The sequence below is a fragment of the Micromys minutus genome (genome assembly GCF_963924665.1).
Source record: "Micromys minutus genome assembly, chromosome: 3".
Lineage (NCBI taxonomy): Eukaryota > Metazoa > Chordata > Mammalia > Rodentia > Muridae > Micromys > Micromys minutus.
Window position 1 is genome coordinate 99,471,280 of NC_137972.1, and position 144,179 is coordinate 99,615,458.

Below are 144,179 nucleotides of genomic sequence, written 5' to 3' on the forward strand. Positions count from 1 at the left end.
GGTTTGCATCATGATGGAAATATCAATCAACCTTGAGCTTCCAGGGCCCTTAAAGTAGATTTGCAAAACTGAATTTCATAAGATATACAGAATTTATGTGTACTTATTGGGTCTCCTCTTGACTTACACAGAAAGTTTTCTCTCTACCTACAAGTAGTTGTATAATTCCAATGACATATAAGCATACATGGGAGCCATGTCTTCTTGGATTTCATTGGTACTTTGTGTCTTCTGGAATGGGTCTGTTCTCTGGATTTGACCTTTTCCTATGTGATGATTCATGAGTGATCTGAACTGTAGTCTGGGACTGTCTGGGGATAAGAACCCATGAAGTGTGCATGGTACTTGGAGGAGAATGAGGAAGATAAATTCTAGTTTTGAGTCACCATTTTTCTTTGTGGTTCAGCATCTGGAACTGCTATCTCCAGAGAGAGTCAATTCATATGCAGAAGAAAGCAAAGCTATTGTGGGAGGAAAACGAAATGCTTGAAGCAAAGCAGAAGGTAACTGAAATGCCATATAGCAGGAGAAAGAAGCTCTGTGGTAAGGCCAGCATGAACATTTATGGACTATTGCCAAACAGCAGTAGGTAAAACTAATGAAGCATCAGGGTAGATTGTCCTCATCTGTAACCATAACACCCATAGACATCCTATACCACAAAGCAGATTTTCTTTGATGTGTGTGTCTGTGTGTATGTGTTTGTGCATGTATGTGTTTTAGCTTAGGTCTGGGTTATCATGATCATGGGATATATGTGGTTGGTAATAGTTCTTTGATGTAGATATTTGCAGAGTGGGTACTTGCATATAAAACTCTATGTGTGTGTTCTTTTGTGTGTAAAGGTATGAAGATGTGTGCTTCTCTGCATATATGTGTATATTATATCCATATATACAGATTCACTTGGAAAAAAATTATCTTAAAAAATAACAATGGCCAAGTTTATTGGATAAAGTACTCTGTCAGTTCTCTTTGCATCGGAGCCTCACTAAATACAGCAGCCACCTTTAGGCCCAGCCACCTAGCTCAATAGGACAAGAGTAGATAATGAATTCTCTAAAGTCTGATATTCAACTGATTTTGTAAGAAAAATATGTCAGTATTGAAATCATTTTTTAAAAATCAAACAACTGTGGTACATGCAGGTGCGAAAGATGCTGCTGTGTCAAATGAATGAGCCTGAGAGTCAAAAGTGCTGGCTTAAGATTTGTGAATATCATATGGTCCTAATGTGCAGTGCCTGGTTACTGGAATACAGCAGGCAGGTTGCATACTCTCAGCATCCTAGTTTTCTCTGCATTGCCTGTTAACATTTTTTTTCGAACTTCCCCTAAACGTGACTCAGTTATCCTTGGCATTGGAGTTTGTCCTGTGCATTATTATTTGAAAGACTGATTTGCTTGTTGTGCATATGCATCCAGTATAAAGCCCAGAATTCTAATGTGAGTAAAGAACAGAAAACCTCAGACAGCCCCTAACCCTCATGATAGTCTAAAACACTCACCCCGTGTTCTGTCTGTAGAACTCTGTAACTGCTATTAATCAAAATCATTCTCTCCGAGTTAAAATCAGCCTGAAGGAGGATTGGGAACAATGAGCACCTTCAGATATTTTTGATAGAATAAAATGTGCTAGCTCTGTGAGAAGCCATGTACAACTCTTCAGAAATTGAAACAGCAGTCCCCACTGACCCAGCAATTCCAGAACAAGAAGTCAGTATCCTGAAAAAAATTATGGTAATCACGTTTGTACTGGTACTTCTCATAGCAGCTTTGCAGTAGGTACTATCCAGATCTCATGAACACATTCAGGGACCATTTCCAAATGTGATCATTCATGCAACCACTTGGCCTTGAACCAGCCAGCCTTATTTTACTCAAAATATCTTTCAAATTGTATCCTTACAGGGAGAATAGTTTTATTTTACATCCTGGTTATACAGATTTGGTAATTGCCTTGTCTCATATTTTTGGTTCCAAAGTTATGCAGCCTCTAGTAAATGGAGTACTTATTGGAACATGCTGCCCACTGTAGAGCCATTGAGAGACAGTGTACAAGAGGCAGGAACAGTCTTGTCCAATACCATGCAGTGTGTCTTTGCTGGGAACCAAGTTTGCTGTGCCAAACCTTGGAATCTTGCTAAGCAGGCTTGGCTAACAGGCAAAGTTTGTTTAGTAGGGGAAAACACATTATTGACCTAGCTGTCTATCTGCTATGCCCACTATGTTCTTACTACATTCAAGGGTTGTATCCTGTGCCTTCATACCTTCCTGGGTGAACTTTTATCTTTTCTGGGAATCTAAAAATGTTTCTGCAATGAAGTCTGCTTGCATGTGTGAGCACATGTAATTGCATGTATTGTGGAATGTGTGTCTGGGTGTCAACCTCTCTCCCCCCTTATTTTCTCTCTGCATTTTTCTCTGTGTCTGTTGTGTGTGTGTTGAGAGAGAGAGATTGTGTGTGTATCTATGTGTGTCTGTGTGCACTTGTGTTTGCCTGGATTAGTGGAAATGATGCAGTATCTTTTTGATGTCTATAGGGAGTAGTAGTAGCACAGGATGGCAGGAGCCATGTAGATTTCCTGGACGTGTACAATAGTCTATGATGGGTGACTGGTATTCAATATTACTCTCTACCTCAATCAACTAGAAGCACCTCAGAGTATTGATCTCGTCCAGTTTAAAATCCTTATGTCCATGATATAATGCATGTTGGCCACAGAGTTTCTGGTGATGGTGATGGTGTACTCCTTCCACCCTTCTGAGTTCTGTGTTATGACCTCAGCCTAATGTCACTTATGTCTCCTTAGAAAAAGTCCTAGAATACTCACACACATAGCTGGGGGGTCATCTCTTTCTTCATGAGTATAACTTGAGAGTTTAATGCTAACCATTGGGAAGATTTGCATGCAGTACAGAATTGTAGATCATATCATCTCTTCAGTGTGCATAGATTTTCTATGAGATGGTTTCTCTGGGTTTCACAGATATCGTGGTTCACAAGTAGAACAGAGGCAGGTTTCTGCATTCTAGAAACAAGAGAGTTTGCTTAAGTTTTAGCCAGACTCCCTAGAAGGCCTCCAAATGGTTTTCTAGGCTGCTCACACCTATTGTGAAAAGAGATTCCGACATTGCTAAACTGTTATTTTTCAATATAATATATATTGACTACTGAAGTAATGTTGCATTTTATTTTAATTCTTGCACAATGTTTAGTTCACAATTCAGTTTCAAAATTTTTTTTTTAAATCTGAAACTAAAATTCAGGCCCAGGTACTCTTTGTCCCTTCTCCTTTCAGGATGCTTAGAATGACCTTAGCTGAAAGGTTGTACTAGGGTGTCCTCTGAATAAAGCTGGTGTTTGCTGGATAGCTGACCTGGCAGGTCCACCTAACAAGGGTCAACATCCAGCTCCTCCCCTTTCTGGATATTGATCTTGTGCTCAGCAGCTCCTGACACAGAAAAATAACTTGCCTCAGTGAAGGGCTTTGCTAACCACTTATTCTGTGTCGTTCTGTATGTTCTGGTCTTTTTTAATCTTAAAAGTACCACAACCATGAGCTCCCCTCAGGACAAATCAGAATACAGTATAATGAGAAATTTCTCTCTAGCTAGCCAAAGCAGCTGGGATCAAAAGCAACAACCTGAGAACATTTTATAAAACTTCACAAGAGTAATTAGTGTTTTGGGGTTTTTTGTTTGTTTGTTTGCTTGCTTTTCAATTATGATTTGGACTTGAGAAAATTTCAGAATCTTACCTCTGCACACAAACATGTCAGGATCATGACTTTTCATCTCTTATTTTCAGGGTTGAAGGAGATCTCTCATGTGTCATCCTGCATGACAATGTAGATGAGTCTGTCAAATGAAATGGAGACTTGAGAACTCTCCTGGGAGTGAAGGTATTAAATAAATTATGTAATAAACAGATCAGGATCAAGAAATCTCTGTACTGGAGAAACGTCAGAAGTCGTAGGTACTGTATAAAAAACCATTAATCAGTCATGGGACTCATGTCTTTTCTCAGCTCATGGACAAATCCCATTCTCAAGAGTCTTCCAGATTCTCATGTCCAGGGCAAAGAACTCCAAGAGGGACACATGGTAATTTACTAAAAATAGATATCATTTGTTAAAAAAAAGCGAAAGGCACTTCTCCAAATGAAACACTTCCAGCAATTTCTTTAAATCAGTGTTCATTGAAGGTACTTCTAGATTTGTTTTACAAGTATACTTGGCATATGTCTCCTGCCTCCATGAATTTCTTCCTATACATTTAGTTTACAATGGGGAGAGAGTAATGGTGGTAGCTTTAGAAATCTTGGAATCTGGCCCAGATTTACCACCAACTGTCTCCATAGTCCTATTCACTAAGGTAAATGTACATAGGAGTATGTTCTAAGGCCTGTTTATCTATCTAAGGAATGGTGAAACCCTATGCAGTTCTAAAAGAATCCTTAGCAAAAGACATTTGAGCAAGAGGATCATTTCCTAGTGAAACCACCCAACTTGCCAAACCCCTTATTTTAGGGCCCGTAAACATTATCTGAACAAAAATGTTACTGAGATAAAAACAACATCAGTGGACTCTAATCTCAAAGTTTGCTACAAGCCCATAAATAAACATAGTAAAAGCAATATAGAGCAAACCAGTAGCCAATATCATACTAAATGGAGAGAAACTTAAAGCAATCCCATTAAAATCAGGGACTAGAAAAGGCTGGCCACTATCCCCTACCTATTCAATATAGACTGGAAGTCTTGGCCAGAGCAATTAGACAACAAAAAGAAATCATAGGGATTCACATTGGAAAGGAAGAAGTCAAAATATCACTATTTGCAAATGATATGAGAGTATACTTAAGTGACCCCAAAAAATTTTATCAGAAAACTTTTACAACTAATAAACATCTTCAGCAAAGTGGCTGGATATAAATTTAACTCAAAAACTTTCCTGCTTTCCTCTACTCAAATGATAAACAGGCTGAGCAAAAAATTAGGGAATCAACACCCTTCACAATACTCACAAAAATGATAAACTATCTGGGGTGCCTCTAAACAAGCAAATGGAGGTTCTGTATGAGAAAAACTTCAAGAATCTGAGGAAGAAAATCTCAGAAGTTGGAAAGATTTCCCATGCTCATGAATTGTAAAAAGCAATCTAGAGATTCAATGCAATTCCCAGCAAAATTCCAACTCAATTCTTCAGAGAGTTGAAAAAAACCAATTCATCTGGAATAACAAAATATACGAGAATAGTGAAAGCTATTCTCAAAAGTAAAACACCTCTGTGGGAATCACCATCCCTTTTTCCAAACTATATTACAAAGAATTTGTGTTAAAAACTGCATGGTACTGCTACAGAGATAGACAGGTATATCAATGGAACAAAACTGAGGACCCTGTAATGGATCCACACACCTAAGGTCACTTGATCATTGAAAATGGAGCTGAAAACATTCCTTGGAAAAAGGACAGACTCTTTAACAAATGGTGTTGTTTCAACTGGCAGTCAGCATGCAGAAGAATGAAAATCAATCTTTCCTATCTCCTTTTACAAAGGTCAATTCCAAGTGGATCGAAGACATGCACATAATACCAGGTATACTTCAACTCTTAGAAGAGAAATTGGGGAAAAATTTAGAATAAACAGGCACAGGAGAAAAGTTTCTGAACAGAACAATGGCTTGTGCTCTAAGATCTAGAATGGATAAATGGGACTTAGTGAGATTCCAACGTTTCTGTAAGGCTAAGGACACTGTCAAGAAAACAAATGACTACCAACAGATTGGGAAAAGATCTTTACAACTCCCATATCTGATAGGGGACTAATATCTAATATATACAAAACACTGAAAAATTTAGACTCCAGAGAATCTAACAATCCTTTTAAAAAGAAGGTGCAGATCTAAAAAAGAATTCTGGAGTACAGATCTAAAATATATTCACAGTTGTGGAATATTGAATGGCTGAGAAGTACCTAAGGAAATGGTCAACATCCCTAGTCATCAGGAAAATGGAAATCAAAACAACCCAGAGATTCCAACTCAAACAATCAAAATGGCTAAGATCAAAAATTCAGATGACAGCAGATGGTGGCAAGGATGGAGAGCAAGAGGCACATTCCTCCATCGTTGGTGAGGCTGTAAGCTGGTACAACCACTCTGGAATTCAATCTGGCAGTTCCTTAAAAAGTTGGACATAGTACTACTTGAAGACCCAGCTATTCCACTTCTGGGCATATTCCCCAAAGATGCTGAAATACACAATAAGGACACATGCTCCACCATGTTGATAGCAGCCTTATTTATAATAGTCAAAAGCTGTAAAGAACCCACATGTCCTTCAGTAAATGAATGGATACAGAAATTGTGGTATATTCACACAATGGAGTACTACTCAGCTATTAGAAACAATGACTTTATGAAATTCCTAGGAAAATGGATGCATCTAGAAAATATCATTATGAGTGCGGTATCCCATTCATAAAAGAATAGACATAATATGCAGTCACTGATAATTGGATACTAGCCCCAGAAATCTATGAATACCCAAGAAACAAATCACAGACTATATTAAGTTCAAAAAAAAAAAAACAAGTTTATAGCACCTTCTCAGAGTGGGTACACCTAGATTTTAAATCATTAATAACTCAAAAGTTAAGAAGATAGCCTCGTGGCAATTTTTGGTATTTAAAATCATATGTTAAATCTTTAAACACCAAGAAAACTTTTACCATTTCCATGTTATGTTATTTTAAATGTACTTTATGCTCATTATAACTAGTAAGAATTCAATGCATACGATCAAACTTTCAGAAAAAGTACTGAGAAAAATATATAGTTTTATGCCAAAATGCTTTAAAATGTATCTCTGTTTTTAAAAAAATAAAGTTGAAAAAAAACTCTTATTAACACACACACACACAGAAATAAATTATATTGTGGAAACTAGATGTCTGTGGGTAAAAAGAAAAAAAAAATAAAAAACTACACAACTATCATACTCCATAAACAAGTCAAATCAAAATAGATGAATTGATGACATACCTCACACTTTTAACTGGAGCTCTCAAGAGACACAGGCAGACAGCTCTCTGTAAGTACAAGACTAACCTTCCCTAAATAACATGTTGCAGTTCACCAGAGCTATCGAGTAATAGCCTAAATAAATAAATAACTAAATAAATAAACAAAAACCGCAAAAGTACCCCTCCCGATACAAAAAAGAAAGGAACATTTCATAATATTTGCCTTAGCAAAATCTTTATGCATTTATCTTACGGTGGAGAAAGAACAATGGAATTCATGTTGGAAATCACAGGTTCCAGCTCAGCTTTACCACCAATGTCTCCAAAGTCCCAAGAGGAATCTTGGGCAGTAAGACTGAGAATAGGCAAATGGGGCTTTGTCACAGCAACATGCTTCCCAGTAGCATTAAGAAAAGGTCATAAGATCTGAAACAGTATGGTTGCCAGTAGAAAATTTAAAAAGAAGAAGAAGAGGAAGGAGGAGGAAGAGGAGCAGGAAGAAGAAAAAGAAAGAGCAGGAGGAGGATGATGACAATGACAAGGATGACAGCAACGTGCAAGGACAGGAGATATGTCAGTTTGCACATGACTTCCATGAGCTGTGCAGCCCTTCCCCACACCCCAACTAAATGATGGAGCTCTACTGCAACTTCCACACTATTGGCTTCTACCCCTATGACCTGTGCTCCCATTTTATTCGAAACACAGACAAGTACTGGCCTGTGTCATCAGGGGCACCTCTTGAGACCTGTGAGCCTTTGGTTTGCTTGGTTTAGGTGATGTGCTGCTCTACCTGGGCTTTGCCTGAAAACCATTGCACAAACTGCACCACAGCCAAAGTTTCTCTGGCTTTTCCCCCCATTTCTGGCCACCAGAGGTGTTAGGGTGTGGTGGGGCTGAAGTTGCTACAACTGCTGAACTGACCCACTTCCACAAACTGCAGCCCTACTGCTCCTCTGCCTACAGAGTCCACACACACTCCAGTGACCCTACATGCTGCTCCTTGGTGGTGGCTCAGGTGGCAGCCACACTGTTCTACACTGCCTGCCAACCAGACCCACAGCCTAGTCACTGTAGCCACTGCTTACAACTGTCCCCAGCAGCAGGGCCTGTGTGCCCACACTGCCTCTTGCACAACCCAGTGCAGCTAATGAATGTGATGAAAATGATATCATAAGGACACTGGCATTTTTGTGACACCTAATGAATGAATTCTACATGTAAGCACAACAATGATTAAACTACTGCTGCTATTACAAAACTAGACAAGCAAAGATTATGCAGATTCTTATGAAATATCTAAATATTCGTTGAAATGACACCAAAAATTCAGTTCTAACACAACACCAGTCTTGCAGATTGATTTAGTGAATTGTGGAGATCAAACAACTGTAGGCCAACAGTTGTTCAGGAACATCTCTGTGTTCTCCTGAGCAGGATTTAACTTGTACAAGCTGCACAGGAACACTGAAGGCCTTGTTTGCCATATCAATGGCAATGAGAGGTAGCAATACACGATTTTACTATGTAACATGTAACTTACTATCTAATCAGTTGAAAGAACACATAAAGCACAAAGTGCAAACTATGTTTGTCTTACGAATTTAAGAGTTTAAAGAGCATTAGAAAATTTAGCGATCTAATTATGAAAGTCAGAGAAGAAAAGTCCACCATCTCCTTGCCAGTATTTGATGACATTGTGTAAGGGGGTGAAACTGATACTAAAATTTGATTCCCTAATTGACTCTTGATTATGTCAATAAAGAAGGCAGAAGTTAATTGCTGGCCCTAAAGAAAACGATGGGGCCTTTGGGTTACAGAAGGAAGAAGAGGGACATGGGGAGAAAAAAGACATCGGACAGGCTTTGGAAATAGTAAGATACAACAGTCATGTAATATCTTAGCGCAACTGAAACTGGTGGCCTCTGATACCAGACATTGGATGAAGTAGGTCAGCTGATAAGAGCTCAGTAATTGTGCTGTGTTTGATGGCACCAGGTTGTCTTTGTTTCCATTGCTTATGTTCTTGTGATTGCCTCTTGCCATCTTGATATCTGTGATATTAGGTGATTTGTTTTCTCAGTAATAAGCGTGGCTCCACAGCCTGAAGATGGGACATCCAGTTATGGCTCAGTGCATAACCCAACGACAGTTTCTGAATTCATCCTGATCCTTAGGGCTTAGGCTACCTCTAGATATAAATTAAAATCTTTTTTTTCAAGTACACTCCCAACACAAAGAGAAGACAGTCTTGACTCATTAAAGTATATGCAGTTTACAAAGATTGGCCAAGACCTATTTAGGTCTCAGATTCTCTGAAAAATTTATATCTCAAATTAAAAACAAAATGCATATATACACATGTACACATACTTCTGAGTTTATAATTGAAATTACAAATTCCCAACATTGATTTTCCATGTCACTTATCCATGTCCTCTAAAATGGGAGTAATAGGTAATCTAAAAGGTCGGAATGTCATTGTATAGTTATGATATCTTGGATATGTGAGTACAAACTGGTTAAGTACCTTCTCAATAACTGTTTTCCTTATTTGAAAATGAATAATAGCATTGTCTGTAGTGTGGCTGATCACAATAAAAGTATTGATTAATATGACTCATCTGGCCTTACAGAGCATGGTATGAACATTCTAGGTATGAAACTAGTACCTGGCTGGAGATTACAAAATTAAAAATAAAAAAACACAACAGAAGAACAAGAACAAGGCATCAATTCTTAAAACACCTTCTGAGTGCTGGGACTACTACATGTGCCAACTCTGAACAGCTTTCTAGATATTTCTAATTAAGAAATCCTAAAACAAAAAAAAAAAAAAAATAAAAACCCTCTTATAGTTTCAGCAGAGAGACTTGTAAACTAGGATATGCTGTTCTGTTTTCTCTGATACTCTTAGTCCTCAGACATTTACCAGGTGAGCTAAGATTAAGAGCAGACCAGGTGACTCTCCTGTTGCCATAGCATGAATCTGTGGCAATTATTTATTGCCAACATAAATTCTGGATGGAGATAGCATCTTTGCAGGCTATCTAGGATGCCTAGTTCCCTTGTTTCCTGTATTGTGCTAAAGACAAGCACAAATATGAATCCAAGGAAGTCACTTGTTGGGTGGGTACAGGCCTTGACTGCCTTAAAGAATGGTAATCTTTCGGTGTTAAAGAATTTTCTATTACCCTCATTAAGTGTGTGCCAATTGCTGAGCTGCTGTGTAAACAGTGAACATCAATCCTTACTTGTAACATCCAGGAAGAATCATCATCCCTGAATTCAAGCTGTATTACTGAGCAAAAATGATAATAATAATCAAAAAAATCCTGTATGGTATTGGTACAAGGACAGGAAGGTACATCAATGGAATAAAATCGAAGACTGAGAAATAAACCTACACATCTGTAGTCACTTGACCTTTGAAAAAATATGCTAAAATAATCCAGTGTCATAAGAGATAGGATTTTTAAACAATGGTGATGGATCAATTGGTGGTCAGCATGAAGAAGAATGCAAATCTATTCATCCTTATCTCATTGTATAAATCTCAAGTCCAAGTGGTCCATGCATCTCAACAGAAAACAAGATACACTCAACCTAATAGAAGAAAACATAGGGTAGAGCCTCAAGCACACGATCACTGGAGAAATTTCCTTAAGAGCACATAAATGGATTATACTATAAGATAAAGACTCAACAAATGCCACCTCATAAAATTGTGAAGCTTCTGTAAGGCGAGGACACTGTCAGTAGGACAAAACAACCACCAATAGATTGTGAAAAGACCTTTGTGAAATTTAAATCGGATAGAGAACTAATAGCCAATGTATACAAAGACCTGAAGAAATTTGATTTTGAGAATCAAATAAACCTATTAATATATTGGGCAACAGAGGTAAACTAATAATTCTCAACTGAGGAATAACGAAGCGTTGAAAAGCAACAAAAGACATGTCCAACATCCTTAGTCACCAGGAAAATACTAATCAAAACAAACATGAAATTCCACCTCAAATCAGCCAGAATGGCTAAAATTAAAAACTCATGTGGCATCCAATGCCAACTAACGTATGCAGAAAGAGGAACACTCAAATTTATTTCTGGGATTGAAGTCTGGTATAACCATTTTGGAAGTCAGTCTTGAGGCACATTAGAAAATTTGACAAAGTACTATCCATGTACCCAGCTATACCACTCCTAGGCATATATCCAAACATGTTACAACACATAACAATGACACATGTTCTACTATGCTTATAGCAGCCTTATAATAGCCAGAAGCCAGAAAAAAAAAAAAAAAAAAAAAACAGTTGTTGTCCTTTAACAGAAATTATGGATACAGAAAATGTACATTTACATATTGGAGTACTACTCAGCTATTACAAACAATTACTTCATGAAATTGGTAGGTAAATGGATGGAACTAGAAAATATTAACACAGACATAAAAAGAACACTCTTGGCATGCACTCATTGACAGAAGAATAATAGACCAGAAGCTCTGAATAAACAAGATACAATTCACAAACCACATGAAGCTCAAGATGCAGGAAAACGAAAGTGCAGATGATTCAGTGCTATTTATAGTTGGAAACAAATATTCATAGGAGGAATTATGTAGACAAATTTTGTAGCAGAGACTGAAACAAAGGCTATCATTAGTCTGCCCCAATTGGGAATAAACCACATATACAGCCACCAAATCCAGACAGTATTGCAGAGGCCAAGAAGAATATGGTGACAGGACCCTGATATAGCTGTGTCCTGAGAGTCTCTGCCAGAGCATGACCAATACAGATGCAGATGATCTCAGCCAACCATTGAAGTGAGAACAGGGTCCTCAATGGAAGAGCTAGAAAAAGGACTGAAGGAGCTAAAGAGGTTTTCACCCAAAAGAACAACAATACCTACAAACCAGAGCTTCTAGGGACTAAACCCCAATCCAAAGAATACACATGGAAAGATTTATGGCTCCAGTAGCATATGTAGCAGAGGAGGGCTTGTTGAGCATCTATGTGAGGATAATTTCTTGGTCCTTCTTAGGTTCAGTGCCCTGGTGTAGAGAAATGTCAGGGAGGGAAGCAGGAGTTGTAGGTGGGAGGGTGAAAGGGTTAACTGGAGAGCACTCTTATAAAAACAAAAGAGAGTGGATGAAATGGAGGGGTATATTAGCTAGGGTTTTATTGCTGTGAACAGACACCATGACCGAGGCAAGCCTTACAAATAACATTTAATTAAGGCTGGCTTACAGGTTCAGAGGTTCAGTCCAGTAACAAGGCAGAAGCATGGCAGCATCCAGGCAGGCATGGTGCTGGAGGAGCTGAGAGTTCTACATCTTTATCCAAAGGAAGCCAGGAACGGATTGAAAATCCTCAGACAACTAGAAGGAGTAACTCCAAGCCCACTCCCAGAGTTACACACATCCTCCAACAATGCCACACATACCAATAGTGGCATTCCCTGGGCCAAGCATATGCAAACTATCACAAGGGGAAACTGAGAAAGGGGATGACTTTTGAAATGTAAATAAAATGTATTGAATAAAAATATTAATCTTATGCTGAAACTTCAAAATGAAATAAAAAGAATGAAAGATCTGGTTCATTTAGATGTTTAGGGGTGCTCAATGAATGTTAAATACAAAAGTAGGGAAATATCACTTTCACAATAGATTTTGCTTAAAGGCATGAAAATAGAATTTGGGTACCCTCCATGGACTAATGTCTGTATTGCTCAGGGGTTTAAAGAAAGCGTTGGGAGGCACAAAGACAGGCCATGTAGATGATTTCATATGGGGCCTTTCAGAAGCTATTTCTGTATATTTACAATTTGTTTTGCTGTGTGTTATACACACTTGAATCCACAAAACTAGTAAAATGAGGTCTAGACCAGAGCATTGCAGTTTTGAAGGTAGTTTATAACCGCAGCCTTGTCATGTATGCTGCAGTGTACACATGCTGGGAAAACTGAGGTACTTATTGGAAATATGCAGTGTCTATACTTTAAAGCTCCAACACTTTGGCGTGGTAATGAGTGTTGTTAAATCTGTGCTCAGGGATTGATACCCAGGTGTTGCAGGCCAGCCAGGGCTATGTGTCCTGTGCCACAGAAACCAAATGAAATGTGGGTAAGTGCACCGATGGGTGGAACAGCAGGTGAACATCTTGAAACCAAGCTGGTGATTAGAGTTTGATGTCCAGGAATCACGAGATGGATGAATTTTTCTTCACAACATGTCCTTTAGGCTACACACAAGTGAAGTGGTACAAAAGTTTATAAATGTGATACAAATTCATAATTTAAAAACAATGTATAACATGTAAAATGTAGAGGGCAGACACAACATTCTATGGATTGTTACTTCATAGAAATATTTACACTGGCCAGAATGTGTCAGTCTGAAGAAGAGACCCTAGTCTTAACAGTGTCGCCTACCCATGCGTATAGGTTCTCCTTCTCCTTCCACTCTATCCTACCCATATGGGATTCCCCTAAATTTATCACTGTTTGGTAGGAAATGGGGTTGATATAAAAGTCACAGTTAACAGAGCTAATCCGATGCAGTGCCTTTGTAATCAGTGCATCCTGAAAGGCCTAGGTTTATCCAGCATAGACAAGGTCCTCAAAATTAGCTTTTCCTGTGGTTATACTGTGCCAAGTACATGATTATTTTCCCTCATGCTTAATGCAATCCTCTGAGGTTAAAAAAAAAAAAAAAAAAAACAAAACACACACACATTCTACATGAAAGACACTGAAACTCCTCACACAACTTAAGTTGAATTACTAAGCCAGAATCCTAAGTGTTCTTCTGTGTAATTCTGAAGGTTAAACTCTTCCTGATACATGACATGAAAAGCTGGAAAAATATTCAACTGGAGGCAGCTTCTCTCCCACCCTTCATGATGAGAAGTAGGGTCTTGCCCTCTCCCATATTCTGTCTATCAGAATAGGCAGAGTCAACCACAAATAAAGCTAAAACTAATCTACCTGCTTAGATAATTTGGCCCAAACCTTCCTACAACAATTCAAAGCTGAAAGTCTTTTGCTGTCCCAGAATGTTGAATTATAAAGAAAAAAACTCCAGTTAATTCTGTCTCACATTTTTATGGGCTTGTCCCCTCCAGAAGGAAAGTCAGATTCCCCAGTGGTCATAGAGCTAATAATTAGGAATGACCCACAATAAGGCCTTGCCTACATATTTGAAATACACAAAGCAACCATGACAGAAGCTACTGCTTAGAAAGCTGAGCAATAAAAAAGTAACAATAGATCCAGGACTTATTCCAAGCATGATGTCACCCCTAGTTCACTTAACTATATGCCTCACAGGCTGGCTAAGAGTCACTGTCATTTCTGACTTGCAAATGAGTATCACCTCTCGAATTTTACTGTGTAGAGAAACATGGCCCTGAAATTTGGTCTCCCTCTTGAGAAAAGCTGCTATGGAAGTGTAAAGGTGTAACTAAAACACCAGTTTCATGTCTGACTCTGCCACTTCCAAAATCTGCTGCCTAAAGCTGGTCCCCTAACTAGCCAAGAACCCTGTTTGCAGAACTCACTGTTAATCTTCACCTTGTAGAGACCTAAAAAAGAGTAGTGGTTTCAAGACTGGTGGAAACTTTGGCCCTTTTGCAGCTTTCCTGCTTGGCTAATCTGACCAGACAGTGTTAATGTAATAAAACCACGTAAGCATACTCTAGTTTCATGAATTCACATTGAAATTTGCCATGAACTCTGGGCAGAGTTCATGACCACCAGGAATACCTGGCCTCCCTTCTCCCTGTTGGTGCTTACTGAGTTCCTCTCCATTTTTTCTGTTTCCCTGTCTAACCTGATGAATCAGTCTTGGATATTCAGATACTGATAACTTGTTCTTTCCTTCAGACAGTGAATATCGGCTCTATCTCTACTTAGAATCCCATGTGTCAGGCTGGGTTTCCTGCTCTTCAGAACTAGATATCCACAGGGGCTTCATCCCAATAATGTTTGTTTGTACTACTTACCCCACTGCCTAAGGTCACATTTCAGTTTGAATTCATGTGATTCTTGAATCTTTAGTTCAAAGGGTTATTTGGTCTTTTGCCATGCCCTCCCCAGGATCAACTCTGAGTCCCATAAGCTGAAAACACAGCATCATGAGGTGATGAATGACCTTCAGGAAATGCCCCAGAAGAAAAGTGAGGCCTTGTACAAGTTCCAGGAATTGAATCAAGAAAATCAATACTATTGGTGAGTGACTAAGAGGGTCTTAACCCCAGCACTTGGCACAGAATATGTCTGTCCATCCTTGTCTTCGAAGCAATGTGAGGGTTCAGGTTCTATACTGTTGGCCCCTTAAAGAAGGTGTGCTATAATCAAATCTCTAAAAGTTTTACCTCTTGGACTCATTTTGACCATGTGTGAAGAGTCTCTGAGTCTCTGCAATCATGTCTTTCCCAGCATAGATCCTGAATATCGCGATATTGACTTTCTCCTGTTAGCATTTCATAAGTAACTGGATAGTTTGATGTAGCTTTTAATTCTGCTGTTTGCTGACATCTTTCAAAAAATTCTGTTTTCCACAGCAAAAAATTTAGTCACCCTAGACATGCATGAGCTATTCTTTTCCAATCTGCAGGTGAATGATCTTCAGTGGACAGGCCATCCAACATAGCCATGGAACATAGAACATTTTATCAAAACCATGGATTTTATAGTGCCCTTTTATTCCTTCTCCTACTTTATCTCATGTCTGTAAACTTACAAAACCTTCCTCAGGCAACCAAGGACAGATTTCTTCTTTAAAAATCAGAAACTGGATAACTTGTTTCTGACTTATTTTTGCTCCTCTATCCTTTAGCATATTTTAAGCATATATATAAATGGCATTGTGCCATTGCCAAGCCCCATTCTTTTAGGGTTTACTCACTGCTGGCTGAGACTTTTCAAAACTTTCCTCTGCATGCCCTTCCTTTCCCATGGTGTCCTTCACTATATCCACTGGAGCCTCACATTGAGTTCCACCTCACCAAACCAGCTCAGTCAAAGAGATTCTCCAGCAGCAGAGCTAGGATTAAAGAAAAAGAGATGATTAGACAAAACTGCAGCATGACCCCAGCCAGTTCTGAGGCTGAAAGGCAGGTTCAATTCTTTAACTCTCTTTTATTCCATTTTAATTACATGCAGATAATAATAAGGCCAGGTCTAGGTTAAGAGAACAAGAAAGGCCATAGAAAATTCCATAATCACTATTTCTAAGGAGGGTTGTAAAGATGATGGGATTATCTGAACCTACTTTCCTGTCCTAGCCCAAAGTGAAGTTATTGCCTGAAGCCTATTTCTCTATTTGATCCTGAAATCAGATTCCTCACTGAGCTTAATTCCCTGTCCTAGCCCAATGTTTAATTCCTTTCTGGAGTAGCTCTACTTTCTTTTCCTGGCCCCATGTCAGATTCCTGCCAAGAGACCCCAAAAGCTCTCTACAAAATTTCTCGGAAAGCTGAAAATATATGTAGAAAAAAATTTTGATAAAAATTCATATATACATTGAAAATATTTGAGAGAAAACTTGAGAACTGCCAAGACAGAATTCTGATAAAATCAAAGGTTTCTATAAAAAAAAAAACAAGATAAAAAGAATGCATAGAAAATATTACTCACATAATTAAAGAATGTAGAATTTTTTTAGAAAAACTAGAAAATTTATCTCGAAAATACTGCTGAAAAAAATTGAAGAAATATATAGAAACAATTGTGATAATATCGAAAATTCACCTTTAAGATAATCATGGTAAAAAAGAAGCAGAAAATGTCAATCTCAAAATTGAAGATATATTAAGAAACTCTTTTCTGAAAAAATACATATTTATATTGAAAATACTTCTGAGAAAATTGAACAAATATATAGAAAGAATAGTCATAAAATTGGATATTCACATGGAATATAATCCTACTAAAACAGCATGCAAAAGTATTATTAAGAAAAGTAAACAGGCATTTAGAAACATTTTTTGACAAATTAAAATTTACATAAAATATTCTTTGAATAAATTTGAAAAATACACAGAAATATTTTAATAAATTTGAAGATTCTCATGAAAAATAGTCCTAAAAAATAGAAGAAAAAAAATCAAAAATGAAGATGCTTCTGCAGAAACCGTTTAAAAATGAAAATTTGTATTGCTAATATTTCTGAGAAAATTGAAGAAGTATATAGAAAACACTCTGATAAAATTAAAATTTACATACAATAACAATGATAAAATATATCATGTAGAAAGTATTTCCCAAAACGTGAAGACACATGTGGAAAAATTTGTGGAATAAACTATGTAATTACATCCAAAATATTTCTAAGAAAATTAAATAATTGTATCAAGTTATTTTTGATAAAGTTGAACATTCACATGGGAAATAATCCTGCTAACATAAAAGACAGAAAATATTATTCTAAAACACGAAGACGAATATAGAAAAATTTTATGAAAATTTTAATATATACTTGGACATTTTTCTGAGAAAACTGAAAAAAATAGAATAAACTTCTGATGAAAATGAAAGTTTCAAGTATAAAATACGATAAAAGAGAGGAGTAAAATATTTTTTTCAAAAAAATGCAGACACATAAAGAAAAACTATTTAAATAATTCTACATTCTCTTCAAAAATATTTCTGAAAATTTCAAGAAATATATAAAAATTTTGATAAAATTGAAGGTTACCATGAAAAAAGTCATGTTAAAATGCAAGAAAAAGTAAATATTATTTAAATCCTTGAAAACCCATGTAAAAGATTTTTTAAAAAATAATATATAAAGCAAACATATTTCTAAGAAATAGAAAGAATGTGAAGAAAGAAATCTGATAAAATTGAAGACTCACAACTAGAAAAATCACGTTATGATAGAAGATATAAAAACATTTAACAAATATTGAACATGTATGTACAAAACATTTTAAAAAACACAAAAATTACATCAAATAATTTCTAAAAAATTGAAAATACATATAAAAAATTTCTGATAAATTTCAAGATTTACATAGAATATAATACTGATTACAGATAAAAGAGAAAACACAAAACATTTCTCGATAATCTTAAGACACATAGAGAAAAATGTTTTGATAAAATTCCACATTCACATCTGAAATTCTTTGAAGGAAACTGAACAAATATACAAACAGAAATCACAAAAAACTAGAGATTGACATGGAAAAATAATAATAATGGGACTTAATGAGATTGCAAAGTTTCTCTAAGGCTAAAGACACTATCATGAAAACAAAAACGGCAGCTAACAGAGTGGGAAAAGATATTTACAAACCACACATCAGATAGAGGCCTAATATTTAAGGTATACCAAGAACTCAAAAAGGGAGATAACAGAGAATCAAAAAACCCTATTAAAAAATGAGGTACAGACTTAAACAAAAAGTTCTCAATCGAGGAATTTGAATTGCTGAGAAACATCTAAGGAGTGCTCAACATCCTTGGCCATCAGGGAAATGCAAACCAAAACAACCCTCACACCATTCAGATTGGCCAAGGTCCAAAACTCAGATGACAATAGATGCTGGCGAGGATGTGGAGAAAGAGGAACACTTCTTCGCTGCTGGTGGGGTTGTAAACTGATACAACCACTCTGGAAATGAGTCTGGAGTTTCCTCAGAAAAATGGACATAGTACTACCTGAAGACCCAGTTATTCTACTTCTGGGCATTTGCCCAAGAGATGCTCCAACATACAACAAAGATACATGCACCACAATGTTCATTGCAGCTCTATTTATAATAGCCAGAAGCTAGAAAGAACCCAGATGTCCTTCAGAAGAAGAATGGATACAAAAATTGTGGTACATTTACACAATGGAATACTACTCAGCCACCAGAAACAATGACTTAACCAAATTCTTAAGAAAATGGATGCATCTAGAGAATATCATCCTGAGTTAGATAACCCAGTCACAAAAGAACAGACATAATATGCAGTCACTGTTAATGGGACACTAACCCCATAAAGCTCTGAACACCCCAGAAACAACTCACAAAATGTGTGAAGTTCAAGAAAAAAAAAAGAACATATTTTAATTAAAATAGAACTGTATCACATCCCCCTTTCCTTCCTACAGCCCCTCCCAGTTTCTCTCCTATCCCCTCAATTAATAACCTCTTTTCCTATATTATTGTTACATATATATATATATGTGTTTGTATATGTAACCACAAATACTAAATTACAACTTTATAAAAAATATATTCCTGTACTTTTATGCAAAAATGCTTAAAAATTTGTACATTTATCTTGGTTTTTAAAATTAAAGTTTAAAAAATGAAATAAATAAAATTCAACCAAAAGAAAAAAAAAACAAAAAAGGAAAAAAAGAGAGAAGTCGGGAAACATTTCTCGAAAACCTGAAGACACATAGAGAAAAACGTTTTGTTAAAATTTCAAATTCACATCTGAAACATTTGGAAGGAAACTGAACAAATGTATGAACAGAAATCACATAAAACTGGAGATTGACATGGAAAAATAATAATAAAATTGAAGACCCTGCAAATATACTTCAAAATATGAAAAACACATGTATGAAAATTTTGTAAAAACATTATCTATACATAAAAATATTTCTGAGAACATTGAAGGAATGTATAGAGAGAAATATGATAAAATTAAAATTCACATGCAATAATAATGATAAAATAAACCAGATAGAAAATATTTCTCCCAAAATTGATGACACATGAAAGAAAATATTAAAAATATTTTATATATACATCAATAATTTTTCTGAGAAAAATAAAAAATCATATCAACAAAATTCTGGCAAAACTGATGATTCACATGGGAAATAATCCTAATAAGATAAAAGACTGAAAATGTTTATTCAAAAATTGAAGAGGCATTTAGAAACATATTTTGAAATAATTTAATATTTGCCCTATAAATATTTTCAGGAAAATTTGTAGAAATATATTGACAGAATTTAGATAAAATTGAAAAAATCAAATAAAAAAAGAATAATTTTTAAAATGGAGACTTAAATTTTTTCACAATTAAACTAGAAATAAATGTAGAAAAACTTTTGAAATTGAAAATTTACATCAAAATTTCTGAGAAAATAAATTCTGATCAAATTTAACATTCACATGGAAAAAAATCTAAAAATTAAAGATAGATAAACGATTTCTCAATTAAAGATACATGCTGAAAATCAGCACCTGTGTGTTTCACACACACACACACACACACACACACACACACACAGAGAGAGAGTTGAGGGGGAATGAGAAGAAAATGTACCTAAGACATCATTACATACAATGTGGTACGTCAGCACATGCATGTGCAGCACACACAGACACACTCACAGGGGATGTAGGGGAAGAGAGAGACAGGGGACAGAGGCACATAAACGCAGTGAGCTCATCTCCAACTGTCAACAGCGCTCATTACCTCACAAGGACACAAATGTGCTGCCATGTATCTGCTTGTAAATTTTCCTTCCTTGGTCGCTGTGCATCATGGGTATTTTCTCAGAAGTATCTCTTAATAGTTTTTCCAGGTCTTGGCACGTTTCTGTTAAGAGCTAAATCAGTCAATCAATCAATCACACAAACAAACAAGCAAACTCATATAATTAAAAGTATTAATAACTAGGGCCTAGAGAGACAGCTCTGAGCTTAACAGCACCAGCTGCTGCTCTTCCTGAGAGCCTGGGTTTGATTCCCAGCACCCGCAGGGAAGCTCGCAACTCCCTGTAATTCAACTTCCAAAGGATCTGAGGCAAAAACAAGACTGAACACAAATGCAAATAAGATAAAAATAAACAAGTCATTTTAAAATGTTTATAATCGATCCCCTGTGATGTGTCCGCACACCTCATAATGTCCCCTTGTTTTTAACTCTGTTCACAGTATTTTCTCTGCCCTGTTTCCATTCTCCAATTCCATGTTTCAGTACCCAATACCCTGTTTCTGGTTCATGATGCCCTGTTCGGTCCCTGATGCCCTATTACTGGTCCCCCATCCCGTTTCCGTTCCTGATGCCCTGTTTCTGGATGACAATGCTTACGTTTCTGGACCCTGATATCTTGTTTCTGATCCCCATGTCCTGTTTCCAGTGCTTGGTTCCCTGCTTCCAGTTCCCAGTACCCTGTTTCCAATTCCCAGTGCTGTTTTTCTGTTTACCAATACCCTGTTTCTGGCCCATGAAATCTTGTTCCCTGTCCATGAAGCCTTGTTTCCGGGCCCCGTCCTATTTCCTGTCGTCCATGCAGAGCTTCCGGTCTGATGCCCTGTTCTGGTTCCCGTGCCCTGTTTCCATTCCCAATGTCCTCTTTCCATCCTTGAAGACCTGCTTCCTTTCCTAGATACCCTGTTTTGGGGCCTGGTTTGCCTGTTTCCAGTCCCGGTGAGCAGGTGCATTATCTCAGGGCAGACCAGGATGACTGGGAAACCTCACATCTGGTCCAGCAGTTATAGGTGCTATAGGTGTGCTATAGGTATGGACTTGCTCCATGAGTCCTGAAGAGGGGTCAGAGGTTCTGGGCTAGGGTGAAAGGTCAGCAGTGAGCACTGACTTAAATAAATAAAATCTAGTATTAATTTAATTATTGTTAACTTATGTAAAATTAATTTTATATAAGCTTTCTTTTAAAATAATCTGGATAAAATTAATTTAATATGTATTTATTTTAAATAAAATTAATCAATATGAATTTAAATATTTATTTCCATTGTGAATGTGTCACTGTGTAAGTACAATCTCTCCCCTGAAACCGGAAGCTAGGTGAGTGTGAGCCTCTGTGTGGGTGCTGGGTATTAGAGCAAGGAACTCAGAAAGAGCAGTTTGTTTTCTAACCACTGAACGATCTCTCAAGCACCAAAGTTTTATTCCTCATCAAATACACAGTATATATCATAAAGCTCTCTGCATTTTATTTTATCAATGGAGTCTTCCTGATGGTTCTCAGCCCCTATCTGACAAGCAGTGGCCCCGGGGTTCATTCCCATGCTGACTCCCTCTGTCCTCTGTGAGGAAGCTGTGATTAAAGCCAGGCACTTCCACTTAGAGCTGGGGAGGCTCATTTGAAAATACTTAATTTAATCCCAACAGTGTATATGTGGTTGTGTAAATAGCCCATGTGATGCATCCCTTCTCCCTGAGGTACCAGGATATTATAGTATAGAATTTATTCAGGGCATGGGGAGGGGACTTGGGAGTGTAATAGAGGCAGAGAGAGAGAGAGAGAGAGAGAGAGAGAGAGAGAGAGAGAGAGACATAGAGTGAGAAACATATATAGAGACATGAGAGAGATTGGAGACATAGAGAAATACATAAAAATAACATAGAACCAGAGACATAGATAAATAGATAATCAGAGACAGAGAGATAGAAAGAGAGAGACAAAGACATTGAGAGAGAGAGAGTGAGAAGAAAAGAGAAGAGAAGAGAAGAGAAGAGAAGAGAAGAGAAGAGACAGAAAGCAGAGGCTGGCCATGAGCAACTGGAGAGAGAAGAGTAAGGGAAAGGAAGAGAGAGTGAAAGAATAGAGGAGCAAGGCCAAGAGAGAGAGGGGCAAACAAAATGTGCATGCTTCCATCCTACATAGATAATCACATGAGGTGGAGGGAAGAAGGCACATAGGAGGGAGTCAAGAGTGGGAGATAAAAAAAGGGTGGACAGGGTCAGGTATAGGAAGGGACAGAGAACAGGGGGTCAGGAAATAGAAATATGTTGCAGTAGATAATGGATAACTGGGAGTAGCCTCTAGAAATTCCCAGGTGCCAGGGAAATAAGAGGTTTCCAGAACCCAACAGAAATGACATTAGCCAAACTACACAAAAAAGGGAAGCTAGAACTTCTAGAGATTGCTCCCAATTGATAGGCATGTGCCTCCCGCTCATATCAAAATATTTATTCCAGAATTCTTCCTGTGAACAAAAGAACAGCCCCATCAGAATAGTCAGGGGGTAGGATTGAAGAAACTGAGGATTGCAACCCCAAGGGAAAAAAAATATCCACTAACCTGACCACACAGTACATTGAGGGACTAAACCAGCAACCAAAGAGCACAAATGGAGAGACCCTTGCTTCAGCTCTTGATGTAGCAGAGGATGTCATTATCTGACACTGATGGAAGAGGAGGAATTTGGGGCAAAAATGCACAATTCCCCCTTATTTTGGGGCAAAAATGTAAAAATTCCCCTCATTTTGTGCAAAAATTCAGAAATTTCCCTTATTTTAGTTCAAAAATGCAGAAATTCCCATATTTTCGGTCAAAAAGGCAGAAATTTTGCTTTTTTGAAGGCTTAAATACAGAAATTTCATTTATTTCACGGTAAAAAGACAAAAATTTTTCTTATTTTGAAACAAAATTGCCGAAATTTACTTATTTCAGTGCAAAAAGGCAGAAATTTTCCTTATATTGGGGCAAAAAGACAGAAATTCCCTTTATTTTGGGGCAAAATTGGAGAAATTTCGATTATTTTGGGGCTAAATTGCAGAAATAATCCTTTTTTTCTGGTAAAAAAATGCAGAAATTTTCTTTATTTTGGGGCAAAATTGCAGAAATTTTCTTTATTTTAGGGCAAAAAGGTATAAATTCTTTATATTTTGGGGCAAAAATGCAGAAATTCCCCTTATTTGGGGGCAAAAGAGCAGAAATTCCCATTATTTGGGGGAAAAATGCAGAAACTCTCCTTATTTTGGGCAAAATTGCAGAAATTTTACTTATTTCATGGAAAAATGCAGAAATTTCTTTTATTTTAGATAAAATGAAGACATTATCACTAGAAAGGCAGAAAGTCTACTTATTTTGGGGCAAAAAAGTAGAAATTCCCCTTATTTTGGGGTAAGAAGACAGAAATTCCCTTTCTTTTGGGAGAAAAATGCAGAGATTCCACTTATTATTTGGCAAAAAAGCAGAAATTCACCTTATTTTGGGGCAAAAAGGCAGAAATTTTCCTATTTTTGGGGCATAATAGCAGAAATTTTTCTTATTTCATGGTAAAATGGCAGAATTTTCCTTATTTTGGGGTTAAAATTGCAGAAATTTCACTTATTTCAGTGCAAAAAGGCAGAAATTTTCCTTCTTTTGGGGTAAAAATGCAGAAATTCCCTTTTTTGGGGCAAAAAGGCAGAAATTCACGTTATTTTGCGGAAAAATACAGAAATATTCCTTATTTTGGTGGATAATTGCAGAAATTTCACTTATTTCACGGCAAAAATGAGGATATTGTCCTTATTTTGGGGCAAAATTGCAGATTTAACTTATTTCTGGGCAAAAATGCAGAAATATTCCATATTTTGGGGCAAAAATGCAGAAATTCCCTTTATTTTGGGGTAAAATTTCAGAAATTTCCCTTATTTTGCAGCAAAATAGCAGAAATTTCACTTATTTCATGTAAAAAAGGCAGAAATTTCCATTATTTTGGGGCAAAAAGGAAGAAGTTCCCCTTATCTTGGGGCAAAAATATAGAAATTCTTTTTATTTTGGGGCAAAAATGCAGAAATTTCCATTATTTTATGGCCAATAGTCAAAAATTCCCCTTATTTGTGGAAAAAGGCAGAAATTACCATGATTTTTGAGCGAAAAGGCAGAAATTCCCCTTATCTTGGTGCAAAAAGGTAGAAATTCCCTTTATTTTGGGGTCAAAAAGGAAGAAATTCTTATTTTGAGGCAAAAAGGCTGAAATTCTTTTATTTTGGGGCAAAAATGCAGAAATTCCTCTTATTTTGGGGCAAAAATGCGGAAAATTTGCTTATTTTGGGGCATAATTGCAGAAATTTCACTTATTTCATGGTAAAAAGGCAGAAATTTTCATTATTTTGGGGCAAAATTGGTGAAATTTCACATATTTCAGTGCAAAAAGGCAGAAATTTTCCTTATTTTGTGGCAAAAAGGAGGAAATTCCTTTTATTTTGGGGCAAAATTTCAGAAATTTTGATTATTTTGGGGCTAAATTGCAGGAATTTCAATTATTTCTGGTAAATAATGCAGAAATTTCCTTTATTTTAGAAAAAAAGGCAGAAATTTCTTTTATTTTGAGGCAAAATTTCAGAAATTTTCCTTACTTTAGAGCAAAAAGTTAGAAATTCCTTGTATTTTCAGGCAAAAATTCAGAGATTCCCATTATTTTGGGGCAAAAGAGCAGAAATTCCCATTATTTTGGGGCCAAAATGCAGAAACTCTCCTTATTTGGGGGCAAAATTGCAGAAAATTTACTTATTTCACTAAAAAATGCAGAAATTTATTTTACTTTGGATAAAATAAAGAAATTTTCATTAGATTATGGCAGAAAGGCAGAAATTTCTTTTATTTTGGAACAAAATTGCAAAAATTTCACTTATTTTGGGGCAGAAAAGCAGAAATTCCCCTTATTTTGGGGCAAAAAATGCAGAAATTCCCCTTATTTTGGGGCAAAAATGCAGAAATTTCCTTTATTTTGGGGCAAAAAGGCAGAAATTCCCCTTATTTTGGGGTAAAGAGGCAGAAATTTCCCTTTTCTATTGGGGCAAATTGGCAGAAATTTCCCTTATTTTAAGGCAAAAACACAGAAATTCCCTTAATTTTAAGGAAAATGCAGAACTTCTCCTTATGTTGGGCCAAAAACAGAAATGCCATTTTTTGGGGTCAAAAAGGCAAAAATTTCAATTATTTTGTGGTATAAATGCAGAAATTCCTTTTATTTTGCGAAAAAAAGGCAGAAATTTCCCATATTTTCTGGTAGAAATGCAGAAAGTCTACTTATTTTGAGGCAAAAAGTTAGAAATTCCCCTTATTTTGTGGTAAAAAGACAGAAATTCCCTTTATTTTGATAGAAAAAGGCAGAAATTCCACTTATGTTTTGGCAAAAGGAAGCAATTCTCTTTATTTTGTGGCAAAAAAACATAATTTCCCATTATTTTAGGGCAAAAATGCAGAAATTCTTCCTATTTTTGGCAAAAATGCAGAAATACCCCGTATTTTGTGGCAAAAAGCAGAAATTTTCCTAATTATGGGGCAAAATTTTGGAAATTTCACTCATTTCACGGCAAAAAGGCAGAAATTCCCTTTATTTAGGGGAAAAAACGCAGAAATTCCCCTTATTTTGGAACAAAAAGGAAAAAATTTCCAATTTTTCCAATAGAAAGGCAGAAATTCCCCTTATTTTGGGGCAAAAATGGAGAAATTCCTCTTATTTTGGGGCAAAAAGAAAGAAATTCTCTTTCTTTTGGGGGGAAAAGGCAGAAATTCCACTTATTATTTGGCAAAAAGGCATAAATTCTAATTTTGGGGCAAAAATGCAGAAATTTTTTTATTTTAATGAAAAAGAAAAAAATTTCTGTTATTTTCTGGCAGAAAGGCAGAAATTTCTTTTATTTTGGAACAAAATTGCAGGAATTTCAATGATTTTTTTGGCCAAAAGGCAGAATTTCCCATTATTTTGGGGCAAAAATGCAGAAATTCCCCTTATTTGGGGGCAAAAGAGCAGAAATTCCCACTATTTTGGGGCAAAAATGCAGAAACTCTCCTTATTTTGGGCAAAATTGCAGAAATTTTACTTATTTCACAAAAAAATGCAGAAATTTCTTTTATTTTAGATAAAATTAAGACATTATCACTAGAAAGGCAGAAAGTCTACATATTTTGGGGCAAAGAGGTAGAAATTCCCCTTATTTTGGGGTAAGAAGACAGAAATTCCCTTTCTTTTGGGAGAAAAATGCAGAGATTCCACTTATTTTTTGGCAAAAAAGCAGAAATTCACCTTATTTTGGGGCAAAAAGGCAGAAATTTTCTTATTTTTGGGGCATAATAGCAGAAATTTCCCTTATTTCATGGTAAAAAGGCAGAATTTTCCTTATTTTGGGGTTAAAATTGCAGATATTTCACTTATTTCAGTGCAAAAATGCAGAAATTTTCCTTCTTCTGGGGCAAAAAGGCAGAAATTCCCTTTATTTTGGTGCAAAATTGGAGAAATTTCGATTATTTTGGGGCTAAGTTGGCGAAATATAACTTACTTCTGGTAAAAAATGCAGAAATTTCCTTTATTTTGGGGCAAATAGGCTGAAATTTCTTTTATTTTGAGGCAAAATTGCAGAATTTTTTAAATTTTAGGGCAACAAGGTAGATAGACTTTTTATTTTGGGCCAAAAATGCAGAAATTCCCCATATTTTGGGGCAAAAATGAAGAAATTCCTTTTATTTTGGGGCAAACGAAAGAAATTCCCCTTATTTTGGGGTAAATAGGCAGAAATTTTCCTTCTCTATTTTGGAAAATTTGCAGAAATTACCCTTATTTTTGGTCAAAAAGGCAGAAATTCCTTTTATTTTGGGGCAAAAATGCAGAAATTCCCTTTATTTTGGGCCAAAAAGCAGAAATGCCATTTTTTGGGGGCAGAAAGGCAAAAATTTCACTTGTTTTGTGGCAAAACTGCAGAAATTCCGCTTATTTTGGGACAAAAAGTCAGAAATTTTCCGTATTTTCGGGTAGAAAGGCAAAAATTCTCAATATTTTGGGGCAAAAAAAGAGAAATTCTTTTTATTTTGTGGCAAAAAGGCATAAATTCCCCTTATTTTGGGACAGAAACGCAGAAATTATCGGTATTTTCGAGTAGAAAAGCAGAAATTCTCCTCATTTTGTGTCAAAAATTCAGAAATTTCTCTAATTTTGGGGCTAAAACAAAGAAATTCCCTTTATTTTTAGAGAAAAAGGCAGAAATTCCACTTATTTTTTGCAAAAAGGAAGCAATTACCTTCTTTTGGGGCAAAAAGGCAGAAATGCCCCTATTTTGGGGCCAAAAGGCGGTAATTCCCCTTATTTTAGGGCAAAAAGCAGAAATTCCCCTAATTTTGAAACAAAAATGCAGAAATTTTCTTTATTTTGGTGAAAAAGCAGGAAATTTCTGTTATTTTCTGGCAGAAAGGCAGGAATTTCTTTTATTTTGGAACAAAATTGCAGAAATTTCACTTATTTTGGGCCCAAAAGGCAGAATTTCCCCTTATTTTGTGGCAAAATTCGGAAATTCCCCTTACTTTTTGGGTAAAACTGCAGAATTTTCACTTCTTTCAGGGCAAAACGACAGAAATTCCCCTTATTTTGGGGCAAAAAGGCAGAAATTCCTCTTATCTTGGTGCAAAAAGGTAGAAATTCCCTTTACTTTGGGGTCAAAAAGGCAAAAATACTTCTTATTTTTGGGCAAAAAGGCAGAAATTTTCCTTATTTTGGGGCAAAAATGCATAAATTCCCCTTATTTCTAGGCAAAAATTCAGAAATTCCCCATTTTTGGGGGCAAAAATGCAGAAATTCACCTTATTTTGTGGAAAAATGCAGAAATATTCCTTATTTTGGCGGAAAATTGCAGAAATTTCACTTATTTCACGGCTAAAAAGCAGAAATTTTCCTTATTTTGTGGCAAAATTGCAGAAATTTAACTTATTTTAGGGCAAAAATGCAGAAATATTCCTTATTTTGGGGCAAAAATGCAGAAATTCCCTTTATTTTGTGGTAAATTTCAGAAATTTCCTTTATTTTACAGCAAAATAGCAGAAATTTAACTTATTTCAGGTATAAAAGCAGAAATTTCCCTTATTTTGGGGCAAAAAGGAAGAAATCCCCCTTATCTTTAGGCCAAATATAGAAATTCTCTTTATATTGGGGTAAAAATGCAGAAATTTACATTATTTTATGGCCAAAAGTCAGAAATTCCCCGTATTTGTGGCAAAAAGGCAGAAATTTCCATGATTTTTGGGCAAAAATGGAGAAATTCCCCTTATTTTAGGGCAAAAATGAAGAATTTCCCCCTATTTTTGGCAAAAATGCAGAAATACCCCGTATTATGTGGCAAAAACAGAAATTTTCCTTATTATGGGCCAAATTGAAGAAATTTACTCATTTCATGGCAAAAAGGGAGAAATTCCCTTTATTTAAAGGCAAAAAAGGCAGAAATTCTCCTTATTTTGGGGCAAAAAGAAAGAAATTTCCTTTAACTTGTGGTAAAATGTCAGAAATTCTTCTGATTTTGGGGCAAAATTGCAGAAATTTCACTTATTTCAGAGAAAAAAAGCAAAAATTTTTCTTATTTTGGGGCAAAAAGGCAGAAATTCCCATTATTTTGGGGCACAAAGGCAGAAATTCACCTTATTTTGGAGTAAAATTGCAGAAATTTCACATATTTCAGGGCCAAAAGGCAGAAATTTCCCTTATTTTGGGGCAAAATTGCAAAAATTTCACTTATTTCAGGGTAATAATTCAGAAATTCCCCTTATGTTGGGGCAAAAAAGACAGAAATTCTCTTTATTTTGAGGGAAAAAGACAGAAATTCCACTTATCTAGAGGAAAAAAAGCAGAAATTCTTCTTATTTTGGAGCAAAAATGAAGAAATTTTTCTCTTTTATGGCAAAAAGTTATGTATTCCCCTTATTTTCGGGCAAAAAGGCAGAAATTCCCCGTATTTTGAAGCAAAATTGCAGAAATTCCCCTAATTATGGGGCAAAAAGGCAGAAATTCCCTAAATGTTGGGGCAAAAAGATAGAAATTCTCCTTATTTTGGGGAAAACTCAGAAATTCCCCTTATTTTGGGACAAAATTGCAGAAATTTCACTTATTTTGGGGCAAAATTGAAGAAATTTCACTTATTTCAGGGAAAAAAGGCAGAAATTTTCCTTATTTTGGGGCAAAAATGCAGAAATTCTTAATATTTTCTGGCAAAAATGCAGAAATTCCCTTTATTTTGAGGAAAAAATGCTGAAATTCCTTTTAATTGGGGGCAAAAAGGCAGAAATTTCCCTTATTTTGGGGCAAAAAGACAGAAATTCCCCTTATTTTGTGGCAAAAAGGCCGAAATTTCCTTTATTTTGGGGCAAAATTGCAGAAATTTCACTTATTTCAGGGCATAATTAAAAATTCCTTTTATTTTGGGGCAAAAAGACAGAAATTCTGTTCATTTTTGGGTAAAAAGTCAGAAATTTCACTTATTTTGAGGTAAAAAGGCAGAAATTCCTCTTATTTTGGGGCAAAAATGAAGAAATTTCCCTTTTTTGTGGCAAAAGGTATACATTCCCCTTACTTTCGGGATAAAAAGCAGAAATTCCCTGTATTTTGAAGCCAAATTGCAGAAATTCTCATAATTTTCGGGCAAAAAGGCAGAAATTCTCCTTATTTTGGGGCAAAAAGACAGAAAATCTCCTTTTTTTGGGAGCAAACAGTCAGAAATTCCCCTTATTTTGGGGCAAAATTGCAGAAATTTCCTTTACATTGGGGCAAAATTGCAGAAATTTCCCTTATTTTGGGGAAAAATTGCAAAAATTTCACTTATTTCAGGGTAATAAGTCAGAAATTCCCTTTATTTTGGGGCAAAAAAGACAGAAATTCCCTTTGTTTGGGGGGAAAAAGACAGAAATTCCACTTATTTGGAGGCAAAAAGGCAGAAATTCCCCTTATTTTGGAGCAAAAATGAAGAATTTTCTCTTTTTATGGCAAAAAGGTATGCATTCCCATTATTTTCAGGCAAAAAGGCAGAAATTCCCTGTATTTTGGAGCAAAATTGCAGAAATTCCCCTAATTTTGGGGCAAAAGGCAGAAATTCCCTTTATTTTGGGGAAAAATCAAAAATTCCTTTTATTTTGGGGCAAAATTCAAGAAACTTCCTTTATTTTGGGGCAAAATTGCAGGAATTTACCTTATTTTGGGGCAAAATTGCAGAATTTTTTTTTATTTGGGGCAAAAATGCAGAAATTTCACTTATTTTCAGGTAAAAAGGCTGAAATTTCCTTTATTTTGGGGCAAAAAGTGAGAAATTCCCCTTGTTTTGGGGCAAAATTGCAGACATTTGCCTTATTATGGGGAAAAATTGCAGAAATTTCCCTTATTTTAGGGCAAAATTGCAGAAATTTCTCTTATTTCAGAGAAAAAAAGCAAAAATTTTTCTTATTTTGGGGCAAAAAGGCAGAAATTCCCATTATTTTGGGGTAAAAAGGCAGAAATTCACCTTATTTTGGGGTAAAATTGCAGAAATTTCACATATTTCAGGGCAAAAAGGCAGAAATTTCCCTTATTTTGGGGCAAAATTGCAGAAATTTCACTTATTTCAGGGTAATAAGTCAGAAATTCCCCTTATTTTGGGGCAAGAAAGACAGAAATTCCCTTTGTTTTGGGGTAAAAGACAGAAATTTCACTTATTTAGAGGCAAAAAGGCAGAAATTCCCCTTATTTTGGAGCAAAAATGAAGAAATTTCCCTTTTTTTATGGCAAAAAGGTATGCATTCCCCTTATTTTTGGGCAAAAGAGCAGAAATTCCCAATATTATGTAGCAAAATTGCAGAAATTCCCCTAATTGTGGGGCAAAAAGGCAGAAATTCCCTATATGTTGGGGCAAAAGACAGAAATTCTCCTTATTTTGGGACAAAACTCAGAAATTCCACTTATTTTGGGGCAAAATTTCAGAAATTTCCCTTATTTTGGGGCAAAATTGCAGAAATTTCACTTATTTTGGGGCAGAATTGCAGAAATTTCACTTATTTCAGGGAAAAAAGGCAGAAATTTTCTTTATTTTAAGGCAAAAATGCAGAAATTTTTAATATTTTGTGGCAAAAATGCAAAAATACCCCTTATTTTGAGGTAAAAAGGCTGAAATTCCTTTTATTTGGAAGCAAAAAGGCAGAAATTTCCCTTATTTTGGGGCAAAAAGACAGAAATTCCTCTTATTTTGTGGCAAAAATGCAGAAATTTCTTTTATTTTGGGGCAAAATTGCAGAAATTTCACTTATTTCAGGGCATAATTCAAAAATTCCTTATATTTTGGGGCAAAAAGACAGAAATTTTGTTTATTTTTGGGTAAAAAGGCAGAAATTTCACTTATTTTGAGGTTAAAAGGCAGAAATTCCTCTTATTTTGGGGCAAAAATGAAGAAATTTCCCTTTTCTGTGGCAAAAGGTATACATTCCCCTTACTTTTGGGATAAAAAGCAGAAATTGCCCTATTTTGAAGCAAAATTGCAGAAATTCTCATAATTTTCGGGCAAAAAGGCATAAATTCTCTTTATTTTGGGGCAAAAAGACAGAAAATCTCCTTTTTTCAGGAGAAAACAGTCATAAATTCCAGTTGGCAAAGGGCAGAGACCTTGGAGTAGATGGGAGAGGGCAAGCTTTCCAGCTTTGTTGAAAAGAAAGTGCATCTAAGGAAGAAGAAAACACTAGAAAGGATCAAAGTTCCTCAGACTTCTCCCTAAGAAACCAGCTCCAGGAGGAAAATAATGGCAGGCACACCCATAGCTCTTGAACACCATCTCATTGGTGAATGAGTGCTGTATTAAGGAAGCAGCAATTACCTTTCATCATGCCTAAGCAATTAAAGCACCAGTGGTTTAAAAACTGTAAAGAAATACTGAGAGTAATTAATATATTAGGGGACTTTTTTTTCTTGAAGAGTAGTTAATTTGGGTCTGAAATGTTTCTGTATAAAAGTGTACAAGTTCAATACTTGTTTTTAATACCACAGTTTGTTTGTTTGTTTCTTTCTTTCTTTCTTTCTTAATTTCTTTCTTTCTTTCTTTCTGAGAGAGAGAGAGAGAGAGAAAGAGAGAGAGAGAGAGAGACAGATAGACTGACTGACTAGATGTGGTTTGTGTATGTGAGTACAGGTGCCTACAGAGGCCAGAAGAGGAAGTAAGATGGCTGGAGTTACAGGTGATTGTGACTCACCCGATGTGGTTGCTTGGAACCAAAATCAGGTCCTCTGGGAGAGCAGCAAGAGCTCTGAACTGAACTATCTCTTCTTCAGCCCCATAACTTGCATATTTATTGAAATAGGGTTTCTATGTTTAGCCCTGGCTGTCCTGGAACACACTCTTTAGCCCAGGCTGGCCTGGAATTCAGATATCTGCCTCCCAAATGCTGGAATTAAAGGTGTGGGATTAAAGATGGCTCAGCAGTTGAGAGCACTGACTGCTCTTCCAGAGGTCATGAGTTCAATTCCCAGAAACCACATGGTAGCTCACAACAATCTGTAATGGAATCTGATGTCCTCTTCTAGTGTGTCTGAAGACAGTGATATTGTGTGTGTGTGTGTGTCTGTGTCTGTGTGTGTGTGTGTGTGTAAACTTTTAAAGGTGTGCACCAGTTGCTGTTCTTTAGATAAACTGTTTTCCTTTACCTTTAATTTTGATGTACTTTCTTACCTTTATTTTTTTATAATTATAAAGAAAAGCATGCCCACATCAAATAAAAATAAATAAAAGATGAAATAAAAAGAAAGTGAATATTGGTAAAATACTCTTAAGTATATAATATCACACAGAATTCTGAAATATATCATTTACAACAAAAAAGGCAGAAGAGTCACTGGATTGAATTATCCAGTAATGTGAGGCTAGACAATATGACCACATGCTGTTGTATAGTCACATGATCCAACTTATTGGAATTATGAAATTCTCAGCCCTTATGGCTTATTAGACATAGGCACATTTATTTCTTTTTTTTCCCAGATTTATCTATTTAATTTTTATTATTCATTTGACTTTTTGTCAATCATTGTTGAATAGTAGGGCCAAGAGAAGAACCATCAGTTAGAGAGAAGGTTCGATGAAAACAAGACTTCAGTCTTTCTTAGAAGGGAGAACAAAACAACCACAGGAGGAAATACAAGGTCAAATAGAGGAACAGGGATTGAAAAAAGATCATTCAGAAGCGCTCTCACCTGGGGATCCACCCCATATGCAGCCACTATATCCAAGTACTATTGCTGATGCCAAGAAGTATTTACTGACAGAAACCAGATAAAGATATCTCCTCAGGGGCTGTGCCATATTCATACAGATATAGCTGAACATGCTTGCAGCTAACTATCAGACTGAACACAGGAACCCCAAATGAAGGTGCTAAAGAAAGGACTGAAGGAGCTGAAATTGGTTGCAACCTCATGGGAAGAACAACCAAACAAACCCTCCATGACTCCCATGAACTAAAACACCAACCACTGAGCACACATTGAGAGACCTATGGCTCCAGTTGCATATGTAGCTGAAGACAGCAGTGTCTGGCATCAATGGGAGGAGAGGCCTTTGGTTCAGGGAGGACACATTTTTCCAATATAGAGGAAAGCCAAGGCAATGGAGTGGAGAGGTTGATTAGGAGCAAGTGCACCTTTGTGAAGACAAATGAAGGGGAAGGGGGAGGGGAATGGGAGCAGGGTGGGGGAAGGGATAACATTTCAAATGTAAATACAGAGAGTATCTAATAAAAAATTAGGGCAGTGGGAAAAACATGGCTTGTTTTTTTGTCTTTTATTAACTTGGTTCTTTGTCAAAGTAGAGAATGCTATTGACAGAAGATCACTTCTTTACATAGCCAAACTGTCTCTAACATTTGGAAAATCAAACTAGATGCTGAAAATCCCATATAAGGTTGATTTTGCTAGGTCTCACACCTAGCCTCATGGGTGGCCAGACTAAAGGGTTGACTTATATGTATGAAGAAAAAGCCAGTGTGTGTGGGGGGGGATTAGTATCACAAAGGTCTTCACTAACTGAGAACTGTAGCAAGCAAACAAGAGAATGTTTAATGGAGCCTAGAGGCCAAGGAATAAGGTTAGAAGCAACAGTGATATGTGGTAGAGAAGAGGACAGACAAAGGGCAGGACTCGACTTGTTTGCAATCACTCAAAGTACCTCTCTAGAGGAGCAATGACCCTTGTACTGACATCATCTTAGACTGAGCATAATTAAGGTTCTAAGTTAACCCTATAGTGTTCTAGGTACTAAAAAGGTATCCCTGGCTGTTCTGTAAGCATTTAATTCCTGGCTCCAGGTCACCAAGATGCCAATGTAAGGGACAGCTGCAAGAGACAGAGCAGTCCTAGGACTGAGAGTGCATTCAGGGGCACTGAGGAGCAGCTTTGAAGCTATCAAACAAAGACACTTTATTTAAACCCAAAGATATGAGGTAGAATGTGGATGATTTTAGCCAGTCTGGTGTATGTGATGTGGAATCTTAGGATTGTGTTGATTTGCATTTACCTGATAACTAGGGATGTTTAGCATTTCTTTAGTTGCTTCTCACCAATTCAATATTTTCAGTTGATAAGTCCTTATTTAGCTCTGTACTCCTAATTTAAATAGAATTATTTGATTCTCTTGAGTGTAACTTCGTGAGTACTTTGTATATATTTGGTACTAGCCTTCCTAGCCAAATTTTGGTGATTTCAAGGCCCTCCAGATCAGTATTTTTTGTATGTTATGAAGAACTTTATGGCCAACCCACCAAAATGTTGTCTTAGGGAAGTGCTTGTGATCCTCAAAACAGAAATGAGCAAATATAATACAACTCACTGCAGCATCTTTTTACCATTCTAGCAAGCCTTGGTCCCTCCACTGCCACAGTGCACCACCACCCTGTGGGAAGATTTTGATGGTGTTTGGTCCTGAATGTCTATCAGGGCAAAGCTGTATAGTAAGCAAAAAACAGGGAGTATGTGTGCAAGCACCTAATTGGAAAGTAACTGTGGCCTTTAATATAATTCATTGGTATTGGGATGATACCAATCAAAACGGGTCATAACATTAACTTGATTCCTGCTCTCCTACTCCTTAAGCAGGGGGCAGGCTTATAACCTGGGGCTACAGTTTTGATTTGTGAATAACCTGGAAGCAGTGGTCTTATTGAGAGTGTAATACTTTAAATGCTGGGGGTGATGAGAATTAGCCTAGAGACTATAGCTATGTAACACCCTCTTAGTTTATCTGAAATTAAATTACATCAGGTTCACTAAAATGGACTCTGAAATTGAAAATTTTGGCATCTCAATTCAAAGTCTCAAATAAGCACACCTGAATCAGAGGACGGAAGTGAGGTAAGGAATCGGTCAGATCTGGTAAGGATGGATTGTCATTCTTCTGGCAATCATGGCCAACCAATGGATGGTAACACTTCTAAAAAATCTTTTATCGTGGAGGATTGATTTAGCTTTTATGGTGTTTTTAGTTTTCCATAGGGAGAATTGTTCCTTAAGGATCTTTAAGAGTTCGGTTGGGATTTAATGGGTTTTGCATTGAATCAGTAGAATGTTGTTGGTAAGATAGCATTTTGTACTGCATTAATCCTCTGAATGCAGGAGCATATGTGACCTGTGCATCTTCTAGTGGCTTCTTCAATTTATTTCTTCAGATATTTGACTTTTTCATACAGGTAGTTTGCTTGCTCAGATAGTTACACCTATAAATATATAGCTTTACTCTTTGGTAAGGTATTGTTTTCATAATTTCCTTCTTAGCCTATTTATTTTTTATGATAAAAAGGGCCTTTGAATTATTTGAATTAAGTTTTTTTCTAGACACATTGTTGAAGATCTTTATCATCTGCAGCAGTTCTGTCGTTAGAAATACTAGGATCAGTTCCCAGAGATAAAGGACTGGTGATAAGCAGATCTGAGTGGCCAGGGGGCAGAGAGATCTATGCCGAGTGTGCCCGGAAAGCACGCCCCTGCTCTACCTGATCCAGGAACCCAGCATTCCCGCCCGGTGGCTTTGGGGCCAAGAACAGGTCTCTGACCATCTTATTTCTGGACCAGCAGAGATCCAGGGACACAGACCTGTTACAAGAGAAAGGCGAGAACATATCACTGACAATGAGATGGCAAGAGGAAAGCAAAAGAGCATATCCCAAGTAAACCAAGACAACCTGGCAACACCAGTACCAAGCTCTCCCATCACAGCAAACAGCAGAATTCCAAACACAAAAGAAGACGCAGAACTAAAATCATACCTCAAGATGATGATAGAGATCCTTAAACAAGAACAGGGAGAAAAGCAAAAAGTATCAGAAGCTTTTAAAGAGGAAACAAGAAAAACACTCAAAGAACTCAACGAACTAGAAGAAAACAGAACCAAAGAAATGAAGGAATGGAAGAAGGAATTTAAAAAGGAAATTGACAATATAAACAAAACACTAAAAGAGATAATCCTAGAGGTAGAACACCTAAAAAAGAAATCAGGAGTCACAGATGCAAGCATTTCCAATAGACTACAAGAGATGGAAGAAAGAATCTCCGGGGCTGAAGACAACTTTGAAAACATAGACAAATTAGAAAAGATGCAAAAACAAAAATGCTTCTAACCCAAAATGTCCAGAAGGTCCAAGACACAATGAGAAGACCAAACGTAAGTATAATAAAAATAGAAGAAAGAGAAGAATATCAACTAAGAGGCACAGTAAATATCTTCAACAAAATTGTAGAAGAAAACTTCCCTACTCTTAAGAATGAGATGACCACGAGCATAAAAGAAGCCTTCAGAAATCCAAATACGTTGGACCAGAAAAGAAATTCCTCCTGACACATAATAGTCAAAACACCAAGTGCCCAAAGCAAAGAAAGAATACTAAAAGAAGTAAGGAAAAAAGATCAGGTAACATATAAAGGCAGACCAATCAGAATCACATCCGATTTCTCAACAGAGACTATGAAAGCTAGAAGAGCCTGGAATGACATCTTGCAGACCCTAAGAGAGCACAAGTGCCAACCCAAGCTGATATACCCAGCAAAACTATCAATCACCATAGATGGAGAGATAAAGATATTTCAAGAAAAATCTAAATTTACACAATATCTGACTACAAACCCAGCACTACAACAAATTATAGGTGAAAAACCCAATACAATGAGGGGAACTACATCCTAGTAAAAACCAGAAAACCCCTAAGCAAGAAAACCAAAGAAGAAAGAGACACAGACACAACTCTTTCTACAAAAGCAATAATAGCAGGAAACAGAAACCACTATTCCTTGGTATCTATTAACATAAATGTTCTCAACTTCCCAATAAAGAGACATAGGCTATCAGACTGGATACATAAAAAAAAAAATCCAGCATTTTGCTGCATACAGGAAACTCATCTCAGAGACAAAGACAGACAGTCTCTCAGAATAAAAGTTGGGAAAAAAACTTCCAAGCATGCAGCCCCAAGAAGCAATCTGGAGTGGCTATTCTAATATCAAATAAAGTAAATTTCCAACCAAAAGATATCAAAAAGATAAAGAAGGACACTTTTTACTCATTAAAGGGAAAATAGGTCAAGAGGAACTCTCAATCCTTAGCATATATATTCCAAATACAAAAGCACCCACATTCATACAAGAAACCGTAATAAAGCTCAAAAAATACATTTCACCCCACACAATAATAGTGGGAAACGTTAATACCCCACTCTCTCCAGTGGACAGATCATGGAAACAGTAACTGAACAAAGACACTCTAAAACTAGCAGAGACTATGAACCAACTGGAATTAATAGATATCTACAGAACATATCATCCTAAAGTAAAAAAATACACCTTCTCAGTACCCCATGGCACCTTCTCTAAAATTGACCACATAATTGGACACAGAATGAGCCTCAATCCATATAAGAAGATAGAAATACTCCCATGCATCCTCTCAGATCACCGTGGTCTAAGGCTGGTCTTTAACAACAACAAAGACAACAAAAAGTCCACATACACATAGAAACTAAACAATGCTCTGTTAAAATATAGCAGGGTCAAAGAAGAAATAAAGATAGAAATTAAGGATTTTTTAGAATCAATGAAAACAAAAACACAACATACCCAAATCTATGGAATGCAATGAAAGCAGTACTGAGAGGAAAACTCATAGCCCTGAGTGCTTCCAAAAAGAAACTGGAGAGAGCACACATCAGCAACTTGACAGCACAGCTGAAAATTCTAGAAGAAAAGGAAGAAGGTACACGCAAGAGGAGTAGATGGCAAGAAATAATCAAACTTGGGCAGAAATAGACCAAATAGAAATAAAAAGAACCATTGAATGAATCAACAAAACTAAGAGCTGGTTCTTTGAGTAAATCAAGAAAATTGATAAACCCCTAGCCAGACTAATTAGAGGGCAAAGAGAGAGTATCCAAATTAACAAAATCAGAAAGGAAAGTGGAGACATAACAACTGAAACTGGGGAAATTCAAAAAATCATCAGATCCTACTACCAAAGCCTATACTCCACAAAATTGGAGCATCTGGAGGAAATGGATAAATTCCTAGACAGATACAAGATCCTAAATTTAAACCAGGACCAGGTAAACCATCTAAATAATCCCATAACACATAAAGAGATAGAAGAAGTTATCAAAAGCCTCCCAACCAAAAAAAAAAAAAAAAAACCCAAGTCCAGATCTGTTACATGCAGAATTTTATTAGACATTTATTGTAGACATAACACCAATACTCTCCAAACTATTCCACAAGATAGAATCATATGGAAAAATACCTAACTCATTTTTAGAGGCTACAATAACCATCTTACCTAAACCACACAAAGACCCTAAAATGAAAGAGAACTTCAGACCTATCTCACTTATGAACATTGACGCAAAAATACTCAACAAAATCCTTGAAAACTGAATCTAAGAATATATCAAAACGATCATTCACCATGACCAAGTAGGTTTTATCCCTGGGATGAAGGGATGGTTTAATATAAGGAAATCCATCATTGTAATCCAACATATAAAAAAACTCAGAGAACAAAATCACATGGTCATCTCACTAGATGCTGACAAAGCATTTGACAAAATTCAACACCACTTCATGTTAAAAGTCTTGGAAAGAACAGGAATCCAAGGTCCATATTTAAACATAATATAAGCAATATACAGCAAACCAGCAGCCAGCATCAAACTTAACGGTGGGAAACTTGAAGCAATCTCACTAAAATCAGGGAATTGACAAGGCTGCTCAATCTCCCCCTACCTATTTAACACAGTCTGGAATCCTGATTGGAGCAATTAGACAGCCAAAGGAGATCAAGGGGATATAAATCGGAAATGGAGAAGGAAAAACCTCACTCTTTGCAGAGGACATGATAGTGTACTTAAGTGACCCCACGAATTCCACCAGAGAACTCCTAGAGCTGATAAACAAGTTCAGCAAAGTGGCTCGATATAAAATTAACACAAACCAATCAGTAGCCTTCTTCTACTCAAAGGACAAACATGTGAAGAAAAAAATTAGGGAAATGATACCCTTCACAATAGTCATAAACAATATAAAATACATTGGTGTGACTCTAACTAAGCAAGTGAAGGACCTGTAGGACAACAACTTTAAACCTCTAAAAAAGGAAATTGTGGAAGATCTCAGAAAATGGAAAGATCTCCCATGCTAATGGATTGGAAAAATCAACATTTTAAAAATGGACATCCTTCGAAAAGCAATCTAGAGATTCAATGCAATCCCCATCAAAATTCCAACCCAGTTCTTCATAGAGTTGAAAAGATCATGGTGCAATTTCATCTGGAATAACAAAAGATATAGTAGAATAGTAAAATCCATCTTCAACAACAAGAAAACATCTGCGGGAATCACTATCCCTGACCTCAAGCTATATTACAATGCAATTGTGCTCAAAACTGCATGGTACTGGTACAGAAATAGGCACGAGGATCAATGGAATAGAATAGAAGAACCAGAAATGTGCCCTCACGTATATGGTAACCTGATTTTTGACAAAAGAGATGTAAACATTCAATGGAAAAAGGACAGCCTATTCAACAAATGGTGTTGGTCCAACTGGCACTCCGCATGCAGAAGAATGAAAATAGACCCTTTCTTATCTCCTTTTTCAAAGACCAAGTGAAAATGGAACAAATATCTCCACGTTAAACAAGATACACTGAAACTATTAAATGAGAAAGTAGGGAACACCTTAGAACACATAGGCTCAGGAGAAAATTATCTGAACAAAATGAGAATGGCTCAAGCTCTAAGGTCAAAGATTAACAAATAGGACTTAATGAGATTGCAAAGTTTCTGTAAGGCTAAGGACATTGTCAAGAAAACAAAACGGCAGTCAACAGAATGGGAAAAGATCTTTACCAGCTCCACATCAGATAGAGGCCTAATATCCAAGGTATACAAAGAACTCAAAAAGCTAGACACCAGAGAATCAAACAACCCTATTAAAAATGGGGTACAGAGCTAAACAAAACGTTCTCATTTGAGGAATATGGAATGGCTGGGAAATATCTAGAGAAGTGCTCAACATCCTTAGCCATCAGGGAAATGCAAAACAAAACAACCCTGAGAGTCCACCTCACACCAGTCAGAATGGCCAAGATCCAAAACTCAGATGACAGCAGATGCTGGCGAGGTTGTAGAGAAAGAGGAACACTTCTCCACTGTTGGTGGGGTTTTAAACTGATACAACCACTCTGGAAATCAGTCTGGCGATTCCTCAGAAAATTGGACATAGTACTACCTGAAGATCCAGCTATTCCACTTTTGGGCATATAACCCAGAGACACTCCAATATACAACAAAGATACAAGCACCACAATGTTCATAGCAGCTCTATTTAGAGTAGCCAGAAGCTGGAAAAGTCCCAGATGTCCATTTGCATCTAGAGAATATCTTGCTGAGTGAGATAACCCAGTCACAATAGAACAGACATAATATGCAGTCACTGATAGTGGGATGCTAACCCCAGAGGCTGGGACTGCCCCAAAAACAACTCACAGACTGTTTAAATTTCAAGAAAAAAAGAAAAGAAAACAAACAAACAAACAAACAAACAAACAAAAAAAACCATTATGCTCAATCCTTATACACCAAGAAAACGTTGACTAATTCCGGGTTACATCCTGTTTTACATGTACTTTTTGCTTATAGTAACTAGTAAGACCTTAATGCATAGTATCAAACCTTAAAAAAAAAAAAGAAAATAAAGCCAAGCACTGATAAAAATGTATTTGTATACATTTATGCAAAAATATTTAAAATTTTTTCTTTAATCTTTGTTTTTTAAAATAAAGTTTAAAATAATAAGGAAAACAATAAAAAGAAATTCTAGGGTTTTTATTTATACTAAACTATCATCTGTGAATAGATATACTGTGTCTTCTTCCTTTCCAACTTGTTACACCTTAATCACTTTATTTCTTTTATAGCTCTAGCTAGAATACAAAATTCTATATTGGATTGATAGAGAGATAGTACACTGTCTTTTCTCATCCCTGGTTTTTGTGGAATTGTTTTACCTTTCTCTCCATTTAATTTTATGTTGGTTATCAGATTTCTGTATATTTGATTTCTTGTGGTTGTGTATATGGCTTTTACCCTACAGTACTTTTATCACAAAGCGGTGCTGGATTTTGTCAAAGGCTTTTTTAGCATCTTATGAGATGGAATGTGACCTTTTTGTCTGTTTGTTTCTATGGTGGATTACACTGCTGTATTTATTTTACTATGTTGACCCATCCCTGCATCCTTGGGATGAAGCATACTGAATAGGATAGTTCATGTTTTTGTAGAGTTCTTGAATGTGGATTACCAGTATTTTATTTAGTATTGTATCAATATTTATATGAAAAATTGGTCTGAAATTTCTTTTTGGTCATGGTTTTGTGATCTAGGTATCTATATGAGTGTGGTCTCACCTAATAGATAGATAAAGAGCCAGGCAGACAGATGGATAAACATATAGACAGAGACACAGATGGATAGATACAGACTTGGATAAACAGACAGACACCCGGTTTTCTTATATAAACTCTTTGTACTCTTTTGTTCCTCCACGGTGCAGACCTCAAACTGGAATCCAGTATAGTCTAGACAATTGTTCACCAATTGAGCTCAATGCACACACATGAAATACCACAAACTCTCTTCTTTGTGGTGTGTATTGGAGTAATATTTGAGCCACACCAAGTCTGGCAAATACCTTGCTACTGAACATCACCATTTTAATTAATTAGTTGGTTTTTTGAAGTGTTTGTGAAACAGAGGTTTTTTTTTCCCAAGATATTACCAGTTAGGTGAATACATAGGTGTTGTGCATATTGTGCCTGTAAAACCTGATAACCACAACAATCTACATACATGGGCCTACACCCTGAAGCCAGAGATCCAGCTGAGAGCCACTTGATATTACTTCTGCAACCAAACTCCGGTTTTCCTTTAAAGAAACATGTGCGCTTAAAACATGAGTAATCTCACTTCAACTATCAGTTCCTGGGCATTTATTTGTGTGTTTGTTTGTTTTATTGATTCTCTGCTGAGCACGAAAGAAGTTTATTGTGAGCAAACCTCCATGAAATCAACAGGTTCCAAATAACAAGGCCTGCAAAGCTGACAGGCTGACAGGGAGAGAGTGTAGGGGCAGGAGAGAAAGAAACAAGGAGTGAGAGATACATAGAGGTGGTTTCTATTATTCTTTTTTACCATAGGCCAACCTAGATGTCCACATGTGAACCATCTTAGCTGATAACTTTACCCACCTACCCATGATTTTCAATCATAACATGCCTGGCACCAATGTATACATTTTGACTCCTCAAGAGGTCAGGTGGTACAGATTTGTTATTTAGTTTATTCCACTCAGGAAACAGTAATGACATCTAAACAAAGTATCAATGATTTATTTATTCACTATATACTACAAGGAAGGACAAAAAGTTTACACATTGTTGAAAGATCATCTAGTTAAACAATCTTGTCAGAATCCAATCAAAATTGCCAAGGTGTGCTTCTGTTTCCACAAGTTCCCTCTTCCCAGAGTCCATATGAATATTCCCTGTGTAAAACTCAGCATCCAAGATCTTAGTCACTGGACATTCTTTTGTTTCCAACCTTCTGAGCAGTCTGTGAAGTCACAATCTCTGAGAGACCCAGTTCAAAACGAGTCTGAAGCCATCCATTTTTTCACATTCAAAAGTCATAGTTTCCCATTTGATGAGGCCTTCTTTTATACCAAAATTGTAGTTATTTTGTTCCATGTATGTCAGATATTTCATATTATTGAGAGGGGAAAAAAAGAACACAACCATTGTTTGACACATCTGGACATCTGGGTAAATGTGGGGTGCATAGAAAGGCATTAAAACAACCATTCTGTCTCTCATATTCCTTTTTTCCTTCTGCACATGCCTTCTAAGGGCAGGATAAAGCTCAGTACATGCCTAGTTATATTGAGCATGTTCTGAGGTTTGCTAATATTATGGAGTTACACATCTATAATTTCCAAATAAAACCAATCAGAATGAAGGTCAGTTAGAATTATTTAGTATATCTTGTGAAAATATCTTCAGTCAGAGCCCAATATAGAGCAGCTAATCTGTTTTCTCCTGGATTAGATTATCCTGTGAAATGTTCAATGTCCAGGTTAGGTCCACCTTCGGATCTGCAACCGTAATAGATCAGTCTTCAGGTATATGTTCAAAATATCTGGTATCTGACTGGTATTACTGTCTGTGTGATTTCTGGCTCTTTCTGAAACCCAAGATCATTTACAGCTATCAAAGACAATGACTACCACATGAATGACACATTTCTGTTGCAAAGGAGATGCTCTTGGGTTGTCTTATGGCCTGAGGGTAACAATGACCACAGCACAAATCTGAAAAATTGCTCTTTGGTGGGAACACCCAAGTCATCATAGCACCGTAAAGGAGCAGCATTCTCTCACATATTCAGTCAGCTCAAGTCAGCTGTGTGCTTCAAGAGGTCCCTCAGCACAGGAACAGAGATATTATTGTCATAGAAGCTGACCTTGGTGAGCTCAGAACAGTGGCAGATGGCCGGTATCAGGAGAGTAAGTTGAGAGTAATTCATCCTACAAGCCTTTAAGCCCAGGGACTGCAAAGAGTCTTCCACATTTTCTTGGAGAACTCAGAGAGGCACAATATCTAAACACAATAAGACTATTCCTCTCATGTTCAGATACTTTAGCTGACAGATATTTGGAGAAAAAGAAAAGGAATCCAAGTCTGACTGTGAAATTTGGTACTGTGTGATGGAGAAGGTCTCCAAGGGCATCATCAGGGACTAGAGAAAAGCAGCGGGTTAGTTCTAGCAAATGGTGATGGAGAGTGGAAATAATAAAATTAGGTAGTTGTCACAATAGAAATTTGACCAGATATTCAAGGATATTATCTTAGGTATGATGTATGTATTGTACCATGCTGAGACAAGTCAGTCCTATAGTTCATCTCCTGGCATCCATCTCAAGCAGAAAATACATTAAATCAAGATCTCTGCACAATTACTTTTATCATATACAGACTCAAAGTTTCCCCCCTTGTTTCATGTTCTCAAACCTGCTGGGTCTCAAACATTTTTTTCCATAACAAATCAGGTGCAGACTGTAGAATGCTATCACTGACCTCAGCACAACTGCTGGCCTAACTGCTGTGTGGGTGAGTCCTGAGGCTCCTAACTACATTCTCCCTCCTTTCCTTTTGTATTGATTGGGTTGCCATGATACCAAAAATTACATCCTATTTTGCCCTACTGCTTAACTCACTTAAGTCAGCTGCTTCATAAATGGCCATTTGAGACCTTAATTCACGCTACTTATACCTTCTGAATTCTAATGTCTCCCTCATGGTTCATGAGTCCTTAAAATAAAAGGGAAATGTTTACTCTGGGAGCTCACCTAGTTCACCATCCTTACCTGAACATCTGCTTTATGGCTTAGAAAGCACATGCCATTCATGGAGAGATGCTGAAGTCCCTAGAGATGGGAAAACTGGGAAATGAACTCATTGACATACATCTGTTCTCTAGCATATGTGTTCCAGCATTCATAAAAGTTTCCATGGAGGTGCATGCCATGAAAAATATATGAAGTTTCCTCATCTGCCAGAAGAAAGGAGTAAAATGTGACACTGTGTTCTCAGTCAATGTCATGTTGAGTTCCAAATCCTCTATGTGCTTTGGATAGAAAACCTCCAAAATTTTTTGGATACCATAAACAGGCAGAGCCTAGATCTTCATCTCCACACAGCAGAAATGTATGAAGTCTTTTCTCTGCTGAGCCCACTGCAATAAGCATGCTTCTTCCTCATTCAGATGGTAATAATTGATTTTCTTTTTATGCTCTTGAGATTCTTGATTTGGATTATATTCCTAGACAATTGCCTTGTTCTATAGCTAGAGATAATTTAGAATTCTATCACACAGGGATCCTCTTGTCTATGGCTTAATTCCGAAGAATCACCAGGTGGAAAAAGTCACATGATTGTTTTTTTTTTTTTTTTTTTCATTTGTGAGCAGCATGTTTTAGAGGGAAAATCACCTGGGGGCCATAACCTGTTCTTGTAAATACATCCACAAACCATCAATTGGCATGGTAAATGGACATGACAAATCCCTTTGTAGAGAGCTTTTGGGGACCTCCTTGTAGGAATACAGCAGGAATTCAAAATTGGGCTAGGACAGTGAAGTAGGTTCAGATAAGAACTTTTTGGGGGAGGGGAGGCTATTACAAAGCTCAAGGAAAACTAGGCAGAGAGATTTGTGGCACTCCTTTTATGTTGGTCATCCTGATATATCCGTAAAACATTAATCAGGAGACTTAGCTTATTTTCCTTGTTTATTTCTTGTCCTAAAACTGACTTCATTCTTTGCAAGTATGTAAAATGGTATGTAAGCAGTCTGGAGAAAATTAAATTCCCTTCAGCCTTGCACTGTCTGGAGTCATGTTATAGTGTTGTCTAATTGTCTTTATCTTTTCAATCTTCATTGTCTCCCTTGAGACCCTGTTGACTGACTGAGCAGGATTCTTTCCAGTTTACACAATCACTTGACTCTTCTGGAATAAAGAGATGAACTTGATGCTTTGACAATCATCTAATATGACAACACTCAGAAGGCTGATGCAGGAGGATGGCTTGAATACACTCAAAGCTCCCCTCAAGGTCATACCCTCTCACATCCCATTCCCTATATCTCTTTTCTTTCTCATATAAGTGAGTGGATTCCCTGGCTATCCCTCACCCTAGTACTTTAAGTATTTTTCAATCTGGGCATATCCTCTCTCACTGAGTTCAGACAAAGCAGCCCAGCTAGAACAACACATCCCACAAAGAGGCAATAACTTTTGAAGTTAGGGGATCCACATCATGACCATGATTCCCATCTCCTACATCTGAGTGGGGAGACCTAGGTCCAGCCAATGTATGATCTTTAGGTGGTGGTTCCATCTCTGAGAACCTCAAGTGTCCATGGAAATTGACTCTGTTGGACTTACTATAGGGACCTTACCCCTTTCTTTGCTCATCTGTTATTGCTACCAATTTTGAGTTTTTATTACACTCTTGTGAGTGTGATCCTGTCCTGCATCTCTATGTATTTTTTTTTGTATTTTCTTTGTCTCTTTTCCATCTATTTTTTTTATTTTGTCATATTCCAATATGTTTCTTTTTGTTCTATTTCATATGATCCTTTGTTAGCTTTCATTTCTCTGTTTGTTTAATTGATTGTTTGTTTCTTAAGACATGACTTCTCTGTTTAATTGTTTGACCATGAACTCACTTTGTAAATAATACTGGACCAGCTCACAGAGATCTACCTGCCTCTTCCTCTTAAGTCCTAGGACTAAAGAAATGTCCCACTACATTTTTAGCTGCCTATTTGTTGTTTAGGAGAGAACAAAAGGGTGTTGATATAGTTGGAAGAGGAGGTGGTGAGAATGTCAGAGGAACTGGGTGTGGAAAATATGTAATCACTGCATACTCTTATGGAAAAAAATCTATTTTCGATAAACAAAGAACACAAAGAAGGGCAAGGTTGGGAAATTAGTAGGCAGTTAAGAGCACAAAGTCATTTGCCAGCATCCACAAAGAAGCTCCCAAAGGTCTATAACCCCGTTTTATAGCATAACTTCTGATGCACATTAGACATACACAGTACTCCATGGTTCAAAGATTAAAAAATAAAATAAATAAGTTAAATTTTATATAAATATGCATTTGAGTTTTTATATGATTTATTATCATTTATTTTACATGCACTAGAATGTTACCTGAATGTATATTTCTGTGAAGGTGTTGGGTCCCATGGCACTGGAAGCGCAGACAGTTGTGATCATCCTATGTTTTATGGGAATGAACCCAATTTCACTGGAAGTATAGCCTTTGCTAATGACTGATTAAACTTCTTTCCTGCGCTTATTCTGTGAATCTTAAGAAGAAAAGCAGAAAGAATCATCTTGGCATATTGTCTACAGATGGTACACCACCAAGAATGAGAGCAAGTCAGGGTTAAGGCTCATACTACACATGGAGGCACAAACAGGACCATATCTAGTTTGAGTCTAGCCTGGGTTGTAGACTGGAAGGGTTTCACTTAGCCATCTGTAAATAATAAGTACTGGGGTTAAGCACAAGAGAGGATCTCAATATGTAGATGTGAAAAGTGCCAGAGTACAAGAGGAGAAGCTCTGAATGTCAGAGCTCTGGCATCTCAGATTGTGGGAGAACAAGCAAAGTAGGCAAGGCCTGTGGCTCATTAAAGTCAGTTAGAGTATCTGCAGGTGACTGGTTGAGATTGAGAATGCCCAGCTTAATTTGAGAGTTAATATTATTCTGCACAGACAGCATTGAAGCAACTCCCCAGAAAATTTGTCCTCAGTTCCAGTACTGGCTGCAGATTTAGAGACGTCTGTGGTGGTGGTGGCGGAGATGGCAATGGTGGTGATAATAGCAGCAGTGATGCCAAAGTCTCTTTTGTGTCGGTAGAGCACAATAATAAGCAGCCATTATCCTCCAGGGCTACAGGGATCACACCAGGAACTCAAACAACCTGAGCAAAATCCTCCCTCTCCCAACAGTAGGTCAACAGGCAATTCCTAGAACAATTGAGAATCTCCTCCCCAGGTGATGCCTCTGTCTCATGGCATACCAAGAAGAGAAAGTGGTGCCAATAGGAATGGTGAAGACAGCATGTTAAAATTCCTACTCCTTAACTGAATAAAAGTGTACAGATTCCTTAGCTGACTCTGATGGATTACAAGAAGCAGTACCATTATAGGTTATGCCTCACTTAAGCAGAAATGGAGCAGCAACTAAGCAAGTATGAGGCCATGGAAAAGTGCTAGGTGCATCTCAGAAGTCACAAGGTTGCTCAGGTGGAAAGCACCTAATGAGGAACCAAGAAGCAACAGCTGAATTACGGGAAGTCCCAGCCCCCAAATGGGGCAGAAAGCAGCTTTGAAGGGCATAAACAGGTTTGCACTACCGCAGGTGAAAAGGCTTAGCGAGGGAAGAAAGGGCGGCCCAAAATTATAGTATCTAACATGATCATTTTGTGCTTAGAATACTACAATGGGCAGAGCTGGATAAGTGAATGAATCCCTTTAGAGAAGTCCAGAATATCATGTGTGGATCCCAGACATTGGGACAAGAAGTTGTAATGTTGAAGTTGCCTTGGAGGCCCAAAGATATTCAGGAAGCCAGAGCTGTGAAATTTCTACTAAGGGAATCGGCTAACAATGAGTGGAAACTTGGCAGGAGAAAGAAATTTGTTGCAGTTAACAAAGGTGAAAAATGGAGTTAGAGATCTAAAGACCACATTGACATCCAACATAGAGGTATTCATTTGAGACCACTATAGACTATGAGGACTTTGGAAGTCATTTTGAATAACTGAATGTATTTAGTATTATGCTATGTTTAGATATAGCTCCTATAGACTCATGTTTTTGAACAAGCCAATGTGGGCCATGGAGTAGAATGTGATTATTTAAATATGCTTGGCCCAGGGAATGGCAGTGTGTGGAGTTATGGCCTCGTTAAGTAGATGTGTCACTGTAGGCATGGACTTTAAGACTTCACTCCTCATTGCCAGGAAGTCAGTCTGCTGCTAGCAGCCTTCAGAAGAAGATGTAGAATGCTCATATTTTATACTATGCCTGCAAGGATGCTGCCATGTTTCTGCATTGATGATAATAGATTGAACCTCTAAACCTGTAAGCCAGCCCAATTAAATGTTATTCTTCTAAGGGTTGCCTAGGTCATTTATATCTGTTCAAAACAATAAAATCAAAACTAAGACATGGAACCCAATGGAGGAGTTAAAGAAATGAATCAAGGTGCCCAAAAGATTTGCAACACTGTTCTGGTTTGTATAAGCTTGGCCTAGGTAGCAGCACTATTTGAAGGTGTGGTCTTGTTGGAGTAGTGTGTCACTTTGAGGTGGTGCGTGGAGACACTCCTACTAGCTGCCTGAGGATGCTTGGTCTGTTCCTGGCTTCCTTTGTTTGAAGATGTAGAACTCTCAGCTTCTGCTGTATCATGCCTGCCTGGATGCTGCCATGTTCTTATCTTGATGAAAATGGACTGCACCTCTGAACCTGTAAGCCAATCACAGTTAAATGTTGTTATTTATAAGACTCGCCTGGGTTATGGTGTCTGTTCACAGCAATAAAACCATAACCAAGACAGAATTTTGTAAGTGGATTTCCAGACACTGCATGGATAGAGGTTGATTTTGCTTTCACTGTGACTTTGTCCTGATATCTTTCCCTCTTGAAGAAAGAAGAAGAGCCCACAGTTTAGAGACTTTGAATTGTAAAAAGACCTTGATTTTTAAAAGAGACAGAATATTTTAAAGGTATTGCAGTTTTAAAATGTAAGAATTGCCAAAGGCTGTGGGACTCTTAAATTTATCAAGGTCTTGGGAATGTACAAGAAAGTAAGGGTGGAAGCTAAATATTGATTTGCTTGCATGTCAAGTTGACAAGGTGCTGGTCAATTGTACTGGCTGGTTTTGTGTCAACTTGACACAATCTGGAGTTTTCACAGTTGAGGAAATATCTCAATGAGATCCAGCTGTAAGGCAAATTCTCAAGTAGTGATCAACAAGGGGAGGGCCCAATCCATTGTGGGTAGTCACATCCCTGGGCTGGTAGACCTGGGTTCTAATAAAAGTGGGCTGAGCAAGCCATGGGAAGCAAGCCAGTAAGTAACATCCCTCCATCAGCTCCTGCTTCCTGACCTGCTTGAGTTCTAGTCCTGACTTCCTCTGGTGATGAACAGCGATATGGAAGTGTAAACTGAATAAACCCTTTCCTCTCGAACTTGCTTCTTGGTCTTGATATTTTGTGCAGGAATAGAAACCCTGACTTAACCAATAGGGCAAAGCTGGGTCAGTGAGATGCCAGTGGGTGGGTGGTATAGTACTCTCATAGAAGCAGAAGCAAGGGAGAGTGGGGATGAATGAGACGCTTGCAGAGGAGAATTGGGTAAGAGGTATAACTTTTGAACTTTAAATACATAAAATAACCAATTACAAAACCAAAAACATAAATATTAGCATATTTTACGAATATCATTCAACTATTATTAGTAGTAATTTCTGATTCTCTATGTAGTTAGCACTTTAGAAATTATTTTATTTATTTACATTGCTCCCCTCCCAGTCTATGCTCCCAGAGATCTTCACACCGTTACCCCTCCTTTTATCATCTGAGATCTTGATCTTCCCACACCACACACTGCCATTACCTCACCACCACAACATCTCCACCAAACCTCCCATCACCTAGGCCAACAGCATTCTTTTTCCCTGGAACACAAACTTTCAACAGGATTAGATATACCTTTTCCCACTGAGGCCAGAAAAATTTGTTCCAATATACATGTGCTGGGGTCACCAATTGGATGCCCTCACTACTTAGGTTGTCCATCAACAATAACAAAATTAGCATTTTCTTAATGTCTGATTTCAAAAAACTTCTCCTACTTTAATTTTTGTAAAATTATTAAGGATTAAATAAACTTTCTCATAATAATGTGGTTATTTTAATAAGTAAATGATTATTAGACAATTTATAGAGACATGTAATGCATTTTGTATACTCTCACTTTATGTCATGGGCTATCATATATGTTTCTCAATGATTCTATTTTTAATATTTTATGTTCTTTTACTAAGTGTAATTTCCAAATATTATTTTGTATGCTATGAAACATAAGTTAGTACTCAAGCAATAGAAGTGGGATCTTGAGCTATGGGTATCACTCAAAATCTGTTAATGATATTTTTGGGTAATAAAAGGTATTAATAGAGAAGATAGATGAAATATGTTAATGTATTATTTGATTCTTAAAATTATCAATATAATTAAGATAATTGACACATAAAAAAATTTCAAATAATAAAACATTATAAGAAGAATAATTTATGGATTTCATAAATCGTTCAAGATAGGTTTTTTGTTTCCTTGATTTTTTTTTATGTTGCTGTGGAAACATAACTCCCAGATTATTGTATAACAGTCCTATTCTTGATGCCTATAATCTAGTTCATGCATCGCTTTCAGAAATAAAACCTCATGGATTTATACAAGTATAAAAATTATCATATCAGAGTTTCCTGTTTATTATTTGAAATTGTATTCGACTCTAACTATCTCTAAATTCCCAAGCTTACTTCAGGAAAGGCAGCGTTTACACAGAAATTTGCCATGTCTTGTAGTACAAACTTTACTGCAAATGAATAGAAAATTTTATGATTTGAACAATGGTGGTTTTAGTATGCTTGGTTCAGGGAGTGGTAGTACTACAAGGTATGGTCTTGTTGGAGTAGGCGTGGCCTATTGGAGGAATTGTGTCACTATGGGGTTTGAGGCTGCCAATGAGACCCTCCCTCTTCCTAACCACATGGGAGCCAGGCTTTTCTTAGTGGATTTCAGATAAAGATGCAGAACACTCAGCTCAGCCTCTACCATGCATTCCTGGATGTTGCCATGCTATCTCCTTGACAGTAATGGTCTGAACCTCTGAACATTTAGTCCAGTCCCAAAGTTAATGTTGTCTTTATAACTGTTTCCTTTTTAATGCTGTCTTTTCACAGCAGTAAAATCTTAACAAAGACAGAACTTGGTGTTAGAAACTGTGGTATTATTGTGATAGGACTGACCATCATTTTGGTTAGAGGAATGTGGTCCTAAAATATCCCAAATGTGATCCTTCCATGTAGGTGAACCTGGATCAGATTGGTCACCTCAGATGATGACCTGGGTATTCAGTTTCTTTCAGACTCAACAAAAACAAATGCAAAGATATGGGATCAGTTTGGTTTTTTGTGAATGTGATACCAGAAAACATTTATACACACCCACATGTATAAACACACATACACACACATACACTCACTCACACATGGCAAGGACTAAGATATATGACAAAAAATTATGGCACAAACAGCGAAGGTTGTTTACATTTATGGTAAAATGAACTCTACTGTAGAAGTCAGTGTTAGAAGATGGGGATATTTATGTGCACAGAGAATCTGGATCACAAATGCAAAATGAGATGTGATCAACAAAAGAGATTTCAGCCTTGGCTTCTTTCATGGGATCTGTCTTTTTTGCACACCACAATAGAGAAATTGGTATATATAACAATATTATATGGAGGAGGCTTTGTGGGCCTCCATTTGTTGTGCCTGCACCACTAACAGCAACTCTGAACTGGGCGAAGGCCTAAGGGTTTGAAAGAAAAACACAAGTCCATTATCTGTGTTACCAGAAAGTTTACTCCATATTGAACTGCTGTCTCTCAGGACACCTTGCAGTCACAGTCACATAGACAGTGGTCCCAGTATTATACACCCAGATAATTACAGGGGAGGAATGTAAGTTCTCACCTGCTGGGTGTAAGAGTCACCCCCTAGGGTGGTAGTCTGTAATTATCTTTTAGCAACTGGGAACAGGAAGGTCAGGTGTGGAGTGGCTTGTGACTAGGCCAAATACCATAACAAAAGGGGGGCTTCTATCCCAAGGGGATGAGGAGAGTTGGGGTGATTATTGCAACATCTCCCCCAATATTATTTTTTTAAATTAGAGAACTGGCTTAGACCTCAACACTTGCTCTTACCTGTTTTGGAAATATCCTCATGGGCCCCCGTGGATTTTTGGTCTTAGGTTGAGCAGCACCCTGTGGGTTTACTTGTCATTGGTCACCTAATTTATACATACTCTACCATTCTTGGGCTATAGGGTTGCTTACTGCTAGTCTGCCAGCTGACAGCTTGGCTCCAGGCTTGTCTTGCCTGAGGGATATTAGAGAGGATACTCACCCAAAGTGCTCTAAAGGGTGGGCACCCAAAGCTAATACTATCTCAGTTTTAATAGTCTCAGAAACCACACGGAATTGTTCCTGTTAACAGTGTGGAGTTAATTCAAAATTAACATTCCTAATTGAATGTATATCCAAGTTAATGAAAGATTATAGATTAACCTAAGTTGAGAGGGCCTCAGCCACTTTTCCTAAAAATTCCACGGGGCAGCTATGGCAATAAGGTGGGAAGAAGAGGATCACAGCTACAAAGATTGCTGCTGAAACAGCACTAATAGGGCTGCAGCCAAAATTTTCTTGATTCTCTCTGGTACGTTCCATGGGCACAGGTATGGGTGCAGATTCTGGGGTTCTTGTCACCGCTACACGTTTTAACTCCTCTAGTGGCTTCTCAACAGCTTCTCACACTGCCTTCACATACCGCCTTCACATCAGCTTCACACTGGCTTTACTCCAGCTTCTCACTTCGGCTTCACACTGGCTTCTCACCAGCTTCTCACACTGGCTTCACATACCGCCTTCACATCAGCTTCACACAGGCTTCTTACACCGCCTTCTCACACTGGATTCTCACACCGGCTTCACACACTGGCTTCACACACTGGCTTCATACACTGGCTTCACACACCTCCTTCATACACTGGCTTCACATCAGCTGCACACACTGGCTTCACACACTGGCTTCACACACTGGCTTCACACACTGGCTTCACACACTGGCTTCATATACCGGCTGCCTACATCGGCTTCATACCTGTTGAGAACAAATGAAACCCTCCCCCTTGTTAAAAACAATAGTGCTAATCTGCAGTTTTCAGAGAACATATACAGAACTCAGGGGCCCAGACAGGTGACTCAGAATCCTGAGGGAAAACACAAACAGAGGCCCGAGCACTATTCAAAACGAGGTCTGGTCCCCGCCACAATGCAAGGTCCTTCCATTGCACCATTCCTTGCTGGACTGAGCATGCCCTCCAGTGTCTAGCAGCTGTAGAGCAGCCTTCAGAATTTACAGTTAAAAAAAATTAGAATATATAAAATTAAGGATAGATGCACATGAGGGGAGATATGCTCCCCCTTTTTTGTTTTAGACAAATACATCTTTATGGTGCGGTGAGCACATTCAATGATTGCTTGTCCTTGAGGATTATAAGGAATTCCAGTCTTATAAATTATAGCATAATGTGAACAAAATTGTTTAAACCTTTTACTGGAATAGGCAGGACCATATTTTTTTTTTAATCTTTTTGGGAGCATTGATATATGCAAAAGCTTGTAAGCAGTGATTTTTGACATCTTTTAATATTTTCTACTATGTGCATATATATGTATATATATATATATAATTCTTGAATGAGTATCAATTAAAACATACACAAATTATAAATTCCCAAAAGAAGGGACATGTGTGAGATCCATTTGCCAAATATCATTGGGATTCAGTCCCCTAGGAATGACTCCTAAATTAGGAGTAGAAATGAATTCTGCACACATGGGACATGTTTCTAGAACTTGTTCTTTTATAATTTTACAATGAAATCTTAAGGATCCTGCATTCAAATGAAATTTAGTATGCACCTGCATAGCCTTATCCACATTAGATTCTTTTATAGCCAATGCATAAAGGCAAGTGTATACATGTGCAAGACGATTCCCTCTCCATAGTGGTCTTGGAAGGGCAGTATGGGCTCTAATGTGCCCTACAAATATGGAAAACTTCTTTGCCAAATCATGGGATCAGAATTACTCTTAAGAACACAATTGTCCAGAGGCTATACACATTTAGTTGCTTCTCAAGTTAAAGTGATTACAACTAGACAGCCTGAAAGGGTGTTAATACTTAAATACATATTTTAATTCTCTAAAACCAGAAATATGAGGAATATTTATATGTCATAATGGGTTAGGTACAAGTCCTTGAGGATTAACAACATCATGTAATATAAGAAACTGATGACATTCAGAACAAATCTTTACAATTTGACATGCACATTCTCTAGAAATTTCAAATTTTTGTCTCAGGCCATTACTATTTTGGTAGCTGAAGAGTAAAACTTTGTCAAAGGACACTGATTCCTTGCCCTAGGAATTTCCTCTGCCGCTCCCAGGAAATCCCACTTTCTTGAGATTTGAGTTCCCAAAATACCACAGAAGGTCCAGATGACCTCTGTGGAATGTTCCAACGCCCTAGGTGTGCCTGAGGGTGTACTGATAAAAAAAATGTATGATTCTTTCCCTTATGAATTTCCTCATTCCCCCTGTCTTCCCCCTCCTTTGTGATTTTTGCCTTTATAAGCCTGTTACAAGTTCAGGCTGGGGTCGAACTCCTCTACCCCTGCGTGGTGTATGAGTCTCGACCCCAGCATGCTGGCCTGAGATCTCACTCTTTCACTTTCAATAAACTTCCTCATGCGATTGCAGCAAGTCTGGTCTCGGTGCCTCGCTGGGTGCGCGCCTCTCCTGAGTTTTGAGTGACGGTCTCCCTTCGGAGGTCTTTCAAGCTATAAATGAGATTATAATCTGCCGGGTATACAAATCTGCTGTAGCATTCATTGCCTTTTCTATGTGATCCAAGCAATCCAGTATCTCTTAAATACCCTATGAAATATGGGATAATATGCTCTCTTAAATTAAGTTGTATTTGCATAAACAATTGCAATACTCAAGAATTAGCAATATCTAAAAACAGAACAAATTTAAGCAATTATCAACTATTAATTAATTATATATTGGTGCAGGCCTTAGCTATATATATATATATATATATATATATATATATATATATATATATATATATATATACTATCAGTATATAAATTCAGAGTTTAACGGTTGTTTTTAACATCTAAAAACAGTGGCTACCAGTATATAAATTTTATAATCTATGCTGCAGCAGAAAAATTCAAGATAATGAACATGTGTGATTTAATTGTATATACTGCTTTTCCATAGATAAACCATCTATAAATACAGCAATTGCATTATCAAGGGGCTGCATGCATAAATTTACTGGAAATAAAAAAGCATGCACAGAGGAAGGAACCTTAACAACTTGTCTTTCAGATAATGATTTATCAATTTTGAATTTTGCCTGAAAAAGCCAAACATCAGTATCTAGCCATAACCAATTTAATTGCTGCTCAGAATAAGGAACAAATATTTCATCAGGTTAAAACCTTCTCCTTAAAAAAAAAAAAAAAAAAAAAAAAAAAAAAAAAAAAAAAACCTATCATACAATTCTGCATAAACATAGCAAAGAATGTTAAAACTTTATTTAAAAAGGAAATAAGATGAATTCACATTAATGGTTCCTTTTGCCAAAAGAACAAATACATATAGCCAACAGTTGATCAAATATAATATCTGCTGTTAACTAATTGTTTTCTCTATATTCACTGCAGAGCCTCTCAGTTAACTGCAGAGGATTTGCATCTCTTAAGAACAGCAGAAAGAGGTTTGAGATATTCTATGGTGAGCTTAAGGCGAGGTTTTTGCCAGCTAACATCTGATGATTTTTGAAAATCACATTAAACAAGTAAATTAACTTTAGGAATCTCCTATGCCACAGTCTGACTAGGGAGTGGTTAGCTAACAAAGCATTTACAACAGTAAACACTGAGGATTTTAAGTTTCAGCTTCCTGCCATCCAGGCAGCAGCAAAATAACAACAGACCATCAGCCATTCCCTGAGGCAAAGATATTCAGTGATACCCACTGTTTCAAGGGCTCTTTAAAACCTCAGACAAGCCAAAAGCAACCCCTTTGCAATCAGGAGGATGCAACAGAACGGTATAAAAACAATCTTTTAAATCTACGGATAATTTTATAAGCTGTAAACCAGGCCATAACCATAACTCTCTCCTAAGTTTCCTACTTTCATGCCACAAAGTGGCTGCAAGTTCATATATATTTATGCATCTTTTAATACCTCATTACTTTAAGTTGTATCCTTTAAGTCTGTTTTCTAGAAGAAGAATTATTCAAATATTGTCCCAAGTTTGGGGTATCCACAGAAATCCCTTTCCTTATATATAGAAAACCTGTGGCTCATGCCACTTGTTGCACTTTAGGATGACTCTGTCCAAGTTACTAGTTTTAAACAAACTTTTGTTGCCAAAGTTAAAAAATTTTAAACATACCCAATGCTTATAAGCCAATAATCTAAGACCAAGACATTCAGAGCACATTTATTTCAATTAAAACTAGTTAAGCAAACATGAACTGACCACACATCTTACATATTTAAACCATATAAAATTCTCATTTTCTCTATCAGTAAATTCAAGAAATGAGCACCTTGTCACTTGCAGAGCTCAATAAACACAGTCAGATATTTTTCTAGGAAAAGCAATCATCTGCTTTAAGCTGAGACACAGCCAGCACCCTTTAATAGTGGCCTGGTGGAAGACATCTAACTCCCATTGGGTCTCCAGTTGAGCTGAGTTAAGGGGTAGAGTCTGAAGCCTCCTTCCTTTTTTTTTCTTTTTCTTTTTCTTCTTTTTTACCTTCTATTGTTTCCCTTTTAGACACAAGTTAAGAATAAGTCAAAAGGTAAGCAACCATTTTATTTTTGAACATGAAGCACGAGCAACATTCAGACACAGAAACATGGACACAAATTGACACACATGGACAGCTTGGCACCAAGGGACAACAATACAGAGAGACAAGAACTAGATTTGTCAACAGGATCCTGATATCCTTCCTTAGGAACCCAGAACCAGAACTGGACATTTCTCTAGTGGGATCCTAAGAGTCAGGAATTCTCCTGTTCCCCTGTTCCTGCTGGAAGAACTCTGAAACAGTTTACAATAATTTTCCTCCTCTCCTCCCATACTGTCCAAGACAAAAGAAAGGCATGCTTTCCGAGATCTATTTTCTCTCTCTTCCAAATAAACTACCTCTAATCTGTTTACAAAGACTTAGAAACACTAATGGGAAATATCCTTTTTCTATTAGCTCTTTAAGTTTCTTGCTTAAGCACAAACACCACACCTACCAGCAGTGGATTTGATTTCTAAGAATGTGGCCATGGTGAAAGGAGCAGTCAATTCTTCTTTCCTTAATCCTTGTCACAAGTCTATTCTTACTAACTATCAATAAGATTTACTTAGGCTGCCCAAGTGAATTCTACTGCAGTCTTCTACCTTGATTCTAGTTCCCCTACTGTTTAAGCAAATTCAGCAACTGATCTAACAACCATAAAATAGAACTAGTGGTTTCCATCTCCAATCCACCCCACTATCCTTACTTATTTTGCTGGCTAGTTCCATGGGGCAAACCCTACAGGTCGTTTCTTCCTTCCCATATCTTGGTAGAATCTCCATTTTCGGGTGGAATTGTGGACCTCCATTTGTGGTTCCTGTACCAATAACAGCTACTTCAAACCAGGCGAAGGCCTAAGGGTTTGAAAGAAACACACAAGTTTATTATTCGTGTTACCAGAAAGTTTACTTCATATTGAACTGCCCACATAGACAGTGGTCCCAGTATTATACCCTCAGGTAATTACAGGGGAGGTATGTAAATTCCCTAGCTGCTGGGTGTAAGAGTCACCCCCTGGGGTGGAAGTCTGTAATTATCTTTTAGCAACTGGGAACAGGAAGGCCAGGTGTGGAGTGTGACTGGACGAAATTGCATAACAAAGGGGGGTGTGTATCTCTCCCAGGGTCAAGGCCTGCAAGCAGGCAGTGAAGCTAACCTCAAGCAGATGCTGAGAGTTGGGATGATTATTCCAATATTTATACAAACAATGAACTTTTGAAATATCCAATAGACATTTCTCAGACTATGCTAGAGTGGATTGTTTTATTTGTTCAATCTCTGAAAACAGTATTAGTGAAATGGAACATTTTATATTCTCCAACAAAGCAGAATGGTTAGCACAGCACAACCTGACATGGTTCTGAGTGAAGAAGGTTACAACTGGTATAATGTTGTTTACCTTGTGGCCCATACCTACTATGAACTCATTCTTCAACATTTCTCAGGAAATGGTAAAAAAGAAGAAGGAGTAAAAGAAAGAGAAGCAGGAAGAGGAAAAGAGGAGGAGGAGGAGAAGAAGAAGAATTTAAAAAGAGAATATTCCAAAACTGTAAGCAGGTAAAAAATACTGTTCATTATGTTTAGATTTATAAATGTCATATTTGAAATGATTCTCTGTGTGGAAAGATTTCTACACTACAAAAAAAAAAAAAAAAACAAAAAAACAAAAAACAAAAAAAAAAAAAAAAAAAACAGAAGAACATAAGCAACAGACCCCATGTAATTTGGTATCAGAACACAGTTCTCCCATCAAAGCAAGCCTAACACAAATGAAAATCAAAATTATAACCAAGAAAAAAAAATTTCACTTTATTCTGATAATAAAGTCCTTTAAAGAGGATGTAAAAAAAAAAAATACTGCATTTAAAATCACAAGAATACACAAGCAAACTGGTAGTAGCCTTTAAAGAGAAATCAAATCCCTTAAAGAAATACAGGTATATTCATTCAAGTACTTAAAGGAATTGAATAAAACTTTCTAAGATCTATATAGCGAAATAGATACAAAGAAATCACAAGTTGGGGGAAACTTGTAGATTACCCACTAAAGTGATCAGGAGGTACAGATGCTATCATCACATGATACAGAAGAGCAAAAAAGACTCTCAGGTGTAAGACATAACACAGAAGTTACTGACAAGTCAATCAAAGAAAATATAATGTTTGAAAAGCTCCTAAACCAAAACATCCAGTAAATTCAGGACACAATGAAAAGATCAATGGTAAGAATAATAGACCTAGAAGAGGGTGAAGGTTACCAGTTCAAAAGGTCAGAAAACATCTTAAACATATCATAGTAGAAAACTTCCTTAGCTCTATAGAAAGAAAGGACCATAGATGTGCATGATGCCCACAGAACACCAATAAATTGGATTAGAGTAGGAAATCATCCAATCACATATTAATCAAAAGAGAAGATGCATAGAAGAACAAAGGAATATTAAAAGGTTCATGAAAAATGGTCAAGTCATAAACAAAGGCTGATCTGTGAGAATTACATCAGACTGCTCTCCAGAGATGACAGAAATCAGGAAGAACCAAAAGTTCTCAATCAAAGAATATCAAATGACAAGAAACATCTAAGGAAGTGCTCAACATCCTTAGCCATCAGGGAAATGCAGATCAAAACAACCCTGAGATTCCACCTCACACTAGTCAGAATGGCCAATGTCCAAAACTCAGATGACAACAGATGCTGGCAAGGATGTGGAGAAAGAGGAACACTTCTCCACTGTTGGTGAGGTTGTAAACTGATACAACCACTCTTGATATCAGTCTGGCGATTCCTCAGAAAATTGTACATAGTACTACCTGAAGACCCAGTTATTCCACTTCTGGGCATTTACCCTAGAGACCCAAAGACACTCCAACATAGTACAAACATACATGCACCACAATGATCATTTCAGGTCTATTTATAATAACCAGAAACTGGAAAGAACCCAGATGTCCTTCAGTAGATGAATGGATACAAGAATTGTATTACATTTACACAATGGAGAACTACTCAGCTATCAGACACAATGGCTTAACAAAATTCTTGAGAAAATGGATGCATCTAGAGAATATTATCCTGAGTGAGATAAGCCAGTCACAAAAGAACAGACATAATATGCAGTCACTGATATTGGGATACTAACCACAGAAAGATCTGAACACCCCAGAAACAACTCACAGACTGTATGAAGTTTAAGGAAAAAAAGAATATATTTTAATTAATTCGCTCTGTATCACATCCCCCTGTTCTTTCTACAGAACCTTTCACTTTCTAACCTATCCCCTCAAATTAGTAGCCCTTTTTCCTATATTATTGTTACATATATACATATGTTTATGTATACATTCCCACAAGTACTTAATTACAACCTTAAAATGTATTTGTATATTTTTATGCAAAAATGCTGAAAATTTGTACATTCATCATTTTTTGAAATAAAGTTTTTCAATAAAAAAGAACATCAAATAATAAAATCTCTCACACACAAAATACTAATTTGAAAAACAAAAATAAGTGAAACTAAAAACCATTGGGTTTTAATATCTCTCAATATCAATAAACTCAATTCACAATACAAGACACAGCCTAACCAACTGGAAACAAAAAGAATCCTGCCTTTTGCTGCATAGAAGAGACACACCCTGTTGATAAAGAAAGACAAGACTCCAGAGTAAAGTGTTGTAAAATACTTTTCCATGTAAATGATCCCAAAAACCAATTTGGAGAAGCCAAATTCTGTCAATTAACAGGGAATGATTTAGGTATATCGGGGAACCTTGATTCTGAATGCAGATCTCTGAGACCTGAACACATGAAAATAAAAAATGGACATTGAAGGAAAGAAACACTGCAGATCACTCAGTACAGTCTAGAGAATGGTGGTCGTGTCTCCTGCTTGCTTTGTTCCTGCTGTACCCAATACAGAAACAGGTTCATCCCTATATATTTGTTTAGATTGCTTCCTCACTGTTTCCCAGGTTCATATATCAACAGATAGATATCAATGCTCTATTTCTTTTCACTTTACCCGGTCATACATTTCTTTATAAAGGCATGTCATCTCACTATTTGAAAGACTGAGGGGACTTCTGAGTTCGAAAAAAGCTCCTGCATTTACATGATTTTTTCCCACTCTTATACCTTAGAGATTAGGTGGTATTTAACCATGGATTCAGAACACCCATGTCAAGAAGGAAGAAGTCTCCTGAATATATGCATCCACTAACATTGAAGTTTCACAAGATTTGTGGCCTTTCCATTCCTTACCCATCCTATTGTGTCCTATGTATCTTAAATACAGTATCATATTCCAAACTCCCAACACCCTCAGGAGTGGACCTGAGAACTCAGGATGGTAGAGAATGGAGAAGTGATAGCTAATTGGACTATAGAGCTACATTCCAATAGCCCTGATGACATTTGCTCACAAATATTTACTTAATTACTTGTATTGGAGAAATGGAGACTATGAGATTTTATATTTTGAAAAAGGAACTAACTTTTCAACTGATATGTACCTTTTACCTGGAGAACTATGGTGTCAAGTCCTTGGAAGTTTTCATTGCAAAAGAATGGGATTCTGAAAGAGATATTTCATAAAAACTCATGTCTGTATACATTGAAAGAATGTTCACCATCAAGGCATGCACAATAAGAAAATGTAACCAAACTTGTATAAATTAAACGTGGAGGAAAATAATTTTGGCCTCTGGAAAATCCTGTGTCTGTGGACTGTCTGTCTGAATATACCCAAGGAGTACATTTATTATGGAGTAGAATCTTGCCCGTTCAAATAGCATAGAGCTTTAGGTCTGATTGAAGATGATGCACCCATGCCATGACCATGAAAAAAACACTTTCCATCCAATTAATTGGATATGAAATTAAGCACAAAGTAATGTCTATCTTATGAAGGAAAAGGTACTGAGGTTCCAAAGGGGATCTCAAGTAATTACACCTCAGAAACTAGTCAATTTGGCTCAAGCTGGTTAGCATATAGATCGTGGCAGTTCCCAGTGACTTCATCAGCCATCAATTCCCTGGACATTCTCTTGTATCCAGGAGAGCCCTAGAATCTTCTGTGATGTCAGCAGTGTTATGATGATAGAAACTGCCTGTGGGGTATTCCTTCAGAGCCTATTGGGTTCACAAGTAGGCATGATGTCCATGCTGCTCAGGCTAATTCGGAGGGAGAATAGAGGACAAGCAGAGATTACACTGAGGCAGAAAGAGGCAAACCTTCTGTCATGTTCAAAAACAGGTAAAAAAAAAAGTGGTCCTGGGGAATGCACAGTGAGTTCTTGGCAAAGGTTGGGGAACTTACTGGAGGAGTGGGCCTGAGCTAGTTCTTCCAGGAGTAGGGCTTATGATCTGGAGCCTTGACATTCCTAAATGGCAGACCATGAGTCAAAAATTTCTGATTAATTTTTCAAAAAGCCAGGAATTGACAGGCCAGAAGTTGCTTTGCTGAGAGACCTAAATTATCTGCTGAGTAGCATAGGATTTCAGGAAATAGCTCTGTGAGAGGAACAATGTGTTGTTGTCAGGAATACAGTGTTGAAAAGTACTCTGATCTCAACAGATTTCTGTAGATAACTTGAGTAAGAGAGGGAAATATTCCTCTGGAATTGTATCAAGGTGTCAGACACTTTATCTTTAAACATAAATGATGTGGCATACAACACAGTCTGGGGTAAGGGTAGTAGTTTGGGGAGTCTCATCATGTACTTTAAGAAGCCTGCACATGTGTTGGCTTGTGTCAGATGCCAGGTGTTGGTATTTATTGACAATATTTTTAGTGGTGAGCACTATGAACACCAGAACTGACCTGTATCTATCAGATAGGAGCAGACAATGCCCTCCAATTCTTCTGGCCTTGGTCAGCTTATGAGTTTCAAGGCCAGGGAGACTGCACTAGGGAGTGAGGCATGTGTTTAGTGATAGTGGTTGGAAACAGGGACATGTTGAGGAGCCCAGCTTGAAGATAGCTTTCCTGTTCTTTCTGTTATTCACTGTGTCTCTAGAGTTCCCTCTTCCTAGGGCCACTGTTTGGGACTAAGCATGGTTGCTCTTGTCTCTGTCCTTTTATCTCTACAAGTTTACTTGTGTTTATATATCTACAGGTTCTGTTGGGAAGGCATTAACCAAACCTGCAACCACCAGCAACACCAAAAATAAGAAGATGATGAAGAGGTTGGAAAAGCTGAAAATTTATCTGCAGAAGATCACAAATGAGAGGGACGAACTTCGGGGAATCCTGGCTAATTACACTGACACAGATTTGAACAACAGGTAGTCATTATGCTTGGTATTTTGAGAACTATCTTGGGCCCTCTCTGTTAACCCCAGATTTCCTCATATCACAGAAGTTTTCAACTCCAGTCTGTCCTCATGCCCAAACTCATTTTCTTTTCTTTTCTCTATTTTTTTCCTAACTGGATTTCAAACACAGAATTGAAGGTATATAGGAGTGAGATGGAGTAACAGGGCATTTTGATTCCTCCAAAAGTAAATCAGAACCCATGGAATGAATCCCGGTCTGGGGATATTGGTAGTATTGTGTGAACTCCCACTATTCATTTTAAAAATCTAGACAATTCTTGGTGTGTGGGAGAGGCTAGATGTTGCTCTTTATGGTCAAAATCTTTCTATCTGAACTAAAATTGCTTTGGATCTAATTGGTCCTTTCAACAGCTGGAGGGGCCTGGTCTCATTTGCTCTCTCTTACTGTGTGACTGGATTGGCTGCATGTTAGCCCTGATTTCCTCAAATTTTGTTCATTATACTCTGAGATCAAGACAAATCATTATATTTCTTTAGGATTCTGATTGTGTTTGGGTGTGCCTTCGTGTGTGTTTGTGTGAGTGTGTGAGTGTTTGTGTGTGTGTGTGTATGTGTGTGTGTGTCTGTGTGTGTCTGTTCCACATAAGACCTCAAGAGTCTATAGAGAGTTATGGCCGTGTAGATTTGTTGACTCAGTTTTCACTAAATCACAATTGTGAGGCCAAGAAGCCTCACTTTGAGCAGCATGTGACCTGTGTGTCCAACTTGGATGAACCTTAGAATATCCTGCTGTAAGTTACAGGCTTTTCCCCTGTAAATACTAATTATGTCATTTGGGAAATTGACATAATCAGTAGAACCAATGATTGTCAATCCTTGTCTAAAAATGGAGAAGAGTCATCACAGATTTAAGTTGGACCAAGGCATGGGGCACAGGCATTTAGAAAGTTCTTGGAGAGCTAAGCTATTCCTTCAAACACCCTCAGGAAGCTAAAGAAGATCAATCCCTCCTTTTGCTTCCCTGGTTCTACTGGCCTGAGGCTAATAATAATAAATTTAATAAGATCCTAGAGGATGCAGTACCAAGTAACAAGTATATACAATATATGGGCAGGGGTAGTTAATCTAGTTAGAATCATGTGATCCTTGAATCCTTAGTCAAAAGAGTTATTTAATTTCTGCCATGCCCTACACCAGAATCAACTTTGAGTCTCATATGCTGAAGACACAGCATCATGAGTTGATGTCTGACCTTGAGGAAATGCCACAGAAGATCAGTGAGGCCTTGTACAAGTTCCAGGATCTGATTCAAGAAAATCAGTATTATTGGTGAGTGACTAATAGAGACTTGATTCCAGCACTATGCACAGAATATGTCTGCCCATCCTTGTCTTTGAAGCAATGTGAGGGTTCAGGTTCTGTACTGTTTACCTCTTAATGAAAAGTGGAAGGCTCTAGGATTGTTACCTCTTGGACTTATTTTGACCAAATGTGAAGAGTATGTAAGTACCTCTGATCATTTTCCTTCCAAAATAAGGATCCTCTAGATATAAAAGGTTTGCATCATGATGGAAATATCAATCAAACTTGAGATTCCAGGGCCCTTAAAGTAGATTTGCAAACCTGAATTTCATAAGATATACAGAATTTATGTGTACTTATTGGGTCTCCTCTTGACTTACAGAGAAAGTTTGCTCTCTACCTACATGTAGTTGTATAATTCCAATGACATATAAGCATACATGGGAGCCATGTCTTCTTGGATTTCATTAGCACTTTGTGTCTTCTGGAATGGGTCTGTTCTCTGGATTTGACCTTTTCCTATGTGATGATTCATGAGTGATTTGAACTGTAGTCTGGGACTGTCTGGGGATAAGAACCCATGAAGTGTGCATGGTACTTGGAGGAGAATGAGGAAGATAAATTCTAGTTTGGAGTCACCATTTTTCTTTGTGGTTCAGCATCTGGAACTGCTATCTCCAGAGAGAGTCAATTCATATGCAGAAGAAAGCAAAGCTATTGTGGGAGGAAAACGAAATGCTTGAAGCAAAGCAGAAGGTAACTGAAATGCCATATAGCAGGAGAAAGAAGCTCTGTGGTAAGGCCAGCATGAACATTTATGGACTATTGCCAAACAGCAGTAGGTAAAACTAATGAAGCATCAGGGTAGATTGTCCTCATCTGTAACCATAACACCCATAGACATCCTATACCACAAAGCAGATTTTCTTTGATGTGTGTGTCTGTGTGTATGTGTTTGTGCATGTATGTGTTTTAGCTTAGGTCAGGGTTATCATGATCATGGGATATATGTGGTTGGTGATAGTTCTTTGATGTAGATATTTGCAGAGTGGGTACTTGCATATAAAACTCTATGTGTGTGTTCTTTTGTGTGTAAAGGTATGAAGATGTGTGCTTCTCTACATATATGTGTATATTATATCCATATATACAGATTCACTTGGAAAACAATTATCTTAAAAAATAACAATGGCCAAGTTTACTGGATAAAGTACTCTGTCAGTTCTCTTTGCATCGGAGCCTCACTAAATACAGCAGCCACCTTTATGCCCAGCCACCTAGCTCAATAGGACAAGAGTAGATAATGAATTCTCTAAAGTCTGATATTCAACTGATTTTGTAAGAAAAATATGTCAGTATTGAAATCATTTTATAAAAATCAAACAACTGTGGTACATGCAGGTGAGAAAGATGCTGCTGTGTCAAATGAATGAGCCTGAGAGTCAAAAGTGCTGGCTTAAGTTTTGTGAATATCATATGGTCCTAATGTGCAGTGCTTGGCTACTGGAATACAGCAGGCAGGTTGCATACTCTCAGCATCCTAGTTTTCTTTGCATTGCCTGTTAACATTTTCTTTCCAACTTCCCCTAAATGTGACTCAGTTATCCTTGGCATTGGAGTTTGTCCTGTGCATTATTATTTGAAAGACTGATTTGCTTGTTGTGCATATGTATCCAGTATAAAGCCCAGAATTCTAATGTGAGTAAAGAACATGGAACCTCAGACAGCCCCTAACCCTCATGATAGTCTAAAACACTCACCCCGTGTTCTGTCTGTAGCACTCTGTAACTGCTGTTAATCAAAATCATTCTCTCCGAGTTAAAATCAGCCTAAAGGAGGATTGGGAACAATGAGCACCCTCAGATATTTTTGATAGTATAAAATGTGCTAGCACTGTGAGAAGCCATGTACAACTCTTCAGAAATTGAAACAGCAGTCCCCACTGACCCAGCAATTCCAGAACAAGAGGTCAGTATCCTGAAAAAAATTATGGTAATCACGTTTGTACTGGTACTTCTCATAGCAGCTTTGCAGTAGGAACTTTCCAGATCTCATGAACACATTCAGGGACTATTTCCAAATGTGATCATTCATGCAACCACTTGGCCTTGAACCAGCCAGCCTTATTTTACTCAAAATATCTTTCAAATTGTATCCTTACAGGGAGAATAGTTTTATTTTACATCCTGGTTATACAGATTTGGTAATTGCCTGGTCTCATATTTTTGGTTCCAAAGTTATGCAGCCTCTAGTAAATGGAGTACTTATTGGAACATGCTGCCCACTGTAGAGCCATTGAGAGACAGTGAACAAGAGGCAGGAACAGGCTTGTACTATACCATGCAGTGTGCCTTTGCTGGGAGCCAACTTTGCTGTGCAAAACCTTGGAATCTTGCTAAGCAGGCTTGGCTAACAGGCAAAGTTTGTTTAGTAGGGGAAAACACATTATTGACCTAGCTGTCTATCTGCTATGCCCACTATGTTCTTACTACATTCAAGGGATTCAAGGGTTGTTTCCTGTGCCTTCATACCTTCCTGGGTGAACTTTTATCTTTTCTGGGAATCTAAAAATGTTTCTGCAATGAAGTCTGCTTGCATGTGTGAGCACATGTAATTGCATGTATTGTGGAATGTGTGTCTGGGTGTCAACCTCTCTCCCCCCTCTCTTTCTCTTTCCATTTTTCTCTGTGTCTGTTGTGTGTGTGTTGAGAGAGAGAGTGTGTGTGTGTATCTATGTGTGTCTGTGTGCACTTGTGTATGCCTGGATTAGTGGAAATGATGAAGTATCTTTTTGATGTCTATAGGGAGTAGTAGTAGCACAGGATGGCAGGAGCCATGTAGATTTCCTGGACGTGTACAATAGTCTATGTTGGGTAACTGGTATTCAATATTACTCTCTACCTCAATCAACTAGAAGCACCTCAGAGTATTGATCTCGTCCAGTTTAAAATCCTTCTGTCCATGATAAAATGCATGTTGGCCACAGAGTTTCTGGCGATGGTGATGGTGTACTCCTTCCACCCTTCTGAGTTCTGTGTTATGACCTCAGCCTAATGTCACTTATGTCTCCTTAGAAAAAGTCCTAGAATACTCACACACATAGCTGGGGTGTCATCTCTTTCTTCATGAGTATAACTTGAGAGTTTAATGCTATTCATTGGGAAGATTTGCATGCAGTACAGAATTGTAGATCATATCATCTCTTCAGTGTGCATAGATTTTCTGTGAGATGGTTTCTCTGGGTTTCACAGATTTCGTGGTTCACAAGTAGAACAGAGGCAGATTTCTGCATTCTATAAACAAGAGAGTTTGCTTAAGTTCTAGCCAGACTCCCTAGAAGGCCTCCAAATGGTTTTCTAGGCTGCTCACACCTATTGTGAAATGAGATTCCGACATTGCTAAACTGTTATTTTTCAATATAATTTATATTGACTACTGAAGTAATGTTGCATTTTATTTTAATTCTTGCACAATGTTTAGTTCACAATTCAGTTTCAAAATTTCTTTTTTAAATCTGAAAATAAAATTCAGGCCCAGGTACTCTTTTTCCCTTCTCCTTTCAGGATGCTTAGAATGACCTTAGCTGAAAGGTTGTACTAGGGTGTCCTCTAAATAAAGATGGTGTTTGCTGGATAGCTGACCTGGCAGGTCCTCACTAGGCCTTTGTCTCTTCCTCTGCTAGGTCTGAAATTCAAGAGCAATAATCTACAGCCCAGATCAAGATCTCCCTCTGATACAACTCTGTACCAGAAGCACTAAGTTTGTCAAGCAAGTGAACCATCATTTTATTTAATCCCTATAACAATCCAGTCTTGTGCTACATTTTCTTAATTTTTTATGTGTTATAAGGCCTGTATTTTGGATAGCATCTGGTCCAGCTACTTTGCAGGGCTTCAGAGAAGTGCTGAGGGACATGAAGATCCACCGGGCATCCAGGATGAATCTGAGAATAAAATTGTTCCGAGCCATGATGTGTCATCAAGAAAAATTTAATGGAGACCTGTTAAAAGGAATTTGATAGCATTTGAGCTGAATTCTGCAACATGTCTCATGCTTAGCCTTGGGAGGACTTGTCCATCAACCACCACAAAATGAAACATGCCTACCTTCATTGTGAAGAGATCATTACCATCACTGACTGAGTTTTCTCCTTGTTTCTAAGGCCAGCAGCAGGCTTTAGGATTGTGCTGCAAAACTTGCATCAAGAGAGTGCTGCTTAACATAAATAATGTGTTTGGGTTTTGGTTAAATTTTTGATTGTTCTGGGGGTTTTCTTTTTGTTGTTTGCATTTGAATGTTGTTTATTAGTTATCTTTTTGTTACTGTATTTAATTTGCTATTTGTATAAGGCTAAGTACTGTAACATTGACTCCCCACTTTAAACTGTTATTGAATAAAATAAATGTATATTTATTAATAAACACATGATCTCTAATTGTTCACTCATAGGAACTGTCTCCATTCATGAATGGGTTACAGTGTTGTAACTTCAGAAGTATCAGAAAGAGATAGATCTCTTCAAGTATCATGTGGTCTAGGCTTCATAAGAAGTTCCCAGACAGCCAGGGCTACAGAGGGAATTGAGACTTTGAAGTGGGATCCAAGCACTTGGTCAATATCTAATTTTCTGAGTTGTAGTAGAGAAATACTGTTGTGTTTCTTCTTTATTTGTTCAACATAATCATTCACATATAAATACATTTTAACAGAGTTAATTCATGAACACAAAGTTTCAGCATGAATACTTTTTTCATCAAATTTTGGATCCCAAAGATTGATAAACTACCCACATCAAAAGGAACTTGCATTTCAATAGCACCATTCCCTGTCTTCCAATACCATACCGATCTGTTTTTCAAACCATGCCAAGAGTGGACTCACCAGTCCACCTAACAAGGGTCAACAACCAGCTCCTCCTCTTTCTGGATATTGATCTTGTGCTCAGCAGCTCCTGACACAGAAAAATAACTTGCCTCAGTGAAGGGCATTGCTAACCACTTATTATGTGACGTTCTGTATGTTCTGGTCTTTTATAATCTTAAAAGTACCACAACCATAAGCTCCCCTCAGGACAAATCAGAATACAGTATAATGAGAAATTTCTGTCTAGCTAGCCAAAGTAGCTGGGATCAAAAGCAACAACCTGGGAACATTTTATAAAACTTCACAAGAGTCATGAGTGTTTTGGGGTTTTTTGTTTGTTTGTTCACTTGCTTTTCAATTATGATTTGGACTTGAGAAAATTTCAGAATCTTACCTCAGCACAAAAACTTTGAGCTATGGCACTAAGATCATTTAGTATTAGGGTGTGTGTTCAATATCCCCTCACATTCTGAAATTTTTTTTATATGTGTGGGTGTTTTACTTCTTGGAGGTCTGTGCTCTACATGCATGTAATACCCACATTGTCCAGCAGAGATCAATGGATTCCATCTGAAAGTGCTGTGATAGAGGATTGTTAACTGCTTTTTTAGCCACTATGAGAATAAAAGCCTCAAATGGATAAAAGCCATCTCTCTTGCCCCTGTCCTAGACATTTGTTTTACTTGTGTGGTGTATTAGTTGGACTGGATCACACCCAACCAAAGAGGGAAGTTTCTTGAGACATGAAGGGAAACATACTTGGAATAGGCATGCTAAATGTTTAAATTTCCAGGCATGCATGTAAGGCATTAGTGTGTCAGGATCATGACTTTTCATCTCTTATTTTCAGGGTTGAAGGAGATCTCTCATGTGTCATCCTGCATGACAATGTAGATGAGTCTGTCAAATGAAATGGAGACATGAGAACTCTCCTGGGAGTGAAGGTATTAAATAAATTATGTAATAAACAGATCAGGATCAAGAAATCTCTGTACTGGAGAAACGTCAGAAGTCGTAGGTACTGTATAAATAACCATTAAACAGTCATGGGACTCATGTCTTTTCTCAACTCATGGACTAATCCCATTCTCAAGAGTCTTCCAGATTCTCATGTCCAGGGCAAAGAACTCCAAGAGGGACACATGGTAATTTACTAAAAATAGAGATCATTTGTTAAAAAAAAGCAAAAGGCACTTCTCCAAATGAAACACTGCCAGCAATTTCTTTAAATCAGTGTTCGTTGAAGGTACTCCTAGATTTGTTTTACAAGTATACTTTGCATATGTCTCCTGCCTCCATGACTTTCTTCCTATACATTTAGTTTACAATGGGGAGAGAGTAATGGTGGTAGCTTTAGAAATCTTGGAATCTGGCCCAGATTTACCACCAACTGTCTCCATAGTCCTATTCACTAAGGTAAATGTACATAGGAGTATATTCTAAGGCCTGTTTATCTATCTAAGGAATGGTGAAACCCTATGCAGTTCTAAAAGAATCCTTAGCAAAAGACATTTGAGCAAGAGGATCATTTCCTAGTGAAACCACCCAACTTGCCAAACCCCTTATTTTAGGGCCCGTAAACATTATCTGAACAAAAATGTTACTGAGATAAAAACAACATCAGTGGACTCTAATCTCAAAGTTTGCTACAAGCCCATAAATTAACATAGTAAAAGCAATATAGAGCAAACCAGTAGCCAATACCTTACTAAATGGAGAGAAACTTAAAGCAATCCCATTAAAATCAGGGACTAGAAAAGGCTGGCCACTATCCCCTACCTATTCAATATAGACTGGAAGTCTTGGCCAGAGCAATTAGACAACAAAAAGAAATCATAGGGATTCACATTGGAAAGGAAGAAGTCAAAATATCACTATTTGCAAATGATAGGAGAGTATACTTAAGTGACCCCAAAAAATTTTATCAGAAAACTTTTACAACTAATAAACATCTTCAGCAAAGTGGCTGGATATAAATTTAACTCAAAAAATTTCCTGCCTTCCTCTACTCAAATGATAAACAGGCTGAGCAAAAAATTAGGGAATCAACACCCTTCACAATACTCACAAAAATGATAAAAATACCTGGGGTGCCTCTAAACAAGCAAATGGAGGTTCTTTATGAGAAAAACTTCAAGAATCTGAGGAAGGAAATTGAAGAAGATCTCAGAAGTTGGAAAGATTTCCCATGCTCATGAATTGTAAAAGGCAATCTAGAGATTCAATGCAATTCCCAGCAAAATTCCAACTCAATTCTTCAGAGAGTTGAAAAAAACCAATTCATCTGGAATAACAAAATATACGAGAATAGTGAAAGCTATTCTCAAAAGTAAAACACCTCTGTGGGAATCACCATCCCTGATTCGAAACTATATTACAAAGAATTTGTGTTAAAAACTGCATGGTACTGGTACAGAGATAGACAGGTATATCAATGGAACAAAACTGAGGACCCAGCAATGAATCCACACACCTAAGGTCACTTGATCATTGAAAATGGAGCTGAAAACATTCCTTGGAAAAAGGACAGACTCTTTAACAAATGGTGTTGTTTCAACTGGCAGTCAGCATGCAGAAGAATGAAAATCAATCTTTCCTATCTCCTTTTACAAAGGTCAATTCCAAGTGGATCGAAGACATCCACATAATACCAGGTATACTTCAACTCTTAGAAGAGAAATTGGGGAAAAACTTAGAAAACACAGGCACAAGTGAAAAGTTTCTGAACAGAACAATGGCTTGTGCTCTAAGATCTAGAATGGATAAATGGGACTTAGTGAGATTCCCACATTTCTGTAAGGCTAAGGACACTGTCAATAAAACAAATGACAACCAACAGATTGGGAAAATATCTTTACAACTCCCATATCTGATAGGGGACTAATGTCTAATATATACAAAACACTGAAATATTTAGACTCCAGAGAATCTAACAATCCTTTTAAAAAGAAGGTGCAGATCTAAAAAAGAATTCTGGAGTACAGATCTAAAATATAATCACAGTTGTGGAATATTGAATGGCTGAGTAGTACCTAAGGAAATGTTCAACATCCCTAGTCATCAGCAAAATGGAAATCAAAACAACCCAGAGATTCCAACTCAAAAAATCAAGATGGCTAAGATCAAAAATTCAGATGACAGCAGATGGTGGCAAGGATGCAGAGCAAGAGGCACATTCCTCCATCGTTGGTGAGGCTGTAAGCTGGTACAACCACTCTGGAATTCAATCTGGTAGTTCCTTAAAAAGTTGGACATAGTACTACTTGAAGACCCAGCTATTCCACTTCTGGGCATATTCCCCAAAGATGCTGCAATACACAATAAGGACACATGCTCCACCATGTTGATAGCAGCCTTATTTATAATAGTCAAAAGCTGTAAAGAACCCACATGTCCTTCAGTAAATGAATGGATACAGAAATTGTGGTATATTCACACAATGGAGTACTACTCAGCTATTAGAAACAATGACTTTATGAAATTCCTAGGAAAATGGATGCATCTAGAAAATATCATTATGAGTGCGGTATCCCATTCATAAAAGAAAAGACATAATATGCAGTCACTGATAATTGGATACTAGCCCCAGAAATCTATGAATACCCAAGAAACAAATCACAGACTATATTAAGTTCAAAAAAAAACAATAAAACAAGTTTATAGCACCTTCTCAGAGTGGGTACACCTAGATTTTAAATCATTAATAACTGAAAAGTTAAGAAGATAGCCTTGTGGCAATTTTTGGTATTTAAAATCATATGTTAAATCTTTAAACACCAAGAAAACTTTTACCATTTCCATGTTATGTTATTTTAAATGTACTTTATGCTCATTATAACTAGTAAGAATTCAATGCATACGATCAAACTTTCAGAAAAAGTACTGAGAAAAATATATAGTTTTATTCCAAAATGCTTTAAAATGTATCTCTGTTTTTAAAAAAATAAAGTTGAAAAAAAAAAAACTCTTATTAACACACACACACACAGAAATAAATTATATTGTGGAAACTAGATGTCTGTGGGTAAAAAGGAAAAAAAAATAAAAAACTAAACAACTATCATACTCCATAAACAAGTCAAATCAAAATAGATGAATTGATGACATACCTCACACTTTTAACTGGAGCTCTCAAGAGACACAGGCAGACAGCTCTCTGTGAGTACAAGACTAACCTTCCCTAAATAACATGTCGCAGTTCACCAGAGCTATAGAGTAATAGCCTAAATAAATAAATAAGTAAATAAATAAACAAAAACCCCAAAAGTACCCCTCCCGATACAAAAAAGAAAGGAACATTTCATAATATTTGCCTTAGCAAAAACTTTATGCATTTATCTTACGGTGGAGAAAGAATAATGGAATTCATGTTGAGAATCACAGGTTCCAGCTCAGCTTTACCACCAATGTCTCCAAAGTCCCAAGAGGAATCTTGGGCAGTAAGACTGAGAATAGGCAAATGGGGCTTTGTCACAGCAAAGTGCTTCTCAGTAGCATTAAGAAAAGGTCATAAGATCTGAAACAGTATGGTTGCCAGTAGAAAATTTAAAAAGAAGAAGAAGAGGAAGGAGGAGGAAGAGGAGCAGGAAGAAGAAAAAGAAAGAGCAGGAGGAGGATGATGACAATGACAAGGACGACAACAACGTGCAAGGACGAGAGACATGTCAGTTTGCACATGACTTCCATGAGCTGTGCAGCCCCTCCCCACACCCCAACTACATGATGGAGCTCTACTGCAACTTCCACACTACTGGCTTCTACCCCTATGACCTGTGCTGCCATTTTATTTGAAACACAGACAAGTACTGGCCTGTGTCATCAGGGGCACCTCTTGAGCCCCTGTGAGCCTTTGGTTTGCTTGGTTTAGGTGATGTGCTGCTCTAACTGGGCTTTGCCTGAAAACCATTGCACAAACTGCACCACAGCCTAAGTTTCTCTGGCTTTTCCCCCCATTTCTGGCCACCAGAGGTGTTAGGGAGTGGTGGGGCTGAGGTTGCTACAACTGCTGAACTGACCCACTTCCACAAACTGCAGCCCTATTACTCCTCTGCCTACAGAGCCTACACACACTCCAGTGACCCTACATGCTGATGCTTGGTGGTGGCTGAGGTGGCAGCCACACTGCTCTACACTGCCTGCCATCCAGACCCACAGCCTAATCACTGTAGCCACTGCTTACAACTGTCCCAAGCAGCAGGGCCTGTGTGCCCACACTGCCTCTTGCACAACCCAGTGCAGCTAATGAATGTGATGAAAATGATATCATAAGGACACTGGCATTTTTGTGACACCTAATGAATGAATTCTACATGTAAGCACTCCAATGATTAAACTACTGTTGCTATTACAAAACTAGACAAGCAAAGATTATGCAGATTCTTATGAAATATCTAAATATTCGTTGAAATGACACCAAAAAATCAGTTCTAACACCCACCAGTCCTGCAGATTGATTTAGTGAAGATGTGGAGATCAAACAACTGTAGGCCAACAGTTGTTCAGGAACATCTCTGAGTTCTCCTGAGCAGAATTTAACTTGTACAGGCTTTACAGGAACAATGAAGGCCTTGTTTGCCATATCAATGGCAATGAGAGGTAGCAATACACGATTTTACTATGTAACATGTAACTTACTTTCTAATCAGTTGAAAGAACACATAAAGCACAAAGTGCAAACTATGTTTGTCTTACGAATTTAAGAGTTTAAAGAGCATTAGAAAATTTAGCGATCTAATTATGAAAGTCAGAGAAGAAAAGTCCACCATCTCCTTGCCAGTATTTGATGACATTTTGTAAGGGGGTGAAACTGATACTAAAATTTGATTCCCTAATTGAGTCTTGATTATGTCAATAAAGAAGGCAGAAGTTAATTGCTGGCCCTAAAGAAAACGATGGGGCCTTTGGGTTACAGAAGGAAGAAGAGGGACATGGGGAGAAAAAAGACATCGGACAGGCTTTGGAAATAGTAAGATACAACAGTCATGTAATATCTTAGCGCAACTGAAACTGGTGGCCTTTGATACCAGACATTGGATGAAGTAGGTCAGCTGATAAGAGCTCAGTAATTGTGCTGTGTTTGATGGCACCAGGTTGTCTTTGTTTCCATTGCTTATGTTCTTGTGATTGCCTCTTGCCATCTTGATATCTGTGATATTAGGTGATTTGTTTTCTCAGTAATAAGCGTGGCTCCACAGCCTGAAGATGGGACATCCAGTTATGGCTCAGTGCATAACCCAACGACAGTTTCTGAATTCATCCTGATCCTTAGGGCTTAGGCTACCTCTAGATATAAATTAAAATCTTTTTTTTCAAGTACACTCCCAACACAAAGAGAAGACAGTCTTGACTCATTAAAGTATATGCAGTTTACAAAGATTGGCCAAGACCTATTTAGGTCTCAGATTCTCTGAAAAATTTAATCTCAAATTAAAAACAAAATGCATATATACACATGTACACATACTTCTGAGTTTATAATTGAAATTACAAATTCCCAACATTGATTTTCCATGTCACTTATCCATGTCCTCTAAAATGGGAGTAATAGGTAATCTAAAAGGTCGGAATGTCATTCTATAGTTATGATATCTTGGATATGTGAGTAAAAACTGGTTAAGAACCTTCTCAATAACTGTTTTCCTTATTTGAAAATGAATAATAGCATTGTCTGTAGTGTGGCTGATCACAATAAAAGTATTGATTAATATGACTCATCTGGCATTACACAGCATGGTATGAACATTCTAGGTATGAAACTAGTAGCTGGGTGGAGATTAAAAATTAAAAATACAAAAACACAACCAGAAGAACAAGAACAAGGCATCAATTCTTAAAACACCTTCTGAGTGCTGGGACTACTACATGTGCCAACTCTGAACAGCTTTCTAGATATTTCTAATTAAGAAATCCTAAAACAAAAAAAAAAAAAAAAAAAAAAAAAAACCCTCTTATAGTTTCAGCAGAGAGACTTTTAAACTAGGGTATGCTGTTCTGTTTTCTCTGATACTCTTAGTCCTCAGACATTTGCCAGGTGAGCTAAGATTAAGAGCAGACCAGGTGACTCTGCTGGTGCCATAGCATGAATCTGCTGCCATTATTTATTGCCAACATAAATTCTGGATGGAGATAGCATCTTTGCAGGCTATCTACGATGCATTGCTCCCTTGTTTCCTGTATTGTGCTAAAGACAAGCACAAATATGAATCCAAGGAAGTCACTTGTTGGGTGGGTACAGGCCTTGACTGCCTTAAAGAATGGTAATCTTTCAGTGTTAAAGAATTTTCTATTACCCTCATTAAGTGTGTGCCAATTGCTGAGCTGCTGTGTAAACAGTGAACATCAATCCTTACTCGTAACATCCAGGAAGTATCATCATCCCTGAATTCAAGCTGTATTACTGAGCAAAAATGATAATAATAATCAAAAAAAAAAACTGTATGGTATTGGTACAGGGACAGGAAGGTACATCAATGGAATAAAATCGAAGACTGAGAAATAAACCTACACATCTGTAGTCACTTGACCTTTGAAAAATATGCTAAAATAATCCAGTGTCATAAGAGATAGGATTTTTAAACAATGGTGATGGATCAATTAGTGGTCAGCATGAAGAAGAATGCAAATCTATTCATCCTTATCTCATTGAATAAATCTCAAGTCCAAGTGGTCCATGCATCTCAACAGAAAACAAGATACACTCAACCTAATAGAAGGGAACTTAGGGTAGAGCCTCAAGCACACGATCACTGGAGAAAATTCCTCAAGAGCACATAAATGGCTTATACTATAAGATAAAGACTCAACAAATGCCACCTCATAAAATTGTGAAGCTTCTGTAAGGCGAGGACACTGTCAGTAGGACAAAACTTCCACCAATAGATTGTGAAAAGACCTTTGTGAAATTTAAATCGGATAGAGAACTAATAGCCAAGTATACAAAGACCTGAAAAAATTTGATTTCGAGAATCAAATAAACCTATTAATATATTGGGCAACAGAGGTAAACTAATAATTCTCAACTGAGGAATAACGAAGGGTTGAAAAGAAACAAAAGACATGTCCAACATCCTTAGTCACCAGGAAAATACTAATCAAAACAAACATGAAATTCCACCTCAAATCAGCCAGAATGGCTAAAATTAAAAACTCATGTGGCATCCAATGCCAACTAACGTATGCAGAAAGAGGAACACTCAAATTTATTTCTGGGATTGAAGTCTGGTATAACCATTTTGGAAGTCAGTCTTTAGGCATATTAGAAAATTTGACAAAGTACTATCCATGTACCCAGCTATACAACTCCTAGGCATATATCCAAACATGTTACAACACATAACAATGACACATGTTCTACTATGCTTATAGCAGCCTTATAATAGCCAGAAGCCAGAAAAAAAAAAAAACTGTTGTTGTCCTTTAACAGAAATTATGGATACAGAAAATGTACATTTACATATTGGAGTACTACTCAGCTATTACAATTACTTCATGAAATTGGTAGGTAAATGGATGGAACTAGAAAATATTAACACAGACATAAAAAAAAACACTCTTGGCATGCACTCATTGACAGAAGAATAATAGACCAGAAGCTCTGAATACACAAGATACAATTCACAAACCACATAAAGCTCAAGATGCAGGAAAACAAAAGTGCAGATGATTCAGTGCTATTTATAGTTGGAAACAAATATTCATAGGAGGAATTATGTAGACAAATTTTGTAGCAGAGACTGAAACAAAGGCTATCATTAGTCTGCCCCAATTGGGAATAAACCACCTATACAGCCACCAAATCCAGACAGTATTGCAGAGGCCAAGAAGAATATGGTGACAGGACCCTGATATAGCTGTGTCCTGAGAGTCTCTGCCAGAGCATGACCAATACAGATGCAGATGATCTCAGCCAACCATTGAAGTGAGAACAGGGTCCTCAATGGAAGAGCTGGAGAAAGGACTGAAGGAGCTAAAGAGGTTTTCACCCAAAAGAACAACAATACCTACAAACCAGAGCTTCTAGGGACTAAACCCCAATCCAAAGAATACACATGAAAAGATTTATGGCTCCAGTAGCATATGTAGCAGAGGAGGGCCTTGTTGAGCATCTATGTGAAGATAATTTCTTGGTCCTTCTTAGGTTCAGTGCCCTGGTGTAGGGAAATGTCAGGGAGGGAAGAAGGTGTTGTAGGTGGGAGGGTGAAAGGGTTAACAGGAGAGCACTCTTATAAAAACAAAAGAGAGTGGATGAGATGGAGGGGTATATTAGCTAGGGTTTTATTGCTGTGAACAGACACCATGACAGAGGCAAGCCTTACAAATAACATTTAATTAAGGCTGGCTTACAGGTTCAGAGGTTCAGTCCAGTAACAAGGCAGAAGCATGGCAGCATCCAGGCAGGCATGGTACTGGAGGAACTGAGAGTTCTACATCTTTATCCAAAGGAAGCCAGGAACAGATTGAGAATCCTCAGACAACTAGAAGGAGTAACTCCAAGCCCACTCCCAGAGTTACACACATCCTCCAACAATGCCACACATACCAATAGTGGCACTCCCTGGGCCAAGCATATGCAAACTATCACAAGGGGAAACTGAGAAAGGGGATGACTTTAGAAATGTAAATAAAATGTATTGAATAAAAATATTAATCTTATGCTGAAACTTCAAAATGAAATAAAAAGAATGAAAGATCTGGTTCATTTAGATGTTTAGGGGTGCTCAATGAATGTTAAATACAAAAGTAGGGAAATATCACTTTCACAATAGATTTTGCTCAAAGGCATGAAAATACAATTTGGGTACCCTCCATGGACTAATGTCTGTATTGCTCAGGGGTTTGGAGAAAGCGTTGGGAGGCACAAAGACAGGCCATGTGGATGATTTCATATGGGGCCTTTCAGAAGCTATTTCTGTATATTTACAATTTGTTTTGCTGTGTGTTATACACACTTGAATCCACAAAACTAGTAAAATGAGGTCTAGATCAGAGCATTGCGGTTTTGAAGGTAGTTTATGACCGCAGCCTTGTCATGTATGCTGCAGTGTACACATGCTGGGAAAACTGAGGTACTTATTGGAAATATGCAGTGTCTATACTTTAAAGCTCCAACACTTTGGCGTGGTAATGAGTGTTGTTAAATCTGTGCTCAGGGATTGATACCCAGGTGTTGCAGGCCAGCCAGGGCTATGTGTCCTGTGCCACAGAAACCAAATGAAAAATGGGTAAGTGCACCGATGGGTGGAACAGCAGGTGAACATGCTTGAAACCAAGCTGGTGACCAGAGTTTGATGTCCAGGAATCACGAGATGGATGAATTTTTCTTCACAACATGTCCTTTAGGTTACACACAAGTGAAGTGGTACAAAAATTTATAAATGTGATACAAATTCATAATTAAAAACAATGTATAACATGTAAAATATAAAGGGCAGACACAACATTCTATGGATTGTTACTTCATAGAAATATTTACACTGGCCAGAATGTGTCAGTCTGAAGAAGAGACCCTAGTCTTAACAGTGTCACCCACCCATGTGTATAGGTTCTCCTTCTCCTTCCACTCTATCCTACCCATATGGGATTCCCCTAAATTTATCACTGTTTGGTAGGAAATGGGGTTGATATAAAAGTCACAGTTAACAGAGCTAACCCAATGCAGTGCCTTTGTAATCAGTGCATCCTGAAAGGCCTAGGTTTATCCAGCATAGACAAGGTCCTCAAAATTAGCTTTTCCTGTGGTTACACTGTGCCAAGTACATGATTATTTTCCCTCATGCTTAATGCAATCCTCTGAGGTTAAAAAAAAAAAAAAAAAAAAAAAAAAAAACGCACACACATTCTACATGAAAGACACTGAAACTCCTCATACAACTTAAGTTGAATTACTAAGCCAGAATCCTAAGTGTTCTTCTGTGTAATTCTGAAGGTTAAACTCTTCCTGATACATGACATAAAAAGCTGGAAACATATTCAACTGGAGGCAGCTTCTCTCCCACCCTTCATGATGAGAAGTAGGGCCTTGCCCTCTCCCATATTCTGTCCATTAGAATAGGCAGAGTCAACCACAAATAAAGCTAGGACTAATCTACCTGCTTAGATAATTTGGCCCAAACCTTCCTACAACAATTCAAAGCTGAAAGTCTTTTGCTGTCCCAGAATGTTGAATTATAAAGAAAAAAACTCCAGTTAATTCTGTCTCACATTTTTTGGGCTTGTATCCTCCAGAAGGAAAGTCAGATTCCGCAGTGGTCATAGAGCTAATAATTAGGAATGACCCACAATAAGGCCTTGCCTACATATTTGAAATACACAAAGCAACCATGACAGAAGCTACTGCTTAGAAAGCTGAGCAATAAAAAAGTAACAATAGATCCAGGACTTATTCCAAGCATGATGTCACCCCCAGTTCACTTAACTATATGCCTCACAGGCTGGCTAAGAGTCACTGTCATTTCTGACTTGCAAATGAGTATCACCTCTCGAATTTTACTGTGTAGAGAAACATGGCCCTGAAATTTGGTCTCCCTCTTGAGAAAAGCTGCCATGGAAGTGTAAAGGTGTAACTAAAACACCAGTTTCATGTCTGACTCTGCCACTTCCAAAATCTGCTGCCTAAAGCTGGTCCCCTAACTAGTCAAGAACCCTGTTTGCAGAACTCTCTGTTAATCTTCACCTTGTGGAGACCTAAAAAAGAGTAGTGGTTTCCAGACTGGTGGAAACCTTGGCCCTTTTGCAGCTTTCCCGCTTGGCTAATCTGACCAGACATTGTTAATGTAATAAAACCACGTAAGCATACTCTAGTTTCATGAATTCACATTGAAATTTGCCATGAACTCTGGGCAGAGTTCATGACCACCAGGAATACCTGGCCTCCCTTCTCCCTGTTGGTGCTTACCGAGTTCCTCTCCATTTTTTCTGTTCCCCTGTCTAACCTGATGAATCAGTCTTATATTCAGATACTGATAACTTTTTCTTCCCTTCAGACAGTGAATATCGGCTCTATCTCTACTTAGAATCCCATGTGTCAGGCTGGGTTTCCTGCTCTTCAGAACTAGATATCCACAGGGGCTTCATCCCAATAATGTTTGTTTGGACTACTTACCCCACTGCTTAAGGTCACATTTCAGTTTGAATTCATGTGATCCTTGAATCTTTAGTTCAAAGGGTTATTTGGTCTTTTGCCATGCCCTCCCCAGGATCAACTCTGAGTCCCATAAGCTGAAAACACAGCATCATGAGGTGATGAATGACCTTCAGGAAATGCCCCAGAAGAAAAGTGAGGCCTTGTACAAGTTCCAGGAATTGAATCAAGAAAATCAATACTATTGGTGAGTGACTAAGAGGGTCTTAACCCCAGCACTTGGCACAGAATATGTCTGTCCATCCTTGTCTTCGAAGCAATGTGAGGGTTCAGGTTCTATACTGTTGGCCCCTTAAAGAAGGTGTGCTAAAATCAAATCTCTAAAAGTTTTACCTCTTGGACTCATTTTGACCATGTGTGAAGAGTCTCTGAGTCTCTGCAATCATGTCCTTCCCAGCATAGATCCTGAATATCGCGATATTGACTTTCTCCTGTTAGCATTTCATAAGTAACTGGATAGTTTGATGTAGCTTTTAATTCTGCTGTTTGCTGACACCTTTCAAAAAATTCTGTTTTCCACAGCAAAAAATTTAGTCACCCTAGACATGCATGAGCTATTCTTTTCCAATCTGCAGGTGAATGATCTTCAGTGGACAGGCCATCCAACATAGCCATGGAACATAGAACATTTTATCAAAACCATGGATTTTATAGTGCCCTTTTATTCCTTCTCCTAATTTATCTCATGTCTGTAAACTTACAGAACCTTCCTCAGGCAACCAAGGATAGATTTCTTCTTTAAAAATCAGAAACTGGATAACTTGTTTCTGACTTATTTTTGCTCCTCTATCCTTTAGCATATTTTAAGCACATATATAAATGGCATTGTGCAATTGCCAAGCCCCATTCTTTTAGGGTTTACTCACTGCTGGCTGAGACTTTTCAAAACTTTCCTCTGCATGCCTTTCCTTTCCCATGGTGTCCTTCACTATATCCACTGGAGCCTCACATTGAGTTCCACCTCACCAAACCAGCTAAGTCAAAGAGATTCTCCAGCAGCAGAGCTAGGATTAAAGAAAAAGAGATGATTAGACAAAACTGCAGCATGACGCCAGCCAGTTCTGAGGCTGAAAGGCAGGTTCAATTCTTTAACTCTCTTTTATTCCATTTTAATTACATGCAGATAATAATAAGGCCAGTTCTAGGTTAAGAGAACAAGAAAGGCCATATAAAATTCCATAATCACTATTTCTAAGGAGGGTTGTAAAGATGATGGGATTATCTGAACCTACTTTCCTGTCCTAGCCCAAAGTGAAGTTATTGCCTGAAGCCTATTTCTCTATTTGATCCTGAAATCAGATTCCTCTCTGAGCTTAATTCCCTGTCCTAGCCCAATGTCAAATTCCTTTCTGGAGTAGCTCTACTTTCTTTTCCTGGCCCCATGTCAGATTCCTGCCAAGAGACCCCAAAAGCTCTCTACAAAATTTCTCGGAAAGCTGAAAATATATGTAGAAAAAAATTTTGATAAAAATTTATATATACATTGAAAATATTTGAGAGAAAACTTGAGAACTGCCAAGACAGAATTCTGATAAAATCAAAGGTTTCTATAAAAAAAAAACAAGATAAAAAGAATGCATAGAAAATATTACTCACATAATTAAAAAATGTAGAATTTTTTTAGAAAAACTAGAAAATTTATCTCGAAAATACTGCTGAAAAAAATTGAAGAAATATATAGAAACAATTGTGATAATATCAAAAATTCACCTTTAAGATTATCATGGTAAAAAAGAAGCAGAAAATGTCAATCTCAAAATTGAAGATACATTAAGAAACTCTTTTCTGAAAAAATACATATTTATATTGAAAATACTTCTGAGAAAATTGAACAAATATATAGAATGAATTTTCATAAAATTGGATATTCACATGGAATATAATCCTACTAAAACAGCATGCAAAAGTATTATTAAGAAAAGTAAACAGGCATTTAGAAACATTTTTTGACAAATTAAAATTTACATAAAATATTCTTTGAATAAATTTGAAAAATACACAGAAATATTTTGATAAATTTGAAGATTCTCATGAAAAATAGTCCTAAAAAAAAGAAGAAAAAAAATTCAAAAATGAAGATGCTTCTGCAGAAACCGTTTAAAAATGAAAATTTGTATTGCTAATATTTCTGAGAAAATTGAAGAAGTATATAGAAAACACTCTGATAAAATTAAAATTTACATACAATAACAATGATAAAATATATCATGTAGAAAGTATTTACCAAAACGTGAAGACACATGTAGAAAAATTTGTGGAATAAACTATGTATTTACATCCAAAATATTTCTAAGAAAATTAAATAATTGTATCAAGTTATTTTTGATAAAGTTGAACATTCACATGGGAAATAATCCTGCTAACATAAAAGACAGAAAATATTATTCTAAAACACGAAGACGAATATAGAAAAAATTTATGAAAATTTTAATATATACTTGGGCATTTTTCGGATAAAACTGAAAAAAATAGAATAAACTTCTGATGAAAAAAAAAGTTTCAAGTATAAAATACGATAAAAGAGAGGAGTAAAATATTTTTTTCAAAAAAATGCAGACACATAAAAAAAACTATTTAAATAATTCTACATTCTCTTCAAAAATATTTCTGAAAATTTCAAGAAATATATAAAAATTCTGATAAAATTGAAGGTTACCATGAAAAAAGTCATGTTAAAATGCAAGAAAAAGTAAATATTATTTAAATCCTTGAAAACCCATGTAAAAGATTTTTTAAAAATTAATATATAAAGCAAACATATTTCTAAGAAATAGAAAGAATGTGAAGAAAGAAATCTGATAAAATTGAAGACTCACAACTAGAAAAATCACGTTATGATAGAAGATATAAAAACATTTAACAAAAAATTGAACATGTATGTAGAAAACATTTTAAAAAACACAAAAAATTACATCAAATAATTTCTAAAAAATTGAAAATACATATTAAAAATTTCTGAAAAATTTCAACATTTACATAGAATATAATACTGATTACAGATAAAAGAGAAAACACAAAACATTTCTCAACAATTTTAAGACACATAGAGAAAAATGTTTTGATAAAATTCTACATTCACATCTGAAATTCTTTGAAGGAAACTGAACAAATATACGAACAGAAATCACAAAAAACTGGAGATTGACATGGAAAAATAATAATAATGGGACTTAATGAGATTGCAAAGTTTCTCTAAGGCTAAAGACACTATCATGAAAACAAAAACAGCAGCCAACAGAGTGGGAAAAGATATTTACAAACCACACATCAGATAGAGGCCTAATATCCAAGGTATACTAAGAACTCAAAAAGGGAGATAACAGAGAATCAAAAAACCCTATTTAAAAATGAGGTACAGACTTAAACAAAAAGTTCTCAATTGAGGAATATTGAATCGCTGAGAAACATCTAAGGAGTGCTCAACATCCTTGGCCATCAGGGAAATGCAAACCAAAACAACCCTCACACCATTCAGATTGGCCAAGGTCCAAAACTCAGATGACAATAGATGCTGGCGAGGATGTGGAGAAAGGGAAACACTTCTCCGCTGCTGGTGGGGTTGTAAACTGATACAACCACTCTGGAAATGAGTCTGGAGTTTCCTCAGAAAAATGGACATAGTACTACCTGAAGACCAAGTTATTCTACTTCTGGGCATTTGCCCCAGAGATGCTCCAACATACAACAAAGATACATGCACCACAATGTTCATTGCAGCTCTATTTATGATAGCCAGATGCTAGAAAGAACCCAGATGTCCTTCAGAAAATGAATGGATACAAAAATTGTGGTACATTTACACAATGGAATACTACTCAGCCACCAGATACAATGACTTAACCAAATTCTTAAGAAAATGGATGCATCTAGAGAATATCATCCTGAGTTAGATAACCCAGTCACAAAAGAACAGACATAATATGCAGTCACTGTTAATGGGACACTAACCCCATAAAGCTCTGAACACCCCAGAAACAACTCACAAAATGTGTGAAGTTCAAGAAAAAAAAAAAGAACATATTTTAATTAAAATAGAACTGTATCACATCCCCCCTTTCCTTCCTACTGCCCCTCCCAGTTTCTCTCCTATCCCCTCAATTAATAACCTCTTTTCCTATATTATTGTTACATATATCCATATGTGTCTGTATATGTAACCACAAATACTAAATTACAACTTTATAAAAATATATTCCTGTACTTTTATGCAAAAATGCTTAAAAATTTGTACATTTATCTTGGTTTTTAAAATTAAAGTTTAAAAAATGAAATAAATAAAATTCAACCAAAAGAAAAAAAAAACAAAAAAGGAAAAAAAGAGAGAAGTCGGGAAACATTTCTCGAAAACCTGAAGACACATAGAGAAAAACGTTTTGTTAAAATTTCAAATTCACATCTGAAACATTTGGAAGGAAACTGAACAAATGTATGAACAGAAATCACATAAAACTGGAGATTGACATGGAAAAATAATAATAAAATTGAAGACCCTGCAAATATACTTCAAAATATGAAAAACACATGTATGAAATTTTGTAAAAACATTATCTATACATAAAAATAATTCTGAGAACATTGAAGGAATATATAGAGAGAAATATGATAAAATTAAAATTCACATGCAATAATAATGATAAAATAAACCAGTTAGAAAATATTTCCCCCAAAATTGATGACACATGAAAGAAAATATTAAAAATATTTTATATATACATGAATAATTTTTCTGAGAAAAATAAAAAATTATATCAACAAAATTCTGGCAAAACTGATGATTCACATGGGAAATAATCCTAATAAGATAAAAGACTGAAAATGTTTATTCAAAAATTGAAGAGGCATTTAGAAACATATTTTGAAATAATTTGATATTTGCCCTATAAATATTTTTAGGGAAATTTTTAGAAATATATTGACAGAATTTAGATAAAATTGAAAAATCAAATAAAAAAAGAATAATTTTTAAAATGGAGACTTAAATTTTTTCACAATTAAACTAGAAATAAATGTAGAAAAACATTTTGAAATTGAAAATTTACATCAAAATTTCTGAGAAAATAAATTCTGATCAAATTTCACATTCACATGGAAAAAAATCTAAAAATTAAAGATAGATAAACGATTTCTCAATTAAAAATACATGCTGAAAATCAGCACCTGTGTGTTTCACACACACACACACACACACACACACACACACACAGAGATGAGGGGGAAAGAGAAGAAAATGTACCTAAGACATCATTACATACAATGTGGTACGTCAGCACATGCATGTGCAGCACACACAGACACACAGGGGATGTAGGGGAAGAGAGAGGCAGGGGACAGAGGCACATAAACGCAGTGAGCTCATCTCCAACTGTCAACAGCGCTCATTACCTCACAAGGACACAAAGGTGCTGCCATGTATCTGCTTGTAAATTTTCCTTCCTTGGTCGCTGTGCATCATGGGTATTTTCTCAGAAGTATCTCTTAATAGTTTTTCCAGGTCTTGGCACGTTTCTGTTAAGAGCTAAATCAGTCAATCAATCAGTCACACAAACAAACAAGCAAACTCATATAATTAAAAGTATTAATAACTAGGGCCTAGAGAGACAGCTCTGAGCTTAACAGCAGCAGCTGCTGCTCTTCCTGAGAGCCTGGGTTTGATTCCCAGCACTGGCAGGGAAGCTCGCAACTCCCTGTAATTCAACTTCCAGGGGATCTGAGGCAAAAACAAGACTGAACACAAATGCAAATAAGATAAAAATAAACAAGTCATTTTAAAATGTTTATAATCGGTCCCCTGTGATGTGTCCGCACACCTCATAATGTCCCCTTGTTTTTAACTCTGTCCACAGTACTTTCTCTGCCCTGTTTCCATTCCCCAATTCCATGTTTCAGTACCCAATATTCTGTTTCTGGTTCATGGTGCCGTGTTCGGTCCCTGATGCCCTATTACTGGTCCCCCATCCCCTGTTTCCGTTCCTGATGCCCTGTTTCTGGATGACAATGCTTACGTTTCTGGACCCTGATATCTTGTTTCTGATCCCCATGTCCTGTTTCCAGTGCTTGGTTCCCTGCTTCCAGTTCCCAGTGCCCTGTTTCCAATTACAAGTGCTGTTTTTCTGTTTACCAATACTCTGTTTCTGGCCCATGAAATCTTGTTTCCTGTCCATGAAGCCTTGTTTCCGGGCCCCGTCCTATTTCCTGTCGTCCATGCAGAGCTTCCGGTCTGATGCCCTGTTCTGGTTCCCGTGCCCTGTTTCCATTCCCAATGTCCTCTTTCCATTCTTGAAGACCTGCTTCCTTTCCTAGATACCCTGTTTTGGAGCCTGGTTTGCCTTTTCCAGTCCCGGTGGGCAGGTGCATTATCTCAGGGCAGACCAGGATGACTGGGAAACCTCACATCTGGTCCAGCAGTTATAGGTGCTATAGGTGTGCTAGAGGTATGGACTTGCTCCATGAGTCCTGAAGAGGGGTCAGAGGTTATGGGCTAGTGTCAAAGGTCAGCAGTGAGCACTGTCTTAAGTAAATAATATCTAGTATTAATTTAATTATTGTTAACTTATGTAAAATTAATTTTATATAAGCTTTCTTTTAAAATAATCTGGATAAAATTAATTTAATATGTATTTATTTTAAATAAAATTAATCGATATGAATTTAAATATTTATTTCCATTGGTGAATGTGTCACTGTGTAAGTACAATCTCTCCCCTGAAACCGGAAGCTAGGTGAGTGTGAGCCTCTGTGTGGGTGCTGGGTATTACAGCAAGAAACTCAGAAAGAGCAGTTTGTTTTCTAACCACTGAACGATCTCTCAAGCACCAATGTTTTTATTCCTCATCAAATACACAGTATATATCATAAAGCTCTCTGCATTTTATTTTATCAATGGAGTCTTCCTGTTGGTTCTCAGCCCCTATCTGACCAGCAGTGGCCCCGGGGTTCATTCCCATGCTGACTCCCTCTGTCCTCTGTGAGGAAGCTGTGATTAAAGCCAGGCACTTCCACTTAGAGCTGGGGAGGCTCATTTGAAAATACTTAATTTAATCCCAACAGTGTATATGTGGTTGTGTAAATAGCCCATGTGAGGCATCCCTTCTCCCTGAGGTACCAGGATATTATAGTATAGAATTTATTCAGGGCATGGGGAGGGGACTTGGGAGTGTAATAGAGGCAGAGAGAGAGAGAGAGAGAGAGAGAGAGAGAGAGACATAGAGTTAGAGACATATAGAGAGAAACATAGATATAGTAATAGAGAGATAGATAGAAACAGAGAGTCACAGAGAGAGACACATAGAATGAGAAATATATATAGAGAGAGACATGAGAGAGATTGGAGACATAGAGAAATACATAAAAAACATAGAACCAGAGACATAGATAAATAGATAATCAGAGACAGAGAGATAGAAAGAGAGAGACAAAGACATTGAGAGAGAGAGAGTGAGAAGTAAAGAGAAGAGAAGAGAAGAGAAGAGAAGAGACAGAAAGCAGAGGCTGGCCATGAGCACCTGGAGAGAGAAGAGTAAGGGAAAGGAAGAGAGAGTGAAAGAATAGAGGAGCAAGGCCAAGAGAGAGAGGGGCAAACAAAATGTGCATGCTTCCATCCTACATAGATAATCACATGAGGTAGAGGGAAGAAGGCACATAGGAGGGAGTCAAGAGTGGGAGATAAAAAAAGGGTGGACAGGGTCAGGTATGGGAAGGGACCGAGAACAGGGGGTCAGGAAATAGAAATATGTTGCAGTAGATGATGGATAACTGGGAGTAGCCTCTAGAAAGTCCCAGGTGCCAGGGAAATAAGAGGTTTCCAGAACCCAACAGAAATGACATTAGCCAAACTACACAACAAAGAGAAGCTAGAACCTGTAGAGATTGCTCCCAATTGATAAGCATGTGCCTCCCGCTCATATCAAAATATTTATTCCAGAATTCTTCCTGTGAACAAAAGAACAGCCCCATCAGAATAGTCAGGGGGTAAGATTGAAGAAACTTAGGATTGCAACCCCAAGGGAAGAAAAATATCCACTAACCTGACCACACGGTACATTCAGGGACTAAACCAGCAACCAAAGAGCACAAATGGAGAGACCTTTGCTTCAGCTCTTGATGTAGCAGAGGATGTCATTATCTGACACTGATGGAAGGGGAGGCACTTGGGGCAAAAATGCAGAATTTCCCCTTATTTTGGGGCAAAAATGTAAATTTCCCCTCATTTTAGTGCAAAAATGCAGAAATTCCCATATTTTCGGGCAAAAAGGCAGAAATTTTGCTTGTTTTGTGGCTTAAATGCAGAAATTTCACTTATTTCACAGTAAAAAGACAAAAATTTTACTTATTTTGGGACAAAATTGCCGAAATTTACTTATTTCAGTGCAAAAAGGCAGAAATTTTTCTTATATTGGGGCAAAAAGGCAGAAATTCCCTTTATTTTGGGGCAAAATTGGAGAAATTTAGATTATTTTGGGGCTAAATTGCAGAAATATCGCTTTTTTTCTGGTAAAAAATTCAGAAATCTTCTTTATTTTGGGGCAAAATTGCAGAAATTTTCCTTATTTTAGGGCAAAAAAATAGAAATTCTTTATATTTTGGGGCAAAAATGCAGAAATTCCCCTTATTTGGGGGCAAAAGAGCAGAAATTCCCATTATTTTGGGGCAAATTTCAGAAACTCTCCTTATTTTGGGCAAAATTGCAGAAATCTTACTTATTTCACAGAAAAAGGCAGAAATTTCTTTTATTTTAGATAAAATGAAGACATTATCATTAGAAAGACAGAAATTCTACTTATTTTGGGGCAAAAAGGTAGAAATTCCCCTTATTTTGGGGTAAGAAGACAGAAATTCTCTTTCTTTTGGGAGAAAAATGCAGAGATTCCACTTATTATTTGGCAAAAAAAAGAAATTCACCTTATTTGGGGGCAAAAATGCAGAAATTTTCCTATATTTGGGGCATAATAGCAGAAATTTCCCTTATTTCATAGTAAAATGGCAGAATTTTCCTTATTTTGGGGTTAAAATTGCAGAAATTTCACTTATTTCAGTGCAAAAAGGCAGAAATTTTCCTTCTTTTGGGGTAAAAATGCAGAAATTCCCTTTTTTTGAGGCAAAAAGGCAGAAATTCACCTTATTTTGCGGAAAAAATACAGAAATATTCCTTATTTTGGTGGATAATTGCAGAAATTTCACTTATTTCATGGCAAAAAATGAGGAAATTGTCCTTATTTTGGGGCAAAATTGCAGATTTAACTTATTTCTGGGCAAAAATGCAGAAATATTCCTTATTTTGGGGCAAAAATGCAGAAATTCCCTTTATTTTGGGGTAAAATTTCAGAAATTTCCCTTATTTTGCAGCAAAATTGCAGAAATTTCACTTATTTCATGTAAAAAAGGCAGAAGTTTCCATTATTTTGGGGCAAAAAGGAAGAAGTTCCCCTTATCTTGGGGCAAAAATATAGAAATTCTTTTTATTTTGGGGCAAAAATGCAGAAATTTCCATTATTTTATGGCCAATAGTCAAAAATTCCCCTTATTTGTGGCAAAAGGCAGAAATTACCATGATTTTTGAGCAAAAAGGCAGAAATTCCCCTTATCTTGGTGCAAAAAGGTAGAAATTCCCTTTATTTTAGGGGTCAAAAAGGAATAAATTCTTATTTTGTAGCAAAAAGGTTGAAATTCTTTTATTTTGGGGCAAAAATGCAGAAATTCCTCTTATTTTGGGGCAAAAATGCGGAAAATTTGCTTATTTTGGGGCATAATTGCAGAAATTTCACTTATTTAATGGTAAAAAGGCAGAAATTTTCTTTATTTTGGGGCAAAATTGGTGAAATTTCACTTATTTCAGTGCAAAAAGGCAGAAATTTTCTTTATTTTGTGGCAAAAATGAGGAAATTCCCTTTATTTTGGGGCAAAATTGGAGAAATTTTGATTATTTTGGGGCTAAATTGCAGGAATTTCAATTATTTCTGGTAAATAATGCAGAAATTTCCTTTATTTTGGAAAATAAGGCAGAAATTTCTTTTATTTTGAGGCAAAATTGCAGAAATTTTTCTTACTTTAGGGCAAAAAGTTAGAAATTCATTGTATTTTCAGGCAAAAATTCAGAGATTCCCCTTATTTTGGGGCAAAAGAGCAGAAATTCCCAGTATTTTGGGGCCAAAATGCAGAAACTCTCTTTATTTGGGGGCAAAATTGCAGAAATTTTACTTATTTCACTAAAAAATGCAGAAATTTCTTTGATTTTGGATAAAATGAAGAAATTTTCATTAGATTATTGCAGAAAAGCAGAAATTTCTTTTATTTTGGAACAAAATTGCAAAAATTTCACTTATTTTGGGGCAGAAAAGCAGAAATTCCTCTTATTTTGGGGCAAAAAATGCAGAAATTCCCCTTATTTTGGGGCAAAAATGCAGAAATTCCCTTTATTTTGGGGCAAAAAGGCAGAAATTCCCCTTATTTTGGGGTAAAGAGGCAGAAATTTCCCTTCTCTATTGGGGCAAATTGGCAGAAATTTCTTTTATTTTAGGGCAAAAAGGCAGAAATTCCCTTAATTTTAAGGAAAATGCAGAACTTCTCCTTATTTTGGGCCAAAAAGCAGAAATGCCATTTTTTTGGGGTCAAAAAGGCAAAAATTTCAATTATTTTGTGGTATAAATGCAGAAATACCTTTTATTTTGGGGAAAAAAATGCAAAAATTTCCCTTATTTTCTGGTAGAAAGGCAGAAAGTCTACTTATTTTGGGGCAAAAAGTTAGAAATTCCCCTTATTTTGTGGTAAAAAAACAGAAATTCCCTTTATTTTGGGAGAAAAAGGCAGAAATTCCACTTATGTTTTGGCAAAAGGCAGCAATTCTCTTTATTTTGTGGCAAAAAGACATAATTTCCCATTATTTTAGGGAAAAAATGCAGAAATTCTTCCTATTTTTGGCAAAAATGCAGAAATACCCCTTATTTTGTGGCAAAAAGCAGAAATTTTCCTCATTATGGGGCAAAATTTTGGAAATTTCACTCATTTCACGGCAAAAAGGCAGAAATTCCCTTTATTTAGGGAAAAAAAGGCAGAAATTTCACTTATTTTGGAACAAAAAAAAAAATTTCCCATTTTTCCGGTAGAAAGGCAGAAATTCCCCTTATTTTGGGGCAGAAATGGAGAAATTCCTCTTATTTTGGGGCAAAAAGAAAGAAATTCTCTTTCTTTTGGGGGGAAAAGGCAGAAATTCCACCTATTATTTGGCAAAAAGGCAGAAATTCTTCTAATTTTCGGGCAAAAATGCAGAAATTTTTTATTTTAATGAAAAAGAAGGAAATTTCTGTTATTTTCTGGCAGAAAGGCAGAAATTTCTTTATTTTGGAACAAAATTGCAAGAATTTCAATTATTTTGGGGCCAAAAGGCAGAATTTTCCCTTACTTTGGGGAAAAAATGCAGAAATTCCCCTTATTTGGGGGCAAAAGAGCACAGATTCCCATTATTTTGGGGCAAAAATGCAGAAACTCTCCTTATTTTGGGCAAAATTGCAGAAATTTTACTTATTTCATGGAAAAATGCAGAAATTTCTTTTATTTTATATAAAATTAAGACATTATCACTAGAAAGGCAGAAAGTCTACTTATTTTGGGGCAAAGAGGTAGAAATTCCCCTTATTTTGGGGTAAGAAGACAGAAATTCCCTTTCTTTTGGGAGAAAAATGCAGAGATTCCACTTATTTTTTGGCAAAAAAGCAGAAATTCACCTTATTTTGGGGCAAAAAGGCAGAAATTTTCCTATTTTTGGGGCATAATAGCAGAAATTTCCCTTATTTCATGGTAAAAAGGCAGAATTTTCCTTATTTTGGGGTTAAAATTGCAGAAATTTCACTTATTTCAGTGCAAAAATGCAGAAATTTTCCTTCTTCTGGGACAAAAAGGCAGAAATTCCCTTTCTTTTGGTGCAAATTGGAGAAATTTCGATTATTTTGGGGCTAAGTTGGCGAAATATAACTTACTTCTGAAAAAAATGCAGAAATTTCCTCAATTTTGGGGCAAATAGGCTGAAATTTCTTTTATTTTGAGGCAAAATTGCAGAATTTTTTAAATTTTAGGGCAACAAGGTAGATAGTCTTTTTATTTTGGGGCAAAAATGCAGAAATTCCCCATATTTTGGGGCAAAAATGAAGAAATTCCTTTTATTTTGGGCAAACAAAGGAAATTCCCCTTATTTTGGGGTAAATAGGCAGAAATTTTCCTTCTCTATTTTGGAAAATTTGCAGAAATTACCCTTATTTTTGGTCAAAAAGGCAGAAATTCCTTTTATTTTGGGGCAAAAATGCAGAAATTCCCTTTATTTTGGGCCAAAAAGCAGAAATGCCATTTTTGGGGGGCAAAAAGGCAAAAATTTCACTTGTTTTGTGGCAAAAATTCAGAAATTCCGCTTATTTTGGGACAAAAAGTCAGAAATTTCCCGTATTTTCGGGTAGAAAGGCAAAAATTCTCAATATTTTGGGGCAAAAAAGGAGAAATTCTCTTTATTTTGTGGCAGAAAGGCATAAATTCCCCTTATTTTGGGACAGAAACGCAGAAATTATGGGTATTTTCGGGTAGAAAAGCAGAAATTCTCCTCATTTTGTGGCAAAAATTCAGAAATTTCCCTTATTTTGGGGCTAAAACACAGAAATTCCCTTTATTTTTAGAGAAAAAGGCAGAAATTCCACTTATTTTTTGCAAAAAGGAAGCAATTACCTTCTTTTGCGGCAAAAAGGCAGAAATGCCCCTATTTTGGGGCCAAAAGGCGGTAATTCCCCTTATTTTAGGGCAAAAAGGCAGAAATTCCCCTAATTTTGAAACAAAAATGCAGAAATTTTCTTTATTTTGGTGAAAAAGCAGGAAATTTCTGTTATTTTCTGGCAGAAAGTCAGGAATTTCTTTTATTTTGGAACAAAATTGCAGAAATTTCACTTATTTTGGGGCCAAAAGGCAGAATTTCCCATTATTTTGGGGAAAAATTCGGAAATTCCCCTTATTTTTTGGGCAAAACTGCAGAATTTTCACTTCTTTCAGGGCAAAACTACAGAAATTCCCCTTATTTTGGGGCAAAAAGGCAGAAATTCCCCTTATGTTGGTGCAAAAAGGTAGAAATTCCCTTTACTTTGGGGTCAAAAAGGCAGAAATACTTCTTATTTTTGGGCAAAAAGGCAGAAATTCCCCTTATTTTGGGGCAAAAATGCATAAATTCCCCTTATTTTTAGGAAAAAATGCAGAAATTCCCCATTTTTGGAGGCAAAAATGCAGAAATTCACCTTATTTTGCGGAAAAAATGCAGATATATTCGTTATTTTGGGGGAAAATTGCAGAAATTTCATTTATTTCACAGCTAAAAAGCAGAAATTTTCCTTATTTTGTGGCAAAATTGCAGAAATTTAACTTATTTCAGGGCAAAAATGCAGAAATATTCCTTATTTTGGGGCAAAAAAGGCAGAAATTCCCTTTATTTTGTGGTAAAATTTCAGAAATTTCCTTTATTTTATAGCAAAATAGCAGAAATTTCACTTATTTCAGGTATAAAAGGCAGAAATTTCCTTTATTTTGGGGCAAAAAGGAAGAAATTCCCCTTATCTTGAGGCAAAATAAAGAAATTCTCTTTATATTGGGGTAAAAATGCAGAAATTTACATTATTTTATGGCCAAAATTCAGAAATTCCCCTTATTTGTGGCAAAAAGGAAGAAATTTCCATGATTTTTGGGCAAAAATGGAGAAATTCCTCTTATTTTAGGGCAAAAATGCAGAATTTCCCTCTATTTTTGGCAAAAATGCAGAAATACCCTGTATTATGTGGCAAAAGCAGAAATTTTCCTTATTATGGGGCAAAATTGCAGAAATTTACTCATTTCATGGCAAAAAGGCAGAAATTCCCTTTATTTAAGGGCAAAAAGGCAGAAATTCTCCTTATTTTGGGGCAAAAAGGAAGAAATTTCCTTTATCTTGTGGTAAAAAGGCAGAAATTCTTCTGATTTTGGGGCAAAATTGCAGAAATTTCACTTATTTCAGAGAAAAAAAGCAAAAATTTTTTCTATTTTGGGGCAAAAAGGCAGAAATTCACCTTATTTTGGGGTAAAATTGCAGAAATTTAACATATTTCAGGGCAAAAAGGCAGAAATTTCCCGTTATTTTGGGGCAAAATTGCAGAAATTTCACTTATTTCAGGGTAATAAGTCAGAAATTCCCCTTATTTTGGGGCAAAAAAGACAGAAATTCCTTTTGTTTTGGGGGAAAAAGACAGAAATTCCACTTATCTAGAGGCAAAATGCAGAAATTCTGATTATTTTGGAGCAAAAATGAAGAAATTTTCCTCTTTTATGGCAAAAAGTTATGCATTCCCCTTATTTTTGGGCAAAAAGGCAGAAATTCCCCATATTTTGAAGCAAAATTGCAGAAATTTCCCTAATTGTGGGGCAAAAAGGCAGAAATTCCCTATATGTTGGGGCAAAAAGACAGAAATTCTCTTTATTTTGGGGCAAAACTCAGAAATTCCCCTTATATTGAGCCAAAATTGCAGAAATTTCACTTATTTAGGGGCAAAATTGCAGAAATTTCACTTATTTCAGGGAAAAAAGGCAGAAATTTTCCTTATTTTGGGGCAAAAATGCAGAAATTCTTAATATTTTGTGGCAAAAATGCAGAAATTCCCCTTATTTTGAGGTAAAAAGGCTGAAATTCTTTTTATTTAGGGGCAAAAAGGCAGAAATTTCCCTTATTTTGGGGCAAAAATGAAGAAATTCCTTTTATTTTGGGCAAACAAAGGAAATTCCCCTTATTTTGGGGTAAATAGGCAGAAATTTTCCTTCTTTATTTTGGAAAATTTGCAGAAATTACCCTTATTTTTGGTCAAAAAGGCAGAAATTCCTTTTATTTTGGGGCAAAAATGCAGAAATTCCCTTTATTTTGGGCCAAAAAGCAGAAATGCCATTTTTGGGGGGCAAAAAGGCAAAAATTTCACTTGTTTTGTGGCAAAAATGCAGAAATTCCGCTTATTTTGGGACAAAAAGTCAGAAATTTCCCGTATTTTCGGGTAGAAAGGCAAAAATTCTCAATATTTTGGGGCAAAAAAGGAGAAATTCTCTTTATTTTGTGGCAGAAAGGCATAAATTCCCCTTATTTTGGGACAGAAACGCAGAAATTATGGGTATTTTCGGGTAGAAATGCAGAAATTCTCCTCATTTTGTGGCAAAAATTCAGAAATTTCCCTTATTTTGGGGCTAAAACACAGAAATTCCCTTTATTTTTAGAGAAAAAGGCAGAAATTCCACTTATTTTTTGCAAAAAGGGTGCAATTACCTTCTTTTGCGGCAAAAAGGCAGAAATGCCCCTATTTTGGGGCCAAAAGGCGGTAATTCCCCTTACTTTAGGGCAAAAAGGCAGAAATTCCCCTAATTTTGAAACAAAAATGCAGAAATTTTCTTTATTTTGGTGAAAAAGCAGGAAATTTCTGTTATTTTCTGGCAGAAAGTCAGGAATTTCTTTTATTTTGGAACAAAATTGCAGAAATTTCACTTATTTTGGGGCCAAAAGGCAGAATTTCCCATTATTTTGGGGAAAAATTCGGAAATTCCCCTTATTTTTTGGGCAAAACTGCAGAATTTTCACTTTTTTCAGGGCAAAACTACAGAAATTCCCCTTATTTTGGGGCAAAAAGGCAGAAATTCCCCTTATGTTGGTGCAAAAAGGTAGAAATTCCCTTTACTTTGGGGTCAAAAAGGCAGATATACTTCTTATTTTTGGGCAAAAAGGCAGAAATTCCCCTTATTTTGGGGCAAAAATGCATAAATTCCCCTTATTTTTAGGCAAAAATGCAGAAATTCCCCATTTTTGGGGGCAAAAATGCAGAAATTCACCTTATTTTGCGGAAAAAATGCAGATATATTCGTTATTTTGGGGGAAAATTGCAGAAATTTCATTTATTTCACAGCTAAAAAGCAGAAATTTTCCTTATTTTGGGGCAAAATTGCAGAAATTTAACTTATTTTAGGGCAAAAATGCAGAAATATTCCTTATTTTGGGGCAAAAAAGGCAGAAATTCCCTTTATTTTGTGGTAAAATTTCAGAAATTTCCTTTATTTTATAGCAAAATAGCAGAAATTTCACTTATTTCAGGTATAAAAGGCAGAAATTTCCTTTATTTTGGGGCAAAAAGGAAGAAATTCCCCTTATCTTGAGGCAAAATAAAGAAATTCTCTTTATATTGGGGTAAAAATGCAGAAATTTACATTATTTTATGGCCAAAATTCAGAAATTCCCCTTATTTGTGGCAAAAAGGAAGAAATTTCCATGATTTTTGGGCAAAAATGGAGAAATTCCTCTTATTTTAGGGCAAAAATGCAGAATTTCCCTCTATTTTTGGCAAAAATGCAGAAATACCCTGTATTATGTGGCAAAAGCAGAAATTTTCCTTATTATGGGGCAAAATTGCAGAAATTTACTCATTTCATGGCAAAAAGGCAGAAATTCCCTTTATTTAAAGGCAAAAAGGCAGAAATTCTCCTTATTTTGGGGCAAAAAGGAAGAAATTTCCTTTATTTTGTGGTAAAAAGGCAGAAATTCTTCTGATTTTGGGGCAAAATTGCAGAAATTTCACTTATTTCAGAGAAAAAAAGCAAAAATTTTTTCTATTTTGGGGCAAAAAGGCAGAAATTCACCTTATTTTGGGGTAAAATTGCAGAAATTTAACATATTTCAGGGCAAAAAGGCAGAAATTTCCCGTTATTTTGGGGCAAAATTGCAGAAATTTCACTTATTTCAGGGTAATAAGTCAGAAATTCCCCTTATTTTGGGGCAAAAAAGACAGAAATTCCTTTTGTTTTGGGGGAAAAAGACAGAAATTCCACTTATCTAGAGGCAAAATGCAGAAATTCTGATTATTTTGGAGCAAAAATGAAGAAATTTTCCTCTTTTATGGCAAAAAGTTATGCATTCCCCTTATTTTTGGGCAAAAAGGCAGAAATTCCCCGTATTTTGAAGCAAAATTGCAGAAATTTCCCTAATTGTGGGGCAAAAAGGCAGAAATTCCCTATATGTTGGGGCAAAAAGACAGAAATTCTCTTTATTTTGGGGCAAAACTCAGAAATTCCCCTTATATTGAGCCAAAATTGCAGAAATTTCACTTATTTAGGGGCAAAATTGCAGAAATTTCACTTATTTCAGGGAAAAAAGGCAGAAATTTTCCCTATTTTGGGGCAAAAATGCAGAAATTCTTAATATTTTGTGGCAAAAATGCAGAAATTCCCCTTATTTTGAGGTAAAAAGGCTGAAATTCTTTTTATTTAGGGGCAAAAATGCAGAAATTTCCCTTATTTTGGGGCAAAAAGACAGAAATTCCCCTTATTTTTTGGCAAAAAGGCAGAAATTTCTTTTATTTTGGGACAAAATTGCAGAAATTTCACTTATTTCAGGGCATAATTAAAAAATTCCTTATATTTTGGGGCAAAAAGACAGAAATTCCGTTTATTTTTGGGTAAAAAGACAGAAATTTCACTTATTTTGAGGTAAAAAGGCAGAAATTCCTCTTATTTTGGGGCAAAAATTAAGAATTTTCCCTTTTTTGTGGCAAAAGGTATACATTCCCCTTACTTTCGGGATAAAAAGCAGAAATTCCCCGTATTTTGAAGCAAAATTGCAGAAATTCTCATAATTTTCGGGCAAAAAGGCAGAAATTCTCCTTATTTTGGGGCAAAAAGACAGAAAATCTCCTTTGGGAGCAAACAGTCAGAAATTCCCTTTATTTTGGGGCAAAATTGCAGAACTTTCCTTTACATTGGGGCAAAATTGCAGAAATTTCCCTTATTTTGGGGCAAAATTGCAGAAATTTCACTTATTTAGGGGAAAAATTGCAGAAATTTCACTTATTTCAGGGAAAAAAGGCAGAAATTCCCCTTATTTTGGGGCAAAAAAGACAGAAATTCCCTTTTTTGGGGGGGAAAAAGTCAGAAATTCCACTTATTTAGAGGCAAAAAGGCAGAAATTCCCCTTATTTTGGAGCAAAAATGAAGAAATTTCTTTTTTTATGGCAAAAAAGTATGCATTCCCATTATTTTCAGGCAAAAAAGAAGAAATTCCTCGTATTTTGGAGCAAAATTGCAGAAATTCCCCTAATTTTGGGGCAAAAGGCAGAAATTCCCTTTATTTTGGGGAAAAATCAAAAATTCCCCTTATTTTGAGGCAAAATTCAAAAAATTTCCTTTATTTTGGGGCAAAATTGCAGGAATTTACCTTATTTTGGGGCAAAATTGCAGAATTTTTTCTTATTTGGGGCAAAATTGCAGAAATTTCACTTATTTTCAGGTAAAAAGGCTGAAATTTCCTTTATTTTGGGGCAAAAAGGGAGAAATTCCTCTTGTTTTGGGGAAAAATTGCAGACATTTGCCTTATTATGGGGAAAAATTTCAGAAATTTCCCTTATTTTAGGGCAAAATTGCAGAAATTTCACTTATTTCAGAGAAAAAAAGCAAAAATTTTTCTTATTTTGAGGCAAAAAGGCAGAAATTCCCATTATTTTGCTGTAAAAAGGCAGAAATTCACCTTATTTTGGAGTAAAATTACAGAAATTTCACATATTTCAGGGCAAAAAGGCAGAAATTTCCCTTATTTTGGGGCAAAATTGCAGAAATTTCACTTATTTTAGGGTAATAAGTCAGAAATTCCCCTTACTTTGGGGCAAAAAAAACAGAAATTCCCTTTGTTTTGGGGGAAAATGACAAAAATTCCACTTATTTAGAGGCAAAAAGGCAGAAATTCCCCTTATTTTGGAGCAAAAATGAAGAAATTTCCCTTTTTTATGGCAAAAAGTTATGCAATCCCCTTATTTTAAGGCAAAGAGGCAAAAATTCCATGTATTTTGGAGCAAAATTGCAGAAATTCCTCTAATTGTGGGGCAAATACGGAGAAATTCCCTATATGTTGGGGCAAAAAGACAGAAATTTTCCTTATTTTGGGGCAAAACTCAGAAATTCCACATTTTGGGGGCAATATTCCAGAAATTTCCCTTATTTTGGGGCAAAATTGCAGAAATTTCAATTATTTCAGGGAAAAAAGGCAGAAATTTCCCTTATTTGGGGGCAAAATTGCAGAAATTTCACTTATTTCAGGGTAATAAGTCAGAAATTCCCCTTATTTTGGGGCAAAAAAGACAGAAATTCCCTTTTTTTGGGGGGAAAAAGACAGAAATTCCACTTATTTAGAGGCAAAAAGGCAGAAATTCCCTTTATTTTGGAGCAAAAATGAAGAAATTTCCCTTTTTATGGAAAAAAAGTATGCATTCCCATTATTTTCAGGCAAAAAAGCAGAAATTCCTCGTATTTTGGAGCAAAATTGCAGAAATTCCCCTAATTTTGGGGCAAAAGGCAGAAATTCCCTTTTATTTTTGGGAAAAATCAAAAATTCCCCTTATTTTGAGGCAAAATTCAAGAAATTTCCTTTATTTTGGGGCAAAATTGCAGGAATTTACCTTATTTTGGGGCAAAATTGCAGAAATTTTTCTTATTTGGGGCAAAATTGCAGAAATTTCACTTATTTTCAGGTAAAAAGGCTGAAATTTCCTTTATTTTGGGGCAAAAAGGGAGAAATTCCTCTTGTTTTGGGGCAAAATTGCAGACATTTGCCTTATTATGGGGAAAAATTTTAGAAATTTCCCTTATTTTAGGGCAAAATTGCAGCAATTTCACTTATTTCAGAGAAAAAAAGCAAAAATTTTTCTTATTTTGAGGCAAAAAGGCAGAAATTCCCATTATTTTGCGGTAAAAAGGCAGAAATTCACCTTATTTTGGAGTAAAATTGCAGAAATTTCACATATTACAGGGCAAAAAGGCAGAAATTTCCCTTATTTTGGGGCAAAATTGCAGAAATTTCACTTATTTTAGGGTAATAAGTCAGAAATTCCCCTTATTTTGGGGCAGAAAAAACAGAAATTCCCTTTGTTTTGGGGGAAAATGACAAAAATTCCACTTATTTAGAGGCAAAAAGGCAGAAATTCCCCTTATTTTGGAGCAAAAATGAAGAAATTTCCCTTTTTTATTGCAAAAAGTTATGCATTCCCCTTATTTTCAGGCAAAGAGGCAAAAATTCCATGTATTTTGGAGCAAAATTGCAGAAATTCCTCTAATTGTGGGGCAAATATGGAGAAATTCCCTATATGTTGGGGCAAAAAGACAGAAATTTTCCTTATTTTGGGGCAAAACTCAGAAATTCCACATTTTTGGGGCAATATTCCAGAAATTTCCCTTATTTTGGGGCAAAATTGCAGAAATTTCACTTATTTTGGGGCAAAATTGCAGAAATTTCACTTATTTCAGGGAAAAAAGGCAGAAATTTTCCTTATTTTGGGGCAAAAAGGCAAAAATTCGTAATATTTTGTGGCAAAAATGCAGAAATTCCCCTTATTTTGAGGTAAAAAGGCTGAAATTCCCCTTATATGGGGGAAAAAGGGCAGAAATTTCCCTTATTTTGGGGCAAAATTGCAGAAATTTAACTTATTTCAGAGTAATAAGTCAGAAATTCCCCTTATTTTGGGGCAAGAAAGACAGAAATTCCCTTTGTTTTGGGGGAAAAATACAGAAATTCCACTTATTTAGAGTCAAAAAAGCAGAAATTCTTCTTATTTTGGGGCAAAATTGCAGAAATTTCCCTTATTTGGGGGCAAAATTGCAGAAATTTCACTTATTTTAGGGCAAAATATCAGAAATTTCACTTATTTTATTAAAAAAAGGCAGAAATTTTCCTTATTTTGGGGCAAAAATGCAGAAATTCTTAATATTTTGTGGTAAAAATGCAGAAATTCCCCTTATTTTGAGGTAAAAAGGCTGAAATTCCTTTTATTTGGAAGCAAAAAGGCAGAAATTTCCCTTCTTTTGGGGCAAAAAGACAGAAATTCCTCATATTTTGTGACAAAAATGTAGAAATTTCTTTTATTTTGGGGCAAAATTGCAGAAATTCACTTATTTCAGGGCATAATTCAAAAATTCCTTATATTTTGGGGCAAAAAGACAGAAATTCCGTTTATTTTTGGGTAAAAAGGCAGAAATTTCACTTATTTTGAGGTAAAAAGGCAGAAATTCTTCTTATTTTGGGGCAAAAATGAAGAAATTCCCCTTTTTTGTGGCAATAGGTATACATTCCCCTTACTTTCGGGATAAAAAGCAGAAATTCCCCGTATTTTGAAGCAAAATTGCAGAAATTCTCATAATTTTCGGGCAAAAAGGCAGATATTCTCCTTATTTTGGGGCAAAAAGACAGAAAATCTCCTTTTTTTGGGAGCAAACAGTCATAAATTCCAGTTGGCTAAGGGCAGAGACCTTGGAGTAGATGGGAGGGGGCAAGCTTTCCAGCTTTGTTGAAAAGAAAGTGCATCTAAGGAAGAAGAAAACACTAGAAAGGATCAAAGTTCCTCAGACTTCTCCTTAAGAAACCAGCTCCAGGAGGAAAATAATGGCAGGCACACCCATAGCTCTTGAACACCATCTCATTGGTGAATGAGTGCTGTATTAAGGAAGCAGCAATTACCTTTCATCATGCCTAAGCAATTAAAGCACCAGTGGTTTAAAAACTGTAAAGAAATGCTGAGAGTAATTAATATATTAGGAGACTTTTTTTTCTTGAACAGTAGTTAATTTGGGTCTGAAATGTTTCTGTATAAAAGTGAACAAGTTCAATACTTGTTTTTAATACCACAGTTTGTTTCTTTCTTTCTTTCTTTCTTTCTTAATTTCTTTCTTTCTTTCTTTCTGAGAGAGAGAGAGAGAGAGAGAGAGAGAGAGAGAGAGAGAGAGATAGACTGACTGACTAGATGTGGTTTGTGTATGTGAGTACAGGTGCCTACAGAGGCCAGAAGAGGAAGTAAGATGGCTGGAGTTACAGGTGATTGTGAGTCACCCGATGTGGTTGCTTGGAACCAAAATCAGGTCCTCTGGGAGAGCAGCAAGAGCTCTGAACTGAACTATCTCTTCTTCAGCCCCATAACTTGCATATTTATTGAAATAGGGTTTCTATGTTTAGCCCTGGCTGTCCTGGAACTCACTCTTTAGCCCAGGCTGGCCTGGAATTCAGATATCTGCCTCCCAAATGCTGGAATTAAAGGTGTGGGATTAAAGATGGCTCAGCAGTTGAGAGCACTGACTGCTCTTCCAGAGGTCATGAGTTCAATTCCCAGCAACCACATGGTAGCTCACAACCATCTGTTATGGAATCTGATGTCCTCTTCTGGTGTGTCTGAAGACAGTGATATTGTGTGTGTGTGTGTGTATCTGTGTCTGTGTGTGTGTGTGTGTGTAATCTTTTAAAGGTGTGCACCAGTTGCTCTTCTTTAGATAAAATGTTTTCCTTTACCTTTAATTTTGATGTACTTTCTTACCTTTATTTTTTTATAATTATAAAGAAAAGCATGCCCACATCAAATAAAAATAAATAAAAGATGAAATAAAAAGAAAGTGAATATTGGTAAAATACTCTTAAGTATATAATATCGCACAGAATTCTGAAATATATCATTTACAACAAAAAAGGCAGAAGAGTCACTGGATTGAATTATCCAGTAATGTGAGGCTAGACAATATGACCACATGCTGTTGTATAGTCACATGATCCAACTTATTGGAATTATGAAATTCTCAGCCCTTATGGCTTATTAGACATAGGCACATTTATTTCTTTTTTTTCCCAGATTTATCTATTTAATTTTTATGATTCATTTGACTTTTTGTCAATCATTGTTGAGTAGTATGGCCAAGAGAAGAACCATCAGTTAGAGAGAAGGTTCGATGAAAACAAGACTTCAGTCTTTCTTAGAAGAGAGAACAAAACAACCACAGGAGGAAATACAAGGTCAAATAGAGGAACAGGGATTAAAAAAAGATCATTCAGAAGCTCTCTCACCTGGGGATCCACCCCATATGCAGCCACTAAATCCAAGTACTATTGCTGATGCCAAGAAGTATTTACTGACAGGAACCAGATAAAGATATCTCCTCAGGGGCTCTGCCATATTCATACAGATATAGCTGAACATGCTTGCAGCTAACCATCAGACTGAACACAGGAACCCCAAATGAAGGTGCTAAAGAAAAACCTGAAGGAGCTGAAATGGGTTGCAACCTCATGGGAAGAACAACCAAACAAACCCTCCATGACTCCCATGAACTAAAACACCAACCACTGAGCACACATTGAGAGACCTATGGCTCCAGTTGCATATGTAGCTGAAGACAGCAGTGTCTGGCATCAATGGGAGAAGAGGCCTTTGGTTCAGGGAGGACACATTTTTCCAATATAGAGGAAAGCCAAGGCAATGGAGTGGAGAGGTTGATTAGGAGCAAGTGCACCTTTGTGAAGACAAATGAAGGGGAATGGGGAGGGGAATGGGAGCAGGGTGGGGGAAGGGATAACATTTCAAATGTAAATACAGAGAGTATCTAATAAAAAATTAGGGCAGTGGGAAAAACATGGCTTGTTGTTTTGTCTTTTATTAACTTGGTTCTTTGTAAAAGTAGAGAATGCTATTGACAGAAGATCACTGCTTTACATAGCCAAACTGTCTCTAACATTTGGAAAATCAAACTAGATGCAGAAAATCCCATATAAGGTTGATTTTGCTAGGTTTCACACCTAGCCTCATGGGTGGCCAGACTAAAGGGTTGACTTATATGTATGGAGAAAAAGCCAGTGTGTGTGTGGGGGGGATTAGTATCACTAAGGTTTTCACTAACTGAGAACTGTGGCAAGCAAACAAGAGAATGTTTAATGGAGCCTAGAGGCCAAGGAATAAGGTTAGAAGCAACAGTGATATGTGGTAGAGAAGAGGACAGACAAAGGGCAGGACTGGACTTGTTTGCAATCACTCAAAGGACCTCTCTAGAGGAGCAATGACCCTTGTACTGACATCATCTTAGACTGAGCATAATTAAGGTTCTAATTGAACCCTATAGTGTTCTAGGTACTAAAAAGGTATCCCTGGCTGTTCTGTAAGCATTTAATTCCTGGCTCCAGGTCACCAAGATGCCAATGTAAGGGACAGCTGCAAGAGACAGAGCAGTCCTAGGACTGAGAGTGCATTCAGGGGCACTGAGGAGCAGCTTTGAAGCTATCAAACAAAGACACTTTATTTAAACCCAAAGATATGAGGTAGAATGTGGATGTCAGAAGATGAAAAGACACTGATTAAAGAGTTCAATCTAGCAGGTAGTGAAGCTCCCTGTTAATAAGATAGTAGTTAAGAGCCTAGCCTGGCCCCTACCCAGCATAAAAGTATAGCCTCCTCCTTAGGCTTAGAGAACATTCACAGGACATGTGAACTTTATACTTGGCTTAGCCAATGATGCTCTCATAAATGACCAATCCCAATAAAGATTACATCAGTCTCCCTCATACGACTCATAAAAGTTCAGCAAGCAGGGCATCATGAGACATAGGCACATTTCTATTATCAAATTTCTCATTAATTAGGTTTTGGTTTAGAATGTCTGATTTGCATATTAATTGTGTTATTTCACCTTTTTGTTTATTAATATTTTATTCAAATTTACTGAATATTATCTGCATTTACACTTCAAAAATTATACTCTTCCCCCCCACTACTCTCAGTCCTCCATCTTAACTTGCTTTCATGAAGGTGCTCCCTCTCCTAATTACCCTCTTGATCTCAGTGCCTTGGCAGGTTGATGATGTTATTTTTCCTATGAGGTTGCAAACCTTTCAGCTCTTTCTGTCCTTTCTCTAGCTTTTTAATTGGTGTCCCTGTGTACAGTCTGATGGGTAGCTGCAAGCATCCTCATCTATATATATGACTCTGGAAGAATCTCTCAGGAGACATCCATTTCTGTTTCTAGTCATTAAACACTTCTTGGCACCAGCAATACTGCATGGGTTTGCTGCGTGCATATGGGTGGTTCTCTCAGTAGGTAAATCTCAGTAGATGTTTTATTCAATTCCTGCTCCTCTATTTGATATTGTTTTTCATCCCTTGACTGTTTTATTCTCCATTCTAAGAAGGACTGATGCATCCACGTTCTAGGACTTCTTCTTTTTGAGTTTCATAATTTTTGTGGATAATTTCTTGGGTATTCTGAGCTTTTTGGGCTAGTTTCTGCTTAGGAGAGAGTACATAAGATAAGTGCTCTTTGTGACAGGATTACATCACTGAGGACAATAGCTTCAAGATCCATATATTTGTCTAGTATTTCTTGAACTTATTGTTTTAAACAGTTGAGATGTAATCTATTGTATACTAAAATTTCTGTATTCATACGTCTGTTAAAAGATATCTGGGATTTTTCAACTTCTCATTAGTATACTTAAGGCTGCTATGAACATATTTGAGCATGCATCCTTGTTAGATGTTGAAGCTACTTTTGGGTATATGCCCAAAAGTAGTATAGCTGGGTACTTGGGTAGTACTATGTACAACTTTATGAGGAACAGCTAGACTCATTTGCAGAGTGGTTGTACCAATTTAGAAACCCACTAACAGAGGAAATGAGTTTCTCTTTCTCCACATTCTCACCAGCATCTGTTGTCACCTGAGGTTTTTATATTTTAGCCAGTCTGGTGTATGTGATGTGGAATCTTAGGATTGTGTTGATTTGCATTTACCTGATGACTAGGGATGTTTAGCATTTCTTTAGTTGCTTCTCACCAATTCAATATTTTCAGTTGATAAGTCCTTATTTAGCTCTGTACTCCTAATTTCAATAGAATTATTTGATTCTCTTTAGTGTAACTTCTTGAGTACTTTGTATATATTTGGCACTAGCCTTCCTAGCCAAATTTTGGTGATTTCAAGGCCCTCCAGATCAGTATTTTTTGTATGTTATGAAGAACTTTATGGCCAACCCACCAAAATGTTGTCTTAGGGAAATGATTGTGATCCTCAAAACAGAAATGAGCAAATATAATACAACTCACTGCAGCGTCTTTTTACCATTCTAGCAAGCCTTGGTCCCTCCACTGCCACAGTGCACCACCACCCTGTGGGAAGATTTTGATGGTGTTTGGTCCTGAATGTCTATCAGGGCAAAGCTGTATATTAAGCAAAAAACAGGGAGTATGTGTGCAAGCACCTAATTGGAAAGTAATTGTGGCCTTTAATATACTTCATTGGTATTGGGATGATACCAATCAAAACGGGTCATAACATTAACTTGATTCCTGCTCTCCTACTCTTTAAGCAGGGGGCAGGCTTATAACCTGGGGCTACAGTTTTGATTTGTGAATAACCTGGAAGTAGTGGTCTTATTGAGAGTGTAATACTTTAAATGCTGGGGGTGATGAGAATTAGCCTAGAGACTATAGCTATGTAACACCCTCTTAGTTTATCTGAATTTAAATTACATCAGGTTCACTAAAATGGACTCTGAAATTGAAAATTTTGGCATCTCAATTCAAAGTCTCAAATAACCACACCTGAATAAGAGGACTTAAGTGAGGTAAGGAATCGGTCAGATCTGGTAAGGATGGATTGTCATTCTTCTGGCAATCATGGCCAACCAATGGATGGTAACATTTCTAAAAAATCTTTTATCGTGGAGGATTGATTTAGCTTTTATGGTGTTTTTAGTTTTCCATAGGGAGAATTGTTCCTTTAAGATCTTTAAGAATTCCGTTAGGATTTAATGGGTTTTGCATTGAATCAGTAGAATGTTGTTGGTAAGATAGCATTTTGTACTGCTTTAATCCTCTGAATGAAGGAGCATATGTGACCTGTGCATCTTCTAGTGGCTTCTTCAATTTATTTCTTCAGATAGTTGACTTTTTCATACAGGTAGTTTGCTTGCTCAGATAGTTACACCCATAAATATATAGCTTTGCTCTTTGGTAAGGTATTGTTTTCATCATTTCCTTCTTAGCCTATTTATTTTTTATTATAAGAAGGGCCTTTGAATTATTTGAATTAAGTTTTTTTCTAGACACATTGTTGAAGATCTTTATCATCTGCAGCAGTTCTGTGGTTAAAAATTTTAGGATCAGTTCCCAGAGATAAAGGACTGGTGAAAAGGAGATCTGAGTTGCCAGGGGGCAGAGAGATCTCTGCCGAGTGTGCCCAGAAAGCACGCCCCTGCTCTACCTGATCCAGGAACCCAGCATTACCGCCCGGTGGCTTTGGGGCCAAGAACAGGGCTCTGACCATCTTCCTTCTGGACCAGCAGAGATCCAGGGACACAGACCTGTTACAAGAGAAAGGTGAGAACATATCACTGACAATGAGATGGCAAGAGGAAAGCAAAAGAGCATATCCCAAGGAAACCAAGACAACCTGGCAACACCAGTACCAAGCTCTCCCATCACAGCAAACAGCAGAATTCCAAACACAAAAGAAGACGCAGAACTAAAATCATACCTCAAGATGATGATAGAGATCCTTAAACAAGAACAGGGAGAAAAGCAAAAAGTATCAGAAGCTTTTTAATAGGAAACAAGAAAAACACTCAAAGAACTCAACGAACTAGAAGAAAACAGAACCAAAGAGATGAAGGAATGGAAGAAGGAATTTAAAACGGAAATTGACAATATAAACAAAACACTGAAAGAGATAATCCTAGAGGTAGAACACCTAAAAAAGAAATCAGGAGTCACAGATGCAAGCATTTCCAATAGACTACAAGAGATGAAAGAGAGAATCTCCAGGGCTGAAGACAACTTTGAAAACATAGACAAATTAGAAAAGATGCAAAAACCAAAATGCTTCTAACCCAAAATGTCCAGAAGGTCCAAGACACAATGAGAAGACCAAACGTAAGGATAATAAAAATAGAAGAAGTAGAAGAATATCAACTAAGAGGCACAGTAAATATCTTCAACAAAATTGTAGAAGAAAACTTCCCTACTCTTAAGAATGAGATGACCACGAGCATAAAAGAAGCCTTCAGAAATCCAAATACGTTGTACCAGAAAAGAAATTCCTCCTGACACATAATAGTCAAAACACCAAGTGCCCAAAGCAAAGAAAGAATACTAAAAGAAGTAAGGAAAAAAGATCAGGTAACATATAAAGGCAGACCAATCAGAATCACATCCGATTTCTCAACAGAGACTATGAAAGCTAGAAGAGCCTGGAATGACATCTTGCAGACCCTAAGAGAGCACAAGTGCCAACCCAAGCTGATATACCCAGCAAAACTATCAATCACCATAGATGGAGAGATAAAGATATTTCAAGACAAATCTAAATTTACACAATATCTGACTACAAACCCAGCACTACAACAAATTATAGGTGGAAAACCCAATAAAATGAGGGGAACTACATCCTAGTAAAAACCAGAAAACCCCTAAGCAAGAAAACCAAAAGAAGAAAGAGACACAGACACAACTCTTTCTACAAAAGCAATAATAGCAGGAAACAGAAACCACTATTCCTTGTTATCTATTAACATAAATGGTCTCAACTCCCCAATAAAGAGACATAGGCTATCAGACTGGATACATAAAAAAAAAATCCAGCATTTTGCTGCATACAGGAAACTCATCTCAGAGACAAAGACAGACACTATCTCAGAATAAAAGTTGGGAAAAAAACTTCCAAGCATGCAGCCCCAAGAAGCAATCTTGAGTGGCTATTCTAATATCAAATAAAGTAAATTTCCAACAAAAAAAATATCAAAAAGATAAAGAAGGACACTTTTTACTCATTAAAGGGAAAATATGTCAAGAGGAACTGTCAATCCTTAGCATATATATTCCAAATACAAAAGCACCCACATTCATACAAGAAACCGTAATAAAGCTCAAAAAATACATTTCACCCCACACAATAATAGTGGGAGACTTTAATACCCCACTCTCTCCAGTGGACAGATCATGGAAACAGTAACTGAACAAGGACACTCTAAAACTAGCAGAGACTATGAACCAACTGGAATTAATAGATATCTACAGAACATATCATCCTAACGTAAAAGAATACACCTTCTTCTCAGTACCCCATGGCACCTTCTCGAAAATTGACCACATAATTGGACACAGAATGAACCTCAATTCATATAAGAAGATAGAAATACTCCCATGCATCCTCTCAGATCACCGTGGTCTAAGGCTGGTCTTTAACAACAACAAAGACAACAAAAAGTCCACATACACATGGAAACTAAACAATGCTCTGTTAAAATATAGCAGGGTCAAAGAAGAAATAAAGAAAGAAATTAAGGATTTTTTAGAATCAATAAAAACGAAAACACAACATACCCAAATCTATGGAATGCAACGAAAGCAGTACTGAGAGGAAAACTCATAGCCCTGAGTGCTTCCAAAAAGAAACTGGAGAGAGCACACATCAGCAACTTGACAGCACAGCTGAAAATTCTAGAAGAAAAAGAAGAAGATACACGCAAGAGGAGTAGATGGCAAGAAATAATCAAACTTTGGGCAGAAATAGACCAAATAGAAATAAAAAGAACCATTGAAAGAATCAACAAAACTAAGAGCTGGTTCTTTGAGTAAATCAAGAAAATTGATAAACCCCTTGCCAGAATAATTAGAGGGCAAAGAGTGAGTATCCAAATTAACAAAATCAGAAAGGAAAGTGGAGACATAACAACTGAAACTGGGGAAATACAAAAAATCATCAGATCCTACTACAAAAGCCTATACTCCACAAAATTGGAGAATCTGGAGGAAATGGATAAATTCCTAGACAGATACAAGATCCTAAAATTAAACCAGGACCAGGTAAACCATCTAAATAATCCCATAAAACATAAAGAGATAAAAGAAGTCATCAAAAGCCTCCCAACCAAAAAAAAAAAAAAAAAAAAAAAAAAAAAACCCAAGTCCAGATGGGTTACATGCAGAATTTCATTAGACATTTATTGTAGACATAACACCAATACTCTCCAAACTATTCCACAAGATAGAATCAGATGGAAAAATACCTAACTCAATTTTAGTGGCTACAATAACCATCTTACCTAAACCACACAAAGACCCTAAAACGAAAGAGAACTTCAGACCTATCTCACTTATGAACATTGACGCAAAAATACTCAACAAAATCCTTGAAAACTGAATCTAAGAATATATCAAAACGATCATTCACCATGACCAAGTAGGTTTTATCCCTGGGATGAAGGGATGGTTTAATATAAGGAAATCCATCATTGTAATCCAACATATAAAAAAACTCAGAGAACAAAATCACATGGTCATCTCACTAGATGCTGACGAAGCATTTGACAAAATTCAACACCCCTTCATGTTAAAAGTCTTGGAAAAAACAGGAATCCAAGGTCCATACTTAAACATAATATAAGCAATATACAGCAAACCAGCAGCCAGCATCAAACTTAACGGTGGGAAACTTGAAGCAATCTCACTAAAATACGGGAATTGACAAGGCTGCTCAATCTCCCCCTACCTATTTAACACAGTCTGGAATCCTGATTGGAGCAATTAGACAGCCAAAGGAGATCAAGGGAATATAAATCGGAAATGGAGAAGGAAAAACCTCACTCTTTGCAGAGGACATGATAGTGTACTTAAATGACCCCACGAATTCCACCAGAGAACTCCGAGAGCTGATAAACAAGTTCAGCAAAGTGGCTGGATATAAAATTAACAGAAACCAATCAGTAGCCTTCTTCTACTCAAAGGACAAACATGTGAAGAAAAAAATTAGGGAAATGATACCCTTCACAATAGTCATAAACAATATAAAATACATTGGTGTGACTCTAACTAAGCAAGTGAAGGACCTGTAGGACAACAACTTTAAACCTCTAAAAAAGGATTGGAAAAATCAACATTTTAAAAATGGCCATCCTTCGAAAAGCAATCTAGAGATTCAATGCAATCCCCATGAAAATTCCAACCCAGGTCTTCATAGAGTTGAAAAGATCAATGTGCAATTTCATCTGGAATAACAAAAGACATAGTAGAATAGCAAAATCCATCCTCAACAACAAGAAAACATCTGCGGGAATCACTATCCCTGACCTCAAGCTATATTACAATGCAATTGTGCTCAAAACTGCATGGTACTTGTACAGAAATAGGCACGAGGATCAATGGAATAGAATAGAAGAACCAGAAATGTGCCCTCACGTATATGGTAACCTGATTTTTGACAAAGGAGATGTAAACATTGAATGGAAAAAGGACAGCCTATTCAACAAATGGTGTTGGTCCAACTGGCACTCAGCATGCAGAAGAATGAAAATAGACCTTTTCTTATCTCCTTGTTCAAAGATCAAGTGAAAATGGAACAAATATCTCCACATTAAACAAGATACACTGAAACTATTAAATGAGAAAGTAGGGAAAACCTTAGAACACATAGGCTCAGGAGAAAATTTTCTGAACAAAATGTGAATGGCTCAAGCTCTAAGGTCAAAGATTAACAAATAGGACTTAATGAGATTGCAAAGTTTCTGTAAGGCTAAGGACATTGTCAAGAAAACAAAACGGCAGTCAACAGAATGGGAAAAGATCTTTACCAGCTCCACATCAAATAGAGGCCTAATATCCAAGGTATACAAAGAACTCAAAAAGCTAGACACCAGAGAATCAAACAACCCTATTAAAAATGGGGTACAGAGCTAAACAAAACGTTCTCATTTGAGGAATATGGAATAGCTGGGAAACATCTAAAAAAGTGCTCAACATCCTTAGCCATCAGGGAAATGCAAATCAAAACAACCCTGAGAGTCCACCTCACACCAGTCAGAATGGCCAAGATCCAAAACTCAGATGACAGCAGATGCTGGCGAGGTTGTAGAGAAAGAGGAACACTTCTCCACTGTTGGTGGGGTTTTAAACTGATACAACCACTCTGGAAATCAGTCTGGCGATTCCTCAGAAAATTGGACATAGTACAACCTGAAGATCCAGCTATTCCACTTTTGGGCATATAACCCAGAGACACTCCAATATACAACAAAGATACAAGCACCACAATGTTCATAGCAGCTCTATTTAGAGTAGCCAGAAGCTGGAAAGGTCCCAGATGTCCATTTGCATCTAGAGAATATCTTGCTGAGTGAGATAACCCAGTCACAAAAGAACAGACATAATATGCAGTCACTGATAGTGGGATGCTAACCCCAGAGGCTGGGACTGCCCAAAAACAACTCACAGACTGTTTAAATTTCAAGAAAAAAAGAAAAGAAAACAAACAAACAAACAAACAAACAAAAAAATCCATTATGCTCAATCCTTATACATTAAGAAAACGTTGACTAATTCCGGGTTACATCCTGTTTTACATGTACTTTTTGCTCATTGTAACTAGTAAGACCTCAATGCATAGTATCAAACCTTAAAAAAAAAGAAAAAGAAAAAAAAGCCAAGCACTGATAAAAATGTATTTGTATACATTTATGCAAAAATGTTTAAAATTTTTTCTTTAATCTTTGTTTTATAAAATAAAGTTTAAAAGAAAAAGAAAAACAATAAAAAGAAATTCTAGGGTTTTTATTTATACTAAACTATCATCTGTGAATAGATATACTGTGTCTTCTTCCTTTCCAACTTGTTACACCTTAATCACTTTATTTCTTTTATAGCTCTAGCTAGAATACAAAATTCTATATTGGATTGATAGGGAGATAGTACACTGTCTTTTCTCATCCCTGGTTTTTGTGGAATTGTTTTACCTTTCTCTCCATTTAATTTTATGTTGGTTATCAGATTTCTGTATATTTGATTTCTTGTGGTTGTGTATATGGCTTTTACCCTACAGTACTTTTATCACAAAGGGGTGCTGGATTTTGTCAAAGGCTTTTTTAGCATCTTATGAGATGGAATGTGACCTTTTTGTCTGTTTGTTTCTATGGTGGATTACACTGCTGTATTTATTTTACTATGTTGACCCATCCCTGCATCCTTGGGATGAAGCGTACTGAATAGGATAGTTCATGTTTTTGTAGAGTTCTTGAATGTGTATTACCAGTATTTTATTTAGTATTGTATCAATATTTATATGAAAAATTGGTCTGAAATTTAAATTTTTCTTTTTGGTCATGGTTTTGTGATCTAGGTATCTATATGAGTGTGGTCTCACCTAATAGATAGATAAAGAGCCAGGCAGACAGATGAATAAACATATAGACAGAGACACAGATGGATAGATACAGACTTGGATAAACAGACAGAAACCCAGTTTTCTTATATAAACTCTTTGTACTCTTTTGTTCCTCCACGGTGCAGACCTCAAACTGGAATCCAGTATAGTCTAGACAATTGTTCACCAATTGAGCTCAATGCACACACATGAAATACCACAAACTCTCTTCTTTGTGGTGTGTATTGGAGTAATATTTGAGCCACACCAAGTCTGGCAAATACCTTGCTACTGAACATCACCATTTTAATTAATTAGTTGGTGTTTTGAAGTGTTAGTGAAACAGAGGTTTTTTTTTTTCCAAGATATTATCAGTTAGGTGAATACATAGGTGTTGTGCATATTGTGCCTGTAAAACCTGATAACCACAATGATCTACATACATGGGCCTACACCCTGAAGCCAGAGATCCAGCTGAGAGCCACTTGATATTACTTCTGCAACCAAACTCCGGTTTTCCTTTAAAGAAACATGTGCGCTTAAAACATGAGTAATCTCACTTCAACTATCAGTTCCTGGGCTTTTATTTGTGTGTTTGTTTGTTTTATTGATTCTCTGCTGAGCATGAAAGAAGTTTATTGTGAGCAAACCTCAAGGAAATGAACAGGTTCCAAATAACAAGGCCTGCAAAGCTGACAGGCTGACAGGGAGAGAGTGTAGGGGCAGGAGAGAAAGAAACAAGGAGTGAGAGATACATAGAGGTGGTTTCTATTATTCTTTTTTACCATAGGCCAACCTAGATGTCCACATGTGAACCATCTTAGCTGATAACTTTACCCACCTACCCATGATTTTCAATCATAACATGCCTGGCACCAATGTATACATTTTGACTCCTCAAGAGGTCAGGTGGTACAGATTTGTTATTTAGTTTATTCCACTCAGGAAACAGTAATGACATCTAAACAAAGTATCAATGATTTATTTATTCACTATATACTACAAGGAAGGACAAAAAGTTTACACATTGTTGAAAGATCATCTAGTTAAACAATCTTGTCAGAATCCAATCAAAATTGCCAAGGTGTGCTTCTGTTTCCACAAGTTCCCTCTTCCCAGAGTCTATCTGAATATTCCCTGTGTAAAACTCAGCATCCAAGATCTTAGTCACTGGACATTATTTTGTTTCCAACCTTCTGAGCAGTCTGTGAAGTCACAATCTCTGAGAGACCCAGTTCAAAACGAGTCTGAAGCCATCCATTTTTTCACATTCAAAAGTCATAGTTTCCCATTTGATGAGGCCTTCTTTTATACCAAAATTGTAGTTATTTTGTTCCATGTATGTCAGATATTTCATATTATTGAGAGGGGAAAAAAGGAACACAACCATTGTTTGACACATCTGGACATCTGGGTAAATGTGGGGTGCATAGAAAGGCATTAAAACAACCATTCTGTCTCTCATATTCCTTTTTTCCTTCTGCACATGCCTTCTAAGAGCAGGATAAAGCTCAGTACATGCCTAGTTATATTGAGCATGTTCTGAGGTTTGCTAATATTATGGAGTTACACATCTATAATTTCCAAATACAACCAATCAGAATGAAGGTCAGTTAGAACTATTTAGTATATCTTGTGAAAATATCTTCAGTCAGAGCCCAATATAGAGCAGCTAATCTGTTTTCTCCTGGATTAGATTATCCTGTGAAATGTTCAATGTCCAGGTTAGGTCCACCTTCTAATCTGCAACCGTAATAGATCAGTCTTCAGGTATATGTTCAAAATATCTGGTATCTGACTGGTATTACTGTCTGTGTGATTTCTGGCTCTTTCTGAAACCCAAGATAATTTACAGCTATCAAAGACAATGACTACCACATGAATGACACATTTCTGTTGCAAAGGAGATGCTCTTGGGTTGTCTTATGGCCTGAGGGTAACAATGACCACAGCACAAAGCTGAAAAATTGCTCTTTGGTGGGAACACCCAAGTCATCATAGCACCGTAAAGGAGCAGGGTTCTCTCACATATTCAGTCAGCTCAAGTCAGCTGTGTGCTTCAAGAGGTCCCTCAGCACAGGAACAGAGATATTATTGTCATAGAAGCTGACCTTGGTGAGCTCAGAACAGTGGCAGATGGCCGGTATCAGGAGAGTAAGTTGAGAGTCATTCATCCTACAAGCCTTTAAGCCCAGGGACTGCAAAGAGTCTTCCACATTTTCTTGGAGAACTCAGAGAGGCACAATATCTAAACACAATAAGACTATTCCTCTCATGTTCAGATACTTTAGCTGACAGATCCTTGGAGAAAAAGAAAAGGAATCCAAGTCTGACTGTGAAATTTGGTACTGTGTGATGGAGAAGGTCTCCAAGGGCATCATCAGGGACTAGAGAAAAGCAGCGGGTTAGTTCTAGCAAATGGTGATGGAGAGTGGAAATAATAAAATTAGGTAGTTGCCACAATAGAAATTTGACCAGATATTCAAGGATATTATCTTAGGTATGATGTATGTATTGTACCATGCTGAGACAAGTCAGTCCTATAGTTCATCTCCTGGCATCCATCTCAAGCAGAAAATACATTAAATCAAGATCTCTGCACAATTACTTTTATCATATACAGACTCAAAGTTTCCTCCCTTGTTTCATGTTCTCAAACCTGCTGGGTCTCAAACATTTTTTCCATAACAAATCAGGTGCAGACTGTAGAATGCTATCACTGACCTCAGCACAACTGCTGGCCTAACTGCTGTGTGGGTGAGTCGTGAGGCTCCTAACTACATTCTCCCTCCTTTCCTTTTGTATTGATTCGGTTGCCATGATACCAAGGATTACATCCTATTTTGCCCTACCCCTTAACTCACTTAAGTCAGCTGCTTCATAAATGGCCATTTGAGACCTTAATTCACGCTACTTATACCTTCTGCATTCTAATGTCTCACTCATGGTCCATGAGTCCTTAAAATAAAAGGGAAATGTTTACTCTGGGAGCTCACCTAGTTCACCATCCTTACCTGAACACCTGCTTTATGGCTTAGAAAGCACATGCCATTGTTGGAGAGATGCTGAAGTCCCTAGAGATGGGAAAACTGGGAAATGAACTCATTGACATACATTTGTTCTCTAGCATATGTGTTCCAGCCATTCATAAAAGTTTCCATGGAGGTGCATGCCATGAAAAATATATGAAGTTTCCTCATCTGCCAGAAGAAAGGAGTAAAATGTGACACTGTGTACTCAGTCAATGTCATGTTGAGTTCCAAATCCTCTATGTGCTTTGGATAGAAAACCTCCAAAATTTTTTGGATACCATAAACAGGCAGAGCCTAGATCTTCATCTCCACACAGCAGAAATGTATGAAGTCTTTTCTCTGCTGAGCCCACTGCAATAAGCATGCTTCTTCCTCATTCAGATGGTAATAATTGATTTTCTTTTTATGCTCTTGAGATTCTTGATTTGGATTATATTCCTAGACAACTGCCTTGTTCTATAGCTAGAGATAATTTAGAATTCTATCACACAGGGATCCTCTTGTCTATGGCTCCATTCCGAAGGATCACCATTTGGAAAAAGTCACATGATTGTTTTTTTTTTTTTTTTTCATTTGTGAGCAGCATGTTTTAGAGGGAAAATCACCTGGGGGCCATAACCTGTTCTTGTAAATACATCCACAAACCATCAATTGGCATGGTAAATGGACATGACAAATCCCTTTGTAGAGAGCTTTTAGGGACCTCCTTGTAGGAATACAGCAGGAATTCAGAATTGGGCTAGGACAGTTAAGTAGGTTCAGATAAGAACTTTTTGGGGGAGGGGAGGCTATTACAAAGCTCAAGGTAAACTAGGCAGAGAGATTTGTGGCACTCCTTTTATGTTGGTCTTCCTGATATATCTGTAAAACATTAATCAGGAGACTTAGCTTATTTTCCTTGTTTATTTCTTGTCCTAAAACTGACTTTATTCTTTGCAAGTATGTAAAATGGTATGTAAGCAGTCTGGAGAAAATTAAATTCCCTTCAGCCTTGCACTGTCTGAAGTCATGTTATAGTGTTGTCTAATTGTCTTTATCTTTTCAATCTTCATTGTCTCCCTTGAGACCCTGTTGACTGACTGAGCAGGATTCTTTCCAGTTTACACAATCACTTGACTCTTCTGGAATAAAGAGATGAACTTGATGCTTTGACAATCATCTAATATGACAACACTCAGAAGGCTGATGCAGGAGGATGGCTTGTATACACTCAAAGTTCCCCTCAAGGTCATACCCTCTCACATCCCATTCCCCATATCTCTTTTCTTTCTCATCTAAGTGAGTGGATTCCCTGGCTATACCTCACCCTAGTACTTTAAGTATTTTTCAATCTGGGCATATCCTCTCTCACTGAGTTCAGACAAAGCAGCCCAGCTAGAACAACACATCCCACAAAGAGGCAATAACTTTTGAAGTTAGGGGATCCACATCATGACCATGATCCCCATCTCCTACATCTGAGTGGGGAGACCTAGGTCCAGCCAATGTATGATCTTTAGGTGGTGGTTCCATCTCTGAGAACCTCAAGTGTCCATGGAAATTGACTCTGTTAGACTTACTATAGGGACCTTACCCCTTTCTTTGCTCATCTGTTATTGCTACCAATTTTGAGTTTTTATTACACTCTTGTGAGTGTGATCCTGTCCTGCATCTCTATGTATTTTTTTTGTATTTTCTTTGTCTCTTTTCCATCTATTTTTTTTATTTTGTCATATTCCAATATGTTTCTTTTTGTTCTATTTCATATGATCCTTTGTTAGCTTTCATTTCTCTGTTTGTTTAATTGATTGTTTGTTTCTTAAGACATGACTTCTCTGTTTAATTGTTTGACCATGAACTCACTTTGTAAATAATACTGGACCAGCTCACAGAGATCTACCTGCCTCTTCCTCTTAAGTCCTAGGACTAAAGAAATGTCCCACTACATTTTTAGCTGCCTATTTGTTGTTTAGGAGAGAACAAAAGGGTGTTGATATAGTTGGAAAAGGAGGTGGTGAGAATGTCAGAGGAACTGGGTGTGGAAAAGATGTAATCACTGCATACTCTTATGGAAAAAAAATCTATTTTCAATAAACAAAAAACACAAAGAAGGGCAAGGTTGGGAAATTATTAGGCAGTTAAGAGCACAAAGGTCATTTGCCAGCATCCACAAACAAGCTCCCAACGGTCTATAACCCCATTTTATAGCCTAACTTCTGATGCCCATTAGACATAAACAGTACTCCATGGTTCAAAGATTAAAATAAAATAAATAAGTTAAATATTATATAAATTTGCATTTGAGTTTTTATATGATTTATTATCATTTATTTTACATGCACTAGAATGTTACCTGAATGTATATTTCTGTGAAGGTGTTGGGTCCAATGGCACTGGAAGCACAGACAGTTGTGATCATCTTATGTTTTATGGGAATGAACCCAATTTCACTGGAAGTATAGCCGATGCTAATGACTGATTAAACTTCTTTCCTGCGCTTATCCTATGAATCATAAGAAGAAAAGCAGAAAGAATCATCTTGGCACATTGTCTACAGATGGTACACCACCAAGAATGAGAGCAAGTCAGGGTTAAGGCTCATACTACACATGGAGGCAGAAACAGGACCATATCTAGTTTGAGTCTAGCCTGGGTTGTAGACTGGAAGGGTTTCACTTAGCCAACTGTAAATAATAGGTACTGGGGTTAAGCACAAGAGAGGATCTCAATATGTAGATGTGAAAAGTGCCAGAGTACAAGAGGAGAAGCTCTGAATGTCAGAGCTCTGGCATCTCAGATTGTGGGAGAACAAGCAAAGTAGGCAAGGCCTGTGGCTCATTAAAGTCAGTTAGAGTATCTGCAGGTGACTGGTTGAGATTGAGAATGCCCAGCTTAATTTGAGAGTTAATATTATTCTGCACAGACAACATTGAAGCAACTCCCAAGAAAATTTGTCTTCAGTTCCAGTACTGGCTGCAGATTTAGAGACGACTGTGGTGGTGGTGGCAGAGATGGCAATGGTGGTGATAATAGCAGCAGTGATGCCAAAGTCTCTTTTGTGTCGGTAGAGCACAATAAGAAGCAGCCATTATCCTCCAGGGCTACAGGGATCACACCAGGAACTCAAACAACCTGAGCAAAATCCTCCCTCTCCCAACAGTTGGTCAACAGGCAATTCCTAGAACAATTGAGAATCTCCTCACCAGATGATGCCTCTGTCTCATTGCATACCAAGAAGAGAAAGTGGTGCCAATATGCATGGTGAAGACAGCATGTTAAAATTCCTACTCCTTAACTGAATAAAAGTGTACAGATTCCTTAGCTGACTCTGATGGATTCCAAGAAGCAGTACCATTATAGGTTATGCCTCACTTAAGCAGAAATGGAGCAGCAACTAAGCAAGTATGAGGCCATGGAAAAGTGCTAGGTGCATCTCAGAAGTCACAAGGTTGCTCAGGTGGAAAGCACCTAATGAGGAACCAATAAGCAACAGCTGAATTATGGGAAGTCCCAGCCCCCAAATGGGGCAGAAAGCAGCTTTGAAGGGCATAAACAGGTTTGCACCACCGCAGGTGAAAAGGCTTAGCGAGGGAAGAAAGGGAGGCCCAAAGTTATAGTATCTAACATGATCATTTTGTGCTTAGAATACTACAAAGGGCAGAGCTGGATAAGTGAATGAATCCCTTTAGAGAAGTCCAGAATATCATGTGTGGATCCCAGACATTGGGACAAGAAGTTGTAATGTTGAAGTTGCCTTGGAGGCCCAAAGATATTCAGGAAGCCAGAGCTGTGAAATTTCTACTAAGGGAATCGGCTAACAATGAGTGGAAACTTGGCAGGAGAAAGAAATTTGTTGCAGTTAACAAAGGTGAAAAATGGAGTTAGAGATCTAAAGACCACATTGACATCCAACATAGAGGTATTCATTTGAGACCACTATAGACTATGAGGACTTTGGAAGTCATTTTGAACAATTGAATGTATTTAGTATTATGCTATGTTTAGATATAGCTCCTATAGACTCATGTTTTTGAACAAGCCAATGTGGGAAATAGAGTAGAATGTGATTATTTATATATGCTTAGCCCAGGGAATGGCAGTGTGTGGAGTTATGGCCTCGTTAAGTAGATGTGTCACTGTAGGCATGGACTTTAAGACTTCACTCCTCACTGCCAGGAAGTCAGTCTTCTGCTAGCAGCCTTCAGAAGAAGATGTAGAATTCTCATATTCTATACTATGCCTGCAAGGTTGCTGCCATGTTTCTGCCTTGATGATAATATATTGAACCTCTAAACCTGTAAGCCAGCCCAATTAAATGTTATTCTTCTAAGGGTTGCCTAGGTCATTTATATCTGTTCAAAACAATAAAATCAAAACTAAGTCATGGAACCCAATGGAGGAGTTAAAGAAATGAATCAAGGTGCCCAAATGATTTGCAACACTGTTTTGGTTTGTATAAGCTTGGCCTAGGTAGCAATACTATTAGAAGGTGTGGTCTTGTTGGAGGAGTGTGTCACCTTGAGGTGGTGCGTGGAGACACTCCTACTAGCTGCCTGAGGATGCTTGGTCTGTTCCTGGCTTCTTTTGTTTGAAGATGTAGAACTCTTAGCTTCTGCTGTATCATGCCTGCCTGGATGCTGCCAAGTTCTTATCTTGATGAAAATGGACTGCACCTCTGAACCTGTAAGCCAATCACAGTTAAATGTTGTTATTTATAAGACTCACCTGGGTTATGGTGTCTGTTCACAGAAAATAAAACCATAACCAAGACAGAATTTTGTAAGTGGATTTCCAGACACTGGATGGATAGAGGTTGATTTTGCTTTCACTGTGACTTTGTCCTGATATCTTTCCCTCTTGAAGAAAGAAGAAGAGCCCACAGTTTAGAGACTTTGAATTGTAAAAAGACCTTGATTTTTAAAAGAGACAGAATATTTTAAAGGTATTTCAGTGTTAAAATGTAAGAATTGGCAAAGGCTGTGGGACTCTTAAACCTATCAAGGTCTTTGGAATGTACAAGAAAGTAAGGGTGGAAGCTAAATATTGATTTGCTTGCATGTCAAGTTGACAAGGTGCTGGTCAATTGTACTGGCTGGTTTTGTTTCAACTTGACACAAGCTGGAGTTATCACAGTTGAGGAAATATCTCCATGAGATCCAGCTGTAAGGCAAATTCTCAACTAGTGATCAACACGGGGAGGGCCCAATCCATTGTGGGTAGTCACATCCCTGGGCTGGAAGACCTGGGTTCTAATAAAAGTGGGCTGAGCAAGCCATGGGAAGCAAGCCAGTAAGTAACATCCCTCCATCAGCTCCTGCTTCCTGACCTGCTTGAGTTCTAGTCCTGACTTCCTCTGGTGATGAACAGCGATATGGAAGTGTAAACTGAATAAACCCTTTCCTCTCGAACTTGCTTCTTGGTCTTGATATTTTTTGCAGGAATAGAAACCCTGACTTAACCAATAGCGGAAAGCTGGGTCAGTGAGATGCCAGTGGGTGGGTGGTATAGTACTCTCATAGAAGCAGAAGCAAGAGAGAGTGGGGATGAGATGGGACGCTTGCAGAGGAGAATTGGGTAAGAGGTATAACTTTTGAACTTTAAATACATAAAATAACCAATAACAAAACCAAAAACATAAATATTAGCATATTTTACGAATATCATTCAACTATTATTAGTAGTAATTTCCGATTCTCTATGTAGTTAGCACTTTAGAAATTATTTTATTCATTTACATTGCTCCCCTCCCAGTCTATGCTCCCAGAGATCTTCACACCGTTACCCCTCCTTTTATCATCTGAGATCTTGATCTTCCCACACCACACACTGCCATTACCTCACCACCACAACATCTCCACCAAACCTCCCATCACCTAGGCCAACAGCACTCTTTTTCCATGGAACACCAACTTTCAACAGGATTAGATATACCTTTTCCCACTGAGGCCAGAAAAATTTGTTCCAATATACATGTGCTGGGGTCACCAATTGGATTCCCTCACTACTTAGGTTGTCCATCAACAATAACAAAATTAACATTTTCTTAATGTCTGATTTCAAAAAACTTTTCTTACTTTAATTTTTGTAAAATTATTAAGGATTAAATAAACTTTCTCATAATAATGTGGTTATTTTAATAAGTAAATGATTATTAGAAGATTTATAGAGACATGTAATGCATTTTGTATACTCTCACTTTATGTCATGGGCTATCATATATGTTTCTCAATAATTCTATTTTTAATATTTTATGTTCTTTTACTAAGTGTAATTTCCAAATATTATTTTGTATGCTATGAAACATAAGTTAGTACTCAAGCAATAGAAGTGGGATCTTGAGCTATGGGTATCACTCAACATCTGTTAATGATATTTTTGGGTAATAAAAGGTATTAATAGAGAAGATAGATGAAATATGTTAATGTATTATTTGATTCTTAAAATTATCAATATAATTAAGATAATTGACACATAAAAGAAATTTCAAATAATAAAACATTATAAGAAGAATAATTTATGGATTTCATAAATGGTTCAAGATAGGTTTTTTGTTTCCTTGATATTTTTTTATGTTGCTGTGGAAACAGAACTCCCTGATTATTGTATAACAGTCCTATTCTTGATGCCTATAATCTAGTTCATGCATCGCTTTCAGAAATAAAACCTCATGGATTTATACAAATATAAAAATTATCATATCAGAGTTTCCTGTTTATTATTTGAAATTGTATTCGACTCTAACTATCTCTAAATTCCCAAGCTTACTTCAGGAAAGGCAGCGTTTACACAAATATTTGCCATGTCTTGTAGTACAAACTTTACTGCAAATGAATAGAAAATTTTATGATTTGAACAATGGTGGTTTTAGTATGCTTGGTTCAGGGAGTGGTAGTACTACAAGGTATGGTCTTGTTGGAGTAGGCGTGGCCTATTGGAGGAATTGTGTCACTATGGGGTTTGAGGCTGCCAATGAGACCCTCCCTCTTCCTAACCACATGGGAGCCAGTCTTTTCTTAGTGGATTTCAGATGAAGATGCAGAACACTCAGCTCAGCCTCTACCATGCATTCCTGGATGTTGCCATGCTACCTCCTTGACAGTAATATCTGAACCTCTGAACATTTAGTCCAGTCCCAAAGTTAATGTTGTCTTTATAACTGTTTCCTTTTTAATGCTGTCTTTTCACAGCAGTAAAATCTTAACAAAGACAGAACTTGGTGTTAGAAACTGTGGTATTATTGTGATAGGACTGACCATCATTTTGGTTAGAGGAATGTGGTCCTAAAATATCCCAAATGTGATCCTTCCATGTAGGTGAACCTGGATCAGATTGGTCACCTCAGATGATGACCTGGGTATTCAGTTTCTCTCAGACTCAACAGAAACAAATGCAAAGATATGGGATCAGTTTGGTTTTTTTGTGAATGAGATACCAGAAAACATTTATACACACCCACATGTATAAACACACATACACACACATACACTCACTCACACATGGCAAGGACTAAGATATATGACAAAAAATTATGGCACAAACAGCAAAGGTTGTTTACATTTATGGTAAAATGAACTCTACTGTAGAAGTCAGTGTTAGAAGATGGGGATATTTATGTGCACAGAGAATCTGGATCACAAATGCAAAATGAGATGTGATCAACTAAAGAGATTTCAGCCTTGGCTTCTTTCATGGGATCTGTCTTTTTTGCACACCACAATGGAGAAATTGGTATATATAACAATATTATATGGAGGAGGCTTTGTGGGCCTCCATTTGTTGTACCTGCACCACTAACAGCAACTCTGAACTGGGCGAAGGCCTAAGGGTTTGAAAGAAAGACACAAGTCCATTATCTGTGTTACCAGAAAGTTTACTCCATATTGAACTGCTTTCTCTCAGGACACCTTGCAGTCACAGTCACATAGACAGTGGTCCCTGTATTATACACCTAGATAATTAGAGAGGAGGAATGTAAGTTCCCACCTGCTGGGTGTAAGAGTCACCCCCTAGGGTGGTAGTCTGTAATTATCTTTTAGCAACTGGGAACAGGAAGGTCAGGTGTGGAGTGGCTTGTGACTAGGCCAAATACCATAACAAAAGGGGGGCTTCCATCCCAAGGGGATGAGGAGAGTTGGGGTGATTATTGCAACATCTCCCCCAATATTATTTTTTTAAATTAGAGAACTGGCTGAGACCTCAACACTTGCTTTTACCTGTTTTGGAAATATCCTCATGGGCCCCCGTGGATTTTTGGTCTTAGGTTGAGCAGCACCCCGTAGGTTTTCTCGTCATTGGTCACCTAATTTATACATGCTCTACCATTCTTGGGCTATAGGGTTGCTTACTGCTAGTCTGCCAGCTGACAGCTTGGTTCCAGGCTTGTCTTGCCTGAGGGATATTAGAGAGGATACTCACCCAAAGTGCACTAAGGGGTGCGCACCCAAAGCTAATACTATCTCAGTTTTAATAGTCTCAGAAACCACACGGAATTGTTCCTGTTAACAGTGTGGAGTTAATTCAAAATTAACATTCCTAATTGAATGTATATCCAAGTTAATGAAAGATTATAGATTAACCTAAGTTGAGAGGGCCTCAGCCACTTTTCCTAAAAATTCCATGGGGCAGCTATGGCAATAAGGTGGGGAGAAGAGGATCACAGCTACAAAGATTGCTGCTGAAACAGCACTAATAGGGCTGCAGCCAAAATTTTCTTGATTCTCTCTGGTACGTTCCATGGGCACAAGTATGGGTGCAGATTCTGGGGTTCTTGTCACCGCTACACGTTTTAACTCCTCTAGTGGCTTCTAAACAGCTTCTCACACTGCCTTCACATACCGCCTTCACATCAGCTTCACACTGGCTTCACTCCAGCTTCTCACTTCGGCTTCACACTGGCTTCTCACCAGCTTCTCACACTGGCTTCACATACCGCATTCACATCAGCTTCACAAAGGCTTCTTACACCGCCTTCTCACACTGGCTTCTCACACCGGCTTCACACACTGGCTTCACACACTGGCTTCATACACTGGCTTCACACACTGGCTTCACACACCTCCTTCATACACTGGCTTCACATCAGCTGCACACACTGGCTTCACACACTGGCTTCACACACTGGCTTCACACACTGGCTTCATATACCGGCTGCCTACATCGGCTTCATACCTGTTGAGAACAAATGAAACCCTCCCCCTTGTTAATAACAATAGTGCTAATCTGCAGTTTTCAGAGAACATATACAGAACTCAGGGGCCCAGACAGGTGACTCAGAATAATGAGGGAAAACACAAACAGAGGCCCGAGCACTATTCAAAACAAGGTCTGGTCCCCGCCACAATGCAAGGTCCTTCCATTGCACCATTCCTTGCTGGACTGAGTATGCCCTCCAGTGTCTAGCAGCTGTAAAGCAGCCTTCAGAATTTACAGTTAAAAAAAATTAGAATATATAAAATTAAGGATAGATGCACATGAGGGGAGATATGCTCCCCCTTTTTTGTTTTAGACAAATACATCTTTATGGTGCGGTGAGCACATTCAATGATTGCTTGTCCTTGAGGATTATAAGGAATTCCAGTCTTATAAATTATAGCATAATATGAACAAAATTGTTTAAAACTTTTACTGGAATAGGCAGGACCATATTTTTTTTAATCTTTTTGGGAGCATTGATATATGCAAAAGCTTGTAAGCAGTGATTTTTGACATCTTTTAATATTTTCTACTATGTGCATATATATATATATATATAATTCTTGAATGAGTATCAATTAAAACATACACAAATTATAAATTTCCAAAAGAAGGGACATGTGTGAGATCCATTTGCCAAATATCATTGGGATTCAGTCCCCTAGGAATGACTCCTAAATTAGGGGCAGAAATGAACTCTGCACACATGGGACATGTTTCTAGGACTTGTCCTTTTATAATTTTACAATGAAATCTTAAGGATCCTGCATTCATATGAAATTTAGTATGCACCTGCATAGCCTTATCCACATTAGATTCTTTTATAGCCAATGCATAAGGGCAAGTGTATACATGTGCAAGACGATTCCCTCTCCATAGTGGTCTTGGAAATGCAGTATGGGCTCTAATGTGCCCTACAAATATGGAAAACTTCTTTGCCAAATCATGGGATCAGAATTACTCTTAAGAACACAATTGTCCAGAGGCTATACACATTTAGTTGCTTCTCAAGTTAAAGTGATTACAACTAGACAGCCTGAAAAGGTGTTAATATTTAAATACATATTTTAATTCTCTAAAACCAGAAATATAAGGAATATTTATATGTCATAATGGGTTAGGTACAAGTCCTTGAGGGTTAACAACATCATGTAGTATAAGAAACTGAGGACATTCAGAACAAATCTTTACAATTTGACATGCACATTCTCTAGAAATTTCAAATTTTTGTCTCAGGCCATTACTATTTTGGTAGCTGAAGAGTAAAAGGTTGTCAAAGGACACTGATTCCTTGCCCTAGGGATTTCCTCTGCCGCTCCCAGGAAATCCCACTTTCTTGAGATTTGAGTTCACAAAATACCACAGAAGGTCCGGATGACCTCTGTGGAATGTTCCAACGCCCTAGGTGTGCCTGGGGGTGTACTGATAAAAAAAATGTATGATTCTTCCCCTTATGAATTTCCTCATTCCCCTGTCCCCCCCCTCCTTTGTGATTTTTGCCTTTATAAGCCTGTTACAAGTTCAGGCCGGGGTCGAACTCCTCTACCCCTGCGTGATGTATGAGTCTCGACCCCAGCATGCTGGCCTGAGATCTCACTCTTTCACTTTCAATAAACTTCCTCATGTGATTGCAGCAAGTCTGGTCTTGGTGCCTCGCTGGGTGCGCACCTCTCCTGAGATTTGAGTGAGGGTCTCCCTTCGGAGGTCTTTCATTTGGGGGCTCGTCTGAGATTTGCACGACCATCCAGGGGCCCTAGACCTTCTTGAAGGTAAGGATTTTCTTTCCTTTCTTTTCTTATTGTCCTGTTGTGACTCTGTGTTTGTGGATTGTCCAGATTGTGATTCTGTGTTTGTGATTTGTTCAGAGGTCTGGTGCGATAGCAGTTCGGTATTCGCAAACGCTCTAACCAAGTCTGCTCTTCCAAGGGAGGAGTGGAGTGGACTGGATAGACGTGTCCAGGGTCCACCGTTTACTCGCCCTGGGAGACGTCCCAGGAGGACAGGGGGAGGACTTGGGACGCCTGGTGGACCCCCACGGGAAAAGTCGGGAGATCAGTTTTTCTCCTTGACGATCTGTGTCAGAGGGCCAATTCTGGGCCATCTGGCTCTTTTCGGGATTTCGGGTCGACTCGAGGTCGGCGACTGATTTTGTCTCTCTGTTTTGTAGTATCTGTGAGTGTTTTATGTGTGTGTGTCAGAACTAGAAATGGGCCAGACTGTGACGACCCCACTAACACTGACTTTGAACCATTGGACGGACATTAAGGCAAGGGCCCATAATCTTTCTGTTGAAGTCAGGAAAGGACCGTGGCAAACTTTCTGCTCCCCGTCCCAAATGCCCGAGTTTTGGCGTAGGATGGCCTTCGGAGGGAACTTTTAATCTATCTCTTATTTCTACTGTTAAGAGAATTGTTTTTCAGGCTTCAGGGGGACACCCTGATCAGGTTCCATACATCATCGTGTGGGAGGACCTGGTCTAAAACCCGACATCCTGGGTGAGACCCTGGACAGCGGGGGCAGAAACGGCAACGGTGGCCGTGGCCTCGAACAAGCTGGCACCTGCGCCATCGGCCCCCACGAAGATCTATCCTGAAATTGATGATGGTTTTCTTCTCCTCGACAACCCTCCACCCCCATACCCTCAACTGGCTTCTCATGCAAGTCCCCCACAGGCGCCGACTCCCACTGACTCTCAGACGGCCTCTGAAACAGAACCAGCGGCCGGGACCCGAAGCCCCCGGGTTCGAAGCCCAGGGGGAAATGGCGCGGGGCTTGGCTCTGCTATTGTCGTACCATTACAGGCTTAGGGACCCGCCCCAGCTCCGGGAGAAGTAGTCCTGCTACAGTATTGGCCGATTTCATCAGCCGATATGTATAACTGGAAAACTAACCACCCCTCTTTTTCAGAGGACCCCTCGGGCCTGAAGGGACTCCTTCAGTCCCTGATGTTTTCTCATCAGCCCACTTGGGACAACTGCCAGCAGCTTTTGCAGGTCCTCTTTACTACGGAAGAGAGGGAGAGTATCATCCTGGAAGCTAGAAAAAATGTTCCAGGACCAGATGGGACCCCCACCAATCTCCCTAATCTTATAGATGCAGCTTTTCCCTTGATCCGCCCTGACTAGGATTACAACTCTGCAGAAGGTAAGGAGCGTCTAAAGGTCTACCACCGGGCTCTAGTGGCAGGTCTCAAGGGAGCCACAAGGCGACCCACGAATTTGGCTAAGGTAAGAGAGGTTCTTCAGGGACCTGTTGAGCCGCCGTCTGTGTTTCTTGACAGGGGATATACCTTGACTCAACCTCTGAGGGTCAGCAGGCAGAGGTGGCTATGGCCTTTATACAGCAGTCAGCATCAGATATTAAGAAAAAGTTACAATGGCTAGAGGGATTCCAAAACTATACCTTGCAGGATTTGGTGAAGGAATCAGAGAAAGTGTTTCAAAAGGAGGAGACTGAGGAAGAGAAGCGAGAAAGAGAGAAGCAGAAGGCAGAGGAAAGAGAGGACTGGAGGGTAGTATACAAAAAAGGAATTTGTAAGATTTTGGCCACAGTAGTGAAGGGCCAGGGAGTTAGGAATCAAGTCTGGCACTAGGAGGGAGCCTCTTGGCAAAGGTCAATGTGCTTACTATAAAGAAGAAGGCCACTGAGACAAAAAATTGCCCCAACAAGAAAAAAAGGGAACACCAGCAACAGAAGTCCCGGACATGTGTCTCCAAAGTTTTATATATTTATGGACTACCCAAAGATCTGTGGATCTCGGAGTGGGCCGGGTATCCCACTTATTCATTGTAAAGCGAGACTGTCACTGCACCCTGTTGGGGAGAGACCTCCTGACTAAGATGGGGCACAGATTCACTTCCACTCTGATGGAACACAGGTTAGAGGTCCAGAAGGGGAGCCTGTGCAGGTTCTAACCATTCAGCTGGAGGACAAGTACCAACTCTAAACAGCCTGCCTCAGATCAGACGGACTGGTGGCTGCAGGCATATCCACAGGCCTGGGCGGAGACTGCAGGAATGAGAGAGGCTAAGAACCAGCCCCTGCCCATATGGAGCTGAAAGTCCAGGCTAGTGGTGTGTTAGTACCCCATATCAAAGGAGGCATGAGACGGGATCAAGACACTCATCATTCGGTTACTCCAACAGCTTCGATGTGTCCATCATCCTGAGGTATGCCTCTCCTACAGGTACGGAAATATGGAACCAACGACTGCTGGACAGCTCAAGATCTCTGGGAGGTAAACCAATTGGTGGCAGAACTCCACCTCACAGTACTTAACCCCTATAACCTGTTGAGCTCATTGCCCTATCCAGGACCTGGTGTACAGCACTGGACTTGAAGAAAATGCATCAATGGACTCATCTAGAGGTAGACAAACTTGTAAAGACTGTCTTGAGGTCAAATTCTTTTGTGCCAGATTTGACTAGATAACTGTGTGCCATGTTAGAAAGCAAATGTATGTAGAAGGCTGGGAGGAGAGAAGATAGACCTGAGGTTTACTGAGAAGTGGATTTTACAGAACTGAGCCAAGAAGATATAGATATATAAGTATCTATTAGTCTTTATAGATACATTTTATGGGTGGGTAAAAGCCTCCCCACAAAGAGAGAAATGGCAGCAGCGGTCATAGCTAAGAAGATTCCAGAGGAGATCTTCCCTAGGTTTGGCACCCCTAAGGTAATTGGATCAGACAATGGGCCATCTGTGTTGCCCAGGAAAGTTAGATATTAGCTTGTTTACTGGGGACTAATTGGAAATAACATTGTGCTTACAGACCCCAGAGCTCAGGACAGGTAGAAAGAATGAATAGAACTCTAAAAGAGACCCTTACTAAATTAGCTATTGAGACCGGCGGTAAAGACTGGGTGACCCTCCTCCCCTTTGCGCTTCATAGAGTCCGAAACACGCCGGAGCGTTTCGGCCTTACACCTTATGAACTCCTACATGGGGGACCGCCCCCCTTAACGGAGTCATGCGGGATATTGGATCCTGGCACTAACTCCCCCTCCTCCTCTGCTCTATTTGCCCACTTAAAGGCCTTAGAAGTTATTAAAACACAGATCTGGAGTCAAATCAAAGAAGCCTACACTCCAGGAACCACCGCGGTGCCCCACGGGTTCCAGGTCGGAGACTCAGTCCTGGTCAGACAACATCGTGCTGGCATGCTTGAGCCCCGGTGGAAGGGACACTACCTGGTGCTGTTTACTACCCCCTCAGCAGTCAAGGTCAACGAGATTGCTGCTTGGGTACAGTGGCAGCTGGTGACAATTCTCTTAAGCTGCACCTTCATCGTAGCCCCAACCTTGGGTAATAACCCCCATGCCCCTCAAAAATTAACCTGGGAAGTGCTTAATGAAGCGGACGACATCGTGTGGTCAACTACCCCTTGGACTTGGTGGCCTGATCTTGCACCCGATGTCTGTAAGTTAGCAGCCGGCTCTATGGCCTAGGATCTTTCCAGTTATACCAATTTAGAAAAGCCACCCCCAGAAGAACAGTGTGTCCCTCATGGCATAGGGAGCACATTGGGGTGTTCAGGACAGTTTTACCGAGCCAACCTTCAGGCAGCAGACTTCTATGTCTGCCCCGGACAGGGACACTCCAGGGAAATGAAGAGAGGGGCCTCAGACTATTTTTGTAGTAAATGGGGATGTGAGACCATGGGAAAAGCCTACTGGAACCCTTCCACCGCTTGGGTTCTAATTATAGTTAAAAAGGGTCGTAGGCCAGGGGAGCCAGAGAAAGGGGAAAGAGATCCATCCAAATACCTGGCTTATAGGACTGGGTGTGCCTCTGAAAGCTCCGGTAGCCCTCAGGGACCGTGCAAAGACAGTTATTGTAACCCTCTAAATATCAGCTTCCCCCCATATGGAAAACAAGATCGTCAGTGGGTAAGAGGAAACCGTTGGGGATGGAGAGTCTATACTGGCAGAGGGGACCCTAGATTCATTTTTTGTTATTAAGATAAAGATAGAGAGTCCACCCACATGACTCGTAGGCCCCAATTCGGTGCTTGATAACCCTGCACCCAGGCCTGAGAGTCCTCCTTGTCTCACTCTGTCACCAAAGGAGGACTCGTATCCCCTTTTGACCACACCCTCTTATCTCCCTATGAGAACTGAGGACCGCCTGTTCAATCTGCTTGATAGTGCATTTGTTGTTTTAAACCGCCACTACTTTGACCTTAGCTGTCTTGTTAGGACTTGGAGTGGCAGCAGGAATTGGAACAGGGGCAGCTGCCCTCATCCAACAACCTTACTACTATAATAAACTCAGAGCATCTATGGACGCAGACCTGGGAGCATTAGAACAGTCCATAACAAAACTACAAGTGTCATTGACTTCATTATCAGAGGTAGTGCTACAGAACAGAAGGGGATTAGATCTGCTTTTTCTAAAGAAAGGAGGGCTCTGTGCTGCCCTAAAAGAAGAATGTTGCTTTTACGTAGATCATTCTGGTGTCATAAGATATTCTATGGCAAAGCTTAGAGAAAGACTAGAAAACAGAAAAAAAGAAAGAGAAACATACCAAGGATGGTATGAAAATTGGTTTAACCAGTCACTCTGGTTCTCTACACTAGTCTCTGCTTTGGTCAGGCCTTTACTCATTTTAATGCTAATCCTAACCTTTGGGCCATGCATCCTCAATAGACTGGTGACTTTTATAAAAGAAAGGGTGAGTGCTGTACAGGTAATGGTCCTAAGACAACAATACCAGATATTACAAGAAGCTGAGGGATCGCTCTAAGATTAGAGCTTTTTACAAAAAGAAAAATGGGGGAATGAAGAGTAAAAGGTTGTCAAAGGACACTGATTCCTTGCCCTAGGGATTTCCTCTGCCGCTCCCAGGAAATCCCACTTTCTTGAGATTTGAATTCCCAAAATACTACAGAAGGTCCGGATGACCTCTGTGGAATGTTCCAACGCCCTAGGTGTGCCTGGGGGTGTACTGATTAATAAAATGTATGATTCTTCCCCTTATGAATTTTCTCATTCCTCCTGTCTTCCCCCTCCTTTGTGATTTTTGCCTTTATAAGCCTGTTACAAGTTCAGGCCGGGGTCGAACTCCTCTACCCCTGCGTGGTGTATGAGTCTCGACCCCAGCATGCTGGCCTGAGATCTCACTCTTTCACTTTCAATAAACTTCCTCATGCGATTGCAGCAAGTCTGGTCTCGGTGCCTCGCTGGGTGCGCGCCTCTCCTGAGTTTTGAGTGACGGTCTCCCTTCGGAGGTCTTTCAAGCTATAAATGTGATTATAATCTGCCTGGTATACAAATCTGCTGTGGCATTCATTGCCTTTTCTATGTGATCCAGGCAATCCAGTATCTCTTAAATACCCTATGAAATATGGGATAATACGCTCTTTTAAATTAAGTTGTATTTGCATAAACAATTGCAAAACTCAAGAATTAGCAATATCTAAAAACAGAACAAATTTAAGCAATTATAAACTATTAATTAATTATATATTGGTGCAGGCCTTAGGTATAAATATATATATATATATATATATATATATATATATATATATATATATATGCTATCAGTATATAAATTCAGAGTTTAACTGATTTATTTTTAACATCTAAAAACAGTGGCTACCAGTATATAAATTTTATAATCTATGCTGCAGCAGGCAAATTCAAGATAATGAACTTGTGTGATTTAATTGTATATACTGCTTTTCCATAGATGAACCATCTATAAATACAGCAATTGCATTATCAATGGGCTGCATGCATAAATTTACAGGAAATAAAAAAGCATGCATAGAGGAAGGAACCTTAAGAACTTGTCTTTCAGATAATGATTTATCAATTTTGAATTTTGCCTGAAAAAGCCAAACATCAGTATCTAGCCATAACCAATTTAATTGCTGCTCAGAATAAGGAAAAAATATTTCATCAGGTTAAAACATTCTCCTTAAAAAAAAAAAAAAAAAAAAAAAAAAAAAAAAAAAAACCTATCATACAATTCTGCATAAACATAGCAAAGAATGTTAAAACTGTATTTAAAAAGGAAATAAGATGAATTCACATTAATGGTTCCTTTTGCCAAAAGAACAAATACATATAGCCAACATTTGATCAAATATAATATTTGCTGTTAAATAATTGTTTCCTCTATATTTACTGCAGAGCCTCTCAGTTCACTGCAGAGGATTTGCATCTCTTAAGAACAGCAGAAAAAGGTTTGAGACATTCTATGGTGAGCTTAAGGCAAGGTTTTTGCCAGCTAACATCTGATGATTTTTTAAAATCACATTAAACAAGTAAATTAACTTTATGAATCTCCTATGCCACAGTCTGACTAGGGAGTGGTTAGCTAACAAAGCATTTACAACAGTAAACACTGAGGATTTTAAGTTTCAGCTTACTGTTATCCAGGCAGCAGCAAAATAACAACAGACCATCAGCCATTCCCTGAGGCAAAGATATTCAGTGATACCCATTGTTTCAAGGGCTCTTTAAAACCTCAGACAAGCCAAAAGCAACCCCTTTGCAATCACGAGGATGCAACAGAATGGTATAAAAACAATCTTTTAAATCTACGGATAATTTTTGAAGCTGTAAACCAGGCCATAACCATAACTCCCTCCTAAGTTTCCTACTTTCATGCCACAAAGTGGCTGCAAGTTTATATATATTTATGCATCTTTTAATACCTCATTACTTTAAGTTGTATCCTTTAAGTCTGTTTTCTAGAAGAAGAATTATTCAAATATTGTCCCAAGTTTGGGGTATCCACAGAAATCCCTTTCCTTATATATAGAAAACATGTGGCTCATGCCACTTGTTGCACTTTAGGATGACTCTGTCCAAGTTACTAGTTTTAAACAAACTATTGTTGCCAAAGTTACAAAATTTTAAACATACCCAATGCTTATAAGCCAATAATCTAAGACCAAGACATTCAGAGCACATTTATTCCAATTAAAACTAGTTAAGCAAACATGAACTGACCACACATCTTATATATTTAAACCATATAAAATTCTCATTTTCTCTATCAGTAAATTCAAGAAATGAGCACCTTGTCACTTGCAGAGCTCAATAAACACAGTCAGAGATTTTTCTAGAAAAAACAATCATCTGCTTTAAGCTGAGACACAGCCAGCACCCTTTACCAGTGGCCTGGGAAGACATCTAACTCCCATTGGGTCTCCAGTTGAGCTGACTTAAGGGGTAGAGTCTGAAGCCTCCTTCCTTTTTTTATCTTTTTCTTTTTCTTCTTTTTTACCTTCTATTGTTTCCCTTTTAGACACAAGTTAAGAATAAGTCAAGAGGTAAGCAACCATTTTATTTTTGAACATGAAGCATGAGCAACATTCAGACACAGAAACATGGACACAAATTGAAACACATGGACAGCTTGGCACTAAGGGACAACAATACAGAGAGACAAGAACTACATTTGTCAACAAGACCCTGATATCCTTCCTTAGGAACCCAGAACCAGAACTGGACATTTCTCTAGTGGGATCCTAAGAGTCAGGAATTCTCCTGTTCCCCTGTTCCTACTGGAAGAACTCTGAAACAGTTTACAATAATTTTCCTCCTCTCCTCCCATACTGTCCAAGACAAAAGAAAAGCATGCTTTTCCGAGATCTATTTTCTCTCTCTTCCAAATAAACTACCTCTAATCTGTTTACAAAGACTTAGAAACACTAATGGGAAATATCCTTTTTCTATTAGCTCTTTAAGTTTCTTGCTTAAGCACAAACACCACACCTACCAGCAGTGGATTTGATTTCTAAGAATGTGGCCATGGTGAGAGGAGCAGTCAATTCTTCTTTCCTTAATCCTTGTCACAAGTCTATTCTTACTAACTATCAATAAGATTTACTTAGGCTGCCCAAGTGAATTCTACTGCAGTCTTCTACCTTGATTCTAGTTCCCCTACTGTTTAAGCAAATTCAGCAACTGATCTAACAACCATAAAATAGAACTAGTGGTTTCCATCTCCAATCCACCCCACTATCCTTACTTATTTTGCTGGCTAGTTCCATGGGGCAAACCCTACGGGTCGTTTCTTCCTTCCCATATCTTGGTGGAATCTCCATTTTTGGGTGGAATTGTGGACCTCCATTTGTGGTTCCTGTACCAATAACAGCTACTTCAAACCAGGCGAAGGCCTAAGGGTTTGAAAGAAACACACAAGTTTATTATTCGTGTTACCAGAAAGTTTACTTCATATTGAACTGCCCACATAGACAGTGGTCCCAGTATTATACCCTCAGGTAATTACAGGGGAGGTATGTAAATTCCCTAGCTGCTGGGTGTAAGAGTCACCCTCTGGGGTGGAAGTCTGTAATTATCTTTTAGCAACTGGGAACAGGAAGGCCAGGTGTGGAGTGTGACTGGACGAAATTGCATAACAAAGTGGGGTGTGTATCTCTCCCAGGGTCAAGGCATGGAAGCAGGCAGTGAAGCTAATCTCAAGCAGATGCTGAGAGTTGGGATGATTATTCCAATATTTATACAAACAATGAACTTTTTAAATATCCAATAGACATTTCTCAGACTATGCTAGAGTGGATTGTTTTATTTGTTCAATCTCTGAGAACAGTATTAGTGAAATGGAACATTTTATATTCTCCAACAAAGCAGAATGGTTAGCACAGCACAACCTGACATGGTTCTGAGTGAAGAAGGCTACAACTGGTATAATGTTGTTTACCTTGTGGCCCATACCTACTATGAACTCATTCTTCAACATTTCTCAGGAAATGGTAAAAAAGAAGAAGGAGTAAAAGAAAGAGAAGCAGGAAGAGGAAAAAGAGGAGGAGGAGAAGAAGGAGAAGAATTTAAAAAGAGAATATTCCAAAACTGTAAACAGGTAAAAAATACTGTTCATTATGTTTCGATTTATAAATGTCATATTTCAAATGATTCCTGAGAAACTCATAATCATTTGTTAGAGATTATTCTCTGTGTGGAAAGATTTCTACATTACAAAAAAAAAAAAAAAAAAAAAAAACAAAAAAAAACAAAAAAAAAAAAAACAAAAAAAAAAAAAACAGAAGAACATAAGCAACAGACCCCATGTAATTTGGTATCAGAACACAGTTCTCCCATCACAGCAAGCCTAACACAAATGAAAATAAAAATTATAACCAAGAAAAAAAAATCTCACTTTATTCTGATAATAAAGTCCTTTAAAGAGGATATAAAAAAAAAAAAAACTCCATTTAAAATCACAAGAAAACACAAGCAAACTGGTAGTAGCCTTTAAAGAGAAATCAAATACCTTAAAGAAATACAGGTATATTCATTCAAGTACTTAAAGGAATTGAATAAAACTTTCTAAGATCTATATAGCGAAATAGATACAAAGAAATCACAAGTTGGGGGAAACTTGTAGATTACCCACTAAAGTGATCAGGAGGTACAGATGCTATCATCACATGATACAGAAGAGCAAAAAAGACTCTCAGGTGTAAGACATAACACAGAAGTTGCTGATAAGTCAATCAAAGAAAATATAATGTTTGAAAAGCTCCTAAACCAAAACATCCAGTAAATTCAGGACACAATGAAAAAATCAATGCGAAGAATAATAGACCTAGAAGAGGGTGAAGGTTACCAGTTCAAAAGGTCAGAAAACATCTTAAACATATCATAGTAGAAAACTTCCTTAGCTCTATAGAAAGAAAGGACCATAGATGTGCATGATGCCCACAAAACACCAATAAATTGGATTAGAGAAGAAAATCATCCAATCACATATTAATCAAAAGAGAAGATGCATAGAAGAACAAAGGAATCTTAAAAGGTTCATGAAAAATGGTCAAGTCATATACAAAGGCTGATCTGTGAGAATTACATCAGACTGCTCACCAGAGATGACAGAAATCAGGAAGAACCAAAAGTTCTCAATCAAAGAATATCAAATGACTAGAAACATCTAAGGAAGTGCTCAACATCCTTAGCCATCAGGGAAATGCAGATCAAAACAACCCTGAGATTCCACCTCACACTAGTCAGAATGGCCAATGTCCAAAACTCAGATGACAACAGATGCTGGCAAGGATGTGGAGAAAGAGGAACACTTCTCCACTGTTGGTGAGGTTGTAAACTGATACAACCACTCTTGATATCAGTCTGGCGATTCCTCAGAAAATTGTACATAGTACTACCTGAAGACCCAGTTATTCCACTTCTGGGCATTTACCCTAGAGACCCAAAGACACTCCAACATAGTACAAACATACATGCACCACAATGATCGTTTCAGCTCTATTTATAATAACCAGAATCTGGAAAGAACCCAGATGTCCTTCAGTAGATGAATGAATACAAGAATTGTGGTACATTTACACAATGGAGAACTACTCAGCTATCAGACACAATGGCTTAACAAAATTCTTAAGAAAATGGATGCATCTAGAGAATATTATCCTGAGTGAGATAACCCAGTCACAAAAGAACAGACATAATGTGCAGTCACTGATATTGGGATACTAACCACAGAAAGATCTGAACACCCCAGAAACAACTCACAGACTGTATGAAGTTTAAGGAAAAAAAGAATATATTTTAATTAATTCGCTCTGTATCACATCCCCCTGTTCTTTCTACAGAACCTTTCACTTTCTAACCTATCCCCTCAAATTAGTAGCCCTTTTTCCTATATTATTGTTACATATATACATATGTTTATGTATACATACCCACAAGTACTTAATTACAACCTTAAAATGTATTTGTATATTTTTATGCAAAAATGCTGAAAATTTGTACATTCATCATTTTTTAAAATAAAGTTTTTCAATAAAAAAGAACATCAAATAAGAAAATCTCTCACACACAAAATACTAATTTGAAAAACAAAAATAAGTGAAACTAAAAACCATTGGGTTTTAATATCTCTCAATATCAATGGACTCAATTCACAATAAAAGACACAGCCTAACCAACTGGAAACAAAAAGAATCCTGCCTTTTGCTGCATAGAAGAAACACACCCTGTTGATAAAGAAAGACAAGACTCCAGAGTAAAGTGTTGTAAAATACTTTTCCATGTAAATGATCCCAAAAACCAATTTGAAGAAGCCAAAACTTGTCAAGTAACAGGGAATGATTTAGGTATATCGGGGAACCTTGATTCTGAATGCATATCTCTGAGACCTGAACACATGAAAATAAAGAAAGGGACATTGAAGGAAAGAAACACTGCAGATCTCTCAGTACAGTCTAGAGAATGGTGGTCGTGTCTCCTGCTTGCTTTGTGCCTGCTGTACCCAATACAGGAACAGGTTCATCCCTATATATTTGTTTAGATTGCTTCCTCACTGTTTCCCAGGTTCAGATATCAACAGATAGATATCAATTCTCTATTTCTTTTCACATTACCCGGTCATACATTTCTTTATAAAGGCAAGTCATCTCACTATTTGAAAGACTGAGGGGACTTCTGAGTTCGAAAAAAGCTCCTGCATTTACATGATTTTTTCCCACTCTTATACCTTAGAGATTAGGTGGTATTTAACCATGGATTCAGAACACCCATGTCAAGAAGGAAGAAGTCTCCTGAATATATGCATCCACTAACATTGAAGTTTCACAAGATTTGTGGCCTTTCCATTCCTTACCCATTCTATTGTGTCCTATGTATCTTAAATACAGTATCATATTCCAAACTCCCAACACCCTCAGGAGTGGACCTGAGAACTCAGGATGGTAGAGAATGGAGAAGTGATAGCTAATTGGACTATAGAGCTACATTCCAATAGCCCTGATCACATTTGCTCACAAATATTTACTTAATTACTTGTATTGGAGAAATGGAGACTATGAGATTTTATATTTTGAAAAAGGAACTAACTTTTCAACTGATATGTACCTTTTACCTGGAGAACTATGGTGTCAAGTCCTTGGAAGTTTTCATTGCAAAAGAATGGGATTCTGAAAGAGATATTTCATAAAAACTCATGTCTGTATACATTGAAAGAATGTTCACCATCAAGGCATGCAAAATAAGAAAATGTAACCAAACTTGCATAAAATTAAACGTGGAGAAAAATAATTTTGGCCTCTGGAAAATCCTGTGTCTGTGGACTGTCTGTCTGAATATACCCAAGGAGTACATGTATTATGGAGTAGAATATTGCCCATTCAAATAGCATAGACCTTTATGTCTGATTGAAGATGATGCACCCATGCAATGACCATGAAAAAAACACTTTCCATCCAATTAATTAGATATGAAATTAAGCACAAAGTAATGTCTATCTTATGAAGGGAAAGGTACTGAGGTTCCAAAGGGGATCTCAAGTAATTACACCTCAGAAACTAGTCAATTTGGCTCAAGCTGGTTAGCATATAGATCGTGGCAGTTCCCAGTGACTTCATCAGCCGTCAATTCCCTGGACATTCTCTTGTATCCAGGAGAGCCCTAGAATCTTCTGTGATGTCAGCAGTGTTGTGATGATAGAAACTGCCTGTGGGGTATTCCTTCAGAGCCTATTGGGTTCACAAGTAGGCATGATGTCCATGCTGCTCAGGCTAATTCAGAGGGAGAATAGAGGACAAGCAGAGATTACACTGAGGCAGAAAGAGGCAAACCTTCTGTCATGTTCAAAAACAGGTAAAAAGAAGTGGTCCTGGGGAAAGCACAGTGAGTTCTTGGCAGGGGTTGGGGAACTTACTGGAGGAGTGGGCCTGAGCTAGTCTTTCCAGGAGTAGGGCTTATGATCTGGAGCCTTGACATTCCTAAATGGCAGACCATGAGTCAAAAATTTCTGATTAATTTTTCAAAAAGCCAGGAATTGACAGGCCAGAAGTTGCTTTGCTGAGAGACCTAAATTATCTGCTGAGTAGCATAGGATTTCAGGAAATAGCTCTGTGAGAGGAACAATGTGTTGTTCTCAGGAATACAGTGTTGAAAAGTACTCTGATCTCAACAGATTTCTGTAGATAACTTGAGTAAGAGAGGGAAATATTCCTCTGGAAATGTATCAAGGTGTCAGACACTTTATCCTTAAACATAAATGATGTGGCATGCAACACAGTCTGGGGTAAGGGTAGTAGTTTGGGGAGTCTCATCATGTGCTTTAAGAAGCCTGCACATGTGTTGGCTTGTGTCAGATGCCAGGTGTTGGTATTTATTGACAATATTTTAAGTGGTGAGCACTATGAACTCCAGAACTGACCTGTATCTATCAGATAGGAGGAGAGAATGCCCTCCAATTCTTCTGGCCTTGGTCAGCTTATGAGTTTCAAGGCCAGGGAGACTGCACTAGGGAATGAGGCATGTGTTTAGTGATAGTGGTTGGAAACAGGGACATGTTGAGGAGCCCAGCTTGAAGATAGCTTTCCTGTTCTTTCTGTTATTCACTGTGTCTCTAGTGTTCCCTCTTCCTAGGGCCACTGTTTGGGACTAAGCATGGTTGCTCTTGTCTCTGTCCTTTTATCTCTACAAGTTTACTTGTGTTTATATATCTACAGGGTCTGTTGGGAAGGCATTAACCAAACCTGCAACCACCAGCAACACCAAAAATAAGAAGATGATAAAGAGGTTGAAAAAGCTGAAAATTTATCTGCAGAAGATCACAAATGAGAGGGACGAACTTCGGGGAATCCTGGGTAATTACACTGACAAAGATTTGAACAACAGGTAGTCATTATGCTTGGTATTTTGAAAACTATCTTGGGCCCTCTCTGTTAACCCCAGATTTCCTCATATCACAGAAGTCTTCAACTCCAGGCTGTCCTCATGCCCAAACTCATTTTCTTTTCTTTTCTTTTTTTTTTTCTTAACTGGATTTCAAACACAGAATTGAAGGTATATAGGAGTGAGATGGAGTAACAGGGCATTTTGATTCCTCCAAGAGTAAATTAGAACCCATGGAATGAATCCCGGTCTGGGGATATTGGTAGTATTGTGTGAACTCCCACTATTCATTTTAAAAATCTAGACAATTCTTGGTGTGTGGGAGAGGCTAGATGTTGCTCTTTATGGTCAAACTCTTTCTATCTGATCTAAAATTG